The sequence below is a fragment of the Hyperoodon ampullatus genome (assembly GCF_949752795.1).
Source record: "Hyperoodon ampullatus genome assembly, chromosome: 14".
In the NCBI taxonomy this organism is placed as follows: Eukaryota; Metazoa; Chordata; class Mammalia; order Artiodactyla; family Ziphiidae; genus Hyperoodon; species Hyperoodon ampullatus.
In genome coordinates, this window is record NC_136927.1 from 54,104,205 (window position 1) to 54,232,232 (window position 128,028).

The 128,028-nt window shown below is 50.7% G+C and overlaps 7 protein-coding genes across 15 annotated transcripts; 3 read left to right on the top strand and 4 right to left on the bottom strand.

Moving 5' to 3' along the window:
* Window positions 1–11,008: 11,008 nt before the first annotated feature.
* Window positions 11,009–18,880, top strand: ATP5MF (ATP synthase membrane subunit f). 2 transcript variants are annotated; one of them, XM_079720069.1, is made up of 4 exons: window positions 11,009–11,046; window positions 17,236–17,343; window positions 17,967–18,083; window positions 18,751–18,880. In XM_079720069.1, the coding sequence occupies exons 1-4, from the start codon at window positions 11,034–11,036 to the stop codon at window positions 18,777–18,779; spliced, it is 267 nt and encodes an 88-aa protein (XP_079576195.1). In that variant the 5' UTR covers window positions 11,009–11,033; the 3' UTR covers window positions 18,780–18,880. The 2 variants fall into 2 exon arrangements, with proteins under 2 accessions (XP_079576195.1, XP_079576196.1); XM_079720070.1 differs by lacking the exon at window positions 17,967–18,083.
* A 1,924-nt stretch (window positions 18,881–20,804) lies between these two features.
* Window positions 20,805–34,642, bottom strand: CPSF4 (cleavage and polyadenylation specific factor 4; the record flags this gene model as incomplete). Of its 4 annotated transcripts, none has more annotated exons than XM_079719305.1 (8): window positions 20,805–20,873; window positions 23,662–23,754; window positions 25,249–25,321; window positions 26,442–26,535; window positions 26,928–27,023; window positions 29,238–29,390; window positions 31,759–31,809; window positions 34,540–34,642. In XM_079719305.1, 8 exons carry the CDS (start codon window positions 34,640–34,642, stop codon window positions 20,805–20,807), a joined length of 732 nt encoding a protein of 243 aa, XP_079575431.1. The 4 variants fall into 4 exon arrangements, with proteins under 4 accessions (XP_079575431.1, XP_079575430.1, XP_079575429.1 ...); XM_079719304.1 differs by having other exon boundaries at window positions 23,662–23,757; XM_079719303.1 differs by having other exon boundaries at window positions 23,662–23,832.
* Window positions 34,643–37,468: 2,826 nt separating this feature from the next.
* On the top strand, window positions 37,469–49,915 carry PTCD1 (pentatricopeptide repeat domain 1; the record flags this gene model as incomplete). Of its 2 annotated transcripts, XM_079720065.1 has the most annotated exons (9): window positions 37,469–37,961; window positions 39,396–39,536; window positions 41,042–41,260; window positions 42,044–42,145; window positions 43,988–44,692; window positions 45,639–45,755; window positions 46,458–46,640; window positions 48,357–48,531; window positions 49,812–49,915. In XM_079720065.1, the coding sequence occupies exons 1-9, from the start codon at window positions 37,482–37,484 to the stop codon at window positions 49,913–49,915; spliced, it is 2,226 nt and encodes a 741-aa protein (XP_079576191.1). In that variant the 5' UTR covers window positions 37,469–37,481. The 2 variants fall into 2 exon arrangements, with proteins under 2 accessions (XP_079576191.1, XP_079576192.1); XM_079720066.1 differs by lacking the exon at window positions 49,812–49,915 and having other exon boundaries at window positions 48,357–48,539.
* Window positions 48,969–57,007, bottom strand: BUD31 (BUD31 homolog). Its single transcript, XM_079720068.1, has 4 exons — window positions 56,884–57,007; window positions 51,868–51,990; window positions 50,763–50,929; window positions 48,969–49,235 (listed from the first exon to the last, which is right to left on the bottom strand). The coding sequence occupies exons 1-4, from the start codon at window positions 56,975–56,977 to the stop codon at window positions 49,185–49,187; spliced, it is 435 nt and encodes a 144-aa protein (XP_079576194.1). The 5' UTR covers window positions 56,978–57,007; the 3' UTR covers window positions 48,969–49,184.
* Window positions 57,008–59,013: 2,006 nt separating this feature from the next.
* PDAP1 (PDGFA associated protein 1) lies at window positions 59,014–88,542 on the top strand. 4 transcript variants are annotated; one of them, XM_079718455.1, is made up of 7 exons: window positions 59,014–59,077; window positions 62,610–62,701; window positions 64,102–64,212; window positions 66,114–66,235; window positions 67,186–67,337; window positions 67,527–67,595; window positions 68,460–69,183. In XM_079718455.1, the coding sequence occupies exons 1-7, from the start codon at window positions 59,065–59,067 to the stop codon at window positions 68,516–68,518; spliced, it is 618 nt and encodes a 205-aa protein (XP_079574581.1). In that variant the 5' UTR covers window positions 59,014–59,064; the 3' UTR covers window positions 68,519–69,183. The 4 variants fall into 4 exon arrangements, with proteins under 4 accessions (XP_079574581.1, XP_079574583.1, XP_079574584.1 ...); XM_079718457.1 differs by lacking the exons at window positions 67,527–67,595; window positions 68,460–69,183 and adding an exon at window positions 87,484–88,542; XM_079718458.1 differs by lacking the exons at window positions 67,527–67,595; window positions 68,460–69,183 and adding an exon at window positions 81,572–82,268.
* Window positions 70,450–76,821, bottom strand: ARPC1B (actin related protein 2/3 complex subunit 1B). Its single transcript, XM_079718452.1, has 9 exons — window positions 76,745–76,821; window positions 75,894–75,998; window positions 75,235–75,457; window positions 74,378–74,485; window positions 73,110–73,316; window positions 72,950–73,025; window positions 71,818–72,023; window positions 70,933–71,023; window positions 70,450–70,632 (listed from the first exon to the last, which is right to left on the bottom strand). The coding sequence occupies exons 1-9, from the start codon at window positions 76,806–76,808 to the stop codon at window positions 70,594–70,596; spliced, it is 1,119 nt and encodes a 372-aa protein (XP_079574578.1). The 5' UTR covers window positions 76,809–76,821; the 3' UTR covers window positions 70,450–70,593.
* Window positions 88,543–88,675: 133 nt separating the features above from the next.
* Window positions 88,676–115,818, bottom strand: ARPC1A (actin related protein 2/3 complex subunit 1A). Its single transcript, XM_079718454.1, has 10 exons — window positions 115,727–115,818; window positions 110,468–110,560; window positions 108,315–108,419; window positions 101,653–101,875; window positions 99,223–99,330; window positions 96,562–96,774; window positions 94,456–94,531; window positions 94,066–94,259; window positions 90,644–90,734; window positions 88,676–89,066 (listed from the first exon to the last, which is right to left on the bottom strand). Exons 2-10 carry the CDS (start codon window positions 110,529–110,531, stop codon window positions 89,028–89,030), a joined length of 1,113 nt encoding a protein of 370 aa, XP_079574580.1. The 5' UTR covers window positions 110,532–110,560; window positions 115,727–115,818; the 3' UTR covers window positions 88,676–89,027.
* Window positions 115,819–128,028: the final 12,210 nt, after the last annotated feature.

Below are 128,028 nucleotides of genomic sequence, written 5' to 3' on the forward strand. Positions count from 1 at the left end.
GCTCCACAACGAGAAGCCACCACAATGAGAAGACCTTGCACCACAACAATGAGTAGCCCCCACTTGCCGCAACTAGAGAAAGCCTGTGCACAGCAACAGACCCGAGGCAGCCAAAATAACTAAATAAATAACTATATTTTTAAAATAAAATTACTTTAAAAAAAAAGAGAGAAGTAGGAATAAAAGGAGCTCAGCCAGGCATATTCTAAGGAGCCAAGAGGAGCATTTACTTGGACAGCTGCTAGAACGTCCAGTAAGATGGTAACTAGGCTGTCCAGTGGATTTTCACTCTGGACATCAATGGTGACCATGGCAAGACCAATGTTTTGGAGTGATTTCGTGGGAGAAGTAAAAGTGTAGTGGAATAAAAAGTGACTGTTAGGTGAGAATTCTGAGTGTGTGTTGACTAGCGCTTTTTGAAATTTAGCTCCATTTGGAGTTTGGGGTTAACAGATACAGACTACTATACATAAAACAGATAAACAACAAGGAACTGTATAACACAGGGAACCATATTCAATACCTTGTAATACCCTATAACGGAAAAGAATCTGAAAAAGAATAGATGTATGTTTGTATAACTGAATCACTTGCTGCACACCTGAAACATTGTAAATCAACTATACTTCGATTTAAAAACTTAGAAGTTTAACTCCAAAGTAACCCAGAGAAATAGGAGTCTTGAAGAGGGCAATCTGGCAAAATAGAATGTTTAAGATGAAAGAAAAGCCTATGTTAGCATGCTGAAGAGAGGCTTAATTGAAAAGGTAGAATTTGAAGAGGCCGGAAAGATGTAACTAACAGAGCAAATCCCTTTCACAGTGAGACTGGATGCAATCTAAATCTCTTATTTTGGTTTTGGTTTTTCTAGCGACAGAGGGGGACAGATGTCCTCCTATAATGCAGCAAAGAAGGATATAATGCAGCGAAGAAGGAAACCTATGCATATTATTTTATCGGGTGACGGGAGGACGATTCTTCTCTCGCCTAATGAGATCTATTTCTCAATGAATTATTAGGCAAGAGTATCAGGTGAAAGTAGGAATAGAAGCTAGAAGAACATAGAGGAGGTTGGTTATAGATGTCGGGGTTTTAGGGAAAATAATTTTATTAGAGAAACATTCATTTATTGATTTTCAGTACCCAAGTATCCACTCCGGCTCTCATCCCAGCCACCGGCGCCGGAAGTCTGGGGGGATTGTCCCTCCCGCTGCCCTCTTTCCTACCCCCATCCCGTGGCACCTGGCGGGGCGGCGAGGAGACTGTCACCTGTGGGCCCGAGTGGCCGGTGTTGAGAGTAGAGAGTAGGTTTGGTGGCGATGTGTCCTCCGCACCTGGCTGGTCTTGAAACGTTGACAGGTGCACAAAAGCCGCGGAGGGGCCGCCAGGGTGAAGGGCAGCGCGCTGGAGGGCGGAGGTGGGATCCCGGCCTCCCCGCCCCAATCCAGGAGGTCCAGGGCGCGACGCTGCAGCATCGCTCACCACTCCCGGGAGGTGGAGAGGCGCCGGATGTTAGGACCAGAAAGGTGATCAATCAACTCCGTGGAGGTCACGAGCGCCCCTGAAGTGCAAATCGGCGATCATGCCTTGATGCAGGGCCTAGGGAGTGATAGAACAGTCTAGCAGCTGTCTCTCTAGCAGGAAATACGCGGGTGACTCCGATAAAGCGAATGATTAGAGGTCTCGGGGCCCAAAGGATCTCAACTAAGTCTCAAGCTTCAAATGGGTAAAAAGCCCGGAGGATGCGAGTGAGGAGGGGGCCACTTTGACCAAGCCAGAACTGTGCTGGGGAGTGAACTCCAGGCAGGGTGAAGGCGCGAGATGTCGACGACTTCAGTCTCCAGAAACCGTGTTTGTTTACACCCATCACAGTGACCCTAGAAGTCAAATCGCCAAGGGGGTGGGTGAGTAAGGAGTTCTGCAAATGGATGGTGCGAGACCCTCGGTCTAATATGCTGCCCGTGGTTGCCGGAGAGAGACCGGAGTGGGCAGGGGAGGAGTCACCAGGCGGGGCCTCTAGACACCAGCGCTGCCCAGGTGGCTGCCCAGCTGCAGCGCCAGGGAAACCACGGTGTGCGGCCAAACCACAGCCAATGCATAGGGCAGAATCAGCGAGAAGGATGACTGAATTGAGCTTGACTCTGGTCTGGCCAGGTGAAGAGGCGTGAGGTGTCCCCTATGGCTGTCCTTTGTTTACTGACTCATTTAAGAGCAGGCGAGGCTGGAGGGACTTTCCCTTCTTGCCCATCATCCTGGCTGCAGTGGTCCGGCTCCACCCGCTGGGGACAGAGTGCCAGGTGCGGAGTTCGGATGTAGAGAGACACCTGTCAAGGGGCACTGCAGGTTCCCAAGACCTCTCAGGGAGGATGGAAACTTCCCCTGAAGCAGAAAGGGATCAGTTTGCTTGACCTTGATTTTCAGCCTGAATAACGACGGTGAACTCCCAGCCTCATGATCCTTCTGACTTTAGGGTTTTAAGCAGGGCTTGGAAAAGTTACCAGGCGGATGACCGGCTGGTCACCACTTTTGTGATCCTGGACCATAACTCCCCCTGTCATCATGAGGCACAATTCACCAACCCTTCCATCATTCACCCAGTAGGAATAGAAAACTTCAATCCAGAGACGTAAAGTCCAAGTTCATGGGTGATGGCAGAATGGACAACTGGAGTCCAGCTCTCCTGGCCCACAGTACAACCCCATCTATCAATAATCCCAGGACAGCATTCCCAGTTTTTCAAAATGAAGTGAACTTCGCAGTCAGCAAACAACTGTGGAATCAAAGGCTCCGCCTGGTGTTAGCAACTCGGAAAATTTAGGACTGTGGTGATCAGCTTCCAGTGAATCCTTGAACTTTCCTCAGAGACAATCAGCTCAAGTGCAAAGACCTATTAGTAGCGGTGGATGGGAAGGCATAAATCTCATTCCCCAATAACAACTATGACCAATGTGCCTGAAGTGCCAACTGAATTTCAGTCCAGAAAAGTTTTCAGCTTTTGACAGGTCTTTTTTAAAAATGATTTTTAATGGGTCTTTATAAGCACATTCAGGGTGGAGGCCCCTGTGCTTTACCACTTAGTAGGAGTGAATGAGCCCCTCTCATCCCCCTCCCAGCGATGAGATGTAGCTGGAGGCTGGTGTCCACATCTACCCATGCCCACCCAGTAAAAGGAACCCACATGTGGAGGTAGGTGCAGCTGTAGCCATTCAATGGATGTCACGAGATTATCAAGTTGTATGTGATATTCTGTAGGAAGCTTTGAGCCAGGATGGAAGGTTGTCAAGGCAGTTTAGTGTGGGTTCCTAGAATATCCCTGTTCTGATAGTTTTCTGTGGATATTTTTTTCCTGTGGATGTTTTACCGTGGCCTAGGGGCTGTCTCTGACTTAGTGTCCCTTGACCTCATTTAGCATGTGTTCCCAAATCCACTAGTTGACTTTAATCACTTAATTCAAATGCAGAAATTCTGAAAGCTGTAAGCTCTGATATAACCTCAGTCTTCTCTCCATCAAAGGACTTTCTTCAACTACCCCATCCCTCAGCTGTAGGTTTAACACTGCAGAGTTTCTGAGAAAAGTCTGCCAGTCTGGGGCCAATCCAGTCCCTGACTTTTCCTAACACAGAAAACATTTCTAAGTGGAAACAATTTGGGAATCATTGATATGGAGGCAGGCATTTTACTTGGGGGGGCGGGGTGTGCTAAACAGATTATTCTGGTATCTTAGAGTTCATAGTTCAAACACTGGGGTAGAAAGGTAAGGACCAAGGCCTAGTAGGGAATGGTTTTGACCCCATCAGATTCTGAATTAAGGGCCCTGAAGACCACTAGTACACTGCTCTACCATACATGCAGATTTTTATAAGTCTTCATGTTAAATGAGGCACTCACTCTCCCAGCTGTTTCCCATTGGGATGCTCAACATAATATCACACACCTTATGACATCTTATGATCAAATGATTTCATTTGCCTCATCACCACTAAGAAGGGAACAAACATGAAGGAACACTGCAAGTGGCACCTCTGAATTAAGAAATGTGGCACTGCCTTTACATCTGGGAGGGGAAGAAGCTGGGTGTGTCTTAGATGGATTGGTTTTGAGGAGGGGCTTGCAGAAATAAAAAGGTAAATATTTTTGTTAACGAATTGACGATGACATGTTTCTGCCCAGAGCCATTTCTCAGCGTCTCAGTCCTTAAAAACAAAAGCTGCCCTCCTGAGTGGATTAGTCTCGGAACTGCTCCTCTAAGGCTGAGATGCTTCGGCTGTGAATGATGCCCCTGGCACCTTCCTCAGCTCTGCCGTATGGGGCCACAGGTACGTCTAGGCTCCGTCTGCAGTTCTCCTTGGTCACTGATTCCTGCTTCTCCCAGGAGCTGCTGCCCATTCCTGGTGTCTGCAGTCCCTCCCAGCAGAGCCTCAGGTCTCTGTGCCCACAACCCCAGGCCACCCATCCAAGGGCCTCGCCCCCACGTGGGCTTCCTTTCTCGAGGCTCCAGTTTCTCTGTCCATTTGAGCATCTACGTTGTCATTCTGGGTCAGCTCATTTGCGCAGGTGAAGGTAGGAGGTCAGGGCTGCGCTGAGGCTTGTTTACTGTCACCATGGAAACTGCCTGTGGAGTTGGGAAGGGGTGGGGTCAGGGTCCTAGGAAGAGCAGGTCTCCCAGACTCGAAGGGTAATGCCAGGTAGTGCTTCTGCTGGCTTCCCTACTCAGGCTCTACCATGTGCCCTGGCCTCTCTGGAAATCTTCCAGCCCCAGGAGGAAGCGTGGCCCTGGGGAACACCGGATCTTCTCTCTTCCTCTGGACATCGTGATCACTGCTAGTTGCTGTCACTGAGCTGCTGCAATTTCTCTGGGAAATGTGGGACATCTCTCAGTTCTGCACAGGGGAGAGAGCAGGCAGGACCAGGAGACTGAGGCAGAAGCTGCAAGGGGCAGGATGTGGTGGGATAGGGCGCTGAGGGGCAGGGGCAGGGACAAGTACGGGGCAGTTCTCGAGGGCTTTCAACCGATGGAGTCAAGATGGGAGACGGGGAACAGAGGGTCCCATGGTGATATGGTGGAAGGCTTGACCTCCAATTGGTCAGGTTTGGGGAGGGCAACGATAAAAGCACAGGTGCAGGCCAGATACTGGACAGAGAGGGTCTGGGCGCAGAGAGACTGGCCTCTGGCTCTGGGCCTTCTGCTGATCCCTTCCTTCCAGAAGCTCTGTAAAGCTGACGCTGCTAAGGAATCTGTTCTTACCTCAATCCCGTATCCCGTTTTACAGGCCCAGACTCAGGTCTTGCCTTTCCTGCGCCCACTGTCCCCTCCTTCGCCTGTGCCCCATCTCTGTCCAGGGCTGGGGCTGCTGCATCCCGCACTCGCATCTCCGGGGTCCAGCCTGACTCAGTAACAGGCTTTCTGTCGGGGTAACACCTGCAGCTCCCGGCCTCCTGTGCATATCCGTCTGGGGCCATCAGGGGGAGCTGCTGCGTCCTGGAAACCAGGCTGGGAATGGGGCGTTCAGGGAGATGATCCATTGTAGGGTTGAGACACTAGGTGTGTCGGTCCCTTGATGTGAAGCCCCGCAAGTAAGGGACAATCCCCTTTTCAGGAGAGGAAGGTGTCCCAATGGTGACTTCTGAGCCGCTGGAGAATACTTAATGTTTGAGATTAAATGAACAAAAACCAGCTCAAAAGTCATCCAGTCTGTGACAGTCATTCTCTTTGCTTTTATAGACTTTGCAAATGTGTACTGTTTCATGCAATCATTTTATATTAAGTGATATTGTGCCACGTTAAAAAAAATCCAGGATTGTAGATAATTGTGAGTGAAGGAAATGAGGGTCACAGAGAGAGAGTAGAATAGAGAATGAGAAACTAGGTCTTAGAATAGTTTTGACAGGTGCGGAGAGGAAGCCTCTTGGATCCAGTGTTGGCTAAGAATCATCAGAACGTCAGGGCATGGCTTAGAAGCGAGTCCCAGGCATCAGAGGTGTGGAAAGTGCAAATTTTTCTGTTAAGGAAACCTGGTAAGATGGACTCAAGCTAATGGCTATGCTAGGGTGAGGGATGACTCTATCCTGTGCCAGAATTTCTTCAAGTTTTCCAGGAGTCTATTTTATTCTTAGGGACTTTCCTCTCCTTAAAAAGAAGATATCAACTGGCTGAACGTTGGAACCGCAGTTTGTTCAAAATACCTCCATAAAGGCAAGAAGTTTTTACAACGTTGTCAGAATATTAACGGAAGTCAAAGAAGAAAAAATCTTTTGGGGAAAAAAACACGCAAAAGGCTCTCCAAAGGAAGTCATTCCATATAATGAAGAATGGGACAAAAATGAGTAAAGACAAGGAGGTGAAGTTATATAAAGAAACAATTCAAGAACCAGGAAAAAAAAATACAGAGAACAGAGCCTTCCTACAAAACCCAGGCAGGTAACTCAGTAAGAAAACCATGGCTTCTATGTTGCAGCTCAACTTCTAGAGAGATGATACCGGCTACAGCCTGTGGCTGGTACTTGATGCATCTTTTTAAAGCCATTTTTAGAGCAGTTTTAGGTTTACAACAAAATTGAGAGGGAAGTACAGAGATTTGCAGTATACCTCCTCCCCTCACACTCATAGCCTCCCCCGTTATCAACATCACTCACCAGAATGGTACAGTTTTTACAAAGAATGAACCTACACTGACACATCATAAGCACCTAAAGTACATAGTTTATCTTTGAGTTCACTCGGTGTATATTCTATGGGTTGGGACAAATGTATAATGACATATATCCATCATTATAATATTATACAGAGTACTCTCACTGCCCTTAAAATCCTCTGTGTTCTGCCTATTCATCTCTCCCCTCTCCCACCCATGGCAACCACTGATCTTTTTGTCTCCATAGTTTTGCCTTTTCCAGAATGCCATATGGTTGGAGTCACAGTATGTAGCCTTTTCAGATTGGCTTCTTTCCAATCTTCAAAATATGCATTTAAGTTTCAGCCACGCATTTAAGTGTCTGCCATGTCTTCTCATAAGTCATATACATTTAATATGCATTTAACTTTCCTCCATGTCTCTTTTTTTAAAATTTTTTAACATCTTTATTAGAGTATAAGTCCTCCATGTCTCTTCATAGTTTGATAGGTCATTTCTTCTTTTTTAAAAGTTGAAGTATAGTTGATTTACAATGTTGTGTTAGTTTCCGGTATACAGCAAAATGATGCAGTTATACATATATACACATATTCTTTTTCACATTCTTTTCCATTACGGTTAATTACAGGATATTTAATATAGTTCCCTGTGCTATACAGTAGGACCTTGTTGTTTATCTATTTTATATATAGTCATTTGTATCTACTAATCCCAAACTCCTAATTTATCCCTCCCCTACCCCTTTTGCCCTTTGGTAACCATAAGTTTATTTTCTATGTCTGTGTGTCTGTTTCTGCTTTGTAAATAAGTTCGTTTATGGGAATTCCGTCGTGGTCCAGTGGTTAGGACTCTGCGCTTTCACTGCTGAGGGCCTGTGTTCCATCCTTGGTCAGGGAACCAAGATTCCAGAAGCCCCTTGGCATGGCCCCCCAAAAAAAGTTCATTTGTGTCATATTTTAGATTCCACATATAAGTGATATCATATGGTATTTGTCTTTCTCTTTCTGACTTACTTCACTTAGTATGATAATCTCTAGGTCCATCCATGTTGCTGCAAAAGGCATTTAATTCTTTTTTATGCTTGAGTAGTATTGCATTGTGTATACGTATACCACATCTTCTTTATCCATTCACCTGTCAGTGGACATTTACATTGCTTCCATGTTTTGGATATTGTAAATTGTGTTGCAGTGAACATTGGGGTGTATGTATCTTTTTCTTTTTTAAAAAATATTTATTTATTTGGCTTCGTCGGGTCTTAGCTGCGGCACATGGGATCCTCCTTGCGGCATGCGGGATCCTCCATTGCGGCATGCAGGCTTAGTTGCCCCGTTGCATGTGGGATCTTAGCTCTCCAACCAGGGATGGAACCTGTGTCCCCCGCACTGGAAGGCAGATTCTCAACCACTGAACCACCAGGGAAGTCCCTGCATGTATCTTTTCCATGAGCTGTCTTTTCAATGGCAATCATCTCCTGATCATACCTGAATAATAATAAAACCTACATTTAAAAACATGGTCTAGCTTAATAGGTAGTCACTGGCCACATTAATAATTGAAATTAAATAACTTGGACTCAAAAGCCAGATGTTGCTGGTGGCTACTCAATTGTACAGTGCACACAGAGACCATTTCCACCACCACAGAACGCTGTATGGACAACGCTGGTCTAGTTGCTCCCATCTCAGAGATGGTCCTACCCTACCCACCCATCTTCTCCCAGGCCACAAAACTGAGTGTCCTTGACCCCTTCCCACGACCACCTATCAAAACCAGTCCGTGCCCAAGCCCCAAGGATCCGCCTCCTGAATGCGTCTGTCCACTGCTCTCCACCGCTTCCCTTCTGTAAACAAGCCTACCTGCTCCCTCTGCCTGCCACCTCACTCACACCCACGGGGCTCACTCCACACCCCCACCAGCCTTTGCCACCCTATTTACAACCACTGCCTTTCTTCCCTTGGCTCTCGCTATCCTTCCCAGCTTTCTTTTTCTCCATTCATCACCATCAGACCTAACGGAGAGGCCACGGCCATTTCCCAAATAGCTCTCACTTTCTCTTCTTTGGAGCCCTAGGTGGATTTTTTTTTTTTTTTTTTTTTTTTTTTTTTGCGGTACTTGGGCCTCTCACTGTTGTGGCCTCTCCCGTTGCGGAGCACAGGCTCTGGACGCGCAGGCTCAGCGGCCATGGCTCACGGGCCCAGCCGCTCCGCGGCATGTGGGATCTTCCCGGACCGGGGCACGAACCCGCGTCCCCTGCATCGGCAGGCGGACTCTCAACCACTGCGCCACCAGGGAAGCCCCTTGGGTGGATTTTTACTTCCGGGCTCCTTGGGCGGGTGAAGCCACGTGACAATTCCGGCCTATGAGTGTGCGCGGAAGTACCGGTGAGCCCCCAGGCCTGGGTGTTGACCGGTCGGCTGAGTCTCTACCCTGAGCCAGGTGATTGAGATGGGGGCTGCTTGCCAGCCTGAATCCCTGAGTGAGTACAACGAGTAGAGTCCCTTGACTACCTGTGATGGGCAGTTAGGGTCAGTTCATAAAAAATAACCTGTGGGCTTCCCTCGTGGCGCAGTGGTTGAGAGTCCACCTGCCGATGCAGGGGACATGGGTTCATGCCCCGGTCCGGGAGGATCCCACGTGCCGCGGAGCAGCTGGGCCCGTGAGCCATGGCCGCTGAGCCTGCACGTCCGTAGCCTGTGCTCCGCAACGGGAGAGGCCACAACAGTGAGAGGCCCGCATAACGCAAAAAAAAAATAATAATTAAAAAAATAATAACCTGCAAAAAAAGGCAGCCTGGTTATCATTCTAGTAGATGTAAATGTAAATCTGATCATGCCACTGTCTTTCGTAAACCCTCACTGCCTCCTCCTTATTTCCCTCAGTAAAAACTCCACTCTTCACGTAGCATGCACAGCATTTTGTGTTCTGACCCTTGCCTGCCTCTCCATCATTTCTCGTCTCAACCATCACTTTGTATTATTTTTATTTATTTTATTGTGATACAATATACCTACCCCTTATTAAGGAGTCCATGGCCCCCTGCTGTGCACACATGGATCTACTGCTGTGCTCTCACCTGTCTACACACCTGTCTCCTGCACAATACCAGGGATCCTAGAATGCAGAGACCATGTCTGATTGATTTCTGTGTCTCTAGTGCGTAGTACACAGCAATGTGTATTTGGTGAATAAGTAAGTGACTGATAAAAAGTGAGTTTGATAATTAACTCCCCACCAAGTCACTTTCCTGAGGAAGCCATCAGTTCACTGGTCCAATTCCTACTATCCACTCAGTTCTTTTATTTATGTTTGTTTGTTTATTTATTTGTTTATTTATTTATCTTTGGCTACGTTGGGTCTTCGTTGCTGTGCGGGGGCTTTCTCTAGTTGCAGAGATCGGTGGCTACTCTTCGTTGTGGTGCCTGGGCTTCTCATCACGGTGGGTCGGAGCATGGGCTCTAGGCACACGGGCTTCATTAGTTGTGGCTCGCAGGCTTAGTTGCTCCACGACATGTGGGATCTTCCCGAACCAGGGATTTAACCCGTGTCCCCTGCATGGGCAGGCGGATTCTTAACCACTGTGCCACCAGGGAAGTCCCTCCACTCAGTTATTCCTTTATTTTGACATACATTGTTTCATTTAACTCCTACAACAAGGTAAGCAAGCATTACATCCCTATTTTACAGAGGAGAAAACTGAGATTCAGGGTATCAAAGCATCTTGCCCAACTCAGAATTGCTAAACCAAGAATGTTTATTGTGGCCTTTCCAGAAAAAACGCAAAATGGTGGTGAGGCATCATTGTGCCCGGAAAAGAAGTGGCAGAAAGAAGAGCTGGAGCTGTGCACCCTAGGGTCTTGCTTATTTCTGTCCTTAGAGCGTAGCGCCAGAGCCTGGACACATTAGATACTCCCGAATCAAACCTATTTGGAGCCTAAGCCTGGACACCGGCTTTTCCTGGTGATTGGGGATTCCTTGAATCTCCCATCAGGAACAGTTGGGAGGAAGGGTCTTAAGATGCTCCTGTCATCTTTCACAACAAATTTAACACGACAGAATAAGAAAGCTAGGATGCTCTTTCCTCACCTCCCTTTTATTTTTTATTTTTTTGGGGGGTGTCCCTTCCAGTCTCTTTCCTCCCAGAACTGGGAGCCCAAGTTGAGCCCTACCACTCCCACTCCCACTCCCACCCCTTCACCACCCCCCGGGTTCCCAGCTGCGGGGTCGCGGTGCTTTGCCCTCCAGTTTCTTCGCCCTTCACCCCACGGCGCACCTGAAGCCCCAGCCTCGTACCAGTCGCGACCTGCTTCCCGTGAGCCTCTGCTCCCGGCACCCAGGGCGCATGCTCCCTACCCAGCAGTCCTCGCGCGGCCCGGAGGAGCGGACAGCCAGGACTTCAAGATGGCGTCAATCGGTGAGTTTCCGGACCGGTTTAGGGCTACCAGGTTAAAGACAGGAGTCGGGGTTCGGGGTCCAGTGCTCAGAGCCGCACTTGGAGGGGAGGGATCGAGTGCCGGAGCCGCCTGCCCTTCTCTCAGGACCTTCGCCGCGCCGGGCCCTTTGCCCAGGGTCCCACGCCGTCCAACCCTTCTTAGCTCGCCCCGTCGCGCCTCCCGCCTGCCCAGGGTTCGCGCCACTCGGCTGTGGCGGGGAGGGCGACGGCAGCTCGGCGAGGCGCCTCGGGTCTTGAGAATGCGCTGTCTCGGGCCACCCCTCCTCTCCCCGCTGCTCAGCCCTGCCGCAACCCAGGCACTTGTTTTGCACCTGAGCCCTCCGCGCAAATTCGAAGCTCAAATTAAGTTCTAAGAGGAGCTAATGCCTAGGACAGTGCCTGACACCACGTCGGGTTTGACGCATGTATATATATGTTGAATAGCGTTAGAGAGGTGAAGTGACCTATTCAAGGTCACTACTAGTGAGTGGGCTGAGCTGGGATTCAAACCTAGGTTTCTGGGGCCTCGTGGTAAACTGAGCTTTAATCACAAGAGTGACCTTATGACCAGCAGGCTTTACGATGACATGCATGTATAAGTTAGACCGTCCACACTGATTTTTTTTTTTTTTTTTTTTAAATACGGAAGCCACATGTTTTAGCCCTGCATCCTCACCGTAGCCTTGTCAGGATCAGTGCCGGGAACGTTGATCCCATTTTAAAGATGAGGAAAATAACGGTCAGAGATGTGGTGTGGCTTGCCTGCTGTCACACAGCATGATAGTGGCAGAATTTTGACTAATCTATGTGTGTCTTACCCCAGTTTCTATATTCTTATTTTCAGCCCGGAGAAATGAAAAGGGGATCAAAAAATATGAGAGTGATGCTTTTTTCCCATCTGTAAAAACGGGCATGAGAATATTTATCCAGGGTGGTTATGTTGTTTAAACAAACAACATGTGAAAAGGAAGCATTGAGACTTGGTATCTTATTTAAACAGAGGGTTGTAGTGGAGAGTGCTATGAACTAAGGGTTAAACAACTTAGTATATGTAAGGTGCTTGTAACACTGCCTGACCCACAGCTGAATGCTAGTCATCCAGCTTTCCCTGCGTGACCTTTGGGTAAAGTCATGTCACACCTGGCCCATTCAGCATCACCCAGGTGAAGGAACTGGAGTCCAAGTACTGATGATCTTTTAGATGGTGTCTGTTGCCAGAGCATAACGCCACTAGTCCATTAGCAAATAAAGTGATGGAAATACCAATTAACAGTGATAGATGAGATCAGGGTTGACAAAGTATGGCCAATGGGCTGGATTTCATGTGGCCTGTTTTTGTATGCTGTGAGCTAAGAATAGTTTTTGTTTTTTAAAAAATTTGTTAAGGGACTTCCTTGGCGGTCCAGTGGTTAAGACTCCACCGCAGGGGGCACGGGTTTGATCCCTGGTCGGGGAACTAAGATCCCGTATGCTGCACGGCGCAGCCCAAAAACATAAAAATTAAAAATAAATAAATAAAAATTTGTTAAAAAAAGAAAAAAAGACTATGTTACAGAGACCTTGTGTGGCCTGCAAAACCTAAAACTCTTCGCTCTGGCCAACCCCAGAGTTGGATTTAGCACCCAGAAGACACTTGGCATTTCCATGTCTCTCCATATAGGTGGACAGTATGCCGCTTCTTTTTTTTTTTTTTTTTGCGTTATGCGGACCTCTCACTGCTGTGGCCTCTCCCGTTGCGGAGCACAGGCTCCAGACCCGCAGGCTCAGCGGCCATGACTCACGGGCCCAGCCGCTCCGTGGCATGTGGGATCTTCCCGGACCGGGGCACGAAACCATGTCCCCTGCATGGGCAGGCGGACTCCCAACCACTGCGCCACCAGGGAAGCCCAACAGCATGCTTCTTGAAGTCATAAAATCAAGCCAAGTAGTCACCTGCCCTCCCAAGAACCTGTGGTCCTTTCTCAACCTTCACTGAAAATCTGTCATAAACAGGAACTGTGTGTGGGGAACTCCCTCCCACCTTTAGATAGCTCATAGGCAGAAAGATAATAATAATTCCTATTTACATAGTACCTAGAGCTAAGTACCAAGGTGGGTACTATTCTTACTCTTATTTTACAAAGGAGGAAACAGAGAGAGCAGTATCTTGCCCAAGGGCACACAGCTTCAAAGTGGCAGTAAATCCAGAATACTTGATGGTAGAGTCTGCTCTGTTCATCAGCACACTCTACTAGTGTGAACCAGCCGCTACAGAGGAGTGTTGGGGGAGGGGTTTCAGTATGGCTGCCAAGGACTAAGGCCTTTGCCTTCCACTAAAAGAGAAACTTCGGAATAAGTGTTAGATGCATCTCTGATGAGTCTGATGGTCTCTTGGAATTTTGTGATGTGCTCTACTTGGCTCTCCTTAAGGCTAATGTGATTTTTTTTTCTGTGCTTATAAATTTCTTAGTTTTGGTTATGGAAATGCTGTTTTCCTCATAGTACAGAGGTATAAATATGAAGAAAAAAAAATTGTTGGCTTTTTTCTCCTGTGATGTGCCAAGGCACTGTGTCAGTCCCTGAATGTGAGAATGAGAATATGTTTTCATAGTTTGTGTGGATGTGAAAAAATAGCTTCACTGGGCCTAGCAGTGACCTAAATACTTTTTTTTTTGAGTCACCAGCCTTATACCAGTTGAAAATATTTTTAAAATTCTGTGTTTCTCTTGCACATTTCCCCAACATAGTTCTATTTTTTAAAACCTTTATTTATTTATTTATTTATTTATTTATTTATTTATTTATTAATTAATTATGGCTGCATTGGGTCTTCGTTGCTGCGTGCGGGCTTTCTCTAGTTGTGGCGAGTGGGGGCTACTCTTCCCTGTGGTGCGCGGGCTTCTCATTACGGTGGCCTCTCCCATTGTGGAGCACGGGCTCTAGGCACGCGGGCTTCAGCGGTTGTGGTGTGTGCGCTTTAGCAGTTGTGGCTCGCGGGCTCCAGCAGTTGTGGTGTGTGCGCTTTAGCAGTTGTGGCTCGCGGGCTCCAGCAGTTGCGGCACGCAGGCTCAGTAGTTGTGGCACACGGGCTTTGTTGCTCCACGGCATGTGGGATCTTCCCTGACCAGGGCTTGAACCCGTGTCCCCTGCATTGGCAGGCGGATTCTCAACCACTGGGCCACCAGGGAAGTCCCAACATAGTTCTATTTTTAAAAGCATTTTCAACCTTTTTATTATGGAAGACTTCAAATACAAAGAAATTACAAAGAATAATGTAATGAATGCTTTGTATTCGTTACAGAGCATCAACAGTTAGCAGCATTCTGCCATTCTAGTTCCATCTGTCCCTTCATCGTCTCCTTCCTACCACATTGCCATATTTAAAGCCACTTGGTATTAGAATGACATGTTTGTACTCCTCCCTGCATGCAAGAAGACTTTGAGAGTGTAGCAAAGGTAGCCACCATGTTCTTACTCAAGAAGAGACGTGGTGTAGTAATTCTTGGACTAAAAGCCTACTAGTTCAAGTGATGACAAAACTGGGATGTAAGATGTGTACTTGTTAAACTTTTCTTGAAATACCACAGGCAAGGTGACAGAGTAGGGTATAGGCCATTCCCAGATGACATTACTGTCTGGTGTTGACCTCAGTATCATTGACACTTAATATTCCTGATTTGGAACATTCCTGAAATTCATTCATTCTATCTCACATTTCAAAAGTATTACCAAACTAATCACAGTTTCTGTTCATAAAAGAACTAAAGGGTGCAGTTAATCCCTGAAGCCCTATAAATGTCCTAAAGTTTGGTTATATGCCATTTCTTTCTCTGCCACCTCCCTTTTTTTTTCTTGGATATTTCACATGGACCTTAAAGAGATTTCAACAGTAATAATAACAGTTTATAGTTCTGAGCATGTTACAAATGCTTTTACGTAGATTCTCCTTCAATCCTTGGAACAAGCCATTTCACAGAGGAGGAAACTGGAGCTCAGAGGTTACATAGGAAGGAAGTGCTTGTGCTTGAGATAAGGCGGGCAGGGCAGGAGGTCTTCTAGGAGATGACCGTTAAGTTGGGATAGCCCTGTGGTGATCCAGGGGCACTGCAGATACAAAGGCCCTCAGGTGAAAATAATCCTGTTGCATCTGGGAAACAGAAAAGGGTTTGGCTGAAGTGTGGTGAGCCCAGTAGGATGAGTGGGTTTGAGATGGCTGTCTTTCTTGATGGAATGCTGGCTTCTGAGCACAAGGCTGTCATCTGCAGTCAGTGCTGTACCCACAGTGCTTAGCAGGCTGCCTAGCACACAGTGGGTGCTCCATGTGTTTGGATAAGTCTAGATGGAAGGTTGGGGCCAGTTTGTTGGGGACAGGCTACCTCAACCATGACCCTAAAACCATGTGTGCCTCCACCTGTTACTTGTGACCTCTTGACAAGCAGTCATTCTGGTTCATCAAGGCCAAATGTCTCATTCTCCGGACAGCCTGTAGCAGAGTAGAAGCTGCCATTAAGCCTGAAGGCCCTTGTCCTTGATAAGGGTTGGGAGACGTCAAGAGACCTGTGGGATTTCCCTCAGTGGACTCTTGAGGCTGGTCCTTAAGGAGCCTGAGTCCTTCCTTAGGTCCCAAAAATGGAGAAGAAACCTTGGAGTGATTTAGTGTGGCTCCTCCTGTGGTTGGTCATCTTTAAGAAGAGGTAATAGCCCTTGACTCCTTGCTCTGAAGAGGACACCTGCCAAACAGCTTTTTTTTTTTTAATTAATTAATTTTTGGCTGTGTTAGGTCTTCATTGCTGCACGCGGGCCTTCTCTAGTTGCAGCAAGTGGGGGCTACTCTTCATTGCAGTGCGCAGGCTTCTCATTGCAGTGGCTTTTTGTTGTGGAGCATGGGCTCTAGGTGCATGGGCTTCAGTAGTGGTGGCTCACGGGCTCAGTAGTTGTGGATTGCGGGCTCTAGAGCGCAAGTTAGTTGTGGCACACGGGCTTTGTTGCTCCGCGGCATGTGAGATCTTCCCGGACCAGGGCTCGAACCCGTGTCCCCTGCATTGGCAGGCAGATTCTTAACCACCGCGCCACTAGGGAAGTCCCCAGCTTTTTTTTTTTTTTTTAATATTTATTTATTTATTTGGCTGCACCGGGTCTTAGTTGCGGCACGTGGGATCTTTAGTTGCGGCATGCGGGATTTTAGTTGCAGCATACGGGATCTAGTTGCCTGACCAGGGATTGAACCTGGGCCCCCTGCATTTGGAGCACAGAGTCTTAGCCACTGGACCACCAGGGAAGTCCCCAAACAGCTTTTTAAAGTTGATCTTTTGGAAGAGGACAGGGGAAGAGAGATTCTCTCCTTAAGAGCATCTGGATATTCACAGGGCCAACCCCTCCCTGGCCCCCTTCCTATGTTACTCTTAAGCCCAGAGATGAATACAGTATGGCCTCAACCAGGAGCCGTTCCTATCCCCAGATTCTCATTGGAAAATGATCTGTGGCCTGTTGGGTCTTTAGAGTGTTGTTTTTTTTTTTTTTTTGCGGTACACGGGCCTCTCACTGCTGTGGCCTCTCCCGCTGCGGAGCACACGCTCTGGATGCGCAGGCCCAGCGGCCATGGCCCACGGGCCCAGCCGCTCCGCAGCATGTGGGATCTTCCTGGACCGTGGCATGAACCCGCGTCCCCTGCATCGGCAGGCGGACCCTCAACCACTGTGCCACCGGGGAAGCCCTAGAGTGGTTTTTACTAAGTCATTTGACATCTGTGGTCTGAGGTAGGATGCTTGAGGTAGAAATCAGATTGGCTTCAGGAGCATGAGAGCCAGGCCTGAGGTGGAACCCTGCCTCCATGGCCTGCATGCTGTGTGCCTTTGGCCAAGATGTACCCAACTTCTCTGTCTCCCCGACTCCTACTCAAAAAGGCATCTGTCCTCCGCTTTACCTCTTCCTCATGGCCCTTAGTTCTCTTTTTACATAGTTATTCCCAGCAAGCTTTTATTCAAAATCCTGTTCTGTCATTATATAGACTCTGGCTTAAAATAGTGTATCTGGTGTGACATGTTTATTTATAATATTACTTATATGCAGCTTCTATTTAGTAATGTTACTGAATGCACCTTTATTGAATGGTTGAAATAAGTGACACAGAAGGTTGCTGTTTGTGTTATTGGGAGACCTTCCAGTATGTGTTTTTTTGCACTTCCTTTTCAGTACCACTGAAGGAGAAGAAGCTCCTGGAAGTCAAACTAGGGGAGCTGCCAAGCTGGATACTGATGCGGGATTTCACCCCTAAAGGCATTGCTGGAGCGTTTCAAAGAGGTCAGAGCCTTATGGGCATGTGTAAATAAAAGCACATCTCTGGGTCTTCAGGGCAAACAGGTCTTTCTTTGCCCTGAATTAATTTGGCCAGTACAAGCCTTGTCTCAGACCAGTAACTTATGTAGAGGACAGAGCGAGATTGTTAGCCCTCGAATGTCCATGTTTGATCGGTCCTATCAAAGGCTGGCTCTGAGATATTTCAGACAACGAAATGTTTTCTATTGCTTGGAATCGGTACCAGTACCTCTGTCATAAAGAAATGTCATAAGACTTAAGAGGAAAATGAGTTGGAAGCACAGGGGACATGAGTCTATAATGCTCATCTCCCTGCCAGGCAGAACTTTCAAGATGAGTATTTGAAATGGTCTGTCCTTCAGGGCTGTGCATTTTAAAGTGTAGAGCAGTCCTGTGTCATCGTGTCATCATCCTTTGGGAGCCTGCGTGGTTGCCAGCCTCCTCAGGGGCCCCCGTCTTTCTGTTTTCTCTGTATAATTCTGGCTACCCTGTGGCTGTCTTTTGTGTACTGTTTCTTCCTGCCCCCAGGCCTTTCCTCAGCTTTGCCCTCTCCTATTAGAACGTGTAGAATGTGCCCTCAGAGGAGTGGCCTCCTCTCCGCTTTGCAGGTTACTACAGGTATTACAACAAGTACGTCAACGTGAAGAAAGGGAGCATCGCTGGGCTTTCTATGGTGCTTGCAGCTTACGTGCTTTTCAACTACTGCCGTTCTTACAAGGAACTCAGTGAGTCTCTTCTGGGTTGGTTTGCCTTCAATGGGGTTTCCCATGACAGGGTGGTATTGGTTCACTTTCAACCTTAGAAGTCCATCACCCTGCAGACAAGCTGAAGACTTGGAGGGACTTATCAGAATATAGCGTATTTTAAGTGCAAAAATTGTGGCAAAGAGAAAGACAGGAAAAGTAAGATGAAGCTGGGGTAAAGGTAATACTTAGCATTCTATCAGCCACTGCAGGCTCTGCCAAAGGTTGGTGGAAAACTTGGCTTTATCTTCCTAGCAGCCAGTGTGAAGAGGGAAATAGGTTGAGTGCTACAGTCCAGTGTCTGTGTGGTGCTCTGGAAAAGCGTGGCTGTTCCTGGTGCTGAGACATGAGAGGAGTTGGTCTGGTGGGAGATGTCTGGTGGCTGCTGAGTGGGCTTCATGGGCTGTTTCTGCCAGTGTCGAGCCACCTGCCAGTCTGTGGCATCCAGAGCAGTGCTGGCCCTGAAGGGTGGGCGCTTGGGTGCTGTTTTTCTGAGTGGGTGTTCCCTCAGGGAAGGAGGAGGCTGGCCAGGTGGCAGATTAGCTCTGAATTCCACAAGTAGGTTCTGGGTCATCTCCTGAAAGGAATTCTCGGGGTGGCTTCACCCCCACCTGTGAAGAAACTTACCATTTTGCCTTTCTAACTTCAGAACACGAGCGGCTACGCAAGTACCACTGAAGAGGGCGCACTCTGCATTCCTATGACCTTTGCCTGGCACCCCTGAATCCTTTTATATCCTAGTGGAGAATTAACACCCAATAAAAGATGACTGGTACACACGACTGCCTCACTGGTTCAGCCATTTCCCTGCCCTATAGGAGCTCCTGTTGCACAAGGTGGGGTGGGGTCATTCTGCAGCTCCTAGACAGCCCAGGGCTTTGAACTGTGGAGCTTCAAGATCTTGTCCCAGGGCACTGGGGGGTCACCTAGAGCCTCCGCCAACAGTGCCGAGGTGTTTTCCTGCTCTGTGCCTCATTTTTGGCCTTTTGTCAGCTGACACTTTCACAATATAAAGCAGAAATCCTCGTTCCTAAGAATACCCTCCCCTTCCCCATCTTTCTGCACCATCCTGGGGCATTGGGGTATCAGGGAATTGGGACATGTGGGACCCCCTGGTCCTGGTAAGTAAGCTTCACTTGCAGGAAGCTCAATGGGATGATGGAGGCGGGAAGGGAAAGCACAGGCCCTGATAGGAGCTCTCAACTGCTCTGTATCCAGCACCCTCTCTTTTTTTTGCGGTACACGGGCTTCTCACTGTTGTGGCCTCTCCTGTTGCGGAGCACAGGCTCCGGACGCGCAGGCTCAGCGGCCATGGCTCACGGGTCCAGCCACTCTGCAGCATGTGGGATCTTCCCGGACCGGGGCACAAACCTGTGTCCCCTGCATCGGCAGGCGGACTCTCAACCACTGCGCCACCAGGGAAGCCCCCAGCACCCTCTTTATCCTTCACCAAGGCCTTCAGTAACGTGATAATTAAGGTCAGAATCAGTTTCTTATTTGGGGGTGTGTGATAAGCATATATACTTCATGGAGTATAGGGTGAGATGCCGTGGCTAATTATCTCCTGCAAGATCTGAATTTGAAGGAACAAGTATTCAACATCAGAAATAAAGGACACCTGCCAGGTGGCTGGCCCAAAGTCCAGGCTTCCAGACTGTACCGGCTGCCAGTACAAAGGCCCTTTCTTCCTCTGGCAGCATCACTTCCGGTCGTGAGGCTCACATTCACCAAAAGAGGAAAAGCGAGCACCAATGTCAAAGCTTCGTGCCAGGCAGCTAATGCAGCCAGTAGCAAGAATCCTCTCGGCATGGAGTCCCCGAAGTAATGAGACGGAGCTTAAAAAACAAGGTTTAATAAACTTCATAAAAATTGTTCTTGTAATTGAACTTGAATAGGCCCACTTGTCCAGCAGGTTGTAGGTGCCAGTTTCATATTTCCAGGCTCAGAGGCAGGGTCCTCTCCTCTAGGCCAAAGGTGTCTGACGGTACAGATGCTTGATGGGGCAGGAGGTAGGTGCACAGATGGACTGCATCGTCTATTTCAAAGGTGTCTGCAGCCCCAGCTTAAGGTATACCTTAAACACTGTTGAGCAGATGCCCCAAGAAAATAAACCCAGAGAAAAAAGACCATCACACTCAAGAGCCCTACACGGTCCTCTCAACTGCTGCCACCTGGAACAGGACCGGCAGAGGCAAGTCCACGCTTGAGTTTGCTCTGAAGGGCTGTCTCGTTCAAATCACATGGATAGGCACAGCCTGATTCAGCAGGACAGGGCAGAAGCAGGCGTGACTTGGCCACAGCTTTAAATGATCCAGCAGCCCCTGGTGTTTAAGGAGGCCCTGAGGGGAAGGGCCACCTTCCTCATAGAACTGCTGCGCACAAGCCCTTCCCCACAACATCCTCCCTCCCCAGAGGGTGGTGTGCAGAGTCCCAGATGGGAGGCCTTGATGCCTAGACAAACATGATCCCAACTTGAGGGACCGAACTGGAGCACATGTCCCCCTTAGAAAAAAAAGATTACAGCAAAACGATAGGGAAACTGACAGACGTAGCCCCTCCGAATAAAACCCAGTATGCCTGCCTGCCAGCTCCAGCCAGAGTTGTACCAGCATCAAACAGTTAAATGCACACTCCCAAGGATGGCCCAGAGTGGTCCCCGATAACGGGGCCCCTCGGGCTGCTCTGAGCTGGCTCCAGCTGCTGTCACTGTCCACTGAGAAAGGCCAAGTGCCCTTTGGTGCATCTGTTGGCGTAGTGTCCTTTTTCACCACACTGGGAACAGCAGGAAGGGAAGGAGGAAACAAAAAAAACACATTGTTTCAAATGCAATTTTCAACTAAGGCAGCACCCGCTAAATTCCAGGTTGGGAGCAGGGACTCTGAAATTCTCAGCGGCACAGATTTTCATTCAAACACGAGGGAAAGGGAGCTCCAGAAGGTAGAGTGGCACAGAAACCGCGGCCAGCAGCTCGGCAGGTGGAAGGGAGCACGCAGGCCACGGCAGACTCTTGTGGTGGGGGGCGGGGTGAAGAGAAGCCCGTGGCACCACAGCTCTCCCGCCTCTCCAGGGACCAAGCCCCTCTGCACGGCTGGCCAGTCACTTACCTCTAAGGCACAGTTCTGGGACTCCCCTGAGACAGGGGAGGCGGCAACGCAACAGAAGCCACCAGGCTCCTCCCCCAACTCAGGGATTCACTGCGTGGACAGAGGGTGGGCTGCACCCAAAGATCTTCCCCTCCTGGCTCGTGCATACTTGCCTAAGCTACCCCTGGGCCAGGTTTGGGTCACAGGATCAGAGAGACAGGACAATGATTAGACTTGGGGGAAGAGACCTGGTAGAATCACTTCAAAAAACCTAGCAGGACCCTGACTTGTCCCGGCTGATTATCCACTCTTCCTTAGCTTCTCCTCATTCGTTCTTGTTACTCCTCAGAAAGCAGAAGGGAATTATAAGGAAGGAAATGGCAGCCTCGAGCACTGAACAAGGGGTCAGGAGACAGGTCGGGGCACCCACCCCGCACTAACCCACCAAGAGCCCTCCCAGTCCTTGCTTCCTTGCTCTGGAACTCGGGGCTTTGGCCTGTTCTATTCCCCTGACTGCACAGTCCCCATGTTTTCAAGTCTTTCTGATCTGTAGGTGTAACTCGTGTGGACGAGTGGCCTGTGTAGCTGCCAGCTGGACCTTTGGCAGATGTGACAACCAGAGGGAGGGACTCCGTGGCCCCGCTTGCTGCCCTTGGCCTGTCCAGTGGCCTCTGCAGCTGGTCCTGGGGAATCAGGATTCCCCCGAGATGGCTTTAATGTCAACTGTGCCCGTGGTAGGAAGAGGTTGTTAGGTTCGTCCCCTACCCCCAGCCCCATCTTTCTAAGGTTCCAGGACTCAGGAGAGCTTGCTTCAGAGGCTCTGCCGACAAGTCCTGGAGGAGGCAGGACAGCTCAGGTGACTCAGGACACCCGAGTCTCCCCACTGTACCCGAGAACTGCCTGGTTTCCCCTCACCTTCTTCCACAGCCCCCCTTCCATACTCTCCTCACCTGTTAGCACTCAGGCTCAGCAATCTCTGGGAGGCCTTCCCTACATGCGTGGGCACTTTTAACTTTGGTGTCTGGGCACCTGCCTTCCCCTCCCTCAGAACCCAGACCCCTCCGGGAAGGAGCGACAGCAGTGGGTTTCTCCGCAGAGCCGACAGAGCAGGTGCTCAGTGAGTGTCTGATGGCTGTGGGAAGTGACCAGTGGCTCAGCCCTCCCCAAAGGCAAGTTCTAGGAACAATATAGGCATATGCTTTTTGACTTGGCCCTTCTACTTGTAGGCATGGATGCTCCAGACACCAGACAAGAGCTCACAAATGTCTGTCAGATTCAGCACTATTTTTAGCAGCAACCAATTTTACCAGTAAAATTATGAAATACATTAGAGTTACTTATGCCAACACAGATCCAGAATGTTATAAGGAAAAAGGGATTACAGAACACTGTACATACCAGGGCCCTATTTATATTAAAATATATATTGTCCTTGTGCTTATGTGAATAAAAGTTTAGAAGAGCACTTCTCTGAGTGGAGTCCCCTGTAGGAGTTGTGGAGTGCAAAGGGGTATTGAAAACAAAACATGAGAACAGATCAGCTGAGTAAAGTGGCTCTTTTAGGAAAATGGTGGGAATAAAGGGCAACACTCTGTATGCTAAACACTTCTGTATCATAAAAGTTTTCACAGAAAGCATGTACTAATTCTGTATTTCATCTAATAATCTCCGTATCTGAAATCTTTGTGAGTCTAGTTCTGTTGGTGGTTTCTGCTGATGGTGGTGCTTGTTTCCTTCTACGATTTTTATTATGAGCTCATTCTGGGGAACCTTAGTTGTGGGAATTCTGTGTGGCCTGGGTTGAGAATAAATTTCTCAAAGTCAGGTGCCAGGGGCTCACCCATCCGGGGCTGTTTTAGATTAGAAAACTCAAGTCTGTGGCTTTTTGGCCCTCACCAAGGCTGTGAACACAGGCCCAGACTCAAGGAAGGGCCTGCCAGTGACGACAAACTCAGAAGGGCTCTTCTCCCCCCACTTTCCATCCTGAGCCGAGAGTGAGATGGACAAGTTTTCCAGTAAGTTTTTAAAAAGTTTACCCTTTCCCTGAACGTCCCGTTTTGCGAGTGGGTGGGGGTGGAGGTTCTACTCCATTTCCTCCCCATGAGGGCCTAAAGCTTCTGTCCCTTTCCTTTGGGTGTGCCCACCTGGGATATGAGGACACCCAGAGGCTTCAGGGCTCACTCTGTTCCTTTGATTCGTGCTCCCACTTCGTTCCCGGCCTCTGGAAGGTTCCCATCCCTTTCTTGCAAGCAAAATCCTTTCATTCAACAGCGTGTGTTTAATTGTTCACCTGGCCTTAGTGTGTTGTGGACGGAAGTAGCATGGTCTCTAGCTCACCGGAGTGGCCCAGTTTTACTCTTCCAATCAGCAAAAAAAAAGATGTCTTCATTCTTCAAAATCAGCTAACTCTCTGGGGAATGAGGGAATGGCCACTGACTGTGAAGACCCCCTGCCACACCCCCAGCCCCGGGACTCACCTTGTAACAGGTGACCTGCTCCAGCGGCCGGGGTCCCCGGTTGCCTGCGCTGCTGTTTTGACTCTGCATGACCCCGATGACCTGCGGGGCTCTCTGCTGGTTGGGAGAAGAGTTCTGACTCGTTAACTGGATCAAGGAGGACGACCTTTGTAATGGCGGATTGTTACTTTGCTGGAAAGAGTTATACAACACGGTTTTACTGCGGAAAACACGTGCACGCAGACTACCAATGGGGACAGGAGAAAAGAGGGCGGGACTTCTCCCGCATGACCGTGACCGGCAGGAAGAAGGGCTTCCACGGTGGCCCGGCTCAGGAGAGTAGGTGGAAAAGAAACGTCTGGTGACGGTGGCAGGAGCCGCTGCCCGAAAAACACCATGCAGACACACAAAAACGAAAAAGAAAAGAAAACAAAACACCAAAGAGACGAGGCGGTCTCTGGGGCGGCAGGGCAAGGGCATGAGCAGGCCTTACGTTTGTTTGTGAGGTTCTAGCTTCAGGTCAGGATGAACGCTTGGTTCAGCCAGGTGTTTAGAGCCTACACGGCGGGCAACAGTCACAGAAAACAGTCGGAGGCTGACACGCTGACCTGCGGTCTAGGGGCTGAGAGGGCCCTCTGCTAGGGAGCCGCGTGAGCAAGGCGGACGGGGGCGCCTTGGGTGGGGCCTGGACAGCAAGGCCACCACCGACTGACTGAGTGGGTCCCTGGCTGTGGCCCCGTCATTGCAGGAGCCCTAAGCTGGAAACTCCAGGTTGTCACGGCCGCACCCATACGCGGGAATGCCCGGCTCTGACAGGAGTTCTCTTTGGTTCATCCCACATCCTCCTCAAGGTGGCAGGCAATGCTGCGAGGGTGGCCACATCCCCTCCTGGCAGCTCGGCCTCTGGCATGGAGGACCAGGCAGGCTCCGGCAAAGGGCTCAGAGTCCAACCGGGTAAGAGGTGAGGCTTCACAATTGGTGGGCAGTTTGCTCAGCCTGCTGAGACCCTGCCTAGGACACCTGGCCAGCCTCCCTCTGGGCCCCTGCCCGCATCTTGTAACCAAACCCAAGGCATCTTTGGTTGGGAGTCACTGCTGCAGATTCCCATTCGTTATGGCATTTCCCTCTCCTCATGCTGGAGGGGAGCAGCCCACTGCTGGGGTGTGGGATCCCCTCGCTTAGGAGACTGGAGCCAGCTGATGCCTCGACCCTCTGTTCCCAGCATCCCCCCTGCAGTCGGGCACCGGCCAGAGAACCAGTCAGCCACACTTCCGCTCCCACCCCGCTGGGAGTCCCGTTTGTAGAGGGAAGGGTCTGAACCACAAGCAAGAACGGCAGACGTGTGGCGCCCACGCCGCCCTGCACTCGCCAGGCAAGAAGGGAAGAGAAGCCCAGTGGGCGTCTGTCTCCAGCAGACAGCCCTCCAGCCCAGAGAAGGTGCAGACTGCTCCACTCCCTGGAGTTTCAGCAGGAACCAGGGTGACTCCCCTCCTCTCCCGCCTCCTCCCATGATCTCCAGCCAGGTCTCTGGCAGGCCCCGCGCTGAGGCGGGGGCACTGAGCGTTCTGCGGCCAGGCCCGGCAGCACCACGGGCCCGGGGCACGGTACCTTTGCGGGAGGCTGCGTCTGCTGCGGCAGTGGGGGCTGCTCGGTGGTTCCCATCGGCAGTTCAAACCTAGGGCTGGTCACCCAGCGGCAGAAGGGGACAGGAAAAAGAGGAGAAGAGGAGGTGAGAGAGGAGCTAGGCTGGCGGGGTTCTCGAGTTCTGGCCCCAGGAAAATCACAAGCAGCCTCTAGCCAAGCACAGAGCCACACGAGCCACCTGGACGTAGGGCGGGTGCTGGTGCTCAGGGTGGTGCGAAGACAGATCTAATGTGCCTGGACTCAGACCCAGCTTTGTCTACACCTAGCTGTGAGCCTGGGCAAGTGCTGCTCAGAGAAAGGAGGGAAACACAGCTGGTACTGGCAGAGCCTCTCCAGAGGCGCTTTGTACACAGAAGGCCTTCCCAACAAACACCCTTCCCTGCAGGGGCACCTCAAGTGTTAAGACCTCTGACGGCAGAGGTCTGGGGGACTTGCCCTCCACCACCGCCCCACACGGAGGAATCCTGGGCCACCTGTAGGCTCCTAGGCTCTCATCTAGGGAGTGGGACCAAGTCAGGAGCACCAGCCACCTGCCCACCACGTGGCAGTGACCAGGACACTCTGCTTCCATGCAGGTGTCAGCAGCATGGATGGAGACAGCACAGGGGATCGGGGGGGACACTACTCTACGGTCCCAGTGCCACCCCACAACCACCTAAAGTGACAGAGGTGCACCGAGACCCAGGAGAGGAGTGCCGAGCCCTCCCGCGCAAGGACTGGGCTCCAGAGGTCACAGATCTGCCTTTGACCGGGAGCTACCACCTGCCCCCAACCAGCGGCTGAGCTCCGAGCCCCAGTGTCCCCATGTGTGAAATGGGGACATCCTTTCACATGTGAGGGTTCTATGAACCTCCATATAGGAGGCCCCGAAACTGAAGCTCCCTTCCTTCAGGGCACAGGTTCTTAATCTGAGGTCACATGTACGTTGAGTTTTTCTGGAGCACAGGGCCCATAGCTTTCATCTGAGTCCTAGATGGTCTGGGACACAGTAAAGGTTACCCTGCTTTAGGCAGAGCCACTTCCGCTCAGGAAGCAGTGGTGGTCCCTCCCCAACTCCCACCCCTGTCCCAGACCCTGTGCTGACACTACCCAGTGATCAAAGCCCTGATGGGGAGATACAGGGGGCAGCAGGGCCTGGGCAGGGGCTGGCTACTCACTGCATGAATTTACACGAGGGCCCCTCCGGGCAGAATCCCACGAGGTAATTCACACAGATGACTCTCCGCGTATGCCGGTGCCTGCACAGGGGGCCTGTGGAGCCAAGCACCAGGGTCACTCAGATTGTCCCCTCTTCAGGGGATGCCCTCATGCCCTTCTGCCAGTCAGAGCCCTGCCTACACTGCTGCCTGGGGGCAGAAAGCAAGAACAGGGCTTCAAGTGCTGGCTCTGCCTCTTATTCAGCAGGCCAGCGGGCAGGGTACACACCCTCTCAAACACTAGTTTCCTCATCAGAAATATGGGTGAGAATGCGGTCCAGTGGGAACCTGGGGAGGCTCAAGGGACTTGGTGTGAAAAAGACTCACTAGCCCCCCAATGCCTAACGCCACGTTTTGCAGGAAAAGGCAGGACAAGCAGAGGGTCATGTGGGCAGAGGGAGGGAGGACTGGCTTCTGGCCAGGCAGCCCAGCCACCCGGACACCTACCATGCTTGCAGAAGCCACGGTCGTACCAAGGACAGTCCTTGATCTTGGACTCGGGGTCGATGTGCAGGAAGGGGCACTCCTTGTTGCTGCACTCCCCTGCAGGGAAGCCCAGACATGCGTCCACCTGGGAGAGCTGGACCCAGACCCACCCGTGCTTCACCTGTGGCCGGGGCCACGGTACAGCAAAGAGAGCCAGGTGGGCCTGCTGTCCAGTCCCGGCCTGGCGAGCCCTGAGACCCAGGGCAGGGTGTCTCAGAGCCTCAGTAACCTGACTCGTACGTGGGCTGTGACAGTCCTTCCCTCAGAGATGTCCGTGCTGCCTTGAGGGTCAATGACACTGACAGAGGCGGGCATAGGGTACACACTCATCAAACAACTCACGGCTCCACCCCTCACCCAAAGGAGGTGTTGGCAATGTGGGGGGCCCAGTTGATGGTGCAAATGCATCAGTTGAGACCAGTAGCAAATTACCGTTCCACTCTGATGAGCTCTGATGGGACAGGGGAAAGGCCTGAGGACTCTACCTTTTACAACAAAAGTGGGGAAGATTTGGGAACTCACAGCTGGGTTCCTACAGTAGAATGTGATAAAGCCTTTATGACAGCTCCTCTCAGGAGCAACGGGCCCAGCTGGCCACCAGCATCTTTCAGCCAAGTACAGGTACTGCCGACCTGGGCGGCTGCACTACCTTCAGTCCATTTATACACAAAAGGCCAGTCTGATCACTGCTGTTCAGAGCACACTCCTTCCCAGACCCACGAGTCCCTATGGGGTCTAGACCAGTCCTTTACCAGCCACACTGGCCTCCCAGGGGTTCTTCTTAGCCTTTGGCCCCCAGCCCAGGTCTCCCCTCCTCAGAGAGCCTGTCCCTGACCACACTGCCTCAAGATCTCTTCAGGTGACCCCATTGCTGTTTGTCTCTTTCAGAGCACTTATGGTGAATTCTCTTCTTTGTCTTACTGGTGAATCAGCTGCTTCTTCCCCTGGGCCACTGGAATAAAAGCACCACGGGGCAAGGATGGCGTCTGTCCTCTTTACCACTGTCCCTCCAGTGCCTAGAAGGGGGACCCTCGCCAGTGGAATAGTGTCAGGAGCTGCAGACAGTGCGTCTGCACCAGGACAGGCTCTGCAGGGGAAGTGCAGGCAGCCGATCGTCACAGAGGCCTGGAGGGCAGTGGGGCCCAGGGCCATCAGCAGGGAAGGTGGGAACCCAAGCCAACTTGCAGAGGCGCCTGCGGGAGTCCACCCAGGAGGGCTGGCTCCTGCCTTTGGGGCCAGATGGGAGACGGCTCCCATGGAGAAGCTGTTGCCCCTTCCGCTACTGGTTCCCATGCTGCTATGGGTAGGACGGAGAGGGTGGGGAGCTGGGAAGCTGAGTCCTGTTTCCTATCTGCCTGTGCTGTGACTTCTCAGCTTATGTTGCCTCTACAAAAAAAGCCACAACTATCATTAATAAGCCAGCAGGCCAAGCCTGTTGGGCTGCTGAAATAATTAACATCTCCTCTGACAACAGTGCTCTGAAAGCGTGCCGCACGCCCAGCGTTCCTCGGCCCATCACAAAGAGTGCAGCAGGCTTCCAGCCTCCTGCCGGCTCCTGCCCGGGCCCTGAGGCCGGCAGTCCTGGGGCCAGCGCCCACCCTCATCCTGACCAACAGGGCTTCTTCCTGGGCAGCCTCACCCAGGGCAGAGGCAGGGGAGTCTAGTTCCATCATGGAGCATATCAGCTCCACCGGGCCCTGTGCCAGCCCCACCGCCCTGGCTTCTCCACACAGTTCACTCAGCTCAGCTAAGGCCAAGTGTCCTCTAAGCAGAAACAAAGGCAATCTCACTTTCAAGGTTAAGAGGACGGTTCTTTGCCACCAGAAGACAGCCCTGGGGCAGCTATTCTTAAGGGTGTATTTAGGACAGACAAGCTACTACCCAGGATCACACTTCCAGAGAGAAGGAACCGACTCAAGCCTGGGGGGCAACCAGCTGCCACTCCGGAAGCAGCTGATTTCAGGGAGAAGGTCCACTGGAGCAGAAACAAGGCCTCCAGCCAGCTGCCCTGTTCCCGCGCCCACTGTGAGACCGGGGTTAGCCTTGACTTCCCAAAGTACCTGCCAGCGCTCAAAACACAGAAGCACTAGGAAGACACAGGGGTTACGAGGGAATAACCCCAACTGCCCATAACTGAAGGGCCAGCTGAGGTCGGCAGGCATCACAGGAGCCTGAGTAGCTGCTTAACCCCCAGGTCTTGGTGCTCGGTGGAGCCTCCCGGGGCTCCCTACCCAGGGGGTCTGGGTGCCGGGAGCCTGCCACACGCCTCACCGAACTTCGAGTAGAAGTAGCACTCGGGCATCTTGGTCATGTCGTACTCGTGCAGGAACTCGCACTGGTCCCCCTTCTTGCACAGCCCCCGCAGCCAGTGTTTGCACACAACCGTCTTCTCGCCGCTGATGTGGCGGAACGGGCACATGCCCCCTGCGGAGGAAGACGGGTCGGGGGTGGGTGGGTGTGGTGTGAGGACCCAGGCGGCCCCTGAAAGCAGCGTGTCCTGGAAGGTGGCCACTGCCCTGGCAGAAGGCAGTGTGTTTTCGGCAGCATGTGAGCACACGTTTTAAGTTTCAGTAGTTATGGATTTATTTTAATGTGTCTTGGGAAAATATAAAACATCAAATCATGATCCCACAGATATTCCATAAGATGGAAACTTAAGAAGCCTAAGGGAGGTGGGGAGGAAGGGGGGAGTGTTTTTCTTAATTTAGTTAAAGAGTTCCCGGTGATACACAGATGTGGCAAAATTTGTAGGGTCGTAAAAGACTGGGGTTTGAGAAACACAGCCCTAAAAGATAGAAGGCAGGGCTTCCCTGGTGGCACAGTGGTTGAGAGTCCGCCTGCCAGTGCAGGAGACACGGGTTCGTGCCCCGGTCCGGGAAGATCCCACATGCCGCGGAGCGGCTGGGCCCGTGAGCCATGGCCGCTGAGCCTGCGTGTCCGGAGCCTGTGCTCCGCAACGGGAGAGGCCACAGCAGTGAGAGGCCGCGTACCGGGGGAAAAAAAAAAGATAGAAGGCAAAGAGGACCACCAGCAGAAGCCTGGACTCCGGGTGGGCTCTATCTCTAGTTAAAAGTGCCCACTTACTCAGCCCTAAAAAGGACCAAAATTGGGTCACTTGTAGAGACATGGATGGACCTAGAGACTGTCATACAGAGTGAAGCAAGTTAGAAAGAGAAAAACAAATACCATATATTAACGCATATATGTGGAATTTAGAAAAATGGTACAGATGAACCTGTTTGCAAGGCAGAAATAGAGACACAGATGTAGAGAATAAATGTACAGTCACCAAGGGGGGAAAAGGGGATGTGGGATGAATTGGGAGACTGGGATTGACATATATATACTACTATGTATCAGACAGATAACTAATGAGAACCTACTGTATAGCACAGGGAACCCTACTCGGTGCTCTGTGGTGACCTAAGTGGGAAGGAAATCCAAAAAAGAGGAGATATATATATACGTATAGCTGATTCCCTTCACCATACAGCAGAAACTAACACAGCATTGTAGAGCAACTATACCCCCCAAAAACCCCCAAACCCCAAAAAGTGCCCACTCAGCCTCCAACAAGTAAGAAAGAAATCAACTTCAGAACTGAAGAAATGCATCGTATACAAACTGGGGGAGGTCTGCCTTCTGTAGAACCTGAGCAATCAATCACCCAAATAGGACAGAGCCATACCCTGGGAAAGTCACATTTCTCACTGGTGACCTGGAGGGACTACTGGGAAGGCCTGACCAGAATGAGGTTGTGTCTGGGAAAGATCCAGACCAGCCCCACTGAACAGAACTTTCTGCAATGATAGGAATGTTCTCTATCTATGCTGTCCAACATGGCGGCCACCAGCCACACGTGGCTACTAAGTAACTAAAATACAACTAGTGTGATTGAGGAACTGCATTTTTTATTTAATTAAATTTGAACAGCCACACGGAGCTAGTGGCTACTGTATTAGTTAACACAGAAACAGTCGTAGTGCCCTGTGTTAAGGATGGCTGTGCTAACAGAAGGTGGTGGGTCAGAAAGGCAGAAGACAAGGGAATGAGACCAGGAGCCCAGCAGAGGAATGATGTTCCGACCAGAGAGCATGAGGTCAACTTGGCTGATCTACCTGGCAGGGTAAATGACTTAAGTTATAGAACCACAACTTGCCCAAATCATCCATTAAAACCATCCCCTTGCTGTAATTCTGTGTGCCCTATTCAAGCTTCTAATTAAAATTTAGTTTCCAAATAAATTTGGCTACAGGAAGAAAAATGCCCAGACCTATACATGGCACATAGGGTCCCACCCAGCGGTACGTCTTATGAATCAGCAGAGAGTCTGGCTCATGCTGCCTGTGTTGGGACCTAGTTAGTATGAACAAGAACCCCACGAGACACACTATCGCGGAGTTTTTTGATGACAGTACACAGAGGACATGAGCTTGTGTACACCGTAGAATCAGAAAAGGCCTGGGCTCAGCCACTCACTGACTCTACGACCTTGAGGAAGTTCCTGAACACCTCAGGGCTAGGGGCCTCTGTCCATGTCACAGGTCAGCTCGTGGCTACAGAGAAAGTGAGGTGAGAAGGCAGACTCAGAGCCAGATTCAGGCCTGTGTTCCAGGTCTCAGACAGAACACCCCACCACGTTCCTAGCTTATCTGGACCACAGTTTCATCTAGGGACACCGTGAGTCTGCAGAAAGCAGGGTGAGCCAGGGACCTGAGAGCCTGCGAGTCTGCCGGGGACAGGGCGGTGGAGGGCGCCTCAGGGGGAATGTCGGGAGCCAGGGGTCTCTTACCTTTGCCACAGGCAGCTTTCAAAAAGAATTCGCAGACAGCAGCCCCTGACTCTGCAAAGAGGAGAAGAGGTGTCAAACAAAGCGACGTGTAACTGCTATTGGTGACATCTGAAGATGGGGAGGGAACCCTTCTGGCCTTTAACCCACGGAGGGGTCAAGGCACAGGAAACAGTGGCAAAAAAATGCTAAGCCTGATCAGGCAAGGAAAAAGCTCCTTACTTCAGTTATTCCCTACAAAATGAGATATCCACGCTGAGACCAGTCATTATTCAGGGCTTTCTGAGAATCTCCTATAAGCAAGATGCTTTCAAGGAGTTCGGAGTGGATGGGGGAAGGAAGGATGGAATGCAAAATCACAGAAATTCATTACTCCCCGCTCAGACGTCCCAGAGGGCTAATTCAGGGGCACTTTAACCTGAGGCAGAGGGAGGGAATGATCTCACAGGAAGCACAAACAAGCGGATGGGGGCTCTGAGGAGGAACCGGCTCCAGAGAAGAGGCAGGTGCCTCGGAGAAGCTATTCCGGAGGGAAGAGCGTAACTGAAGACACAGGAGCAGGACTGCTCTTAACATGCAATACCAACACACAGTAATTAAAGGAGCACAGTCTTCTGCTTCCACAGATGGAGCTGGTCCTGGTGAGGGGAGCAGGAGAATAAAAGCTGAGCGCAGTGGAAGTCAGTGGGGTCCAGGGCTGTCCCAAGGAGCCCAGGGACTCACCTGCCATGGCCACCAGAATAAACAGCCCGTGCCTTCCCACACAGTTTTCTCTATCAACAGGCATTTTAGCATCATGGGAAACCCACCGACACCATCTCTGAAGCCCACTTACGTGCCTCTCCTTGCTAACCTGCAAGAGATTCGTTGGCTTCTTGGAAGCAGGCAGCTTTTGCTAGGACAGATTTAAGGTTCCAGTGGTGGGAGTCACAGGGGTGTCACTCATTTGCATTTCAAAAAGTCTGAGAAGTCTTACATTAAAAAAAACGTATCATTTAAGAGTATTTCTGGGCCTTCATTCTTTTCAGAGGTTAAGGTTGTTTCATTCCCTAAAGCCAAAAGAAGTCCAGAGTCCTGGGGATCTGGTTTTAGGCAGACAGGATAAAGGAGTATGCCTTCAGGGCATAACTAAGTATCAGTTAGAACTGATACTTCCCCATATTAAGATGGGACTGAAGTGCAGGGAAGGGGGAAGAAGAGCTGTGGCCTCCCTGGCCTCTAACACACTGACCGTGATCTCAGGCAGGCAGTGAATGTTGACGGCGCTTACCAAGTCTGAGGCAGTACCTGTGGCCAGGTATGTCCTGGACCCTCCCTAAGAACAGGTTTGTGGGCTCCCCACCTCTGTGCCTGCCCTCACAGGCTCAAGTATCTGTGCTTCCAGGCTGGAGCGGGGAGGGAGAGAAAGAGCCGCCCTGTGCGGAGGGTTCCATGCCATCAGGCTGGTGCCATCAACACAGGAAAAGCCCATGCGTGAGTGGACATGCACGTAAAAGCACAAAGTGATCAACGAGTAGGTTTAAGAGTGCGTATCTGAATGTAAGCAGCGGCTTATGAGCCGTGTACAGTGGAGACAGTGCTGAGTGTGTATAAGGTAAGGCTGTTTGAATTATGTCTCTTGGGCGTAAGCATTGTCTCACACAGAAGTGTCAGCGTGAGAGGGACACCTCAGAGGTCACGTGTGCATCAGAAGTGTGGCCACTTGAGGGGAATGAGGCTGCAGGGAGACTTGAACAGCCCTGGGACACGTGGGAGAACGTGGGGCTGTGGCCCATGTCCTCTGGCAGTTACAGAAGATGGCATGAGGAACTGCAGATGGAAGGGTCAAGAACCCTGGCGAGCTCATCTGGCTCCACCAGGAGCTGAGCCATCTTTGGCAAGTCCCCTCCCCCACCCAGGCCTGAGCTGCCCCACCTGTGGCTTGAACCCAATGACCTCTAAGAGCCCTCTGAGGTTTAATGTTATAGCGTTAGATTTCAAGTATGTCTGGAAAAGAGAGAAATTAATGAAACTTGGTTTCTTTTAAAGTGCTAGACGTTCCAGGTAATTCCCTGGCGGTCCAGTGATTAGGACTCGGGCGCTTTCACTGCCGTACCCCGGGCTCAATCCCTGGTCGCGGTCAAAAGAAATAAAAATAAGTGTTACCCGTCCCACCTGAGTTGGGGCGGGGGAAGCCAGGAGCCACCACGCGAAGCGGGACAGTGAAGGGAACTCAGGCAGCTGCCTGGGTGTGATGAATGACCCAGAGGTGGGGTCCAGAGAAACAGTGAGGGAGGGGCTCCCAGGAGTGCGAGTCCTAGGAAAACAATGGAGCTTGAGAGTCTCACTGGGGTCTCCTACAGAGAGGGGTAGGTGGGTCCTTCCCTCAGCAAGACTCCTCCAACGGCCCAGTTTTGATGAAAGCAGGAAGAGGGCGCTCAAAGTGGGAGGGCCTGAAGGTAGGGAAAGGGGATATCTTAGTACTTTGCTGTAGCTGGGGAGTGTGTGCGAGTGAGGGCAGGATTTCCAAACCAGGACACCTGCCTTCATTCAAGAGTTATTTGAACTGCCGGACGTGGTCCTGCCCTTCTGAAGACTGCCTTAAAATAGCCCCCGGGGCAGGGAGGCGCTCCCTAGTCCAAATGAGGGGAAAAGGGGGGTTCCCAGGATGGGGGAAAGGAGTCCCGGGACCGAGGGGGGAGGAGATCCCGAACTGAGGGGGAGGGCGTCCCGGAACCAGAGAATGGGGGTCCCGGGGTCGAGTCGGTCGCGCCCCTAGCCCGCCTGCCCCGACCCCGCGCTCACTGTCCATGCCGGGGAAGGGCAGAGGCTGCGCCCCAAGCTGCTGCTCCACCGCGATCTCCAAGTCGAACTTGATGTGGTCCACGCTGGCGATGATTTCCTGCATGGTGGCGGTGGCGGCGGCGGCCACACCGGCCCGGCTCCCGCTCAGATCCCCTGCCGCCCTCACACCTCTACCCGCTGTCGGCCCCGCAGCACACGGTCCTCCACCACCCCGCCTCGCAGCCGCCGCCGCCGCCGCCCGAGGGATGCTGGGAGCTCCCGGAGCCCGCGCCGGCCCTTTCGCCTGCCCAGACTCGGCAATCAAGCGCAGAGTACGGGCCGCTCCGCTAGGCCCGGCTAGCAGCTCGCCGAACGCCCACCTGAAAGCATGCGCGCCGGGAGTTGGCGACGCGGACTGCGCCTGCGCAAGGTCGGCCAAAGCACACCTGGGAGAGGTCGTCCGGAACGGGCAGCCGGGTGTGCGGTACGCCGGCTACGAGACTGAGGGTGACGCGGGGTCAGGACTGGGGGTGACGCGAGGCGGGGCGGGGGTGCCGTGGGCTCGGCGGCCGAGGTGGGGCCGCGTTCACTGGGTCGGACCCTTGGAGTGAGTTCCTGTTTGACCCTCACAGGAGCCCGGGCTCCGGACGAAGACTGGCCAGAGGGGCAGCGAGGGTCGCAGCCAGAGTCGAAGCCGGGGGCGTCCGCTGAGGAGACCGAGGCTCTAAAGGCCGGTGTGGAGAGGGGGCGGGTCGGCCTGAGGGTCCCGGGTAGCGTCCGGGGAGGGGCTGGTCCCCCAAGGGAGGACGGCGGCCCCGTGTGTCTAATTCAGGGGTTAGTAACCCAGACGGGTTGAAGAACTTGGGGAGGAAGGAATTACACCTTTATTGACAGTGTAAAACTTAGCAAGTCTTTCGGTGACTGACCGAGTGGCGTTCGCTCTGCCCAAAACGAAGTCGGGATTGCCAATGGGGATGAGTGTAAATGATGGTTGGAGACAGAGTATCAGCAACTCCGACAAACTCTTCTCCAGTTGTCGCTGCTTGGACATGACGATAGGACTTGTTATTTAACGCTGGAAAAAGAAGCATCTGTACTAATAGAGCATAAGTTTGTTTTAAAGACATTTTGGTACCTATATCAATATCAGTAATTAAAATTCTCTGTATTTTGATTAACGTGTGTAAACCCTTTATTTAATGTGGTCACTTGAACATTTAAAATTACATACGGGCTCACATTACGTTTCTCTTGGAGCTTCACCAGGTGCAGAATGGTAAAGGCCCTCTGCACTGGTGTCACTAGGGTGCTCGTCAAGAGAAGCTGTTTGATACTATTCATGGACTTGGGTTCAAAGCCAGCCAGTTCCAGAGCTAGTGGATCTCGCCCACCACACTGCTGCAGGGCCCCCAGCAAGTCAGTCCCCTCCCTGGGCCACAGATATTAATTTGTCCAACCTGCTGTCCCCTCTGAGGTCTTTCCACCTTCCAATATAACCAGATCTTAAAATGTGTTCATGCTCGTTATTCTGATTTTTTTTTTTTTTTTAATTCAGGGAGCTTTCTTCTCTCTTCTTTGAATGAGTTTAAGTATTCATCTGTTTGGGGGGAAAACTTTTTGTCAACTGACAGAGTCCTTAAATTGGGCCGAAAGCTCTCAGAGTAGATAAAAACTTCCCCAAATTGTTTCTTAAGTAACTAAAACTATTCATATCCTCCCATCAAAATAAGTGCATGGCTCTGTTCATAGGGGGTATTCTGATATTTTTTTATTAAAGTGTTTCAAATATGTAGACCAGGTCCTCTAGCCTAATTGTGCAATAGAAGTATAATGTGAGCACGTATGTAATTTAAAATTTTTAAGTAGCCGCATTAAAGTTTAAAGATTGTGAAATCAGTCTCAAATTTTCTTTAGCCCAGTATATCGAAAATATTATCATTTCAACATGTAAAAAAATGTGTAGTTTACCTTTTTTTTGTACAAAGTCTTTGAAATCTGGTGTATAATTTACCTTTAAAGCACATCTGCATTTAGTCTAGCCACATTTCAAGTGTCAATAGTCACATTGGACAGCACAGCTGAAGCCCATTTGTCCATGAATTTTGCAGAAGAGAAATGTTTAAGTTAACTTCCCTGTGCAGAGGCCCAGAATGCCAGTGGTTTTTTTCCTAATAAATGATAATGCTATAATTTTTTGAACACTTATTAAACCCCAGGCATTATGCTAAAAACATCTCATTTAATCCTTATGGCCTTGTGGTAAGGTGAGTGGGTCTTGCAGCTTAAGGAATTGAGGTCCAAGAAGGTCAAGTAATGGGACCGGTCACTCACCTCTGGCTAGGGCTCAAAGTCAGCTCTGACTTGAGTGCCCAGTCACTTAGGTCGTGGCTCAGTGATACAGATCAATAGTTTAGGTCTGGGCTTCCCTGGTGACGCAGTGGTTGAGAGTCCGCCTGCCGATGCAGGGGACACGGGTTCATGCCCTGGTCCGGGAATATCCCACATGCCGCGGAGCGGCTGGGCCCGTGAGCCATGGCCACTGAGCCTGTGCGTCCGGAGCCTGTGCTCCACAACAGGAGAGGCCACAACAGTGAGAGGCCCGCATACCGCAAAAAAAAAAAAAAAAATAGTTTAGGTCTATCGAGTGCTCACCATGCTGCACCTGAACGCTGATATCTGAGATTGAATCATTGCTACGGTGCTGTGTGGGTGATGTTATAGTTAACCCCAGTTTATAGCCGAGGAGACTGAGGCCAGAGCAGTGAGTGCCCAGGGACTCAAGGATAGTTGTTTGGTGGAGCTGAAATGTGAACCTAACCCTAACCCTAGGCCTACTTTCTAACCTCAGGGCTCGTGCTTGTACCCACCTTCTCGGTCTTCTTTCTGCCTTTTGTGACTGTGAACTCGCTTTGACTTTCACTATTTTGCTGACCTATGCCAGGCCCTGGAGGGGAACACCAGAGATGGACCTGGTGAGACTCTCGCGGCTCTTCTCCGGCCCCCGACCCATGGGATTGGCCATCCTGCACCACCTTGACCGCCTCAGAGCCAGGTGGGCCGGAGGCAGGGAGGGGCCCATGTGGCCAAGGGCCGCAGGGCTGATTCAGCTAGTGCCAGCATCCTTCAACAGCTCCCTCTCTCGGCTGCCCCTCGGCGCGCGGAGCCAGAAGAACACAGGCAGCCTGAGCTCTGACCCAGGCCCGCCCAGCCCCACGGCCACCCAGGAGGAAGGGGAGGAGGAGAGCTTTGGGACTCTTTCCGACAAATACTCCTCCCGGAGAATGTTCCACAAATCGACGGCCCAGTTGTATAACCTGCGGCTCAAGGAACAGAGTGTTGAAGAAGATGAGGAAGGGGAGCTGCAGCCAAAATCATGGCAGGGCCCGAGAAACACCCCTTACTGGTACTTCTTTCAGTGCAAACGCCTGATCAAGGAAGGAAAGGTAGGGAACCTTTGGATTCTGTTGCTCCTGGCTCCTGCTTCCACCGTGCCGTGGTATTTTGTGATGGGCCGCCCAACCTTCCGGTCATCTCTAAAGGGTGGAATGCTGAGGGCTCCTCCCTCCTCTTTGTCTTCACTCCCCCTTCGGTGCTGCACCAGGAGACCCGCCAGCCTCCTGGCTTTCAGTGCCCCCTCCTTCATGCTGGTCCCATCTTCCTGTTACCAGCTCGGCCATCCCATGGACTCCCCATCTGTGTATTCAGCTGCCTCCTCACCATCTCCCTTATACTTACCCTCGGTGGCCTGCAATTTTTGTTCCCAACTTTGATTTCCCTACGCTTTCTTCATCTCACTCAGTGGTAACCCCATTATTCCATCCACCCAGGCCACATGCCTTCACATCATCTCTGAGTCTTCTCTTTCTCTCACCAGCTCTAGCTTCAAAATTTCTCCCGTCCTAACCTCTCACAAGCCAACCCCTGAATGCCCAGCCCAAGCCTTCTCCTCGCCCCCCTCAGCTATTACGACACTTGTCTCTGGGCTCCCCGAGGCTCTCTCCACCTCTTTCCAGGATGTGGGCTCGCAGCATGGAGCCATCCCGTTAAAGCAGAGAGCAGATGGCCTGACTTCTCTCTCCAGCTCTCCCAGTGTATTCAGTGACACTGGGGATGTTCATTTCCTTAGGAATTGATAACGACATTCCATTTATATTTAAAAATCTCTTGGAGGTATATGTCGAAGCTTTGGTGAATGAAGTGACAGGATGTCTGAAATTTGCTTTCAAAAATTCAGTTTGCAGGAGGAGTGCAGGGTATAGATGAAACAAGATTGGCCAGACGTTAATAAGCATTGTAGTTACACTATTCTCTTTACTTTTGTGTATATTTGAGATTTCCCATAATGAAAAGTTGAGAAATAAAGAGAAGTCGGAGTCCTCACAATAGCTTATGAAGCCTGCAAGAACTGCCACCTGCCCTCCACTCCCCTTACCTCTCCGCCCGCATCTCCCCCCCTTCACTTACTCTGCTGCAGCCTCCTCTCTGCTCCCAAGCACACTCCAGCCTCAGGGCCTTTGCACTGGCTGTTCCCTCAGAGAGCCATGTGGCTCCTTCCCTCACCTCCCTCAGATCTTTGTTCACCTGGGCATCGCCCCTGCCTCTCAGGGAGTTCCCCCATGGCAGTGGGGCCAGGAGCTCTCACAGGTGGTGGGAGACTGGTGGGCTTCCTTCCTGGCCACTGCGGAGGCCCATGGCTGCAGACCACGGGCACCAAGAGGCTGGTGGCAGAGGCCCAGGGTGGGTGTTTGTCTCCTGGGCAGGCCTGAGCTTGGGCTCAGCTAGGGTCCCCCAGCCTCAGTCTCCCTCCCTCTGCTGAGGGTCTCTGAGGCCACCCTGAGTCCCCCCCGTTGTGTCCTCCCCCCACCCCTCTTCCCCAGCTGGCCGAGGCCCTGGACCTGTTTGAGAGACAGATGCTGAAGGAGGAGCGACTCCAGCCCCTTGAGTGCAACTACACCGTGCTGATCGGGGGCTGCGGGCGGGCCGGCTACCTGAGGAAGGCCTTCAAGCTCTACAATGACGTGAGCATGGGCCTGGGGGCAGCAGGGGCCAGGGGCCCTAAAAGAGCTGGGTGCAGATCCTGGATGAGTCACCTGCTAGTGCATTACCCCCTCCAGCCTCAGTTTCATCGTTCGTAAAATGGAGGTGATCTCAGATAACTACGTGATGACATGGGACGTCCCCTAGTGCCTGTCCGGGCCACGGCAGGGCCCACCGGTCCCCTGCCTTTTCCACTGCTAACTCCCAGTTAATTTACTTTGTGTTCCTTTTGTCTCGCTCCCATCCTCACGCTACACGTGGGTGCACACGTGCACCTTTCTTCCAAAGCTGATCTTTTGAAAAAGGGCTTTTATTTCTCTTGGAAGGTGGTTTTACTTTACATTCGCCCACCTCTGGGGTGTGTTGTATTTGTCATTCTCAGAGCCAGGAAGCTGCTTCCTTCATGAGTCAGGAAAGAGCTGTGCCTGAGAGGACCATAGACTCTAGCAGAAGTATTCCCATCTTCTCCTGTAGCCAGGAGCTGGGAACATCCTTTATTCCAGCAAGAATTCTTGGGAGCCCTAGTCTCGTCATTTGGGCCTGGCCTGTAGTAAGTCCTTAGTACACTCTGTGGAATATGTGAACACATACAGAGCATCTGCCCATCCTTGAAGTTGGGATCACCGTCTTCCTTTTTCAGATGAGGAAACTGAGGCCTGGAGGGATGAAGTGCCATGTCTAAGGTTACCTCTCTCTCTCTCGAGAGTGCTGGACTTGGGAGTTGAGCCCAAAATGGCCTGAGAACAGGGTTCTGTACACTCTGCAAAAGCTGGTCACCTACCCTCGGTCAGGTTGCTCTCCTCTGGGAAATAGCGAGTGCTTGGTTTTACCAGGAGTTTCTCAAACTCCGTCACCTGGAGGGCTTAATAAGCCCAGTGTGAGCCCAGGGTTTGTGACTCAGCGGGGGTGGGGTGGGGGACTACTGAGATGTGCTGCAGGGACGAGCTCCTGGCTGCTGCTGCTGCTGCTCCCAGGGCCTCTCTCCCATGATGCTCTCCCTTGTAACAGCCTTTCGAGGTGACCGTATCACCCCCATTTTTCCAATGACAAGCTAACTTACGACCCCTCAGGTAGTAAACATTGGAGCTGGGGTTTGATTACCACCCCCCTCCACCCTTTCCCAGACCAGATCCACCCCATGGATCTTAACAGTCAGGGTGGCCTGGTCGGCCACAGAGCGGGAGCTTTGGGGAGACCCTGCTGCAAAAGCACCCCAGTCCCAGGGTGGACTGCTGAGCACCATGGGGAGGACGGTTTCTTGTTTGGAGCATCTGCAGTGCAGGGTCAGTTCCCAGAGCCCCTCAGGCTGAGTCGGGTTCAGAGAGCCCAGCGTTGCGTGTCACTCGGCTCTGTGTTGTCACAGGCCCGGCTCCCAGGCCTGTTCAGTGTGGTAGCACAGTCTTCTCTAGCTTCCTCTCAGGGTGGCCATCGTCTGTGCATTGGGCTGATCCCAGAGCCACCTCCAAGTTTCTCCCCATCTCCACAGATGAAGAAGCGAGACCTGGAGCCCTCAGATGCCACCTACACAGCCTTGTTCAACGTCTGTGCTGAGTCCCCCTGGAAGGACTCTGCTCTGCAGAGGGCCCTGAAGTTACGGCAGCAGCTTCAGGCCAGAAACTTCCAGCTCAACTTGAAAACGTACCACTCCCTGCTCAAGATGGCCGCCATGTGCGCAGACCTCAGGATGTGCCTGGATGTTTTTAAGGTGGGACATCGCTTCCTTCCTGCTCCCCATTCAGGGCCAGTCCCACGTGGCAGGGTGTGAGGCTGTGTTGTCTGTGTTCCTCATGCAGGAAGGTTCAGGGGCCGATGAGACAAGCCCCGTACTGGGCTCTGGGGTTCACAGGTGAATCCCATGAGACCCTGTTGTCAGAGGCCTGGGTCTGGCAGGCAGAGAGGCCCCCAGCCCTGTGAAGGCAGTGGGTCGTGTGCTCTGTCGTGTGCAGTCCCGCTGGATGGGACTCCGTGGTGCCGTACCAGAGGGTGGGCTTCATGGCGCTGAAGATGAGCCATTGCTCACTGAGGGGTCGTTCCAAAGGTCCTATAAGGCAAGTCCTGTGCCCCCATTTCATAGATGAGGAAACTGAGACCAGGGAGCATAATGCCTTGCCCACACTCCCACAGCGAGCCAGTGGTGAAGCTGGGACTTGAAGCCAGCTCTGTGCAATTCCAAAGCCTCATGTACAGGGGTTAAAAGTGGCTGCTGGGGTGGCCTTTGCGGAGAGGCTGCAGAGAAGTGACCAGAGCAGAGCCAGGAAGAGAGGCCTGGGAAGGAGAGGAGGAGGGGGTGCAGGCAGCAGTTAGCTCTGCTCAGCAGCTGGTACTGAGCTGGCCCGGAGCCGGAGTCAGGCCCCACCTCTTCCAGAGGCACAGCCCTGAGCCTGACCGGGGGTGTCTGCCCTTAGCCAGCCCCATCGGGCCTGGGCCTGGGCCTGGTCCTGGGCTCTTCTGCAGATTCTTATCCGGCCCTCTTTGTTCCCTCCCCCAGGAAATCATCCAGAAAGGACATGCGGTCACAGAGGAGACCTTCAGTTACCTGCTCATGGGCTGCATCCAGGACAAGAAGACGGGTTTCCGATACACCCTGCAGGTCTGTCCCGCCTGGCCCTGCGTCCTGTCTCTCCTGTTGCCCTGCTTGCTCCCCCTCCGTGTGCCTGTGTTGGGTGCAAGTGATGATCCTGTGTGCGTTACTTGAGCCCTTGCTCCTGCCCTGTGCTGGGTGTTTTTATATTTGTGATCTTTTGGCCTTCCCAGAGCACGCTGCTCCCTGCGTTGTACAGATGGCAGGGAGGGAGGGCACACGGAGGAGGCGTGGCTGCTGCTCCAGTCGGGGCACAGCCAGCCCACACTCTCCCACTCCGCTCCGTGGCTCTCTGTGCAGCCGGCCCAGACCCGCTGAGCTTATGGTCCCTGAAGGATGTCCGACCCATCCCCCACTCAGCGTCTCTGCGTGTGGGACCCAGGAGTCAGCATTCAGTCCTGAGAGAGCCTCACGGACATTAAAGTTGAGACACGCTGCTCTAATCCCATCTCAGCTCCCCCCTTATCAAGTGCGGAGGCGGGATTAGCACTGGTACCACAGCTGCCTCCCCAGCTCCTCAGGGGTGGGAAGGACCTGGAGCTCACCAAAAGCTCTAACTTCAGGTGCGGCCCACAGATCAGCAGCCTCAGGCTCACCTGGGGCTTCTCAGAAATGCAGGGTCTCAGCCCCACACAGGCCTCGTGCAGCCAGATCGGCATTTCAGCAAGATCCCCAGAGGGTTGGTCTGCACAGAGTTTGAGCCCCAGTGATCTGGGACAGCCCTGGACCACGTGCCTCCCCTCTGCAGACCCCCTGGAAACAGTGGCTGCCGGCCATCCCCTGGCTGCTTTATAGACAGGATCTGGTTCCTCCCTCTCTTTGGCCTCGATCTGTTCTAGTGAGAAGTAGTCTATCACGCTAGCAGCCAGTTTGTGTCATGCACTTGTTAAACTGCTCAAGCTGGGCACCATAGCCCCGTTTTAGAGACGAGGAGGCTGAGGCTCCCGGAGGTTGAGTAACTTGCCCAAGGTCTCACAGCCACTAAGAAGCAGAGCTGGGATTTGAACCAAGAATCCCTCCTGCCACAGGATAGCGTCTGTGTCCCTGATAAACCTCAGTTCTGTCAGCATTCCCCATGGAGGTGGCTTCCCAGACCCTTGCCATCCTCAGGACCCTGTCTGGTGGGCAGCGGCCCTCTTGCATGTGGCACCCACCTGGGCCTGGCCGGCCCTGACTCGTAGGCACACTTGACGTGAGCTCCTGGCCGCTGCACGTGGCCTCCCAGTGAGCCCGCGGACAGGAGCCAGTGAGACCAGTGAGCCTCGTGGGGCATCTCGTGGCATCTTGGTTGGTGTCAGAGTGACCGCACGTGGTCAGACTGCCCCCTTGAGAACACACAAGTGTGCTAGACTCCTCGCTGAGGGGCGAAAACGACCTCAGCTCGAGGGGAGACAGGCCTGCCCAGGCCCACAGCTTGTGAGGCGCTCTTCCTGGCCGAGGCCCCCCTCTGCCCGCGCCCACTCCGTGCTCTCGAGGAAGCTGAGGACGCTGAGTGGGGCAGGGCACACAGCAGGCACTCAGGAAGGGCAGCTGAGTCCAATCCTTAAGTCAGCTGGACTCCTCCAGCACCTAGCCTCTCTGGCCATCCCTCCCCAGGGGAGTAGGGAGAAGGGCCTGGGAGAGCCAGAGAGATGCAAGAGCGACACGGTTTTGGGGTGAGCCAGAGGAGGGGAGGAGCGGCGCTCTGTGGAGGCTCCCAGGTTCTGGGTTTCTTAGTGGCCCAGAGCCTGGCGTCTTTCCCGTGTCCCCCCCGCCCCCACGTTTGCTGACTGGTTGCTGCCTCGTGCTGCCTGCTCTGCTGAGGGCTCTTCGGAGCGGGAGCTGGGGGTGAGGCCTGTCTCTCCTCGGCAGGTGTGGAGGCAGATGCTGAGCCTGGGGCTCCGGCCGAGCCGGCACGGCTACAACCTGCTGTTGGGGGCAGCTCGGGACTGCGGCCTGGGGGACCCGGAGGTGGCCTCGGCGGTGCTCCTGAGGCCCAGGGAGGAGATGGTCCTGCTCCAGCCCCCGGCAGGTGGGCAGGAGGCAAGGAGGAGAGACGGGGTCGGGGCAGACGATAGCCTGTCTGCCAGGCTGCACGTGGAGGCCCTGGAGAGGCAGCTGTTTCTAGAACCTTCTCAGGCACTTGAGGGGCCTCTGGAGCCTCAGGAGGCCGGAGCCCGCGGCAAGGCCCAGCCTGGGGTGGAAACCAAGGCGGAGCCTGACCTCGCCGTGGCCCTCCCCTCTGTAGCCCCAGCGCCTCCCTGGGGGCTGGAGGCCAACCTCCTGACCCCGGGGGCGGTCCCCTCGGCTGTAGTCTCCTTTGGGACCGTGACGACTCCAGCCGACAGGCTGGCCTTGATGGGGGGCCTGGAGGGCTTCCTGGGAAAGATGGCGGAGCATGGGCTTCGGCCGGACATCAAAACCCTCACGCTGCTGGCGGAGGTGGTGGAGCCCGGCACTTCCGCAGAGTCCTCGCTGCTGACTGTCTTGGACGTGCACCAAGTGGAGGCCGACCTGACCTTCTTCAACACGCTGATGAGGAGGAAGAGCAAGCTGGGCGACCTGGAGGGGGCGAAGGTGAGGGGCGCAGGGGGAGGCACAGGGCTCCCGGCTGGGCCCTTCCTCTCCTTCCCCCTCAGGCCCTCCCCTGCCAGGTGTGTCAGCCGTTCCTGTGAGAGGGGCGCAGACTGTCTGGAGCCCCTGGTGAAAACCTGGGAATCAGGTGGTGAACCAGCCATACTCCCTGCCCTCCCAGAGGGGCCACCCTTCAGCCCCTCCCCCGCCTCATGGACTTCCTCGCGCTCACTGTGCTTGATTCTGTTCTGAGAGCTTCACATCCACTCGTTTCTTTACTGACCATAGCAGGAAGCTCCGCTGGCCTGTGGCTTTCCTCGTCTCACAGATGGCGACGTTGGGGCCCTCACAGGATTTTTGTGCATTCGTACAATGTATTTCTGTGTGATGCCCATTTTGCCAGAAGCTTTGACCTGGGCTCTCCTGAGAGCTGACAGAGGCAGCCTCTGCCTTCAGGCCCTCAGAGCAGAGCACAGCTTTCTCTAGAGCCCCACCCTGGGCCCCGCCCTGACCCAGCCAGGTTGAGCAGGCATCCTCTTCCTCAGCTCCTGCCCGGGGGCTCCCTCAGCCAGCACTTCCCATGCTGTTGTCAGCTTTGTCTCCTGCCCTGGACCACAGGACCGCCATCCCCTGAGGCCCTGGTGCTCAGTGGACATGGACGGCCCGAGCGCAGGGGTGGATGGTGGTCGGGAGAGGAGCAGAGGGGGCAGGAACATGAAGGGCATTCGAAGAAGGGATGACCTGCTACAGACAGGCGGGCTGGAAGGCAGGGAGGACTCGCAGAGCAGCTGAATCCTGGGGAGCTGGGCCAAGGCCAGTGCCCAGGGTGGTCAGCAGAGGGAGCCACGAGGCCTCGGAGCAGAGCAATGCCCTGGCGCCTCCAGCAGAGAAGGCTCTTGCCAGGGCTGCTGGACTACAGCTTACCGTGATGCCACGTCTGTCCCCACAGGCACTGCTGCCAGTCCTGGCAAAGAGGGGAATCGTCCCCAACCTGCAGACATTCTGCAGCCTGGCCATCGGGTGCCGCAGGCCAGGGGATGGCCTGCAGCTGCTTGCAGACATGAGGGTGAGCAGGCCCGGGCCCAGGCAGGCCCCGTGGTACTGAAGAAGAAAGCTGGGGCGGGGGTGGTGCGAGGGGGCCCTCCTGAACCGCCCAGGCCTCTGCCCTCAGGGTAAGCTGTTGGGGGCGGGGCAGGGAGAGTGGGGTCGCTCTAGCTGCGAGTGTGGAATGGTCAGTGGCCCAATTTGGGAGAAAGGAAGCCCTGGTGAGGCGCTGCAGGAATGGGCGTTGAGGGCCAGGGGTGTTACGATCGCCAAGGTGGTGGCCGCGGGGTGAGATTGAGGGGTGGGGGCAGGTCTTGGCCCCAACCCTCTAGAGGGATGGAGGCCATGATGGGAGCAGGGAGGGTACCAGAATTCTCAGGGGACGGGGGTGCAGTGAACCACAGGAGGCAGTCTCCTGCCCTGATCTGGTTTACTGCCTGAGTCTGTTTATCTCTGAGAACAACCCTCTAATTGCTGTCCAGGTTCTTCGGGGCTGAGAGGGCGGGGTCCTCAGCCACCTGGGATAGACCCACAGAGCGGGGGACATGGAGCGGGGCGTACAGCCTGTTGTTGCTACAAGGTCCTGCCCTTCTTGTCCCTGGGGGCTGGTCTGCAGAGCAGGCCTGACTGGCAGTGTAGCTCCCCAAGCCCGACGTGCCACCGGTGGCCGCTCTGTCCCAGCCACCGCCATCATCTCGCTGATGGCATTTCTGTGATGTTCCAGAAATCCCAGATGACCCCCAACGCCCACATCTACAGCACCCTCATCAACGCGGCCGTCAAGAAGCTGGACTACGCCTATCTCATCGACGTCCTGAAGGACATGAGGCGGAACAGGGTTCCGGTGAATGGAGTGGTCATCCGCCAGCTGGAGTTCGCAGCCCAGTACCCACCCACCTTCGACCGGGTAAGTGCGCCAAGCTCTAACGTGCCCGTCATCTCCCTAACCAACGCCATCCCCCACCCCGCGTCCACTTCTGACCTGCTGGGATTGGCATCCTTTTGCTTTAAACTGTCGGTGGCTTCCCTTGGGGAAAACCCCAAAGTCCTCAGACTGCGGCCTGCGAGCCCCTGTTCACGTGGCTCATTTCATCTTAGGCCACTCCTCCCTCGATTCACTGTCAGTCCCACGGCGTCTTCCCTGCCTCGGGGTTTTTGTATTCCCTCCACCTTGAGTAGGCTGCCCTGCTTTTCACATGGCTGTGGTTCCTTCTCATCTGGTAGGTGTCGGCTCAGATGGCTCTTTCTCAGAGGTGCCCTGCTGGCGGCCCCCATACGAGCACTATTCCTTTTCACCATGTTTCACAGTCGGTAATTACACGCACACGTGTGTGACTCTTCCCTTGAAGAGATTGTAAAAGCCCCTAGAGGTGGAGACTGTCTGCCTTGCTCACCTGGGTCCCTGGTGCCTGCCTGTCGTCTGGCGCCCAGCATAGATTGTTGTTTGTCGGGTGAATGGGGACGGCAGGAGGGCAGCGATAGAATCTGATTTGTAACTGCCACTTCTCTCCTTGCTGTTCTGAGGATATCAGGCTCCAGGGCTTTGGTTTTTAGGTCCGCTGAGTCAGACCCTGTGCTGAGCACCTCCAGAGCAGCTGTGGCCTGACTGGGAAGGAGACAAGTCGGCCAGGACACACCAAGCCAGGGGACGTGGGGTCAGGGACGGCTGTGCATGGGGGATGCTTGAAGGCTTAGTAAGAGCTAGTGAGACAGCGGTGGAGAGTATGCCGGAGGGCATAGCTGGGCATCTTTGAACAGCTGATTGTTAGTCTTACCTTACTGATGCCTTGGAGTTCTTTAAATATTCTGGACACTAGTCTTTTGTTGGTTTCATGTTGCAAGAATCTTCCGGTTGGGGGGTTGTCTCTTCACTGTGTAGGGCCCACTAGGGGTCTTCTCAATCAACAGTCACCAAACTACCAGAAGCCTAAAGCTTATTGTATTCAGTCATACATTCATACTTCCTTATTGGTCGACTTACTTCTGTTTGTGATCATCAGGTTTTTGCTTCACGTACTTTCAGGCTCTATTAGGTACAAGTTTAGAATTGTTAAACCTTTTGAATCAACCCTTTTATCATCATGTAGTAACGGTCTTTATCTCATACATTTTGTCTGTTTTTCCTCTGGTCTTCTCTGTGTTCCTCTACCAGCTTTCTCTTGGTGTCTGCCTGGCACGTCTTGTCTCCTTTCCTTCTTCCCTCCTGTCCTGAGACCTCTGCAGCAGTGCTGAGGTGACAGTCAGAGGGAGGCGATGCCTGTGCCGAGCGGGAGGCGCTCAGCAGGCTGTGGAGGCACAGCTGGTGGCGCCCAGCGATTCTAGCTGTGCGGGGCTGGGGTGCCATGCCTGGGTATATAGGAACACAGCAGCACAGACTCGGGAAGGATTGTTAGCAGATGAGAGAGAATCTGGGTCTGCCCCATGGTACAACTTAGTTTCTCTACTGTACACCACTCAGTGTTGAGCAGCTTTTCTGCCCTCTCCCTTTGACCAACTGGAAGCAAGAACAGCTTCCCTGAGCCCTGAGCCAGCTGCCATGGTTTGGGGTCAGCGGTAGGTAGCATGCAGTGAGTCTAATCGTGGCCCCTCTGAGCCTTGGAACCCCACGCTTTTCCAATTACAGTACAAAGGGAGAAACACCTACTTGGAGAAGATTGATGGCTTCCGAGCTTATTATAAGCAGTGGCTGAAAGTGATGCCAGCAGAGGAAACCCCCCACCCGTGGCAGAAGTTCCGGACCAAACCAAAGGGAGACCAGGACACCGTCACTGTGGCCGATGTGGACAGAGGCCCTGGGGGCAGGTGATGGGGAGACCCTGGGGGACTTCCAGCAGAGCTGGAACAAAGTGAATGGCCTTCACATGGCTCTGCGGGAGCCCCAAGAGTCCCTTTCATATTCAAGACACGTGAATGTGCCAGTGTAGCTGCAAGCTTGAGGGAAAGGCCTGGGCCACAGTAAGAGCTGCAGCTTTTTGCAGGCATTGGTCTGAGATGCCCAGGAAGTTCATGGCAAGTCCAAGAGCAGCTTGGGCCACCTTGGTATGTCATCTTAGGCCCTCCTCGCCTGAGAGATTGCCACCCCCATCACTGATGAGGAAAGTAAGTGCTCAAGGTCACACAGCACCTGTGAGGTGGAGTTAGGATCACGCCTTAAGGGCAACTGGTCTCCAGGGCTTGGCGCTGTCCCACTGGGTTCCACAGACTGCTGGCTCTGAAAGAAGGCAGGCAGCACCCAAAAGGTTTAAGAGTTTTATTTCTACAAATCACAGCTGATGAACACCAAAGCCTTCACACGTAGAGACCATGCTCCTACTCGGGCCTGGGGAACTGCTCTGAGGAAGAGCTGCTCCCAGGAAAGGGTGGCGTGACAGGCAGAAACCTGCGCAGTCCAGAGTCCAGGGCGGAGAGGGGTTGGGGCCCGACGGCCTCAGCCAGAGTGGGCCCGACGGCCTCAGCCAGAGCAGCCCCGGCAGCCGCAGTGCGTGCACTCGATGATCCGGCCCTGCAAACAGAGGACAGCTGAGACCCCGTGCCCCTGCCACAGGCCATACGCCCACACGCAGGAATCCTCCTGCAGGAAGGGTGGCCACGGGACATCCACTCCCCGTAGGACACTCCTCAGAAACCCTCCATGACAGTGCTGGATGGGGAAAATTCGGTTCCCTCATGAAGATGGAAACAGCTGCTGTTGACACTGCAGTTACTTCTCTATGTGGATTTAATTTATGCAAATTCAGTGTACACACTTGCTCCCAAAAAAGGAAAAAAAAAAAATCTGTGTAAATGATTCTTGTTATTCCGCAAAGCCGCAGGACACACCCTATAGTGAGCTGGGGGTGGGTCTGCTACCGCTCAGGGGGCTCAGCGCCAGAGGCCTCAGTGCCTCCTCTGGGCTGGGAACTTTCCACTGTGGGCTCGGGAAGAAGAACAGTGTGTACTTGAATCTGTGTGGCAGCGGAACAGTCTTGTACCCCAGGCCAGGTGTGGCCTAGTGTCTGGCCGGGGCGGGGGAGCCCACCCAGCAGACAAAAGGCCCCAGGGCAATGGTGTTTATTTTCCTTTTTCTTCTTTTTTGGAGGAGCAAGACTCTGGTCTAAGGAAACAAAATCTGATGGTGAAACCCAACTAAATCTGAAGCAGGCTCTGTTCCGGCCACAGGTCTGGGGCAGGAGCCCCAGCTAGACATCAACGTGGAACCCCGGGGCTCTCGGAGGACCAGGGCTTCTGCTGCTCCGCCACCCCTCCTGCCCCCACCAGAGACCAGCACCAGAGCTGCCCCTCAGGAGGCAGCCCGTGCTCGCTCTCCACTGCTCCACATGCCCGTCCTTGAGCTTCCAGATGGTTCAGGGGACAGAGCTGCCTGCTGAGTTAAAGCCCTTGGCCCAGAGCCGAAGCCCTACAAGCTGTAACTAGTGCTGCAGCGTGAAGGGACCTTGTGACGAGGGACCGTGTGAAATAAGACATCTGGCCTGACCTCCCAGCGGGGCCCACGGCAGTCAGCCGAGGGGCCGCGCTCAAAGGCTGCTAATGGCCAACAGCCCAGCAACCCTTCTCTGCCTCCTGCGGCTCCACTTCAGAGGCGTATGTGCGTGGAGCCGAGCTACTGCACACCCAGTCGTGTTCCCCAGCCGCCCAGGAAGTTCTGGCAGGAGATGCGGTGATGCTAACATTGAAGTGTCCCTGGGAGGAAAAGGAGGCTTGGAAAAAAGGGCGGCTGAAGGGCAAGCACTGGAGGGAAAGGGACAAGCTCCTGCCGACTGGCCCACCCTGGGGGTGGATATCATCACCCCCATTTGGTTAAGTGAGAAAAGGAACCCAATAACTTGCCCAAAGCAGGAGGTGAGACTGGCCCCCAGATGTAAGATAATTACTGCCGAACTCCCTGGCATGGATTCCTGACCAGAGGGTCTCACTGCTGGGGGGATGGCCAACCACAAAACAGAACAACATAAAACCCCTTGTGGTCAACTAGGGCAGAATCAGTAACATCCCACCCAGTCGTCAGACGTGACAGGGGTGGAGACATTACCACTTCCAGCTTGCTTTTGGGGACCCGGCAAATGCAGTTCGTCCCAAAATTGGTGTCCCGTGTCTGAATGCACCGCAGGCAGCATAGGTTCTCATATCCCTGCTTTTTCCATTTTGCGATCAGGTTTTTATCTGCATAGCCTTCTTTAATACAGTATTCATACAGTTCTGTCAAAAAGATGGGGAAAGGGCATCAGAGCATAGTATAACAAAGCTCCCAGGCTTCCCTGGTGGTGCAGTGGTTGAGAATCTGCCTGCTAATGCAGGGGACACGGGTTTGAGCCCTGGTCTGGAAGGATCCCACATGCTGCGGAGCAACTAGGCCCGTGAGCCACAACTACTGAGCCTGCGCTCTAGAGCCCGTGAGCCATAGCTACTGAGCCTGCGCGTCTGGAGCCTGTGCTCCGCAACAAGGGAGGCCGCGGTAGTGAGAGGGCCACGCACCGCGATGAAGAGTGGCCCCGGCTTGCCACAACTAGGGAAAGCCCTCGCACAGAAACGAAGACCCAACACAGCAAAACTAAATAATTAATAAACTCCTACCCCAACATCTTCTTAAAAAAAAAGAAAAAAAGCCTTCTCAGATTTAAAAAAAAACAAAAAACAAAGCTCCCCCCACCCCTGGCCCATCACTACCCACCCTTAAAAAGAGTATTAGCCAGGGGCTTTCCTGGTGGCGCAGTAGTTAAGAATCCGCCTGCCAATGCGTGGGACACGGGTTCGAGCCCTGGTCCGGGAAGATCCCACATGCCGTGGAGCAACTAAGCCCATGCGCCACAACTACTGAGCCTGCGCTCTAGAGCCTGAAGGCCACAACTGCTGAAGCCCGCGCACCTAGAGCCCATTCTCCGTAACGAGACGCCACCGCAATGAGAAGCCCGCGCACAGCAACAAAGAGTAGCCCCCGCTCGCCACCACTAGAGAAAGCCTGCGCACAGCAACAAACACCCAATGCAGCCAAAAATTAAAAGTATTTAGCCAATATTGGCCTGGCCCCTCTTTTTTTGGTGGTAAGAAACATCATGACACTTGCTGAGGTTTCAAGAATTAAATAAATCTGAAAGCTACTCAAGTTGGGAAGGTCAAGAGAGAATTTGGCCAATTACCTCTGCTTATGGCTTTCCGCTTGTAGAAGAGGTCAAAAATATAGCGGGTCTTCTGGTGATGGATCCTAAAGATGGGCCACAGAGATTCCACTTTCCTCTTTCCCTCGTGAGGTTCTGTTTCAGCTGGAGAGAAAACACATGTGTTTGTTTTTTGGGGGATAGGGTAGTCTGCATAGGATATAGTGTTATTTTTTTAATAAGTAGGGATAAAGAATAAATCCTTTGTACCCACTAGGATGGCTATAATCAAAATGACAAGACAGTAATAAATGTTGGCGAGGATGTGGAGAAATCAGAATCCTCATACACTGCTGGTGGGAATGTAACATGATGCAGCTGCTATGGAAAACAGTCTGGCAATTCCTCAGGAAGTTAAACAGAGTAACCATATGACCCAGCAATTCCACTCCTAGGTATATACCCAAGAGAACTGAAAATGCGCTTGCACACAAAAACCTGTACATGAATGTTTGTGGTAGCCAAAAAGTAGATATCACCCCAGGGTCCATCAACTGATGAATGGTTAAAATGTAATCTATCCACATGATGGAATATTTTTCAGTTATAAAAAGTAATGAAGTACTCACACATGCCACAACATGGATGACTCTTGAACACGTTATGCTCAGTGAAAGAAACCAGTCCTCACAGACCTATTGTATGACTTTGTCTATACAGACAGAAAGTAGATTAGTGGTTGCCTAGATCAGGGAGACCCCTGCTAAAGGGGATGGGGTTTCTCTGCGAGGTGATAAATACTGTAAAACTGACTGTGGTGATGGATGCCTAACTCTGTGAACACACTAAACGCTGCTTAACTGAATACTTTAAAAGGCTGAATTTTACAGCATATGATTTATGGCTCATTAGGGCTGTTTATTTTTTAAAAGATGAAGCAAAAGGTAAGCCACATGACTTAAACATTAATTGCTTTAAATTAAAAATGCCTTTTAAATTAGAAAAATTAGAAAGCAAAGGTTTTAAAAAATCAAAGACAACCTCTGTTAATACCCGGGTCTCTATCCTTCCAGACCTATTTCTCCAGCATAATAATTTCTCAAGATAATTTGGACCTACAGATGGGCATTCTAATAATAAGGCACCTCTAATTTCATTTCCCAATCAAAATCGTTTAGGGAAAAAAGAGAAGAAAAAAAAAGACAAGTCTGAAAGTTCTTAGCATGGCGAGCCTGCAGGAAATAATGGCTCCATCAAGACATGTAGGATCAGGTAGCACCTTGCACCTGCCAAAAGGCAAGTCTTTCTCTTAGCATTATAAGCTGATCTTTGTCACCTCTTCTCGGTTTTTAGGGCAGAGGAGAAAGGTGAGAAGGGTTAAGAAACCTATACCTCCATTTCTCCAACACCGAGGCTGTTCTATTACCTAGAATTTGTAATTCAGCTCAATAAACAGGATTCTGTGATCCAAGTCAAAGGCAGGTGTTGAGGACTCAGCAACACTGCGTGTGTGCTATGGGCGAGGCCATGCTCCAGGTGCCCAAGATATGGCAGTGGGCAAGACACAGAAACCACAGAGGCATGATCTGAGAGGGAAGCAGATCAGCCCCTGGTGGTTAAGTGGTAACGGCCACAGAAAAGAAGGAAACAAGGAAGGGGATGGCGAGCAGGGAAAGAGGGGGACTGCCACTTCATACTAGTCATCAAAGGAGACATCCGCTCAGAGACCTTAAGAAACAAGATGTGCAAGGTGGGCTGGGGCGGGGTGGGCAAAATGGGTGAAGGTGGTCAAAGGGTACAAACTTCCAGTTATAAATAAGTCCTGGGGAATCTATAGCATGGTGACTATAACGTTAATGATACTGTATTGTATATTTGAAAGTTGCTACGAAAGTAGATCTTAAAAGTTCTTATAAGAAAACAACTATGTGAGGTGATGGGTGTTCACGAAACTTGTAATAATTTCACAACATAGTCATATATAAAATCATGTTGTACACCTAAAACAATACATTGTATGTCAATTATATCTCAATTTAAAAAGAAGAAAAGAGAAGAGGGGCAAACGTGTACAAGGCAGAGCCAACAGCAATGTAAAGGCCCTGAGGTGGGACTGTAACTGGGGGTCAAGGGACAGCAGTGTGGCTGGGGGCTTGGTGGGTTGGGGGAGGTGGGGGGTAGGGGACGGAGTTCAAGGGGTGTGGGGAGAGTGTGCTTGACCTGGAAGGCCACAGAAGGACTTGGTTTTGCTCTGATGGGGGGATGAACCACTGCAGGGTCCTGAGCAGATGGTGATGTGATCTGACGTACAACCTAAAGCCCTCACCCTGGCGGCCCCGTGGAGAAGACTGCAGGGCGAGCAGAAGCAGGAGGCTGCTGCAGGCACCCAGGTGACAGGTGAGGGTAGCCTGGACCAGGTGGTGGGGTGGAGGGGCTAAAAGGAGTCGGATTTTAGATTCGTGAATTCTCTAAGGTTTCAATAAGGATAACTTCAAACATACACAAAAGAAAACAGTATGTTGAACTCCCAAGTACCTTCCACCTAGCTTCAACAATTAACATTCAGCTATTTGTATTTTATCTGGTTCTCCCTACTTTTAGGATTTGGGGGAACTGGAGTATTTTAAAATGAAACTTCTAGTGTTGAGTCAAGGCTGGAGAAGACATTTGTTCACCGGAGTCGAGAGTGTTTCGGAAAGCCACGTGACTAGATGGGATGACTGAGGGAAGGGGGGTGGGGGCCATGGAGCTCCTCAGGCTGCCATCCTGGACGTGGAACCTTCCTGTGCTTTTGAGTCATCTCTCAACATTTTAATGGTAGCATCACCCACATTTAAAAAATTTCTTTTTGGACCCATTTTCACAAGGTCACGTGAACATTCTTGGATATCATTTTGTACAGGTTCGCACACACAGTAGAAGGCAGCTTTCAGTGGGCGATGTGGAGTCCTGCCACTAGGAGGGTATGAAAAGAGGCCAGAGGTAGGGGACACTGTGGCACAGACAAGACTTAGGTTTCTGCCTCTTTGCTAATGCCCCAAACCGCCTATTAACTTCAAATTTCAATTAGTTTAAAGTACTTGTAAAAGCAAAGTTATTTACAAGTCCTGGTTACAGTCCACGGAGATAGTGCCTTTATTTCTCAGTCACCCATAAGAACCCCTGCCACACATAACTTCCCCCATCTCTGCCCCGTAGTCCCTATAACCAGGCTCTTATTGTTTGGGGACTTATAGGGCAACAGTGGCTATACAAAAACTTGAGTAGCAAGCTAAGAAACATACAAAGAGCTGGGCAGTTGTGCTGAGCTAGGAAATAACAGGGACAAACTAGGAGAAAACAGGAATTTTCCTTCCTAAGATAAGAGGACCAACTGCTTCAATAAGTGTGAGTTGTCCTGTAAATGGTCCTCAGATCAGAAGGACAGGCCTGGCAATGCCACTGGCTTTGGGCCTTTGTGGGCCCAAGGCTCCTCCATGGCCTAGGAGTGCGGCCGCAGATCCCACAGGCAAAACTTGCGCGGAAGGCTACAAACTGGAGGCTGGCAGCCTTTATCAGCCTGAAGGCTGGCTTTGTTTGCCTCCTCCCACAGACACTTTTTTTTTAAGTTTGAATTTTAAATTAGAAGAGTTCACACAGAAAAGCTGAATTTCTGCTTATCTTGGAAAAAGAAAAACACTCAGCAAATCTGGCAAAGCTGAGGCTGCATCCCACATGGTAAGTGGCCCTGGGTGAGTAGCAGCTTCTCCCCATCCCAGCGCCCCCTATTGTTCCCAGCACTAAAGCCAGCTCTGGTGCCACCTGCCATCCACTCTGTTTTCTTTATAGTGGAAGCGAGAGCAACATGAAACTAGGTCTTAAAACCTGTGTATCAAAAATGGGAAAGCAGGGCTTCCCTGGTGGCGCAGTGGTTGAGAGTCCGCCTGCCGAAGCAGGGGACACGGGTTCGTGCCCCGGTCTGAGAAGATCCCACATGCCGCGGAGCGGCTGGGCCCATGAGCCATAGCCACTGAGCCTGCGCGTCTGGAGCCTGTGCTCCGCAACGGGAGAGACCACAACAGTGAGAGGCCTGCATACCGCAAAAAAAAAAAAAAAAAAAAAAAAAAAAGGGGAAAGCAGAGAACTATATGTTTAAATAAAAACAAGAGAAAGAATACTTCTTTTGATGGTAAAGAATATCACATACATCTAAATGCTCTCCCTCCAAAAAGTCACCCCTTAAAAAGAGGAAGTAGGTTTATTTGCAAGGAGTCACAAAAATGTCTTCTATTACAGCAATCTCTAAGTTCCTTTATGTTGAATAAAGATCTGTTTGGGGAAGAAATCTCTCAGCCCAAAGTGACCTGATTACTGCAAGTTCTGGGTATTTAATAGAAGTTACCTGATACAGTCAGCTTCAAAGGAAGCAAAGTAACTTAACACCCACTTACTACTTATTGCTAGAGGTATGACTTCATAATAACAAAGGTTAGATTAACTACCAAAAACCTTAAAAAAAAAATCACTTTAAAAAGCAATTCAGTAAGTGGTTATACCGTGATAAAATTTCCCAAAACTGCACACTACACTGACTCACAAAGTGCAGGACCACACAACATTTAGAGGGAAGTGAAGATGGTGCATTCTGGAAAACTGGTAGATGATGCGAAAACAAAGTGATGATGAAAACAGAGACTCACAAGAAAAATCCGAATAAAAATGTTTCAGAAAATTTGGAAGTGAAAAAGAACAGGATTTCCCAAGTAAATATATTTTGTATGATTTTAAATATACCTCTAACCAACACAGCAAATAATTATAGGTAGACTACTTGATCTATACTCCCTAAAGCTCTTATATTCAAAAACATTTTTGAGGACCTTTTCATTTGTATTATCTTACTTTCTGGCATTTATAGTATTCCTATCAGTTAATAAGCAAAACATGTCAGTGTCAGGAGGCCACAGTGGTACAGCCTGTCTCTTCCCATTTATGCTTGCATTTATGCCTGGCCCCTTGAAGCATGTAAGCCTGTGACCCTTGGACACAGTCCACTCAGATAGGAACTCTCCGACTCACCTTCTCTCATCTTTTGATCTAATTCATCCAATGTTGGCTCGATCAACTCCCAGCCATCTGGGGGAGCTTTCCGGCTTCTTTTGACTTTAGGCATTTTTTCCCCAGAAGATAATCTGCAAAGATCTGTGGGGAAAAAAATTAAACGAATTGGTTTCTGAGCCTCAGATCCCCAAAAGACTTCACAAGCCACAACTCTGGTGCACACTCATGTCCCTAAGTCTGTTTCCTCATCTGTAAAGGGGGGATAATAGAATCTACTTATGGCGCCATTATGAAGATTAATTATAATTATATGTAACATGCCTGGCATTTAATGTGTGCTTACTAGATTTTTGCTGTTACCATTAACTGACATCAACTATGAGCCTGTCCCTGTACTGAGAACATAGAACAAAGAATAAGACACACACTGTTCCTGAGAAGGGGATATTCTAGCAAGGAAATACAAAGTGAAAAGGGAATTACAACACAGTGTGAGGAAGACTATGGTTGGGAAAGCGAAGAAGATGAGTGTTTAAAAAGGATAAAGACAGTGTGAAACCAAAGTACCTTAGGGTCTGTTTCCCAAGAATGTATGTAGCAGAAAGAAAGATCTCTGGTCTCTTCAGTTACAGGCTTAGGTTCTTGGCCAGCTGTGACTTTGGAGAGGTCACCTTCCCTCTCTGGTCCTCAATCTTGTCTATAAGACGAGGACAGTGTATTAGCCGGATGGCCAAAGTCTCTTAAACCCAACAAACATACTACATAAAGGAAAGTCATGTAAAGCCCAACAACAGACCAGTGCAAATCTACATAGCAAGTCATTTTTCAAACCGCATAGCATTTCCTAGGTGGCAAAGAGAACTCAGGTTAATGATCTCACCTTTAAGTATAGCAGACTCCTCTCTTCCAAGTTCATTGGGTTCCTCCCCCCTGTAGCGGGCCTGACAAGTTTATGAAGCCCCGCCCCTCCCTTTCATGAATTCTCCGTAACAACCTTACAGATGAAGATCAAACTACAAGAGGTAAACTCAGGGTCGCACACAGCTGGGAACTGGAAGAGTCCGACTCTAATCGGGGGCTCCTGACTCCCAAATCAGTGGTCTTTGCACTTGTCTACCCTGCTATGAAGCTAGAGACGGATGGAATCTGGTCCCTGTCCCAACGCGCAAGGGCTGGGAGGACAAAGACACGGGAATGACCACTCTACTAAGACCCAGGGAGATTCGAGGGCCTGGCCCAGCCGGGGAGTCACAGGAGGCCTCCCAGGAGAGGTAACAGCTAAGAAGTAACCAGATCAAGGAGAAAGAGGTGCGGGGCCGTATAAGAGAGGTGGTAGCGCTCGGAAGAGGCGGCGAGCGGAAAGGCGTTCGGAGGGAGGGAGGGAGGGAAGACGTTACAGCCTGGGTTGTAGGAAAGGCTCAGAGAGACGACTGCATCTGAACGGGGCTTACGAGAACAAGCAATATTTAGACAAAAAAAGTTCCAGGCGGAGAAAAAAAAGCATGGAAAGTAAAGGGGGGAAAAAAGCCTAGAAGCAAGGGAACCCCCCAAATCTCTCATCCCTTCGGCCGAACGAGCAAAACGCCGCCTCCTCTGTGGAACTCACTTCGACCTCCCGGTCCAGAGGCCCGAACTCCTCCCAGTTCAGCTGTTCAGATCGCCCTTCTGAGCCAATGCAGACCTCCAATCCCTGGCCCCAGCAGTCACCAAGGTACTCGAAAACAGGAGAAACACTCACCACGTCCTCCGTCGCCGTCGGACGCCCCTTCTCTATTGCCTGCCTCCGCTTCCCAAGTTATCCCTTCAGGATGAGGTCCTCGCGGAGCCCCGCCCCACCTAGCGCGGAAATTGCGTTATCTTAGGTGTCCGCAGCTCTGCCTGTACAGAATTCCAGAGCCGCTGTCGTCTTTTGCCCTCACGTCCCTGGGGGTGACTGGCAGGCTTACGCGCTTCCCCCGGAGCGGGGGCTGGGGGCTCTGTTGCCCAGCAGCGCGCGTGAGAGCCTGGGCTCAGGCGGTGCGTGGGACAGTCCGGCCTCCCTGAGGTCCCCGGTCCTAGCGGCGGCGGCGGCGGCGGCGGCGTCGGCGCCGTCGGCGGGCTGAGTGGGGACGGGGCCGGGCGGAAGAAGTCGAGCCCGAGGTATTTCCGGTTCCGGTGTCAGCTCGAGGCGCCGCCGCCGCCGCAGCCGCCGGAGCCGCGATGCCTAAAGGAGGTGAGGGGCGGGCGCGCGTGGCACGCGGGCCTCGAGGAGCAGCCCGAGTCCGGCTCCCGTTGTCCACTCAGCCCGCGAGCGCTTCGGAGAGCGGCACAGAGGGAGGACGTCCGCTCGGGCTGAGGGCCAGGCCTGGGCCTCGAAGCCCAATTGTCCCGCTGGGGAAACTGAAGAGCGTAGTGGCCTCGAGCCACTCCCTCGGGGGTCTGAGGAGACTCGGAGGCTCTGGGTCCTCGGCGACCCGGAAGGCCGATCTAGGGCGCCCTTCTCCCGGCCTGGGGGGTCTGAAGTTTCCTCACAGTTTCAGGCTCGCCGGGGACTGAGTCACCGACCGCATCGCGCGCCGGTGCCGGACCCGCCTGCCTCGCGCGTAAAACGTGGGTCTTCCTGGGTTCTGGGCGAGCCAGGCCTGCCTCTTGCGACCTAACTTGATGCTCTTAAGCCTGGCCGGCCTAGCTTTGACTGCCCTATTCGAGCGGCTCGATGTGTGCCTTTGAGCCAGTCGCTTAACCTCCCCGAGTCTTCGTTTTCTCACTTGCAGGTGGGGTTGTGATTGTACCTGCCTCACAATACTGACGCGAGGTTTTAACTAGGTAACCCACGTGGAGAGCGCATCGCGGTCCTGGATAGTCGCTAAGTGCCCCGTAATAATTAACTACTGTTAGTCGTTAGACTTTGCCAGTTCCTTGGCCAGGAGCGTAAAGGATCCATGGCTTCCCAGTACGTTGTAGACCATCCTCCATCCGCTTCCCCCTTAAGGTCAATAGTGCTCGACCCGAAGCCCAGCTGTGTCACTGTCTAACCTTATGGCCTTGAACAAGTTCTTTAACTTCTTCCAGCCTGTTTTCCCCATCTGGAAATAACCCTTAGCTTGGAGAGTTGGGTCGGGGTCGTAAAACTAGAGCACTCGCCGTGCCTGGCTGGCTCCTGGCGCAGAACAGATGTTCAGTTGATATTGGTTGCTCGTGTGTTATGTTGGTTAAGATGCGTCAGCCCACAGGAAGATCTGCTTGGAGCTTTTACAAACCTAAATGATTTCCTGACTCTCTACTACCAGAGATATTGGGGTTTACAGAGCTGAATCTCTTTAAACTTAGCTCTCTACTGGTTTATTCTGTGGTAGGAAAAGCCTTGTCTTCTTTGTGTTCCCCAGTCTCCTGTTCTGCAAAAGGAGGGGTACTAAGGGTACTTTCTGGCTCCAGAATTCTGGTTCTAAGAGTCCTACTTAATAGTTGCTTTGAGCCAAGGTTGGAGTTTACAATTAGAAAATCCTAAATATGGATTCTTGTTTAAACGACTTGGCTTTTTGGCTTGTGAAAGCTTTATGGGCAGATAAGGTTTACATTTCTTGCTTGTGTTAATTTGCTTGAAAAGTAAAAGAGAACATGAAGGGACTTCCCTGGTGGTCCAGTGGCTGAGACTCTGCGCTCCCAGTGTAGGGGGTCGGTTCGATCCCTGGTCAGGGAACTAGATCCCACATGCCGAAACTAAAGACCCGGCGCGGTCAAATAAATAAATAAATATTTTAAAAAGAGGGAGAGAGAGAGAGAACATGAAGATGTAAGTAATAGTATAAAATTCTCCAAGAGCCAAGGACCAACTCTTGTTTCTGTTATGAAACCTGTGAAGCTTTTTTTTTTTTTTTTTTTTAATTTATTTTTGGCTCTGTTGGGTCTTCGTTGCTGCGCGCGGGCTTTCTCTAGTCGCAGCGAGCGGGGGCTACTCTTCGTTGCGGTGCGCGGGCTTCTCATTGCAGCGGCTTCTCTTCGTTGCGGAACACGGGCTCTAGGCACGTGGGTGGGCTTCAGTAGTTGTAGCGCGCAGGCTCAGTAGTTGTGGTGCATGGGCTTAGTTGCTCTGCAGAATGTGGCATCTTCCCGGACCAGGGTTCGAACCCGTGTGCCCTGCATTGGCAGGCGGATTCTTAACCACTGCGCCACCAGGGAAGCCCCCTGTGAAGTATTTTTAAAGGCATGGAAAGCTTCTGATAAGAGTTACTGTACACCAAGCTGAGATCATTATCGCATAGCCAAGCGTGGGGGATGAGAACCGATAGTAGTCAATTTTGAGTTGTTTCTGTTACTTAGAGTATTAAGAGGGCAAGAAAAGATGTTGGCTTTTTGGATGGCAAACTTGATCTCTCACAGTAGAACTTTGATGAACATAGACTGAGACACCCCTGGGAACCCTGGGTAGTCATTAAAAATGGGTGGTGTGGTCTGCAGCAGCCCGTTATGGCTCTGCAGCTGCTGTTTAGGAAATCAGGGGAGGCCAGTATCTCTGCTACTGTCTCTGGAGTCCAGAGCAGCTCTGGCTGCCTAATTACAGATTCTCTGCTCTCAGTGAGAGAGTCACGAGAAACCTGGTGGGCTGCAGCTTCCAGGAGAGGTGGAAATGGATCCAGACCACAGCCACCCCAGCGTTCTCCAGGACTAGCGGAGGGGGTGCTGCCCTTCTGTAAAACTGGCTGATGGCTTTAGCAGGGGTCAGTCTAGTGTCTTGGCTCAAGAGGGTCAGACTGTAAAGCTGATTCTCTGTGATGAACTTTAAGTGCTAGTCACATTTTTTGCTCTTAGAAGGTAGTCAGTTTTATTTTCAACTTTAAATAACTTAGTTTGCCAGTTGTGTTTCTTAGTCCAAGCACAAGAAAGTTTTCCCTTCTAGGTTTTAAGTTTTCTCTTTCTACCATACATACCACTTAGGTGAACGTGAAGTATCTTATTATATTCCCTGACACCTGTAGTAAATCGCCGATGTGACCAGTGGCTTTGTGTTTTTTTCCGCACCAGGTACTATATTAGAAGAGTACCAGTCATAGCAACCATTTTTGTAGTGCTTGTCCAGTGCTGGGCACTGTGCCAACATCTTTACATATGTTAACAAATCCATCTTCACAACAACTCTATGTGGTAGGGGCACAGACGAAGAAGCTGAGACTCTGAGAGGTTAAGTACCTGCCCAAAGTCACAGAGCTATTAAGTGGTAGAGCTGAGATTTGAACTCAAGGATTGGACCCCAACATTTGTGCTCTTCCCCACTCTGCTTTAGTCTCAAGTCTCCTTTGTCTATAAAGTGGGACCAGCCGTGATCGTGTGCCATAGGTTTAATCTGGGGATGAAATGAGCCCATAGCTATGACAGAACATTGCAAGTAAAGAGCACTGTTGTGACAGCAGGGGCGAGTGTTAACATGTTCTTCATGACTGCATCTGAGTCCGCTGTGTTTGGATAAAGGGACCAGGGGATTTAGCCAGTCACTCCATGTGGTGCACCCTCCCCCATATCCTCCCCTCAGGTCTTATTTGTGGGATTCTGCATCCAGTACATGGTTTGGTACTGCATCAGGTGATTGTGTGTTTCCTTTTTTGTCCCTTTGAACACATGAGGGTATGGGTTTGGGTGGTGCTTGGTGAGGGGTACCTGAGGTCTGCAGCCTCTGCTGAGAGCACCTCAAGCAGGACACAGCCTGGGGCCCAGGGCAATCAAGGAAGCTGCTTCCCTCCCGCCTTCCTAAACTGCCAATCCTTGTGCAGGGAGAAAGGGAGGCCACAAAGGCCGGGCAAGGCAGTACACGAGCCCCGAGGAGATCGACGCACAGCTCCAGGCTGAAAAGCAGAAGGCCAGGGTGAGTACGTGCCTGTCCGGGCCACTCCAGTAGCCCAGGGTGGCACCCTGCGCTTTTGGCACCTGGAGAGGCGAGGCAAGGACCACCCATTCTCAAGAAGAAGCTAGCACCTGAGGTTCGATTGGAGGGGACAGGCAGCAGGTAGGAGATGGGAGTCCCAGAGCAACCTTGGAGAGTCAAGAGGAGAGCCATCTTCTGATTGGATCAGTTAGAACTTTGTCCACTCAGTAGCAGGTGCCTTGGTGGGTCTCTCTTCGTGGTCCTGTGTTCCTGCTCCTGTTCCTCTCTCCCTTGCCCAGCTCTGCCTGTCTGCAGCTCGGGCTCTCAGCACCCCTACTTGTGTGCTCCAGCCATGCAGGACTGCTGCCAGCCCTGCTGTGACATGATGCCCTGCCTTCCCACACCCCCCAGCAGGCAGAGTGCCATTCGTTCCTTCAGACCTTGCTCAGCATCCCCTCCTCCGTGACTCTCACTGATGCTCCCCACCCTTCCCCCTCCGGTCTAAGCTTAGGCGGTCCCTCTATTCTGTTCCCCCAGTCCTTTTTCCAGCCCACTGTCAGGAAACAGAATGTGTTTCCATCGTTGGTGTCCATGTCCCTACCACACCATTGGATCCTCACCTGGCTAAGGGCCAAAGAGAGCACAGTCAGGCTGGATGAGGGGCACGGCTGTGAAGTGTCAGGGAGACTGACACTTCATGCCCATCAGAGGGTCATGGGGTGGCGTGGGGTGGTGGGGAGGGCCTGGTGGAGGAACCGGAGGCTGACCAGGACCTTGGAGAGTGTGCGGGCAGGTGCTAAGGGGCAAAGGTCATATGGTTTTTGTAAGGGATGTTTTTGGCTGGGAGGCAAGAAAGGTAGAGGCAAGCGGCCTGCCGGGGTGTTGTCATGGGAAGCTGGCACAGCCGGGCCTCTGTGTGGGCAGGTTGGAGTGGCTGGCCCGCCACTGACTGAGAGTGGAAAGCAGGGGGGCTTGCCCAGGACAGCGAGGACAGTTTGGCAGCTCCACGTGGCAGCAGGGAGAGCGGGAGGGAAGCTGAGCAGGCCTGTGCTTTCCAGCCCCACAGCCACATCCTTTGGACCCTAGGAGACGAGCTGCTCACCCTGGTTGTCTGAGGTACCTGGGCTGAGAAGAGGAGCAGGGCCTTTTATGGCTGTACGAGGTGGTGGTTGGACTGGAATTGGCTTCCAGGCTGTGGAGCCTAGTGGAGAGGCTGCCTCTGACGCAGGTCCCCCACTGGGGGCTAGCATGGCAGAGTAGGACTCTAATCATACTTGGTCCCAGCCTTCTGGGGGCCTAATTTCTCAAGGTCCACAGTCTGGGGGTGGTGGCGGCTGGATCACAGTCTTGGGGGTTTGTTTTGCATTTTTGATACCTCACGTTGTCCATTTCTGAAACAGGAAGAAGAGGAACAAGGAGAAGAAGGTGGAGATGGGGCTGCAGGTGACCCCAAAAAGGAGAAAAAATCCCTAGACTCAGATGAGAGCGAGGATGAAGAAGATGATTACCAGGTACTGAGTCTGAGGGGGGCCTGGGACCTAGACTCATCCATTTAGCAAACATTATGCGTCCCAGTAGTACATGCAGAGTCCTTGCTCTTAAGGGTTTACATTATAATCGGGAGGTACAGATGATAAGGAATGAATGAACAGTATGATTTCAAGCAGCCAGAAGTATTATGAATAAGACAGACCGTGATCGAGGGTACTTGGAGTAGTGTGTGCTGAGGAGGTGACTTAAACTGAGACCTGAAAAACAAGGTGGAGCCAGCTGTGTGAAAACTGTTGTTCAGAGTAGTCGGGGCAGCCGGGTTAGCAAGGGCAAAGGCCCTGGGGTGGGAACAACCTGGGCAAGTTTAAGGGACAGAGAGGCTAGTAGGGCTGTGACTTGGTGGGTACAAAGTGGGGTGGTGAGGAATGAAGGAGGAAAGGTTGGCAAGGGCAGCTCCTGTGCGGCTGTTGAAGGGTTTTGGTTTCATTGTGGTAGGTAGTGGGCAGCTGGCAGAGGCCTTGAAGTAGGAGACAGAGATGACCAGATTTGCTTTTTTCTTTTTTTAATAGATTTTATTTATTTATTTATTTTTGGCCGTGTTGGGTCTTCATTGCTACATGTGGGCTTTTCTAGTTGCAGCGAGCGGGGGCTACTCTTCGTTGTGGTGCGCGGGCTTTTCATTGCGGTGACTTCTCTTGTTGCGGAACACGGGTTCTAGGTGCACGGGCTCCAGTAGTTGCAGCACGCAGGCTCAGTAGTTGTGGCTCGCAGGCTCTAGAGCACAGGCTCAATAGTTGTGGCGCACGGGCTTAGTTGCTCCGCGGCATGTGGGATCTTCCCGGACCAGGGCTCGAACCCCTGTCCCCTGCATTGGCAGGTGGATGCTTAGCCACTGCGCCACCAGGGAAGCCCCCAGATTTGCTTTTAAAAGATTGTTTTGGCTCCTCTGCTGAGAGTGAGTTGTAGGGTGTTGAGGGTGGAAGCCGGGAGACGGCAGCAGGTATCCAGATGAGAAATTGTGGCTGCGTTAGGCTGGTGGCAATGGCAGTGGAGAGGAGTGGGCAGATTCAAGCCATGTCTTAGAGGTAGACTCATCGGGGTTTGCTGAGGGAAAGAAAAACAAGGTTGTCCTTAGGATTGGGAGGAACGGGGTGGGTGAGGGCTGAGTCTCCAGTTGTGTTTCAGACAAGTTAAATTTGTGATGTCAGGTATCCGGGTGGAGGTGTATACGTGTAGCTGATTGGGTAGAGGTGCCTGGAGCTCTGTGCAGTGCTCAGATTAACTGGCGTTTGGAAGCTGTCTCCCTGGTCTCTTAAAGAGAAAAGCTGGGTTGACAGGGCCTGAAACTTTGATCGAACCTGTTACGTCTAGCACCTGTGCTCTCACTCCTTTCTGAACTTCCCCAGGGCAGGTGGGAGGCGCGAGCTCCAGGTTCTTGTGCCGCCTCCCCAAACCTGTAGACTGTGTGACTCGTTCCCAAGTCCCATTTCCCCGCCGTCACCCGGATGGCTAGGGATTGGCCCGCCCTGCTGTGGGGACCCAGCATGGCTTGTTGCAGTCAGGCGGGGCGTTCCATGGAAAACTGCTTTCCGAGGCTGAGCTCGAAGTGAGGCAGTAACTCTCTGTGCTGAGAGCTTGTGAGTTGGCCTCTGCCACCTGTGGAACTAGTATAACGATCCCTGGTGGCCGGGACTGGGCACAGGATGGGCTCTGGTCACCCGCACTCACTTCCCCAGCACCTCCCCAGCTGGTGAAGACACCCCTGAGCACTGTTCCCACCATGAGGCTGGGCCAGGAGTCATGTGGCCTGGGGGTGGAGCAGGAGCTTGTCCTAGTCCAGGAGGGTGTGGAGATGGGGAGTGGCCTTCAGGGGCTCTGCAGGCCAAACTTCTCCGACAGCTGGCTTCTTGTCCTATCTTAGCAAAAGCGCAAAGGTGTAGAAGGGCTCATTGACATTGAGAACCCCAACCGGGTGGCACAGACAACCAAAAAGGTCACACAGCTGGACCTGGACGGGCCCAAGGAACTTTCAAGGAGAGAAAGGTAACCTCTGCTTCTGAGCCTTGTGACTTGGGCCAGGGGCTGAGGCCCCCGGCTCCTCTGCCCTTGCTTCCTGGGCTCTTGAGGTCCCCAGTGGCTGGGTGGGCGCTCCGGCTCCGGTATTTATTTCTCTGTCATCTCATTCTCCCAAAGGCCCTATAGAAGCTTCTCCCCCAAAAAACAAAGCAAAAAAACAGAATTTTTTCCCCCAGTGGAAGCATAGCAGGAAAAACAGAAATTATGCTATAGCCCCTTCCTCCAGGGCACCCCACTCCAGGGATACCTCCCTCATCCAGCCCGATCTGACCCTTCGTGGCCTGCATCCATCCCGATGTTGTGGCCATAGGGATTGGGAGGGAATTGGGGGCCTGTGCCGTCCAGCACTGTGCAGGGAGGTCCACCAGTTGCCCCAGTCCTCTCTGAGTCCCAGGTGAAAATGGAGCTGCAGAGAGCTCCCTCACAGGCTGCGCAAGGATCACACCGAGTGCTACAGTGCCCTGCACACAGCTGGGCTTTAACAAGTTGTTCCCTGACTTTTCATGGCCACCAGGTGACATCAAGGGCCTTATAGGAGGTTGAAAGCTACTAGGAAAAGCCACCCTGATTTCTCTCCTGACTGGGTTGCTCGATTTAAATCCACCTTGCTGTGCTGACTCCGTGACAGCTGAGGGGGATCTCTGAAAACCCCGTGGGGAAGGCCGACAAGCTTGGGGTGTGATTGGAGGCTGCTGAAGAGTCTCCCCCTCCAGCAGCTTCTTTCTCATCAGTGAAACCCCCTCTGAGGTTGCAGAGTGACAGCCACTGCTGGCTTGTTTGCTGAGTGTCCATCAAGGAGGAGGCACACGGAGCTAGGGCCCAGGCCTGAGTGCTTGGGCTTTATTCTGGCTCCCACATCCAGCTCAGCTGATAATGGTGGGGAAGATGGCCCCTGTGACACCATTTTACCCAAACAGAGAAGAAATCGAGAAGCAGAAAGCAAAAGAGCGTTACATGAAAATGCATTTAGCGGGGAAGACGGAGCAAGCCAAGGCCGACCTTGCCCGGCTGGCGATCATCCGGAAACAGCGGGAGGAGGCTGCCAGGAAGAAAGAAGAAGAGAGGAAAGGTAAGTCTTGAGCCACTGGTGTGGCAGCCTGACTGGTTCTGGACAGGCCACCAAGCCCTGCACTTCATGTCCTTGTTGTGAAGTGGTATGGGGTCAGACTGTTCGGTAGAGGCCTACCGTGTGTGTGGGGAGGGCGGTATGGGGGTGTGTGCACGTGCGTGCCTGTCTGCCTGCCTTTCTCACTGTCAGATGGAGGTGGGTGTTCCTGCCCGCCACCTCCCAGGATGCTAGGAAGGTCCAGCAGCAGCGGAGTCAGATGTGAGTTTGAATCTCAGCAGAGCACTGTCCACAGCATCTGAGGGAGGCCTCAGGATGCACCTACCTTAGAGGCTAGAAGGTTCCCCTAAGGTCTCTGGTGTCTTGTGTAGCCTGGGGAGCTGCTTGGGGCAGCTCTTCATATTTCAGCATTTCATATTTCAGCTGGATGTCACAGATGAAACCTGGCCCAGGTGTCCCTCTTACCCCCTTCCTTCCTTCCATTGGGGCCAAAGGTGGTAGGAATTCTTCCAGGCCAGGTTGGCTGTGGGGAACCGGTCTGCTTTAAAGGAGCATTTGACTCGACCTTCTGGCCTCATGCACTCCTCTCTCCGTATGTGGGGGGCCATGAGTATGTTGGGATCTTGCTGTCCTGCCTTCTAGGCCTAGAGATGGGAAATCAGTTGCCCCAGGGCATTGTCACCACATTGGAGATACCCAGTAATCTCAACTTCCCACTAGTAGCTTTTTTCACAAACCTGAAGCAGGAAAGGACCTCATGTGTAACTATTTGAATGTTGCTGATTGCAGGCTTCAGAATCCACAGGGAGAGGTTGGAATTACAGGGCTCTGCCTGGGGGGTGGGCTAAGAAGAGTTTCCATTTGCTCAGTAGATTGTGTGTTGGTGGGCTTTTGTGGAGGGGGCAGCCACCCAGACTCCACGAGAATGTCTGGTGGTTTCCAGGGGAGGGCGTCAGGCCGGGCCCTTCTCCTTGGGTCTCTTCCTCATCTGCCAGCTGAACCAGTTGCACAAATGTTGTCTGAGGCCTTTCAGACCTACAGTTGTATTATGGTTTGGGGGTGTGCGGGGCTGTGTATATGGAGGGGTGGTTTTGTCTTGTAACTCCTTCCCTTCCTGCTCCTCAGCAAAAGATGATGCAGCTTTGTCAGGAAAACGAATGCAGTCGCTCTCCCTGAATAAGTAGCACGGCCTGTGGGAGGAGATAGCAGGGAACTGGGCCGCGCTGCCAGGACCTCTGCCGTGTCTCGCCCACCCTGTGCGCCGGCACCACTGCAGCAGCCCCTCGCGGCGAGGAGCCCCCCATGGCTCCTCTTCATCTTGGCACAGAAATCGTTTGGGGGGATGGTGGGTGGGGGGAGGGGCAGCTGCTATCTTTGAGACAGAAAGATGCAGGACAGCATTTCATATGTAACCATTTGAATGTTTTGGCTGTTTTTAGAATTCAGAACCCTTGTTGGGGGGTGCCTGGGAGGTGGGGTAAGAAGAGCTTCCGTTTGTCTGGTCGATTGCCGGGCAGGGGGCAGTTGAGCCACAGTAGCTGCTGACAAGTTTGTGATGGACGGCCCCCTGTGTTGCCCGGGCGCCCGACTGGGGGGCTGTCGCCTGGGAGCCCGGGCCCTGGGTCTCTGAGGGTCATGGCTCATACCCCGCCAGTCCCCTCTGACTGAGGCTTCGCCCCTGACCGTCCCACCCTACTCCCTGCCCCCGACTCTGGCCAGGCCCTGGGCCCATTCTTAACCCTGCCCATGGATCATTTCAAGAAACCTGTTTACTGTGTAGCACCCAGGCAGAACATGCTCCAGAAGTCCAACTTGTATATTTGGCAAATTAAACTTGACGTTATCGTAATTCTGGTTCTGTGATCTGTCTCTGGGCCCCCATGCCTGGGCTGTTTTCACCCAGCAGGACAAGGTGTCACTCTCAGGCAGGCCCACCCCAGGGTTCGGGTGGCACCAATCCGGGTACAGGGACTGGACCCCGGGCATCCGAGCTGGGAGAGACTTCAGGATACAGGAGCCAGCCCCCTCCCGACTCCTTTAACCAAGGAGGGACCTCAGGCCAGAGGGGCCAGGGACCTGTTCACAGTACATAGCATCCTGTCCTCCTGGTGCCCCCTGGTGGTGACAGCCTCAGGATTTCAGGGCTGGGAGCAAGCGTCCCAACACCCAGCATGACTGCTAGGCATTACCTCGTTCGTGGTGGGATGGCAGTGGGGAAGCCGAGGTTTAGCACAGTCACGTGGGCGCCTGTTCTGCTTATGCACCCCTCCAGGAGGGGCGCCGCCTCCTAAACAGCAGTGCCCTCCGCGCGGTCCTGAGAGGCGAATGGGCGCCAGGCAGGGAGGGACTCGGTGAAGACTAAGGGGAGCTGTGTAGCCTGAGCTGTCTCTGGGGACTGAGAATTTTTATCTCCTGATTTAAAAAAGAATCAGTGGGTCTCCTCTCACAGAGGAGACTATCCTGAGGGACAGGCCCTAGAACAGTGGGGAAGGAGGCTTCCTTAAGGATCGTTTGTCCTGCAGATGTGAGGACAGTTCACAATTAGAGCTACTGATGTAATTCATTACCTAGTTAGACTAAAAGAAAAACCATGATTATGTAAATAGGTAACTAAAAAGCATGTGATTAAACAAGAACACCCGAGTAAAATAGGAATGGGAAAAAAACCGTCCTAAAAAATGATGAGCAGTTAGAAACCAACCGCAAACATCAAATAGAGAGAGAAATAATAAGTTGCCACTAAAGCCCAGAACCAGCCCACAATGTGCAACCACTTGTCTAGGAATCTGACTGCTGAATGAGTGACAGAAAAGACACCTGGTCCTGGCAGCTCCCAGGCTGGACTGCAGCAGGGAAGGAACCATTTGGGGGCAGCCTCTTGGGTTTAAGGATCGATCAGCTGTGCTGGCAGACAAAAACAAGCTACCAGTGCTCTGCCCAAACTAACCTCTCCTTCCAGACACACAGGCGGCCGGTGTGTCTGCAGTTGCATTTTTATTACCTCCACATTTTGAAGCAGTTCATGACCAGCAGAGTGCTTTGGGGACATTTTTTGCAATAAATGGAAGCATTTCTTTAAGAAAAAGGCAATTGTTCCTTCAGTAGGTAAGCCTCCCACCCCTCCCCTCCCCTCCCCACCTGAGGGAGCAGCCCGTGGGGACCCGGACTGGTACCCTAGAAGCAATCAGCAAAGCGATCCTTTGCCTCCCCGACCCCCTTCCCTCAGCAGCTGGGATGAGGGCAACAGACTCCTCACAGGTCATTTGATCTTGAGATCCTTCAAGGCTGACTCCAAGCTCTGGAAGGAGACAAGTAAAAGACAGGCTGGTTCTCAGCTGTCCTGCAGACACCCCACCCACAGGGATCTGGCCTGGGACAGAGAACCAGGTCTTTGGGGTCAGGCAGACCTGGGTTTGAATCCCAGCCCTAAAGGAAGGTGCTGCAGAGGGTACCAAGGCCCAGATGCCAAGGAGCCCTCACCCCACTGAAGTGCCCTTCTCCTGCAGGAAAGAAGAAGAAGGACAGCCATCCAGGTGGCTGCCAGGGAGAATTGGGCGGCCTGGGGGGAGCGAGGCGGTGGGGGGAGGGCAGGCCTCACCTTCACGTCCCAGATGCTCATGCCGCCGTCCATGCCTGTAGTGCAGAACTGCGAGCACTTGGCCTTTCCCCCGCTGAGCACCGAGATCTGGCTGCAAAGAGGATGAGGGCTTTACAGATCCCAGCCTGTGCCTGTGCTGGGCTCCGGCCCACCTTGCCCTCCAGGAGCTCCCCAACTTCTGGGGGAGCCCACTCCAGTGAGTGTGAGTGTGTGTGCCCAGCAGGGACAGCCCAAGAGGCCGGGCTGTGAAGGATCAGAGGACGACAGGACGGGGCTCCTGAGTCTCCTTTAGGGACGAGTAGTAGTCCCTGTGCAAGGAGCACAGGGCAGCAGGGCAGGTGGAACAGGACGCACAAAGGCCTGGGCAGGGGGTGAAGGCACACGTGCTGGGGGAATCAGTGACAGAGCATGGCAGGGTGGGGAGAAGAAGCAAAAGATGGCACTGAGTGGACGCAGGGCTAGTTCTGAAGAGCCCTGAAGGCCGGGCAGAGGAGTTTAGTCTGAAGACATTGGGCCAGGCAGCCACAGGAGAGTTTAACTAGCCAAGGGGCAAGGTCAAAGTCTCGCCACACTTTCTCTGATTTGTCCTGGGGTGGACGCCTGTGTCTGGCAGGATCCGGGAGTCTCTGGCTCTGGTTCCACTTTAGTCCCTCAGGGAGGCTGCTGCGACACCCTTCGTTCTGCCCCTCCCCCCTCCAGTCACTGCCTGGCCACCCCCCAGAACGGTCCCACAGCGTGTCCTGAAAACTGAAAACGCAGAGCGAGGCTGACTGCTCTGCCCCCACCTGATGCAAAACCTCAAGAGACTGACCAGCTTCCTAAGTGGGCCCGCACCTCGATGCTGCCTGGGCGGGCGTGGAGCTCGCCCTTCGGCCCCGCCCTCACCTGACGCTGTTCTTGTGCAGCGAGTCCAGGCCCCCGCTCGCCGCAGCGCTGCCCTCCGAGCTCGCCTTCTTGTCGAGGTTCTGGAAGCGCTCGCGGGCCGTCAAGCCACGCTGCGAGCTTTGCTTGGGCACGTCCAGCCGCCCACCGAAGCTCAGCATCCCCGCGGCGCCGTCGTAAGTGAACAGCACCGGGAAGCAGTCATGGCCCTGCAGCGGGGAGGGGCGGGGTGCCATTGGAGCGCCCCCATTTTCCTCCCAGGGAAACCCGGGCCGAAGGGGAGGTGCAACGCTGAGGGGCGCCCAGCCGCGAATCGGGGGGTCCTAGAGGCTGGATGCAGGGCTTGGGTGTAGCACAGGGAAGCCGATGCCAGCTCGGGCACACAGCCGGCGACCCCAGGTGTAGTAACAGGGACTGGATGTTAGGGCTGAGCACCTAGGAGCAGCCCCCCTCAGCCAGCAGGGCCAGCGTTCAGTTGAGAAACTGAACGGTCTGGGACTTCCCTGGGAGCTCAGGGGGCCTTGTCCTGCCTAGACGGTTACACCTGCTCTGGGAGAGACCTCACAGCTGGACGTTTGTCTAGGCAAAGCAGGCCTGATCCCCCTCTGGGACCCCATTAGGCTTCCTGAGGCCTGAAAAGAGCCTTGACAGATAGGTGGGCAGGAGGAGGGAGGGAGAGTAGTGTCCTTCTGGACACACACAGGACTGCGCTCCCCACAAGCATTCTCTGAGTGAGGAGGTGTGGTCCTGTCATTTTCATTGGCCAATAAAATGTAAGCAGAAAGGTTAGGATCCAGGGCCCAGTTCTCCAGTTCGCCTCATCACTCCACGGGAGACAAAGCTCCCATCTGCACTGAGCAGAGCCCCCCTCACAGTGCCCACGCTGGACAGTCAAAGTGATCAAGAAACAAACCTTTACTGTGTTAGGCCACTGCAGTTGGGGATTTTGTTGTTGTTGTTACCACAGCATAACCCAACTTATTCTGACCAATAGAGATATGGATGGGTGGGTGGGTGGATGGGAGGAAGGAAAGGAGGGAGGGGGGACAAGTAGAGGGCTGCCTGGGCATCTCGGGGCTCGCTGGGAGACCTGCTGTCACCGGCCCCTGCTCCCCATCCCCCCCCACCCCCTTACCGCTGCCACCAGACTGTTTTCTGTGATGAAGGTCAGGGCCAGCAACGGCAGCGTTTCAGAGGCCAGAGTCGCGACGCTGAGTGAGAGAGAGACGTCAGCCACACTGGCCCCTCGTGCTCGGTGCCTGGGTTGCCCCCCGATTCGGGTGACCTGTACTCACGCCATCTTCTTGTCGGCATCAGCCAGGCACACGGTGCTGTCATGGCTGACCCAGGCCACACGGCTGCCGCTGGCTGAAAAGCAGACACCGTGCACCCAGCCACAGCTACTGCTGGACTCAAACATCAGCTCCCCGAAGGGCATCTTGGAGCCCCACGGGGTGGGTGCTGGCCGCTCCTCCACCTCCTTGATGTAGGCTGAGAAGATCCTGCCGGGAGAGGCAAAAGAGGGGGTGACCAGGGGTCTGGGAGGGGCCTGACAAGGGACTCCCTCTCCCAAACTGGCCTGCCGAGGCCAGAGCACCTGGCTGAGTTCAAGGGTACCGGAGCTGGCTTTTCGTGACCTGCATCTTCACGCTCAGACAAGTCTGGGCCTTGGTGCCCACTTTGGGCAATGGTGTGGGGTCAGGAGGTCTCCCAGCTCAGGGTCCCGGGAACTCCCAGGGCCCTCGGGGCCCTCACCTGAGGACTGACCATCCACGGCTGACGTGGCCCCCAGGGCATCTCCTGTCCCCCTCACGCTGACCACTACACTCCAGGGCTATAGCCCCTAGGATGTGCACCCCCCCCCCGGCTCTGCACCGTGAACCAATCCTGTCCCCCTTCCTGCCAGCTCCACCAGCTCCACTCGCCATCCCAGGGCCAGCCCGGAGTCATCTGACAGGTCAGGGTGCCGACAAGAGTCTCATCAGGACCTCATCCTCTCTGTGCCTGGGGCCTCTGGTGCCTGCTGTAGCCTCATTTCCCAGGGCAGATGCAGAAACCCAGGCCATCTGCCTGGAGCTGGGAGCCGGAGGCCTCGGGAGACTCGGGGCGGGGGGGTGAGTAATGGGCCCAGAAGTGACAGCCAGCCAATGGCAGGTGGAGACTCTTTGTTCCAGGCCTTAAGATAACAAGGCAGGGTTTGTCCCAGCCTATCAGTCATTATACCTTATTGTGAAAAAGTACACCCGCTCATTTTCCCTCAGATAGAAGCCAAGAAGCTGAAGGAGTGGGAGGTTCTAATGAGTACAGGAGGGCCTAGAAAAGAAATCTTGCTGACATTAAGCGGTGGCAAGGGGCACATCCTTCTAAGACTCTCCAGAGGCTGGAGAGAGGACCCAGGGATGACCCTTCAAAGAGCAAAACCTCACAGAAGCTCGACTGAGGCCCCCAGGTCACCTGCTGGCAGCAGAGCTGGTCTGGAAGGTGGGTCGTGGGGCTCCCAGCACAGGGCTCCCCTCCACCCTCCAATCCCTATCCCTGTGTTGATGGCAGAGCCCCCCCTCACCGGCACTTGAAGTCGCAGGAGCCGGCAGCCAGGAGCACATTGTTGGGGTGCCAGTCCAGGCTGAGGATGGTGGAGCGAATGGGCTTCTTGATGTGCTTGCAAACCCACCTGGACAGGGAAGGCAGACAGGTAGGGAGGAGACAGGGACACACAGGTGGGCACCCACCAACCCAGAGACTCCAGGCTCCCACTGGGCCCTGCAGACCACAGAGGTCCCAGGAGGAAGGGGCCTGGGCCCAGGCCAGCAATGCGCCAGGTCCCACCCAGGGTGGGGACTCCACCCCTGGTCTTGCGACAACCCTGGGGCAGCTCAGTGAGAAGTCACAAGGCCGCTATCTGGTCAGGGTGGGATTTGAGCTCGACTCTCTCGGACTCCAGCCTGACCTCCCGCCTGGCCTCTGCCCTCAGGGACCCAGGGGAGAAGATCATGATGTGCCTGGGAGCTTGTGAGTGGGCCCTGGAGTGTGGTGGGCCGGGAGCCTTGGGCGAGTGATCTGCCTCAGGGCCTTTGCTCATCTGTAACGTGGGGACTGCAGCAGACACCCAGTCCAGGGGGCTGATGGGAGGGGGTGGGTCAGTGCCAATACGTGTGCAGGGCTTAGTGTGATGCCTGCAGAGGCGGCCCGGATGCCGCCTGGGCCCTTATTACTGAGATGGGGCTGTGGGAGGGCGGGGGGCTGTGCAGAGAGCCCTTCGCCTCACCTCCAAGGGCCAGAGAGGACACACTTCCCCAGGGTCATGTGAACAGGGGTCCTGACTCCCCATCCCGTGCTTTCTGGGACCCTCTTGTCCCACCACCTGTTGGTCTGCAGCCCCAGGCCCCTCCCAGCCCACTCAGGCCCCGCCCAGACACCCACCAGTCATTTTCCTGCTCAAAATAGCAGATGGAGATGACACGGGAGCCACTGCCCACAGCGAACTTGTTCTCCTGGGGAGCCCAGCGCACACAGCGAGCGGCGCGGTTGATGCGCAGGATGACGAGCGTGGGCTTCCACGTGCGGCCTTTCAGCGTCCACACGTAGGCATTGCGGTCTGTGCCGCAGGTCACGATGCGGTTACTCTCGGGGGCCCAGTCGATGCCTGTGGGGTGGGAGGAGGCACTAGGCTGAAGCCATCCAAGCAGAGGTGGCTCTACAGTGTACGCAGAGGAGGGGCTTAGAGGCCACAGTCGGATGAAAGCTGCTCCGGGGGTGCTACTAGAGTTCACTGGGGGTGTTACAGCTCCCCCAGCTATCAGCAAACATGCTGGAAGGCCAAGCCAAGAGACAGAAAAGAAATAGGTCCTTGGTAATGCTGAGCTGCTGGATCACACCTTTCCTGAAGCCCTTAAACTTCTGAGTTTTTCAGTAACAGAAAACAATCAGTGTAATCCCTTTATAACTTAAGCCAGTTTGAATCAGGTTCTGTTACTTGCAACCCAAACTATCCTACCTAACATGGTGAGTAGGTGGATGGCCCGGCCCTGCCCTGCCCCCTGCCTTCTTTCAGGAAGATCACCCCAGCAAGCCCAACCCACCTGTCACCTGCCCGTTGTGCTCCTTGAGCTCGTGCACCTGGACCCACTTGTTCCCGCTCTTCTCATAGATGTGCACCTCGTGGTTGTTGGGGCAGATGGCGATCTCTGCAGGAGAGACGGGTGGGCGTGGGGAGGAGGCATGCGTGCCCAGGCTCCCGCATTCCCCCATGACTCCCCACCTTCTCAGGCCACCTGAGCAACACTTTGTCCTCTGCTAATGCACTCTCCTCCTCTGCCTCAGGTCCTGCTGGGTCCCCCTTGGGACTCCTCCCCAGGGGCTAGCCACCCCTCATCTGCACCCCCCAGCCCCAGTGTCCCCAAGGCAGTCTTGCAAACCTCCGGGAGCTCTCCCTGCCCCCTGCTCTGCCCCCGCTCCAGCCGCGGTCTCCTTGCTGCTCCTGATGACACCAGGCTCTGCCGCCTCGGGGCCCTTGCACCCACCCTGGCCTTTGCACGCTGGCTCTGTCAGCTCCTTTGGGTCTCCATGCAAACGTCACCTCCCCTGAAAGCCCTTCCCTGGTCCCCTTTTCTAAACTAGTGCCTTGGCTCCATCGCTTTCCCCTCACCCTTCATGTTTCCTCAGAGCTCATTTCACTGCAGGTTACATTTCCCATCCCCAAACCCTCCCGTAGCCGTGAGCAGAGGGCAGACCCGCTGTCGTGCCCACCCAGTCCTGGCACCCAGAGCAGTGCCTGGTGCAGGCAGGGCCATGCTCTTGCCTCCAACCCTCAATGCCCGCTCGCCTGGCTGCCCTGCTTGGGTCCCTTCCCTCCTAACACTCAGGATCTCAGGATCGGGGGTGAAGCAGGGGGACAGCTTCCCACGTCATCCGATGGGGGGGCGGCACTCACGGGTGCGGTCCTTATTCCAGGCATGGCAGCTGATGGGCTCCACCAGGAAGCTGTGGTAGGCCATGGCTGCTCGGCTCCTGTGCCCAAGACAGAGAGGGAAGCCAGGTCAGCCCAGCCCTGCCCCAGCCAGCCTCGCGGGAGGGCAGCAGGGGCCACCCTGGCCTCCCGACTCTGGCCTAGTGCTTTGCTTCCCTCCTGGGGCCTCAGTTTCCCTCATGAAACAGCAGCTCTCGTGGGATGTGTCCGAGGCTCCAGGGGACAAAGACAAAGGATGGAGTGGGGAGTGGAGGCAGCGAATGGGTGTGTGGGTGAAGCCACTACCATGAGTGGGGTGTGCTGGAACCCTGCCCCAGACAAGCCATCACTCATCATCTGTGCCTCAGTTTCCCCATAGGTGGAAACTCTTGCTCCCCAGAAGGAGTGAGCCAGGCCTCCTGGCCTTCGCACATGCTGTTCCTTCCCTCTGCAGGGAAGGCCAAGCCTGATGTGCCTTGGAGGCCAGTTCTGTCCACGTTTCACACCAGTGTGCTAGTCTCTACACCACCAAATGTCCACCCCTGTTCTATGCGGCAAAGTCCTGCTCAACTGGAGAGACCCAAAGAGAGCATCACTTCCTCAAACCCATTCTCTCCCCACCTCAGCTTCCCAGTCATGGGTAGAGCCCAGCAGCACTGCCTACCAGCTGCGTGACCCCAGCATATCACTCGCCCTCTCTGAACCTCAATTTCCACATCTGCCAAATGGGAACAGGAATCCTGTCCCCCGCCCGCCGAGGTGTTAAGAGGGTGAAATAAGATGATACACCACGCCTGGCACATAGTAGGTGATCATGAAATGGCAGCGCTTTGTCTAGAATGGATGTGCCAGCACCCGGCGTGCTTCACCTGTTTAGGGGTGGGCCTCCCGGCCAGACCAGGAGCAAATCCAGGGGCACACGAGCCTCAAGTCTTCTCACTGGCTGTTCCCTTGGCCTTCGAAGCTCTTCCCCCAGATGCCTGCACAGCTCCCACCCTCGCTGCTGCCATTCAAGTCTGTGTCCAAGGCCATCTTCTGAGCAAGGCTGCCGCCCACCCCACCTCCACACTCCCTAGTCCCTAGTTTTCTCCAGGGGATAATCTTACTGGACACTTGTTACCTTGTGCTCATTCATCCTGCCCGTTTGTCTTTCTCCCCCTGCTGGAAAGTAACGAGCTTGATGCCCACACACATTTCTGACCATCTTGTTTACATTTCTATCCCCGGCGCCTAAATGCGTGGCACATAGTAAGCACTCGATAAATATTTGATGAACACAATTGTTTACTGCCATTAGTGTCCAGCAGAGTAAGTTATTTTTTAAATGTAAAAAAAAAAAAAAGCCACACCACATTCCCTGAACGGTGCACTCACCAGCTCTAAGCCCTCCTATAGTCTCGACTTGAGCCCCAGATGACGGATGTGAGGGCTGTGGTTGGAGGGGAAGCCACCTGCCGGAGTCACGTGGCCCTGACGTGGGTGTTCCCAGGCCCTCGGTTGCCTCCCCCACCTGACTGGCAGGTTTGTGGCCTGAGGCTGGGCCCCAGGAAGGCTGCTCCTCAGCCTGGATCTGAGCCCTGACCTCCCCGGAACCCTGGGGTCTCTCTCTGCCCCCAGGGGGGTCTTGACCAAGACCCCTCTGGGAGGAACAGCACTGAGTTGGGGCCCAGGCACGAGGGTCAGGCTGCAGTGCCGTCCATCATACTGCTGGGGACTCCGGGGCTCAGCGACCACAAATCCCGCTTTAATTTATAGCAGGAAGTCCTGGAAAGTTCCTAAAGCGGCACAGACCACCGTGCACACGTGCATGGAGAGGGCAGGGACCACCACGCCTGTTCCTGCAGGCCTAGAGCAGGGCCCCGAGTGGGTCCCTGGGCAACATTTGCTGAGAAAGAAGGTGGACACACACAGCCAGGCTAAGGCCACACACACGCGCGGTCAGCCTTGCACGCACGCGCACGCACGCACGGACACACTGCTCCCATACACACACGCATGTCAGCCTTTCATGCACACACGAGCACACCACTCCCACAGCGGCCGCCTCCCCAGCCTCTGTCTCCTTATAAGGCCTCTTTGTGTAAAGCAAAGGCCCCGGAAGTGGCCTCAGAGCCCAGGTCAGCAGGCCTGACAGAGTTTCCCCAGGCACTTCCGCTGCATCCAGGCTGGGTGGGTGGGGGTCATCCATGTCTCCACCGCAGATGCCAAGACTCAGGGTGGGAGGGAGCACCTAGGCCTGTCCACTAAGCTGTGATCTGCCTGCCCCCATTCCCCAAGGTCACAAATGGGGCAGGGGGCGGGGCAGGGGTGGTGGTGGTTAAAGTCAGAAACCCACTTCCAAATGCCAGCTAGGTTCTTCTTGGCCCCTGACTCCACAGGAGGCCAACCACCCCCTCCCCTTCACCCCAGGCAGCCTAGCAGAAGCCCAGGGGGTCCCTGGACCCTAGACTCATCCAGAGCAGAACCCAACTTCCCAGCTCCAACTGTCCCAGGCTCACTGTCTGGCCGGGCATCTCTGCCCCTTGTAGGCTCCTGGGGAGAGTGTCCAGACGTGTGGGCCGGGCTCTAACAGCCTGTCTAGGGACTTTTCAGAGTTCCAGGCTCTGAAGATGGAGACACTGGCTCTACAGAGGACCGCGGCCCCCACACTTGCCAATATCGCAGCTGAGAGGGCTTGGGGACCCTGCCCATTGTTTCCTGGGACCCAAAGGTTCTCAAGGGGGAGAGGGAGGGTCTGATAAAGACGGCCACAGCACAGTGAGCACACCTATCAGCCGATCACACTTTAGCATAAATTCAGACAGAAATACTCCCTAGTCTACTGACCCACACTGTAAAGGGGGAAGGGGGTACGGGTGGAAGGGGTGGGAGAGAGGAAGACGTGTTTTCCCCTTTTCATAACTTTTTCATAACTTCTGCGAAGCGGTTGAAAGCAGCAGGGCCTCCCGAGGACTCCCTACCCCCACAGGTTACAAATGCGGAAGTGGCAGCCCAGGGAGGGGCGTGGCTTCTCCAGCCACTGCAGGCTTGGGGATCATGGGATCATTCCGTGTGGTCAGATCCAGGAAAACAGCCTTCACACCAGGCCACCCCACCACAGGAACTATGACTTAATCATTCCCAGGGAAACCTCTACCCTACCAAGGGGCGGGCACTGCCCGAGTGTGGACAACGCAACAGCTCAGTGGTGTCTCCTGGTGGAGACAAAGGCAGGCTGAGGCCATGGCCCCGGGAAACCCACCCACTCATCGCTGTGACCCTGTGAGCCAGCACTGTGGACCCATTTGACTGTCAAGGACAAAGAGAGAGGAGGGGGCCCTGAGGATGGCGTTGGGACTGGGAGTCCACGTCTAGTGCTCTGTGCCCCCATCACCCTGGAAAGAGAGTGAGGCTGGGGGAGCACGGGCCAAACCCCGACAGACTCCCCCAGCTGGCTCTAACTGCCCCCCACCAGCCTGGAGCCGGAATCTCTCTGTGCTCCAGGTAGCTCTTCCCCCGTGTCTGGCACACAGTAGGTGCTCAGGATGAATGGACGGAGGATCACGCAGGGCTGGGAGAGCAGCACAATGGCTGGGAGGAGCTTTGGGTCTCCAGGGTGGGGCGTGGGTCTCCAGGCAGGGGGTGCCAAGGACCATGTACGGGGTGTGGATCTAAGCTGCACGGGGACAGGTATATTTGTTTTGTTCACAGATGAATTCCCAGTACCAGTTAGAGTGCCTGGCACATAGTAGGTGCTCAATAAATATTTCTTGAATGTGGTTGCATGAATGAATCACATCCGTCTTATGGTATACTCCTTATAGACCAGCCCTATTATTTCACTGGTACATGTATGCAATCTGTAAATATTTACTGGGGAGTATGTGCTCAAGATTTTTTCCTGATAGCGTCAGTGATCCAAAAAGCTTGGAAATCGTCAATCTAAAGGGTCCTCTCTGAGGATTCGGGGAGAAAACAGCTCCCTTCCAAAGCAAGGCAAGCCAAGCGAAGCCCCCAGCTGCCCAGCCAAGGGTCTCAGGCCTCCCATCTCTTTCTTACATGCTGGGTGCAAATTCTGACTCTCTCCATACTGACTGGGTGCCCTCCGCCAATGTTTCCCCCACATCTCTATCCAGAAAAGTCTGGGGTTGGACGAGGCACCAGCTGTAGGTTCTTTCTTGCTTTCAGAGAAGCTTCGCCAGCCCAACCTTCTCTGAATCCAGAGGTTTGACTGCATTGGAGGCTAAACCAGGCAGGAGCTGCCTGGAGCAAGGATCTCTGCTCTTCAGGCACTCAGGGAAGTCCCCACCCAGCTCAGCCACTCCAGGGAGCTGCCAGCAAGCCATTTTGCACACGTGCTGAGCTGTTACTCAACTTCCTGCTGAATGTGGAACAGCCCTCCTCACCCCAAAAGACCAGCCAGTCCCTCCTCCCCAGCTCCGCCCTTGAGGTCTTACAAACCAGGCAAAATCAAGTCAAGAAACACAAATGAAAATAATCATAAGACACCATAAAGCATCAGCTAAAATAATCCAAACCAAACAAAACCCCAAAACACATAAAACTCAATGCTGGCAAGACTGTGGAGAAATTCTCATTTGTTGCTAATTTGTTCAGCCTTCCTGAAGGGCAATGTGATAACACTCAATCCAACCAACTGGGTGGGAACAAACAGAAGAGAAGGGAACAAACAGAAGAGAAGAAGAACACAAACAGGAACTTAAAAATTGTTAACATTTTTGGTGGCATAAATTCATTTTGGTGCTAAAAAAAATAGCCGACTTTTTTTTAAAGCAAACATGTTCATAATAACCCTCTTTATAATGTTGACAGGATAGAAAAATCCAGATGACTACAAATATGGAAAGAGAAATAGCGATATGAACATGTTGTTATAAGACCTATGTGGATAATATACAAACACTTATGTAATTAACTATGTAATTAATTAACTTACTTGGCTTTTTTTTTTTTTTTTTTTTTTTTGCCACTTGGCTTGGGGGATCTTAGTTCCCCCACAGGGGATGCAACCCTTGTCCCCTGCAGTGGAAGCACGGAGTCCTAACCACTGGACCGACTTGGCATCTTTAAATGCCCACAATTTACCCAGGACTTTGACATACATTCTCTCTTTTACACCCTAAAACAAGCCCAAGAAGTTTTCCAGTGTTTGTTTTAACCTTCATCTTGTACAGGAGGAAACAGACTCAGACAAAAGCCAAACTTTGCTCAAAGTCACCCCACTCTTAAATGGCACAGTTTGGGATTCTGACCCCAATCTCAGAGTTTAGGTTCACCTGGACACTTTGATAAATGTAGGCAGGCCTTATAAATAACAGCAAGGACAATAACAGTGCACATTTAGCCCCTGTGTGTGCCTTACACTCATGATCATATTTAAGCCTCACAACTTGAAAGTTCCCCATTTTCCAGATAAGCAAAGTTGAGGCCCAGAGAGGTTAGGTGGCTTGCAAGGTCGGTGGCCAGTGATGGAAGAAGCTGGCGCTCTTACCAGTTTCTGGTCCCGGAGACCTCGCCGGCGGGATGCTCTTTAACCACCGGGCAACACTGCCCGCCAGGCGGGAGGAGCCGGGGGACAGCCCGGAATAACCTGAGAGCCTCGGCGTCCGCACCAGGCTAGCTCCTGCGGCTTCACGCCAGTCACTACTGTGTCACTGTCACCGCCCAAGGTCCCGGCCCTGGCCGCCGTCCCCAAGCCGCCGGCGACGGGGGGCGCCGCTCGGAACGCTCCGGTCTAGCGCCCGGGAGCTCAGGAGGGAGCGTTCCGGACCCGGCCCGCCCCTCCCTGGACCGGACCCCTAGGACCTGGCCCAGCTGGCGGGAGGCGGGCTGAGGGAGGGGGCGGTGGCCGGCAGGGAGGGAGGGAGGGAGGGGCGAGGCGAGGCGAGGCGAGGCGGGCGGGGGCGCCAGCTCATTTCCCGGCTGGAGCAACCCGGAAGGCTGGAGGACGGAGGGGAAGTGACTGGGCGTGGGGCCCTCCGGCCCGAAATAACGGGGCACACCGACGGCGGGGCAGAATCGGGGGGGAGGGGGAGGCTGGGGGGGAGGGGAGGCGGACGCGCGGGCCGGGGCGCCCCGAGGGCGCAGACTGCGTGGGGGCGTGGGGGGGTGGGGGGGTGCGGGGTGGGGAGCGCTGCGGTTCCCTCGCCCGGGGGAGGCCGCCCGCCCGCAGCCCGTGCCCCGCGTGTCCCCTCACCTCCAGGCAGGCCCCCCTTGGCCCTTCTCATCCCCGATCTTCCGGCGGCCCCTCGTTGCGTCCTCGCCACCTGCATGAGGTCCCTCCCCGCGCTCCCCACGCCCACCCTCCCTCCGGGCTGCTCCCACGCCCCCTCACCTCGGGGCGCCGCGGCCGCGGACTCTGGGCAGTCGACGCGCCGAACCGGCTCTGGGCCCCGCGCAGCTCTGCCACTTCCTCGTGGGCGGGGGGCGGGGCCTCCCGGCTCAGCCCCGCGGGGACCGGGCGGGACCCGGGCGGGACCCGGGCGGGCGGCTAGCGGTTGAAGAGCCCTGGTCCCGCCCACCCCCCGGGGCTGGGGCCGAGCTGACCCGGGGCGCCCAGAAGGCGTGCGCCCCTCGTCCCTTGGCGGGCGGGGAGACTGAAGCTCGGCGAGGGGGACATCGCCCGGGCGGGAACCCGAGCCCTGCAGCGCGCACGGCCCCCACCCCCGCGAGCGGCCGTGGGGAGCTCCGGTGACCCAGCAGCTTAGCTGCCTGTCTCGGCCTCGGGCCCCGGCCGCGCGGGGACCAGCCCTCCATTCGCGAGCGGATGCCCGCTGGGCGCCGAATGTGCGGGGTGTGGGCAGTCAGGGGAGCCGAGGCAGCTCGCCCGCTGCCGGGGTCCTCGCTTCAAAACGGGGCCGCCAACCCCCGGCTGGTCCAGTTCCTTCTCAGTGCCGACTTCCTGCCCCTCTTTCCACCGCAGACCGCTTCCGACCCTTAAGTTACCCAGCGGCCTGGCAGCCGCCTGTATGTGGGTCTTGGGCCAGGTAGGTCCGGCGGTCTCTCCATCCCTGCCCTCTGCCTCATCAGTGGAGATGTGGCCAGGTGGTCAGCCAGGCACTAAGCAGCATCACGGATGGGCGTGGGGTCTTCGTGGGTCTCAGGAGGTCCGGGGTGAGGCACCCACCCTGTCAGGTCTCCCCGCTTTGACCCATGCTGTTCTTTCTGTCTGGAACACTTGTCCCACCCTGTCGCCACCTGGCCCCCTTCCCTTCATCCTGCAGGACATGAGTGAGTGTCTCTTAGGTCACTCTGTCCCTGACCCCCTCCTCAACAGGATCCTGTGCTCACCAGTCCTGGCTCCCATTACACAATTCCACACCTGCGGGCAGCCGGGAGAATGAAAGGGGTCCAAAGGTGACGAGCACTTTGAGGTGAGCACGCAGGGTGCTTGGGAAACTTCAGCTTCGATTAGTAGGACCCTGGCCTTCCTGGCTCTGAGGAGACACTGAGGGGCTGTCAGCAGGGCCCCCCATCCAGCCTTGGCAAATCCAAGTGATGACTTTAGTCAGAAAAAAGTTTCACATGGTCTGTACTGGCCACCCCCATCCCGTGAGGACAAGTGCAGTTTAATGCTGAGGTGACACTTGTGTCCCTGCCTTCCATTTACCCCTCCGCAGCTTTGCAGATGCCCAGGGAACCATCCCAGGTGGGACTGAGCCCCATCTCTGATGGTGGCCCCTGAGTGCTCTCACCCAATCAGCGTGTGGTCTCCCCGCCCCACCTCCTGGACTTGTGACCTGAGACGGTGGGTCAAAGCAAAGCCCAGGATTTCGGATGAAGATAGAGGGGAAAGCAGCGCCTTCTGGAATTTGAACACAAAACTGGAAGAGCCTCAGGGAAGCCCGACAACCCAGGGGGTGGGGGTGGGGGGGCGTGATGGAGAGAATCCCAGGAAATGACCAGAGCCCTGGTCAACCTCTGACTGGCAGCCTGAGCCCAACCTGCCTCCGGGGGTTCCTTCAGGTACGTGAGCCAAGGCATCTACTTTTTAAGCCGGTTTGAGTCGCTTTTCTGTTACTCATCCCTAAAAGCATCCTAACAAATATGCACACCTGAGGACTCCCTCTTCCTCACAAAACTGAGCTAATTTGATAAGAAGTCTCAAGCTTAGTGCGAGCGGAAACCATACTTGTATTATTCACTCTGCTCTTCCCAGGGCCGAGATTGGTGCCTGGCAGCCAGGAGCACTCAGTATGTATCTGCTGAATGAATCAATGAATGAACAAACCAGTGGGGTTAGAAACTTGAACCCACTTCTGGCTCTGCCACTTAACCTGTAGTGTAACTTCAGTCTTCTTGCAGTGCCTGGGTTTCCGCATCTGTAAAGTGAGGCTAATTCCTAACAAGCACTGCCCGGCCACCTCACAGGCCTGCAGTCACTGTGGGAAGACCCAGTAGATTGGAAACACACCTCAAGCTGGGAAGCGACAGGGGTGTTATTTGAAGTGGATCCCTTGGGGAAACAGTCTTCTAAGCCTTAAGTGGAGCAAGTCCTTGGGTGAGGAGAACCTGGTGGTGGAAGAATTTCATCAAAGAACAGCTCAGAGAGCTTTCTGTTTCTGCCCGGAATCTGCCTCCCCTGGTGCCCTGGGATGAAGGTCCTACACTCTACCTTCTTCCCCGCCTTCCCAGGATTCCCAGGAAGGCAGCCACACACCCAGGCTGACTCCTCAGGGCTGGCTGACTTGAGGAGGGCCGTCAGTTGGGGTCTGGTGCAGCGTTTCAGGGCCATCAAGGTCCTCCCTGGCTCTCTGCTCCTTCCTCCTTGCTGCACTGGCCTTACTGCCTCCTGGTCACAAGATGGCAGCCTAGCTTCAGGCTTCTGGACTTAGGAGGTGGTGGGCTGGCCAAGGCAGCGGGAGACCAGGGAGGGAAACCTTCCAGAAGCGCGCAGCGTGATCTCCTTCTGTCTCAGCCCCTGCCCACCCCCGAATGGGGAACGTAGGTCTCCCCCTGAGCTGGAAGAATTGACACCGGGTACCAGGAGGGAAGAGGGGAGACCCCGGGCCTCCTTCCAAGGCCACGCCCACATGGAGGTCTGGAACACACACAGCGCTCCTCAGCCAGGGCCTGCTCACACCCCTCCCAAGCCACATGGCTCAACTGAGAAACCGAGGTCTACCAGGAGACCCCACAGGTATCGCCGGTGGGGGGGTCCCCTCCTGCTTCCAATGACATCACCCTGCTTCTGAGTGCGGTGACAGAACTGGGCTGGGTCGCTAGGCGCCTCCCCTGCCTGTCACCACCCAGCAGGGAGCGTGCTTGGCAGTTACCCCTGGGGCTCTGGAGGGGCTGCCTTGATATAGGCTGCCCTCCCTCTCTGAACTTGAGTTTTGTCATCTCTAAGATGTGGCAGTCACAGTTCTAACCCTGCAGGGTTGCTGTGAGGAGTTCCTGCCTATCAGCTGCTTCCCTTGGTGCCTGGCACAGTGACCTTGTGTGCGTGGCACACAATCTTGCTGTGTTGGATCCGTGCATCCTTCCTCATCGAGCCCCACTCAGGTGACTGGCTCCTCTACCTTAGTAGCTTTCAAACTTTGACCATGACCCCCACGGACATATGTTGCGGCCTAGTCCACAGCCCCCTGTGTATCTGAAACAGAAGTACCATGAAGCAGAACTTACTGCACGCAATGCAGAATGTTGTTTTCTCCTCTAAGTACCAGCCATGATTTTACAACCTACAAATGGGCTCTGACCCTCAGTTTGAACTCAGCTCCAGACCATATTTCCTCTTTTTTTTTTTTCCTGCCGTGCCGAGTGGCTTGTGGGAGCCTAGTTCCCTGATCAGGGATCGAACCTGTGCCCCCTGCAATGGAAGCACAGAGTCCTAACAACTGGACTGCCAGGGAAGTCCCTCCTCCCCTTTTCTGAATGGACCTAGTGGATTCGTTTCCTGTACTGCTGGAGCAACTCACCACAGAGCGAGTGGCTTGAGACAACACAAGTGTCTTCTCTTACAGCCCTAGAGGTCAGAGCTTCACAGCCCACATCAGTGGCTGGAGGGTGCTGGAGGGGTGCTGTTTCTTCTGGAGGCTCCAGGGGAGAACCAGGTTCCTTCTTGCAGCTTTTAGAGGCCTTGGCCTTCTCCCACCCCAACCTGTGATTCTACCCCCTCATTTGCTCAGACTCTCCCCAGCCTGCCTCCCTCCTATAAGGATTCTTGTGATTACACTGGGCTCACCTGATAATCTAGGCTCAGCTTCCCCAGCTCAAGATCTTTAACTTAATCCCATCTGCAAAGCTCACAGTTTCTGGGGATTAGGACAGGGACATCTTTGGGGGGCCAGTAGTCTACCTCCCACACCTAATATTTGAATTAGAGACACACATAACTCACATAACTTTATAATGTATAGACCATTTGTACTATTCCACGTGGGGTAGCTTAATGGCCTCACCGACATCGCAGGCACCTGAGGCCTTTGCATCACTGGGCACACATGAGAACTAAACCACTCGCCTGATTGTTGGGTCAAACTCAAGGGGCCACGCCTAAGCAATTAATCTGGGTTCTGAGGCCAACCTGTTTTCTCAGCATATTCTAGAAAAAACTTTTTTTTTTGGTTAGCAGAATCCTTCATACAACACTTCCCACCCTACCCCACTCTGCTATTAAGGGTCTCCGGGGCCTAGTATGGGGCCAATGCCAAGCCTGAAGGCAAACCTCGGCTTTACTGAATAACAGGAACTGCTAACCCTTTACTACTCCCATTTTACAGGTGAAGACAGTGATACTCAGAGATGTTAACTATGTCGCTCAAGGCTACACAGCTTGGCAGAACTATGACCTGACACCAAAGCCTCCAATCAAAGGGCTCTGGCCACTGTCCCTCCAAATCGGTAGCGACTGTGGACCGAGGACTGGTCGGAGTCTCACAAGCAGGGCGAGATGAGAAGGGACCTTCCACCATCTCAGAACCCAGCACTGTGGGTTTCTGGCTGCCACGACAGGGATGGGCCTTCTTCCATGGACATGAGATGGCCCAAGTTAAAAAAAGAAAAAAGATGACTCTAGGCTTAAGTTCTTGGAAGCCAAGTTAGTAAATTTATTGTTTCTTTCACAGAGTACATTGTTCCTCTAAAAACCTCTCGAATTGCTCCCAAACCATGTGATTTAATGAAACTAAAAAGAAACTGGTAGCTAATTCCTGTTTCTTGGCCTGCTTTTGTCTATCCTTGTTCTGTCACGACAGCCTCGCTGATGTACTGGTACGAACACGTCTACACAAAGGAGCTCCTGCCATTGGGGGTGGGCAGGGAGGATGCCACAGCAAACGGGAAGAGGCAGGTGCCCAGGTGCTGGGATTCTCTCCTGGAGGGAAGTAATGCTTCCCATGGGTTAGCAAAAGGGCAAATTTATTCTTTTAAGAATATCACGATGTCCTTTGAGAAGCGCTGTTACCAGCGTTGTCCTAACTACTAGAGTTGTGTTGGAATCACTGCTCTGCTTCTGGGCACACAGCCATGCTCTAGGCTACGCTGTATTCATTTATTTGCGCCTCTCAAGAGTCTCAGCCTTGAAATGTCAAACTTTGTGTCTAATTATGATGAAGATGACTTAGTTTGGGTACAATAATCTCTAAACCAAAATGACAACTTGTGCTTTTTCTCTCCCACTGCACACTCCCCTGCACACGCCTGCCACGGGCACCAGCCAGGGGCTCCCTGGCTGCTCATTGGAGGCGGGTTTCTCTGCTGCCTGTATGCAAGCAGGCCTCCTCTGCCGAAGTCCTGCACGGCTAAAACATAGCATTCGAGAACCGGTTCTTTTGGGTAAAGGTTGTACAAGATGGCTCAATATAAGAAACTAAGAATCTAAGGCTCTACCCTAAAAACTAACTAGTATGACAAAGAATTTACCCATCTTTTCCTACTAAAAATGCAAACAGTATAAGGAGACAAAACCAAAAACACATTCAGTATTTTTATTTAATTTTGTAGCGGACAATTTACATACCTCCCCCACCCCTTCCTTTAAGTTAGTGTGACAATTGTCCATAATAAACTACTTAAAGAGAAGCTTTGGTCAAGAATGGAATGAAATAGCAAAACAAAAAACCAAAAAACAAAACCCAAATCACTGCTGCTTTTAAAAAACCAACACTTTCACCAATTATCCTCAAACAAAACACACAACAAGGTTTGCGCCATATGTGTCTTCAGTGTTTCCTGGCGGCCGGCTCTCCTGCCCATCATGCGAATGGCGGAGCTGCCCGGCGCAGCCTGTCCGTCCTCATGCTGGATCTGGGCGGCTCACTCAGCTTCACATTATCCGAAGGCCCTGGATAGAAGACTCTAAGGTCTGGAGAGCGGCAGGAAGAACACCGATGGTCAGTGGGGACTGGCCATCCTGGCGTTTTCCCCAAGGCACTACCCCACACCCCCTCCTTCCTGGCTGAGACCCACTCCCTCTGAGATGGGCTCCGGGACTATGGCCTGCAGACACTCTCCCAGACAGGGCTCCCCCTGCTGGCCCTTCCAGGCCCTGCGCCGCCTTGTCCCCACGGCCCCAGCCCACAGGCTCCGGGCACACGCCTGCTCCCAGGGCACGTATATGCTTATCATCTGTGTCACTGGCCCTCAATCCAGATGCCCTGATGGCAAGCACTCCCATGTTTCTGTGGCCCTCACGCAGCCAGCCTGGTGCACAACGCCTAGCGGTGCTCAAAGGCGGACGGACCAGAGAGGAAAATGCGCTGGAACTTCCCAGCTCACTCGCACAGGAGAAAGGACTTGGCCACAGGGATCAAAGGATGAAGGGCGGAGCTAACCGCCCAGGTGGAGCTAATTGCACAGGTGCGCGATGCCCCAAAGCAGGTGAAGGTAACAAGGGCAAGACGTGTAGAGGCAGCAACATCAATCATGAAACCGCACAGGCAGTGGCAGAATTCTGTAAGCGTTTAACTTCTGGGGGTTAAGTCCGCAGAGCTGCACACCGGAGCTGCTCTTAGCCCTGCCCCTCCTCCCCGCCTCCTCAACCCAACCCCGAAGCTGGAGGGTGCAGAGGCCTCCGGCGTTTGTCCTTCATGGTCACAACACCCCTCCACGCGGCCTCCTAAATCCCTCTAGTCCAGAACCTCCTGGCCACCCCCTGCCCCCCAGCACGGCTGGAGGCACATCCCCGCCACACGTTCACTCTGGCAGCCACTGTCCAGGGTCCAGGCCACCTGCATGTCACAGCAGGTGCCTTTCCACGTCGGTTCCGGGGCAGCCCCCAGCTGCCCGCAGGCAGGGCCCGCTCTGCTCTGCTTCCGCAGGCCCCACAGCGGGGCCTGAGTGCAGCACGTGCCCCCTGAGCTGCTTGGCTGCTCTGCACGTGCTGCCCCTGCAGCTCAGACCGCTCGCCCGGAGAGGCAGCTCAGGCAGTCCGTGCAGCCCCCCAATTCCTCAAGGTGAAAACAGAGGCACTGGCTCCTCTCCCGGAGCCCCACCCGACCCCCACCCTCCCCTCTCTCCCACGACGAGCTCCCCGAGGGCTCCTTCACGTCCACGTCCTCAGTGCCAGCACCTGGCCCGGCACCCGGCAGGCAGACAGTGAGTGCTGACCCGACTAGTTGGTGTCAACCATAAAAACACGTCTACAGAGTTCAGCTAGTCCGGGCCCAACCTGGGGCCCGCCACAAAAGCAGCCCCCAGCCCCCCTCAGCTACTCCGAGGACCTCCAGAAGTGTGGACTCCACCTCGGTGAGAAAGTGCGGCTCTCTCCTGTAACAACTCCCAGGGTTTCAAGAGAACCACAGCCAGTGCACCGCGCTCCTGATGTGCACCGCGCTCCTGACGTGCACCGCAGCTGACGGCTGGGTCCAAGAAATGAGGACCAGTCTTCTCATGGGAAGACTTCCAACACAAACGAGATCTGTTCTGAAAGATAGACGATACCTTGAAATCCCAAATGGTCATGGCTCCATCGATGCCAGTAGTGCAAAATTTGCGACAATCTTGCTTGTCTGCCTCATAAATAGACACTTGACTGAAAAAAGGCAAAGACAGGAGAGAGACTGTAAGGCACATGGTGGAAGTGAGCTCCAACCTTCCTAGAAGGGTAACAGCATTTTCAGGAAACGAATTTTCTATCAATTCCTTTAAAGTGTCCATAGATATTAGTCTGTAGGGATCTGACTCAGAAAATATTAAAATGTATTTTATTACCAGATTCCAGAAAAGAAAAAGACTGGAAAGAGAGAAAAGTTAAGAATGTGCATTAATTAGAGGGACGTGGAGAAGCAGGACAATTCAGGCCACACAGCGTGCACCCTGCGGAGCCAGGAGAGGCCACAACCACAGCTGTGACTGAAATAGACACAGTGCTTAAAAAAAAAATACTAGGGCTTCCCTGGTGGCGCAGTGGTTGAGAGTCCGCCTGCCGATGCAGGGGACACGGGTTCGTGCCCCAGTTGGGGAGGATCCCACATGCCGCGGAGCGGCTGGGCCCGTGAGCCATGGCCGCTGAGCCTGAGCGTCCGGAGCCTGTGCTCCGCAACGGGAGAGGCCACAACAGTGAGAGGCCCGCGTACTACAAAAAAAAAAAAAAAAATACTAGAGGGCTTCCCTGGTGGCGCAGTGGTTGAGAGTCCACCTGCCGATGCAGGGGACACGGGTTCGTGCCCCGGTCCGGGAAGATCCCACATGCCGCGGAGTGGCTGGGCCCGTGAACCATGGCCGCTGAGCCTGCGCGTCCGGAGCCTGTGCTCCGCAACGGGAGAGGCCACAGCGGTGAGAGGCCCGCGTACCGCAAAAAAATAAAATAAAATACTAGAGGCATCATGAAGCATGACTGAAATCCAACTGGCTCCAAGCCAAAACTCCCAAATTACCCTCTAGGACAATGAGGGCATATGAGTCAAAAGCTCTCCTTACATTTGAAATTAATCATTATTAATATTAGCAACATTCAGACACACCACAAAATTCCAACCAAGCTCAGCAGAGGAGACTGATGAAACAACTTGGCTTAGCCTGATTATCTGAAAAACTTTCAAGAAAACCAATTCCACAGCTCAGACAATATTTGTCTTTCTCCCCGAAATGCCTAGAACATTCCCTGTGGGGAAGGGGATGGCACACACCACCTGTTTCTGCACAGCCTATGGGCTAGAGAATAGCCTTTACAATTTTAAGTGCTTAGAAAAAAATTAAAAGGCTATTATTTCATGACATGAAAATTATGTGAAATTCACATTTCAGTGTCTATAAAGTTTTATTTTATTTTTAAATAAAATTTTAAATTAATTAATTTACTTTTGGCTGCGTTGGTTCTTTGTTGCTGCTCGCGTGGTCTTTCTCTAGTTGCGCTGAGTGGGGGCTACTCTGTGTTGCAGTGCGTGGGTTTCTCACTGCGGTGGCTTCTCTTGTTGTGGAGCACGGGCTCTAGGCACGCAGGCTTCAGTAGTTGTGGCTGGTGAGCTCTAGAGCGCAGGCTCAGTAGTTGTGGCGCACAGGCTTAACTGCACTGCAGTATGTGGGATCTTCCTGGATCAGGGCTTGAACCCATGTGTCCCTTGCATTGATTGGCAGGTGGATTCTTAACCACTGTGCTACCAAGGAAGTCCCTATAAAGTTTTACTGAAATACATCCATGCATATTTATCTCTGTACTGTCCATGGCAGCCTGCAGGCCACATGGCAGGGCTGTAGTAATTGTCATGGAGACCGTGTAGTCCTCAGAGCCTAAAATTTACTCTCTGGTTCCTTATACAAAAAGTGTGCTGACCCTGCTCTAGGGTAAAGAGGACTTAATATCTGCAAATAAAAGCAGTCACGCCAATCTGCAAGGGTCTTTTTATTCCTAACCTCAAAGTCTCAAAACGGCAATGAGAGCTGTCTCTTTACAGATACACAGTCTGCAGAGAAGCTTAAGAGAACCTCACAGAAAATAATTTTGAAAATCATTCAAGACAGAGAAACTTGAAAAGTGTGGAGAAAAGTTCTGCTATGCCTTCAAATGACTACTTTTCAATAGAGCACAGATTATTTCCAGCCTATTTTAAGTCCAGTGGCCCTTTCTGCTGAACATAACAACCTGCAGTTAGAAATTCTCTTGAAGAGGGACTTCCCTGGTGGTCCAGTGGCTAAGACTCTGAGCTCCCAATGCAGGGGGCCCAGGTTTGACCCCTAGTCAGGGAACTAGATCCCACATACTGCAACTAAGAGTTCGCATGCTACAACTAAGACCCAGCGCAGCCAAGTAAATAATTAAAAAAAGAAAGTAATACAAATCTTATAAAAAAAGAAGAAATTCTCTCAAAGAGAAAGTCTAGAGGTTTCCATTATTCTTCCCATGATAATCACCCACATTAAAGTCTCTCAACACAAAATGTCTAGTCAAAGAATACTGTGCAGGGCTTCCCTGGTGGTGCAGTGGTTAAGAATCTGCCTGCCAATGCAGGGGGCACAGGTTCGAGCCCTGGTCCGGGAAGATCCCACATGCCGCGGAGCAACTAAGCCTGTGTGCCACAACTACGAGCCTGCGCTCTAGAGCCCATGAGCCACAACTACTGAGCCGGTGCGCCTAGAGCCCATGCCCCACAAGAGAAGCCACCGCAATGAGAAGCCAGCACACCCCGATGAAGAGTAGCCCCTGCTCACCACATCTAGAGAGCACCTGCGCACAGCAACGAAGACCCAACACAGCCAAAAATAAATTTAAAAAAAAAGAACACAGTGCATTTCTCCTCTAGATTGAAAAAAAAAAAAACCCACCAAGCTTTCTGGACACGACACAATTCTACTGTCTTATTTAATCACAGATGCCTGATGAAAAATAAGTAAAGGAGTTTTTTGTTTTGTCATAATGATGCTGAAAAATCTGTCTCTCTAGTTAAACGATCTTCTTACTTGTACACCTTACTTGAAATCCATGGCTGAAGTGACAGCTACCTTTCAAACAGGATATGACTGTCAGGTGCTCACTATTAGAGGAACACGACATTCAGGAAGGTCTCCTTTTGTCCTCAGTCAAGTTTCTGAGAAAGCAAGACCCAGAAGAGGCTGCCTGACAGGCCGCGCCAGCTTACAGGCCCGCAGCAGGGCCTGCGTTCCGCACGCGGGACGCCCAGACCGTCTATGCCCTGAAGGACGTAATGACTACGTGGGGGCGGCTCGCTCTCTGTGACGAGTTGGAAGTAAGAGCCTGCAGCCGGGAAGATACAGACCCCTCGCCGCCCCCGTTCCTGAACGGATGTCTGGGCCTGCAGGACACAGAACATCACAAGGACCCGTCAGGAAACAAAGAGGGGAGAAGGGCAGCCTGGTCACCTAACACTTCTGCACAGCCGTCGGGCCGGGGGCTGGGCGGCACCTACGTGATGCTGTTCTGGTGCAGCGTCTCCAGGGCCGTGTTGCGGTCCTCGGTCGTGGCCCGCTTGTCCATGTTGCGGAAGCGCTCCATGGCCGACATGTTTCGCTGGATGCTCTGTTTTGGGATGTCTAGTTTGGAGACGAAGGTCAAGCAGCCGCGGTCGTCACAGCTAAAGAGCATGGGGCAGCAGTCATGGCCCTGAAACGAGGGATCGGTCAGGCTCTGCAGGGTGTGCGCCCAGCGAGCGCCCCAGCAGAGCGGCCCCACCATGGGAGCCTCTCGAGCGGCTTCCCCTACAAGGCTGCTGCTCCGTGCTCATGCGCACAGCCACAGGGCACGCCCTGCTCCCGTTCTGGAGAGTAAGCACAGGCCCCGGTGCAAGAGAGATGCTTACAGCGGCCACGACGCTGTTCTCCGAGACGAAGCGCACACTCAGGAGGGGCAGGAACTCTGTCTTCAGAGTTGAGACCCTGAACACAAGAACAGTGTTAACCCGAGATGGAGCAGACCACGCAGCCTCTTCAGACACGGACGACAAAGGACCCGTTCTCGTGGGGGCTTTGGCAGGATGAAAGAACACTTACGTTAAGAAGAGCCCCATAACCCAGGCCTCCAGGAATCTCCAGCATGAGCCAGCCCTGAGGTGACCCGCAGATGTGCAGGCCTCTGCCCCCTCTGGCTGTGCCCACCCCTCCCGCACCCACCCCTCCTACACCCCTGCTCACCACAAACTGCCCTACACTGCGGTCCCAGGAGCACTGGTTCTCTGCCGCCTCGGCCTTGGCTCCCCCTGCCCCGTTACCCACACACCCTTTCTGCTCCTCCTGCTTTTCCAAAGTCCACCCCAGTCTCTGAAACGAGGCTTGAGTTTCATCACCCCCATGAACAGCCTTCCTGGACCACTTCAGCCTGCAGTGGCTGCTCCTTTCTCTGGCCTCCTAGAGTTGACTGTCACCGTCACGCGGGACTGAAGGCCTTTCTCTGCTCCCCTCTCCTCGCCTGTGCTCACGTGGGCTCCTAGAGGGCTGGGACCACAGACACTTATGGGAGTCTATTCTGTGCCCGGCCAGGCACTGGGGCAGGAGCTATGGCCACCGATGAACACGACACAGTGTTGGCCAGCCAGGAGCTCACATGCGAATGGGCCGTGTGTGTGTGTGTGTGTGTGTGTACACGTATGCTTCATGGTCATCTGGCCGAGAGATTACAGATACGGCAGCAAACATGCTGGTTGTTGAAGTAGGATCATATGGCTCCATGTAAAAGATGATGCATTTTGAAACTGTGTCTCAGGAGACACCCCTGCCCTATCCCCTTCAGTACAAATGGTATTGGATTAAAGTCCTAACACCTCATCTTAGGCTCTTCTGTGGCATACCTGGCTCTTACTACATGAAATACTCTGATATGGAGAAGGGTAGAGGATGTAATCTGACTTGCAGGACCGGAGAAGCCAAATAATAAATCAATTCAAAGGTAGACAAGAGCTTATAATATAAGCATGTGCTAAGAGCTTATTATGCATTACAATAAACTGTACAGAAATCAAATAGCCATGACAAAACACTATTGAATGACAAAGAGCAAATTACTATACAAAATGTATACCATAATCCCACTGGAGTTAAAAATGAAAAGATATATGTGTCTACATATGTACAGAAATCTTCTGGAAGGCTTCATAATTTAGATTGGGGGGGTGTTTAAAAAATTAAAAAAAAAATTCACCCCAATCAGTAAAATATATATATTCTTTCTGAAATGTCACTTTGTTGTCAGTGTGGGGCAGGGGGAGTCAGATGTGACTGGTTCCCTGCACGGGGGACAAGTCAGGAAACCATTACAGGTGGGTTACCTTTAGCTGCCAACGGAAAGGATTCACCGGGACAGAACCAAGATTCACAAGCGGAAAGGACTGCAGTCACCCTCTCCCTCTAGACACGATAAGCAGACACAAACTGAAGTCTGATGAGACACACACTGCTCTCCTCAGGGCCGAGCAGGCACCTCCTCACAGCGAGTCTCTGCGATTCGGGCTCCCCCAGCGCACACACCAGGGGGACTGGCTCCCAGGGTGTCAAGTGTCACTGCATGAAGGCCCACATGAATGGAGCACTGTCCACTGACTACAGAGTAAGAATACATCTCCCACTTCATCTAAGGCTGCCTGATGCCATTTACATGTTGTGAGGAATTCACAGGAACAGACTAAACTGCCGTCTGAAGGAACTCTTACCAGAAGCAAACCAGGAGACTCCTTTGGAGGAATCACAATCAGCACTTCCATTAAGAAGTGTTTCTGGAAGTGAGACCTAAGTCTTCAAAATTTCCCCAAATGGACAATCTAAATGTGTGAAGGTAACTTTAAAGGCTGCCTTGCAACCTGGTTCGGATTTTTATGCTGGTGCCCTGCACTTATACCCAGGGAAAGGCAGCCTCAGGCCAGCTGCTAAGATCCCACCCCACTCCTCTCTAAGCCCAGATGAAGGCAGACACTCACTGCACACTTTTTGAGGCGTCGGCAACGGACACGGTGCTGTCGTGGCTGACCCAGGCCAGGCGGCTCCCGCTGGCGGAGAAGCTGACCCCGTGCACCCAGCCGCCAGTGCCACTGCCACCAAACTCTGACATCAGCTGACCAAAAGGCATCTTGCTGCCCCAGGGTGTACTGGCTGGCTTCTCATCCACTTCTTTAATGTAGGCAGAAAACACTCTGTGGTTTAAGGGCAGGAAGAGAAGGAAGGAGTAAATGAAAATATCCGTATATAGAAACAGGCCACAGGCAGCTGCTGTAAGGTGTCCCAAAATGAAAAGATACTGACTCATCAAAAGCAAAACCTGATGGGCTTCCCTGGTGGTGCAGTGGTTGAGAGTCCACCTGCCGAGGCAGGGGACATGGGTTCGTGCCCCAGTCCGGGAAGATCCCACATGCCGCAGAGCGGCTGGGCCCGTGAGCCATGGCCGCTGAGCCTGCGCATCCGGAGCCTGTGCTCCGCAACGGGAGAGGCCACAACAGTGAGAGGCCCGCGAACCACAAAAAAAAAAAAAAAAAGCAAAACCTGATGACAGACAAGTTCAGATACACAAACCTCTTAAGACACAGAAGGGTTCTAAGGGCTGCCTACAGTTGATTCAAGTTTGGCCTAGGTCGTGTCAGGCACCACTCTCAGGGCGCAGCTCTAGAAGTGATGGACACAAAGCCCTTCCCTCCTGGAGTGTATCCAGCGGAGGACCTTGCTGTCCTGCCCCTCCCCGCTCCCTGGCCCATGGCAGACTCTGCTAAATGAGCACAGCATACTTTCGTGTCTGCTTCACCATCATTCTTAACACAGCAGTCCAGAGCCCACACAGTCAAATGGTAGGAGAGAGGAAACTATTTGCTACTCTGCAATAAACCACTAGTATTAACTCATTTAAAGAAAGAAAGGGAGGGACTTCCCTGGTGGTCTAGTGGTTAAGACTCCATGCTCCCAATGCAGGGGGCCCAGGTTTGATCCCTGGCCAGGGAACTAGATCCCACATGCTGCAACTAAGGAGCCCGCCTGCTCCAACTAAGACCTGGTAAAACGAAAGGAAGGAAAGAAGGAAGGGAGGAAGGAAAGGAAAGAAAGGAAGGAAAGAAAGGAAGAAAGAGACATCCAAAGAGAAAGTCAAGGGAGGCCAGTGAGAGTGGGCAGGCTCTCCCTAGTGTCACCCTCAGATCCAGTGTCCAGCCTTTGTGGCAGGTCTCGTCTGGGATGATGGCGGGTCCTTTACAGCCTAGGGTCATCAGTCTCTTTCTCTAATTCCATGAAGCTGTGTGTAAGGATGTTCTGACCCAGAGCTGGGAAGCAGAAGGGCTAGAGAACAGCTGGGGATCTGCCCTCCAATGCTATTTCTTTATACAGCTTCTCTTCAAAAACTTCTGAAACTTAAAGACTCCTGAAGCGATCTGGGATATTTTCCCCCTAAAACAATAATGGCGGCAGCAGCTCTGGAAGAGGCAGGACAGTGGAGAGGCAAAGGAAGCCTCGAATTATCTGTAAGTTAGATGATGTGACCTCAGAATCTCTGTGCTTTAAATCTGCATCACGATGGCTACTGCTTTAGTCATCAGAAGCCAGGAAGAACTGTGCTGCCAAATTGAGAGTTCGACCAGAAAAGACCCTTACCCACAGGACCACAGGTCAAAGCCAAGTTTATTTCTGGAAAGTAATATTAACAACAGAATTGTAAGCTATTTGTACAAGCAGATTTTTAGACACAGCCTGACAACCCAGGTGGTATGGTTAAATTCCATCTTCTAAGGGAGCTGGAATGACTCTGGGTAACACATCACAACAACAAAACTCCTGAATATGAAAAAATCTTTACTGTTAACACTGGTTCTCAAGTAGAAGAGCCAATATTTTTCCAAAAAGTACCTTGACACTATTGTACTCCCATCCCACAGCCAAATTCCCATACATATCCTTTAAAAAAAAAAACCCAAACCAAAAACCCCGTGAGGATTCTTGGATATAAATCCCTGGCCAGGTTTTCTGGAATTTCTCCACATAGCTTACCAAAGAATGCTGCACCCCACCTCCCAGCCCACCATAGAGTCAACATGAAGCAACATTTGCTTTTCTTCTGGCTAAGGCCGGGGTGGGGAGGGGGGAGCCTTCTTGATAAAGAACAGCTTTAAAAAGCAATTACACTGTATGACCCTTAAAGCTCTCAGCAAAGTGGCTGTGTTTCTTCTAGTCTCATGCTAATGACAAATAAAGAGATTTAACTGAAAAGGAACCGCACAATAACAGCTCAGCAGTGCCCTGTTCATCTCTGTTTTGTTGATCTTGGTTTCACTCTGGAATTTGCCCAGTCTGCTGCCTGGGTATGAAATGAGAAATAACACCGTGGGAGCGGGGGACCCTGTACCTGGATGTTCTGCCTGAGGAAACTTCCTGGCTCCGCCCCTGCATCCCTCCGCCTGCCCCTCCTGGTCCACTGCTTTCTATTGATACCTCCTGATTTCCACACTTGTTGTAGCTCCTTTTCTAGATCACAAGCTCCTTTCATCTCTGGGACCCTCATGGGGCCTAGCACAGTACCTTACAAAGAAAAGGAACCTCAAAAATACTTGCTGAAAGATGAAAAACGAAGAGCTCAAGGCCGTCTATCAATCCTCACTCGTTCCCACCTGCATTTGAAATCACAGGATCCTGCTGCCAGCAAGACGTTGTTGGGATGCCAATCCAAGCTGAGGACCGTGGAGCGAATGGGTTTTTTAATGTGCTTGCTTACCCACCTACAAGAGAAAACCCGTTTTAGTTTATCCACACATCAAGCAACCATCCCCAAATGACCTACAAATGTGTGTCAGGTGAAAACACCTACACGTGGTGCTCACATGGCTGCCGAGTGTTCTACCAGAGAGAAGGTGCGTTTCTAGAGGAAGAGAGGAAGGGGAACCATATGTGGCCCCTTTGCTCTCCTGTCTTTCAGGCTTTGACGCTTTGATCAGAGCAGCCAGTTCGGAACTTTCCCAGCTACCAGAGGATCCTCATCATTAAGTATATTTATGGATTAACTCTCATACCGTCCCCCATGGACTTTCACATTATGTGTAACTCTAACCTTTGAAATAAAAATTGAGGTTTGAAATCACTTGAATTTTTTTTAAAAATAAATTTATTTATTTATTTTTGGCTGCGTTGGGTCTTCGTTGCTGCACGTGGGCTTTCTCTAGTTCTGGCGAGCGGGGGCTACTCTTTGTTGCGGTGCGCAGGCTTCTCATTACGGTGGCTTCTCTTGTTGCAGAGCACGAGCTCTAGGTGCGCGGGCTTCAGTAGTTGCAGGGTGCGGGCTCAGTAGTTGTGGTGCACAGGCTTAGTTGCTCTGCGGCATGTGGGATCTTCCCAGACCAGGGCTCCAACCTGTGTCTCCTGCGCTGGCAGGTGGATTCTTAACCACTGCGCCACAAGGGAAGTCTGCTGAATTTTTATTACAAATATTCAGTGATTTGTTCCTTTGTTTTGGGTTAAGTTTGGGTTGTAAAATAGTTTAATTTCCTTTCTAAGTCTCCGTGAAGCTGCAAATTCTTTATTTTTTCACAGAGAAATCAAGAAATTAGCAGAACCTCTTGCTGGTGATGGGCCTCTGACTAACTCTCTAGCTCCACTAAAATGTTTATGTCTAAGATCAGTCATTATTCTGGCCTAATTCAATTTCTGTCCCTAAACTGCTGCTTAAAAACCAATGCTGTTCTGCTGCTTAGGAGCTGAGAGACTTACTCTCGAGCAGAGCGCCCTTCCTTGAATGTTAAATCACTTTTCTATAGAATCTTTTTCGTAGCGGCTTTTCTGAAAAACAGACAACATTCTGACTTGTTTTATAACAGTTATTCTACCTTAAAGGCGTTTAGAGGTTGTTTTAAAGTACTTGCATCCTACAAATGAATTACAGTGCCATAGCTGAGACATTCCCCTGAACATAATGGCTTGTTCAAGGGACAATACCTTGTACTACAGTAAAGCCCAATTTGCCTGAATCTGAGACTATTTTTCAATGAATAAAAATGCAAAATCACTGAGGTTGAAAGCTACCCAGGAAAAAAGCTGTTTCTAATCTATTTGTTACAGTGAGCCTTCTAAACAATTTCTTGCAGGCAACATTTTGTTAGCCTTATTTTTACACATGCTTGCAAGCAAGAAAAACCGCAGGTCTTCAATTCAAAATTCAATCTTGTTGCAAATTCAGACTTGTTTCAAAGAATCAAAATTCCTGAGGTTTTACTAAATTACAAACTGTAATGTGATAATCCCTTCCTTTCCTTGTCTCAGACAGTGACACATGAAGAGTAATGTGTACCCATCTATTTTTAGTACAAACACTGCCAGTTTCGCACTAAATGACAATTCCATGTTGAAGCGTATCTACCACCCTTTCTGAACATGTGCCAGGTACAGCAGAGTGGTTTCCTTATCAAAGTAAGCAGGAAGGAGTAGTTAAAATAACTTACTTAGCCATTAAATAAATCCCTGTATTTTGGCTGGCTCAGCTCCAAGTGGTTTACAGTATAAAGTAAGTACAACAGGCTGATTATATTTCTGAGATTCTGGTCAAATTTTAAAGTTTAACAGTTTAAACAAGTAAAATATTATACCAGGACACAGATTTGGTATAAAACTTTAAAGAAAGGAGAATATTGTTATCTGTAAGACTCCTAGATATTTTAAGTCAATAGAGACAGGGAAAAAAACTTCCTTAGGGCACTGAGCATCTTTCAAGTTTATAATAATTTATATATCAGAGTAAGAAAACAGCAATTTAGACAGTACAGAGTGAGAAGAGTTGTAGCATCTTAAAGAACAAACAAGTCAGGACATCAGAACATGGAAACCACAGTTCGATATTAATATGAGAAAGATGTGAGATTGGACTCATTGCACACAGAAGAAGGAAAAATGCTCAGAGAGAATGGAGAATTTCAAAGGAAAAAAAAAATCTCCAGATGAGGAAAAGATGAAGTTACAGTTAAGCCTCCACCCAGTGCCTCAAGAAGTCACCAAGGACACAGCAGTCCAAATGTATGATTCTACAGAGAGATAAAAATACTCATGTTGCTCACCAGTCATTTTCGGACTCGAAGTAACAAACAGAAATGAGTCGTGCTCCGCTGCCCACAGCAAATTTGTTCTCTAGCGGGGACCACTTGACAAAAGTGGCTGCACGGTTAATTCTCAGGATCACCAGGGTCGGCTTCCAGACACCATCTTTCTGACTCCACACGTAGGCATTGCGGTCAGCCCCACAAGTGACGATGCGGTCACTCTTGGGAGCCCAGTCGATACCTGCAAGTTGAGATGTGGTGGCATCTGCTCTGCCTGGCCATCGACAACTGACACGGCACCAGCAGGAGGGCACCAGCATGGCAGGGCTGGATGTGGGCTTGGGACCTTCCTCCCCAGCCCATCCTTCCCCACCTATGGTCCTGGTCACCACCTCACACACAAAGGCAAGGATGTTTCTCTGCAAAGTTCCGTAACTCAGGATCCTCTGGAGGCCAGGCAGAACAGAGCTGTTATAATTGCGGAGGTGACAAACCAAGCAGGGGCATTCTTAACACCCAGCCACATATCTTTAGAATATCTGATCTGAAGACCCTTTTCTTCCTTCTTTATTGGATTTTTTTTGCTCTGAAAGTACCTTTATTCATTCAGTAACAGACCTTGGTCCATGATATTAACTGAAAGTGTGCTATATGGCCTACAAATAAAACAACATATAGGGTAAACAATCATCAGTATAGAGAGGGGAAAATATAAATTATGATTCTTCTGAAGCTCACTGTTTTTTAAACTAACCGAAATACCTTTTTTACATGATACAGGTTCTATGAAAGAGTCTTTGAGTATCTTTGCATCTAAATGAGGAAAAGACCTAAATATGTATCTGAATGTAAGATTTATTTTTCTTATTTGATCAGACTTTTACTTACTTGGTGCCTCTATGAAGGATCCCAAAGTCAAGGTCAGTTTGTTATATACCAAGAGTAAAATCTGCTATGACTCAGTCATTTTATAGTTACTGATGAGGTATTTTCTATAAGTATAACTTAACACTGAACGTATAGAAATACTACTAATAATTTTTTATTATAGATATGTCTCTAAAAATAATTAACATTCTTAACATTTACATGAAAAAAGTAAGAATCAAAGTCTCCATTAGCCATAAATCACAGTGACTTTAGTAGTGTGAACAGTTTATGTTCATTCACCTACAGGAATAGTCAGCTCAATTATTCATACCAGTGAAGGGAAAAAGATGGGGAAGTGTATTCTCAGGGATACGTACTTTTATTTTAAATCTATTCATTATAGGACAGCTTTGCAGCTCTCTTTATTAGATTTTAAATTTATTTATTTATCTATCTATCTATCTATCGCGGTACGTGGGCCTCTCATTGTTGTGGCCTCTCCCGTTGCGGAGCACAGGCTCCGGACGCGCAGGCTCAGCAGCCATGGCTCACGGGCCCAGCCGCTCCGCGGCACGTGGGATCTTCCCAGACCGGGGCACGAACCCCTGTCCCCTGCGTCGGCAGGCAGACTCTCAACCACTGCGCCACCAGGGAAGCCCTAACTTTTATTTTTAACTACAAAAGCAAACCCATATATTATCACGAGACAAACATCACAATGGGACATATGCAAAGTCAAAAAAGCCCTGCTTCCATTCTTCACACACATTCTTCCCGCAAAGGATACTAATATCATGGCAAACATTTTCTCCTGTTTTTTATAAATCAGCAGTGGTAATACATTATTTTAGAACACTGATCTTATCATAATAATTTCCCAAAACATCCCATTGTTGTACGTTTTATTCCCAATCACTTATTAGAATAGATAAAACTGGAATAAACATTCAGGCACATAACCTTCTTGCTCTGGTTAAAATGATCTCCTTATGATAAATTCCCAGAAGTGTGATGCAAAATAGTTATTTTTATGACTGTCTTGTTTTCCTAACTTGATTACCAGCTTCCTGACAATACGAAGCGAGTCTCTGAAACTACTGTGGTGGGCAGACCCTGGAGTGGTCTCCGAGATTCCACCTCCTGGTGTTCACGACTCTGTAGGAACCCCCTCCCTGTGGGTGTGGGCAGGACCCCTGACTCACTTCTAACCAGTGGAATGCTGGGAAGTTGAGATGGATGTGACCAGTGCACAAGATTACCTAAGAGCATGGCGCCCCTCTTGCTAGAGACTCTCAAGGTCTTTCTCTGTTACCCTCTGTTGAAGAAGCAAGCTGCCATGAATCTCTCAGCTGCACGGAAATGAATTCTACCACCATCAACCTGAAGGCGCTTGGAAGTAGATCCCTCCCTGGTGGAGCCTCTGATGAGAACAGCCCTTCCGTGGCTGACACCTTGATTACAGCTTATGAGACCCTGAGCAGAGGTCCCAGAGAAGCCAAGCCCAGACTCTTGATGCACAAAAAACTGTGAGATAATAAATGTGTTTTGGTTTACGTTGCTAAGTGTGTAGTATTTGTGACATGGCGATAGAAGACTAATACATCCTCTAATATCCAGAATATTGCCTTGTAATGAGAAAACTCAGTGATTCTGTAATGATTTTGACAATCTCAAATTTCACCCCATTCCAATATCACCACCACTTTAATTACACACACATGTATTTTATAAGAATTCCTGAGGTGCTTAAAAAAAATCAATAGATCCTTATTCTCTAAGAAAAATACAAGGAACTGCCTTCTGCTTCGTTTTATAGTTCTAAGTCTACTTCTGTGGCTACATCTTTCATTTGAATATAGAAGCTGTAAAACCAGAGTCTTAGCCTCAACCTGTTTTTATTTTTTTTGGTTTTTTTGCAGTACGTGGGCCTCTCACTGTTGTGGCCTCTCCCGTTGCAGAGCACAGGCTCCGAACGCGCAGGCTCAGCAGCCATGGCTCACGGGCCCAGTCACTCTGTGGCATGTGGGATCTTCCCAGACCGGGGCACGAACCTGTGTCCCCTGCATCGGCAGGTGGACTCTCAACCACTGCGCCACCAGGGAAGCCCCCTTCAACCTGTTTTTAGATAACATTAGCTTTTAACTCTTTTAAAACACACACTTGTTAAAAACAGAGTGGGAAGGGCAAATATTCAGTAAAGGCAAGTTCTCATCTCTTGCTAATTTAGCGTTGCACCTTTTTTTGTTTTCCTGCCATCCGAAGACTTCGAAGGAAAAGAAAACGAATCTAATATCTATCCTGTCTTTCCTATACTAACTATATTTCAGGATAACCAAATAGTAGATGAAGGTAAGCATCTCTTTTATGAATGTATTCCAGCTAACAGAGAAGAAATGATAGATTTAGAATATTATCATATTGCAGCCACTATTAAATTAATGGCTATGGGCACTGATCATGAACAACTGCTAACATCACAGAAAGAAAGACAACCGGACATTATGTGCCTCCTTCATGGAAGAACCTACTACCACCTAACTTCAACTAGCAATTCACAGGAAACACAGAGGACGGAGAAATATGTGAAACACCATGGGCTTGCAATCCATAAAACCCAGGCTCTGGAAAACACTACAGGACAAACAACCCGATTTCTCAATTTTCTTAACAAATAAATTGCGAAGGAAAAGAAAGAAGGGAACCTATAAACTTAATAGATCAACTGATCATAACCATGTGTGTACCTTATTAGGATGCCAATTAAAACAGACTATTGTATTGGTTATTGCTGAAGAGTCCTTACCTTTTAGAGACGCAAACTGAAATATGAAGTGATGCAATGTCTGGGATGTACTTGAAAATAGTACAGGAAGAAGAATTGAGAGTGAGCTGAGAACAAAATTAGCTGTGAATTGATAACTGCTGAATCTGAGTCATGGGTATATAGGGTCTCGTTACATTACTCTGCTTTTATATGCTGTCTATTTAAAAGTGTCCACAGTAAAATGTTTTTTTTTTTTAAAGGAGATGGTGATCAAGCATTTAACACAAAACAACAAAGTCAGAGAAAAACACCAGAACTCTGATATCCCTTTGATGCATGCCATACTCTTTTTCTCTGTAGTACTGAGCAGACTTTTCTTCTAAAAAGCTTCAGAGGGTAATTTTCCTTTTCCGTAGTTACTATCTCTCTGAGAAATTAAGTTTGATCCTTGGTCTCCTGCCACAGAGTTATATTTAGACTTTGCCAACAACAGTTTTTTCAGATCTAAAAAAAAATGTCATTTGAGCATTTGGACAGAAAACAGGCCCAAGTTCAAAGGATTCCAGAAGAGAAGCAGGGGGAGAAAAAGGACATAACTAACTATTTCACTTTTTTGGCTATTTCTTTGGTCTTTCATCTTGGCCCTTGCTCATTTATAAGTATTTCCTAATGTTAAAATTCCAATTTAAAATATGAGTGTTCTTATTTTTAGGCTGTAAGGCCACTGGCAAAGGGACTTAAAGACAATAGGCCAAACCTCATAAAAATAAGGTCATGGGAAAGCAACAGCAACAAAAATAGAAATTATGTCTTTCGTGCTGGTTTGGTAATATAGTTAGTCGGTTCCTGACTGGCATCACATACAAAGCACTGGTAAAAGCAAGAAGGGATGGTCATAAGTTTTTGCTGGGGATACAATGTAAGGGGTGCAGAGGGTCAAAACATACTACGTTTTTCTCTGATTGGGGGGAAGGATATATTTAAGCTAATCAGTATATTAGGGGATGAGAGCCAAAACTCAAGGGTCCCAATTAAAAAAAAAAAAGAAAATTACCATCAGTCCCTGTGCTGCCCACTTAAGTGCAAAAAATCATGTAAGAAGGGAAACACAAGACTGTGGTGAGAAATTTATAATTGAAAAGTTATGAAGAATAAGTTTTGATGTGCTTGGCAATTGTTTAAAGCAGTTGAATCACTTAGAAAATAGGATAAAAAAGAAACTATGGTAGTAAGGGTCAAAGACCAAGAGTTCTCCCTGAACGCAGCAGTAAGTTAGTATGTTTTTTTAAAAAGTAGCCAGACAGGGCTTCCCTGGTGGCGCAGTGGTTGAGAGTCCGCCTGCCGATGCAGGGGACACGAGTTTGTGCCCCAGTCCAGGAAGATCCCACATGCCGTGGAGCGGCTAGGCCCGTGAGCCATGGCCTCTGAGCCTGTGCGTCCGGAGCCTGTGCTCCGCAACGGGAGAGGCCACAACAGTGAGAGGCCCGTGTACCAAAAAAAAAAAAAAAAAAAACAGTAGCCAGACATGATTTAACAACAAAGCAATACACTGTCTTGAAATCTGGTATCAAGATATGGTTTACTAAATTCTGAAAACATTGTAAAAATTCTCCATTTTTTCTTCCTTCTCCTTTATTTCACACTTGCTTAATAAAACTCAACACTGCTCTGCTTGCTACCTTTACCCAACTATTCATTGATAGTTTTTGTCAAAGATGAAACTTACTGTACACTTAGGAATCTGCCTCAGAGCTAATGCTTTACAATCCAGTCTTCTACAAACTGACAAGAACAAGTTAAAAACTCAATGGAAAAATGGTTAGGAGTTTTGAACAGTAAAGTCATGAAAATGAAAACCCAGGTGGCTAATAAACATCTGCTCAACCTTTCTATTAATCAGGGAAATGAAGCTTATAGAGTGACCAAAGATCACTCATCAGCCAGTCTGCTTCTATCAAGCATGTGTGGGGTGTGGGAAGATAAGCACGCCTATCAGGGCTGCTGGAATGCAGGCGATCTGACACTGCCTGGCAAGGCTGAAGATGTTTGCACCCCTGTGGTACAGCAAGTCTCCCAGAGACATTCACACCTGAATGGAGATCTGCCCGGGGACGCTCAATTTAGCACTTAAATGTCACAGGGAAAAAGTGGAAGCAACTTAAATATCCTTCAATGGAGGAAAGAGTAAATAGATGAGGTATGAAATGCTACCCAGCGGGTAAAAGGAATCAATTTGATCTAGATACACCTACATACAGAGAACTGAGAAACAATGTGGAATGCAAAAGTAAGCCACAGGAGATGCATGCTATGATGCCATTTATGCAGTATTTAAAAATTCTAGCCAATAGTACTAAAGACTGCTTACACACACTGACACACAGACACACATACACGTATGTGAAAGTATAAAAAACGGACTGGGACAATGTCATACCAATTACAGTGTCTTCTGGGGGAGAGGAATAGGACTGGTGGTGAGAGGAGACTTTACCATTATCTGGAATAATACTTCTTATAATAATATACTTCTTATAATCAAATCTTTGTTTCCCAAGTTTTCTGGCACAGGAAAAAAGATAAATAGCTGCTAATTCTGGGTGGCAGGAATATGGGTGTTTGTTATATTACTCTATGTCCTTTTCGATATTTTGGAATGTCTTCCTTGCCCTAAAAACAACATACAGGAAATTTCTGGAAGACACAGCGTTCCCTTAGGACTTGGGAACACAGCTTGGCTTGCAGTTGCACACAGCTGACGTGCTGTCTGGTTTTGCTTTCATGTCTCATCTAATCTAAGCTCTCTAGTCCCCAGAGTAGGTTGTGTTTTCTGTAACACTAGCAGAGCACTGCATACCAGCTGGGCTCAGAGACGCACTTAAAAACTGAGGTCACTATTATATATTTTCTCAAATTTTCTCAAGAAAAATCAGTAAATGCTGCACTAAGTACCGTGGCAGACTTCCTTTACTAGGCTATCTGTTTACACAGAAGCGTGCTAGACTTGGAAATGCCGTACTAAGCTCATGTGATCTCCCTTTTTTACCTGTGATGTGTCCGTTGTGCTCCTTGAGTTCATGAGCTTTCACCCACTGGCTCCCGTTCTTCTTGTAGATGTGGACTTCGTGGTTATTGGGGCTAAGGGCAATCTCTGGAGAAAAAAGTCAATAGTTAACACCTGAACTCGAAACTGTCATTAAAAAAAGGGATGTTACAGTTGGCATTTTAAAAACAGATTGAAGGAAGGAACAGGAAAGCGGTTTCAGAAAATGGTTCCCAATATTCGTCCTGAAGAATTCCTTTATTATTTTTACCTCTACTTGGACCCTGTATTTTAAAATGTTTTCTAGAAAAACTGAATTAAAAAATTCATTTTATTAGAAACATATACAACTGTCAATTAAAGTTCTAACCAGTAACAAATAAATAATATTATTATACTTAACTGATATAATTTTATTTATTTTATTTTGTTTTGGCCCAGCCGCTAGGCTTGAGGGATTTTAGTTCCCCGACCAGGGATCGAACCCAGAGCCCCGGCAGTGAAAGTGCTGAGTCCTAACCACTGAACCGCCAGGGAATTCCCTTAACTGACATAATTTTAGTCCACAGTAAATATATTTGACATTTTAGTTTGCCTGTACAACACTATTAACGACAAATATTTAATTTGTTAGACTTTCTGAGATACTAAAAATAGCTCATAGGCTTTCATTACTGCTGTCATAGACCCAGGATGGAACCACTAGTTTATAAAAACAAACAAACAAAAAAACCCCCCAACAACCCTTGATACTACTGATAAAATATATTGAAGTTTTTCTTTACAATAAAGCCAATATAAATCACAAAATAAAATTCTCAAGAGAACTCTCTTAGACCAATCTAAAATGTTAGGAATATACATATATGATGGATTTTTTTGGAACTTATACTGGTATTTTTTCCTTTCTAGTTCATCCATTTTTTAAAAATAAATATCGATTTCTTAAAATTAAAGTCTATGACCCAAACTTTAGGTCAATCATTTAATAGTTCCCCCATCTATCATATCCCCCATTTATACATAATATCCAGAACAGGCAAATCCATGGAGACAGAAAGTAGATTAGTAGTTGCCTAGGGCTGGAAGTTTTGAGGAAAATTGGAAGTGAATGCTAATGGGCATAGTTTCTTTTTGGAGTGATGAAAATATTCTGAAACTAGACAGTGGTGATTGTTGCATAATTCTGTTTAATATACTAAACACCACTGAATTGTATACTTCAAAAGCGTGAATTTTATGACATGTGAATTATATTTCAATAAAGCTATTATTTTAGACAGTGAATAAATACCTAACTTTTAAAAATAACTCATGGACATAATACTACACTTCTGTTTTTAGACTTTTTTTTTTTTTTTTTTTTTTTTTGCGGTACGCGGGCCTCTCACTGTTGTGGCCTCTCCCGTTGCGGAGCACAGGCTCCGGACGCGCAGGCTCAGCGGCCATGGCTCACGGGCCCAGCCGCTCCACGGCACGTGGGATCTTCCCAGACCGGGGCACAAACCCGTGTCCCCTGCATCGGCAGACGGACTCTCAACCACTGCGCCACCAGGGAAGTCCCCAATTTTTTTTTTTTTTGCCTTCTCCTTGTCATATTACCTGCACTTTGCTTGCTGTACTACACCTACTTCTAAAAGTCTTCTCCATCCCTTTCTAGTTTGCTAGAGCTATAAAACTGGAAACTCAAGCTTATTATAAATAACATAGTAAACACTAGATAATACTGCTCTCATTACGCCACTTTGTAAACCATATATGTCTTATTTCTAGGTCCTAGTATTCTGACTAAATGCTGGGTGATGAGTGTTACTGTACAATGTCCCAGACATTGGGTTATTAGGGCAATGAAAGATGTCTCTGATATAAACTGTCCTCCAGGTGGTACTGTAGAAAAAGAAGTGGACAAGGAGCCAGAAGGCCTGAGTGCTAATTACGGCTCTGACGTTAACTTGGGTGTAACCACTAGAAAGTCCTTCCAACCCTCTCAGCCTCGATTTCTCTACCTGTAAACCAAAGGACTGACCTAGTTCTCTCTGAAGCTATATCTATGTCCTGTTCACATATGATATTGAAATATGTGATCCCTAAAAGTACCTACATCTAAGAGAATCAAAGGTACCAAAATAAAGGAGCAAAGTTAATAGCATACTTACGGGTACGATCCCTGTTCCAGGCATGACAGGTGATTGGCTCTAGTAAAAACTGATGCAGGGACATTATTCTTAGTGTGTTCAAGGGACAGAAAGCTGCAACAAGCAACAGAAAAAGCATTTAAAATGGCAGGCAACCCATATTTAAGTTGTCTGGGGATCCTGAAATGTTTGGGGATAAATAAAACAATTCTGCCTTTGAAAAAGACCAATCTCAATGTCAAAACTTAATCATTTAAATACAATTAGCACTGTAACCACGTCAAGGGACTCTAAAACCATGAGTTAAGGACTGCTGGGGTACAAGATATTCACACAGTCTCAAATGATCATCCCACAGATTATTTCTTAATTACAAACAGAAAAACATGCGTTTACAATAAAAAAATCTGGCAGTCGCCACCTTAACCAAGCAATCAATCTTAGTATCATAAGTAGTGGAACAATATAATCTGATGGGCCTCCTGACAGGAGACAAACTGAAGGGCACACCATCACTTATAAATAGTGACCACTTAATTTATTATCCAGACCGGAATACTTTCAAGAGAGCATAAAGGGGCACTATTAATAATTATGCTGCAAAAACAGGCCACAGGACTATACTGGAGAAACCTGGTAATATGGCCAACCTACCTATGAAGTATTTATGCCAAACATATTGTATTTATGCTAAATCCAATCAACATCTGGACCTAATTTCCAGTTTACAGGAAATAAAGGGAAGTGGAATTAGTTAAGTAACACCAAGGGGAAACAAACAGTTAAAACCAGAATGTGTGCCATCCTATAAAACAATTGGCCTGGACAATTCAAAAGAGGTCGGGGTGGGGGAGGGTGGCGGTTCTAGATTAAAAGAGCTATGAAAACCAAGTTTGATAAATGAAACTTGACTGTAAATCTACATTTTTTAAACAGCTGTAAAAGATGTATTTTGTAAAATAGGAAAAATTTGTATTTGGACTACCTATCACACAACAATACGGAATTATTTTCAACTTCTTAACTATGATAATGGTTGGCTGTTAGGTAGGAGAATGTCCTAACTCTTAGGAGATAAAGATGATGAAGTATTTAGGGATGAAATGTCATGATGTCTTCTGTAACTTATTTCCAATCATTCAGGACAACAAGTAGATGTATAAAGAGCAAATGTGGCAATACGTCAACAACTGGCGAATCAAGGCAAAGAGTAGGCAGGTGTTTGTTATGTTAGTTACTCTTTAAACTTTTTATTGTAACTAAATGAAAAGCAGGAATCTGTGAAACATCATTAAATTAAAAATCAAATCACACTCTCCCTTCTATAGGCACCCAAATCTAGATACACTGATGAAGCAGCTTCTACCTGAAATAGGAGAAATTTTTTCAAAAAAGCAGTCAGCGGCCCCACCCCCATCCCTTTTTTATCGTTTCTAATAGGCACTCTCACAGCACTCAATACTTAAGTACAAGTCAACCTAGGGTGGAGACTGAAATGTGAGATAGGAATTCTGATGCAAGAAGGAAATGAATGGAAAGGCCATCAGAAGGTTGTAAAGTGAACAATGAAAGTTCAGACAAAGCAGAAATCAGTCTTAGTGGAAAGCAAAGGAAATGTCTCTGCTAATTGTTGTAAGGGAACCTAAAGGTCAAAAAGAGATAAGTGTGCCCTTAAATAAAATATCTGATATCTTGAACTGGCAGAGAAATATCAGTGTTTCACATTCTATTCTAAAAGTGAGGATATTTAGGTCATTAATTTTTTTTTACGGGTACATGTTCTAGAAAGCAAATTGCAACTCACAAATAAAATCTCTAACTCGAAATAAAAAAAAACTTTTAAATGAATTTAAATAAGACTGCTTAATTTGTCTATTTTTTAAAAAAATAAACCTCCAGAAGCTCAGTGCATGATTCTTTTTCTCTGATATCATACGCTTACCCATTACAAAAGGTTTTACTCAGTTACTCAAAATAGCATGTTATGCCATAAACACCTGCTTAATTAAAAGCAATTTAGTTTATATGCCACATTTTAAAGGCTTGTTAACTGAAACAAAATTGGTCTGCAAATTAATAATTTAATGTAAATATCTACATGCAATAAAAGCACACATTTCATGTACAGTTAAAAAAGAAAAGGTGGGGGCTTCCCTGGTGGCGCAGTGGTTGAGAGTCCGCCTGCCGATGCAGGGGACACGGGTTCGTGCCCCGGTCCGGGAAGATCCCACATGCCGCGGAGTGGCTGGGCCTGTGAGCCATGGCCGCTGAGCCTGCGCGTCCGGAGCCTGTGCTCCGCAACGGAAGAGGCCACAACGGTGAGAGGCCCGCGTACCGCAAAGAAAAAAAAAAGAAAAGGTGGACTACCCTGGTGGCGCAGTGGTTAAGAATCCCCCTGCCAATGCAGGGGACACAGGTTCCAGGCCTGGTCTGGGAAGATCCCACTTGCCTCGGAGCAACTAAGCCCGTGCGCCACAACTATTGAGCCTGTGCTCTAGAGCCCGTGAGCCACAACTACTGAGCCTGCACACCACAACTACTGAAGCCTGTATGCCTAGAGCCTGTGCTCCACAGCAAAGAGAAGCCACCGCAATGAGAAGAACCCCGTGCACTGCAACGAAGAGTAGCCCCCGCTCACCGCAACTAGAGAAAGCCCGCGCACAGCAACAAAGACCCAACGCAGCCAAAAATAAATTAATTAATTTTTAAAAAGTCCTCAATTTATATAAAGAAAAAAAAGGTGCAGACAAAGGCTTTCTCATTCTAAACCTCACGGTTATAAGCAATGCATCAAAGCCTTCAAAAGAGGTAAACATTTACTCAACGGCATAATTATTTCTAAAATTGCATTTCTAATTTCGTTATAGCATTCAAGTTCCATATTTGGACATACACTTAGACCTGTACTTCCTTCTATAATCTATTTTAAGTCTGTAGGCCAAGACAACACTCATGTTTGTCAGATTCATAAGACACCAGTAAACACAGCCTGTGTTCATTAAACTCAGTGAAAGGAGAATGATGACAACTTGAATTTTGTACAAAGAAAAAGAAACCTCTGTCGTAGGGTGATAATTATAATTTCTAAACTGTGATTCATATTTAAGTGAAATCTGAAAAACTTTGTCTTAACGAGGGTAGAGAGAAGAAAAAGGGAGAGACAAAAAGGTGCTGCATTAAATTTAACAAACTTCTACTGATGAACTTTTAATGTCCAGCACAGAGAAAGAACAATTTATAGGACATTATGATTCCAGGGACCCCCTCTACCCCCCAACTCCTTTCTTTACCTATCACTTGAGTCATCCTGGTATTTGGTTAGCCATGGGCTGTGGAGCCAAGAGGACCCGGGTTTGAATCCTGGCTTTGACACACAGTAGCTAGGAAACCCTGGGAAGGTCACTCAATATCTCAAACTCATTTTTCTTCATCTGTAAAATGGACATAGAACTGACATCCCAAGGCCAGTGGTAGCAGGGTTGAATAATACGTGAAAGCATGTAGTTCAAAGCCTAGCCTAAAACAGATGCTCGGTAAGTTAAGTTAGTTCCCTTTCTTCCTCTAACCCAAGGCTTTTGAACCATCCCTAGAAATACACACCAGTAAGTACCCTCTGAACTTGGAAACACCTACCTAGGCTTTAAATTCTCAGTCCTGGAGCTTTAAAGTATTTGTACAGTGGGGATTTCAGTTCCCTGCTTGGGGTCAGTTTTCGAGACGTGATTCATCCAGTTTCTAATTGCTCTCAATACCCAACCCAGCAATAGCAGGTGCTCCGACAAGGTCACCACACCCTCCCCAGCGTTCAGAGACAGGTTCCAACTCCAGGCACCAGCCTCACCAGCAGACCAAACTTCCTTAGGCAGAACCTGTTTCAGCACAGGATTAGTTACCTAGATCTGATACTCTCCCCCAGCAGGAGATTTAATTTTCCAAGAATGATCCCCTCCTTTAATTGTGGTAAGTAGATGAATTAACCTCGGAAGGCCTCCGAATAGGTTGTGTAGGAAGCAGCCACTTACACCTACTCCCTCACAGGGCAAAAATAGCCTCCTGAATGATAGCTTCTCCTTTTCTTTCTTTCTTTCTTTCTTTTTCTTTTCTTTTTTTTTTTTAAGATACCTGAAAAACCCAGGGCCTCCGGGAAACCAAAAGGTTAGATTTAAAAACTGATAAAAGAGGGCAGAACTAGGATAATTTAGGTAATTTCAGCAATGAGTTGAAATAGATAAAAGTAGGTCAGCATTTCCTTCCGGTTCCAAAGCCCCAGTATGAGAACTGATGGCTTTATAATTAAAGATTCTAAACTACAATTTATTAAGTGCCTGCCATGTGCCCAGCAGTGTAGTAAGTACCAGGTTGGGGCCAAAAACACAAATAAATCTGACACTTTCCTGGTCCTCAAATCTGCGGGGAGAAGGGTAGAAGAGGAAGGGGAGCTAGATACACAGACAGAGAATGCCGAGAAGCAGGAATAACTGCTAACATTTATTGAGCACCTACTCTGGGCCAGGAACTATCCTAAGCAATTTATGCAGATAAACTCACTGGAGCCTCAGAAACCCCCTGAGGATCTTATTACTACAGATGAGAAAACGGGGACTCAGAGAAGCAATCTTCCCAGGGTCATCCAAGCAATGGTGGCGCCGGGATGGCAATCTGGGCAGCCCGACCGGAGGGGTGTGGTGGGAAAGGCGCTACAAAAGGCTTCCACGGAGCGACCAGGAGCGAAGAGGTACAACTGTGACTTAGGAGAAGGCGGCACCCAAGCGGGGGGATTCTTAAAGAACTCGGGGCAAGGTTCTTCTCGAGCTCGGGAAGGTCCCCCAACAGCTGAAGGATGGAAGGCGGCCCTAGACAGGAGCCAAACATTCCAGGGGCGCCTACGGCGCGCAGGGACCCTATTCTAGACGCTGAAGAAAGGAATGAACGGTGCCTCGTGACGCTCGACTGGGGGGAGATGATCCCATTCACCACAATATTAGAGACTGGGATAAATGCCCACAATGGAAGCGCAGGAGAAGCAGCCTTTAATTCTGGCATCGGAGGAGGCTTGGAGCTCGAAAATCGTGAGAATGGGATCTGGACGTGTGGGGACCCCAGGGCTCGGCGGGCCCCTCTGAGAACGCGGCTTCCCCGCCCCCTCCCCCGGCCAGCCCCTCAGCGTCAGGGCCCCACGGCCTAAGCCCCCGCCTCGCCGCCCCCGCGGGTTCAGATCCGGGACGAGGCCGGCCCAGGGGAGGCCGGCAAGGCCAGAAACTCGCCCCTGCTGCGCCTTACCTGGGGGTCGGGGCCGTCCGAACGGGCTCGGAGCGTTGAATTCGCGGACTCTGGTCAGTCGACGCGAACAGGCTCCGGCGGGCGCGGGCGGAGGACCGAGGCCCTGAGGGAGCGGCTGACAGATCCCGGAAGTGGCCACGGCGCCTGCGCAGCGCGGCTGGGGCGGTCGGCGCACGCGCACAGCCGGGCGCGCGGCCGGGGTCCAGAGCGCGGCCGGCGGGGGAGGGTTGGGCGCCTGAAGGGAAGGTGCTGCATCTGCAAAGTCGACGTCAGAAAACCGCTGGAAGGTGGTGGCGGGGCAGCGTGGACGTCTTACTGCTTCCCTCGAAAAATGTCCTCAGACTCACGGACCGAAGTGTGTGGAGCTTGGCGCTTTCACAAGTGCTTTGGTCACGAAATGAGGTACTGAGAATTGGGGCCTTTTGAGCCACACGGACCGACAAATCCCTACGTTTTTCTCCCTTCATAGAGGCCCCATCAGAGCCCGTCTCCCTCTGTGGAAGTCTCTCCAAGGAACCTTCTCGACCCTTCCTCGGTCAGAATCACTTGTTCCCCGTTCCCGAGATGGCGCCACAGCACCGGGGAGTTGGGAGAGTTCAACTGCCCCCCAAACACAGGAAGACAATGCCCTGAACCCCTCTTCCCGCTAGACTGGTTGCCCTTGAACCCACAGAAATTCTGAACCAGCTCTCCTGGCCCTGGGGTGGTTTACAAGTTTGACCCCCAATGCTTGGCTGTCAGGTGATGTTCACCAAAGTGAACTTGTCAAATTCCCGACTTCAGAGTCACACTGTGTTCTCTGGGGCTGTTCATGGAGCAGTAACGCCCTGGAAGTAATTGTTGTATTTGGTCCCATGGCTACAAAGCCTTTGGTCTTAGGGGCGATCGAGAACAGATTGAGAGCTGAAAGATCATTTTCGGTTAATCACTCCCTCCTGAAGACAACATCCTGGCAAAGGAAGGGCAGCACGTGTGGAAGCAAGGATTCCTCGCGCGTCTGCAAGTTAGGTGAACTAATCCAGAAGTATGTAGAGTTGGTACCCAGAGTCAAAATACCTACCGTGTTTTATTCAGATCCCACCTCTTTACAAAGGACAGTTCCTTCTTTGAAGGAGTTTATAATCCGGGCAGATGAGAGTGACACATGCAAATCAGTAAAACCAGGCTCTTTATAATAAATGACAAGGTAAGAAATAATTTAGCCTCAGAAAAGTAACAGTGAGACATTTAATGGTAGTCACTGGTTCTATCGTTTGAGTTAATATTTTGCATTTCAGCCTAAGCAAAGCTTACCGTTTGATGCATTTCCTTTCATGTTTTATGAGCCATTCCAGATGATAGACTCTTAGTTCCACAGGGGCTGTAAGTGAAACCACCTTGTTCTGTACTGAAGAAACAGGACCAGAGGACTTTGAGAGTTGAGGAAGATTTTGATGTAAGTCAGTGGCAGGGCTGACCTGATGCCTAGTCCAGAACATAGCCCCTAATCCCACCATGTTCTGGTGTAAGAGCCAGTCTGAGTTACAAGGAGGGCAAGTTATTTTTATTGTTTGTTGTTTAGACTAGTGTAATGACCTTGATCTAGTATCCAATATGAGGACTCTGCCTTTTAAAAAATTAATTCCAGGGAAGGTGGTACTTAGAAATGGGAAACAGGAGGACACTGCCATGGGATGATTTTATTTGCTTAATAGATTCACTTGGAATTAATGATATTGTGAGTGCGCCCCTCCTACCATCTCGTTGTGGTTTCTTGTTTATGTCTTTGGGTGTAGAAGATCTTTTTTGGTAGGTTCTGGTCTTTATTATGGATGGTTGTTCAGCAGTTAGTTGTGATTTTGGTGAGCTCGTGAGAGGAGGTGAGCTCAAGGTCCTTCTGCTCCGCCATCTTGTCCCAGCCCCTCTCCATTGGAATTGGAATAGGATTGAGTTGAAGCTTTGATCAAGCTTCAAGTCATCAAATAATGAGTATTCACCAAGTGCCAAGTATTGTGTCAAGCATTTTATGCAGTGTACAGAAGACTTGGGTAAAATTCCACTCTCCTCAAGGAACTTAGAGACTAGGATGAACCCAGTTCACACATATTTTAAATACAAGGAAATGCATGGTGCTTCGAACCTGGAAGTTCCTAGTTAATGTTTGTTGAATGAAACTATAACTAATGAAACAGTCTGGGGTTTCGACTGGTTACCCCCAGTTGTGAATGGGAAGGGGGTTTGTATAGACACATCAGGAACATAACCAATCATAGGTTGGAAAGGTTGTGTGTTTGCAAACATCTAAGGATTTCCTTCTGTTCAGGAGACCTTTGATTTAGTATCTGGAATGTGGATTTGGAGAGTAAGAAGATTTGTTCTTGCTTGTGCCACCAGCTGAATGACAGTGAACACTTACTGCCAATTTGCTTCCATTTCTGTCTCTTACATGGGTTAAGGCCTGCAGCCTATTCACCACAAGACTCTTGGAAATGTTACTGAATCAATGCATATAAAAGCTATAAGTTAACAGAAGGACAAAAACCTAAATGCATACTCTGTGTTAATACTCAATAATCCTTATGATTTAGGTATTGTCCCAATTGCTGGGTGTGGCCCCAAGGGGGGAAGGTTTCCTATAGAAAGGATTTTATACAATTAGTGCAGAGGGATTGAAAAATGCATGCAGATTTTTCCACTCTAGGCTGCTCACCCAGTTCATTTCCATAGTGCAGGGATGGGACCAGTTTATGGGGTGTCTAGGGACGTAAGATAGTCTCAGATGGTATATAAATAGCATACAATCACTAATAACCATACTTAGAAGAACAAGCAGATAAGCATACTTATGAATACTAAGTATCATTTTCCAAATTTGATAAGTGAAATCTGTAGTCTACAAGCTTGTAAAGCTCCTGGAGGCCAGGGCCACTTACACATTTTGTTTCTAACACATTTTTTCATGTTTTTATGGAATCTTCTATTATTTTAATAAAAAGGTAGTATGATGGACAGCTTAAGAGAGTTCATTGACTGGAAATAAATAGAACTGGGTTCAGATTCTTACTCTGCAGCTTACCAGCTACAGTACATATATGACTTTGGGCAAGTCAATCAACTTCTATAAGTTTCTGTCAAATGATAATAGTTCCCACCTCTTAAGGGTGGTTCTAAGGATTAAAATAGATGACATATATACAGTACTTGAGTTCATGACACATTAAAAGCAGCCAATAAATTGTGGCAATTACTGTTTGAGAATACCAAATTGATTGTCATAATTTATTATTTCCCAATTGTTTTTCCCCAGTCTGTGGCTTCTCTTGGTTCATTCTCTTAATGTCTTTCAAAGAGCAGAAGATCTTAATTTTGAGGAAGTCCATTTATCAAGTGTCATGTTTAAGAAATTTTTGCTTAATTCAAGGTTATATAGATTTTTTTCCCTGTATTTTTCTATAAGTTTTATAGTTTTTACACTGATTGATTTCAGGGTGTTAAACTAAACTTGCATTGTTGGGAAAAGTCCTACTTGGTCTTGATGTATTATTCTTTTTACACAATATTGTATTCGGTTGTTAAAATTTTGTTAAGAATTTGACAATTTAAAATATAATTTAAAATCTTTGCTTATGGAGGGTATTGTTTTCTAATTTACTTTTCTTGTAATTTCTAGTTTTGGTATCCGAGTAACTCTGGCCTCGTAAAATGCATTCAGAAGTATTCCTTTCTCTTCAGTTTTCTGGAGGAGTTTGTGTAGAATTAGCATTTTAAAGTTTCTAAACATGGGAGTTTTTTTTTTAAATTTATTTATTTATTTATTTATGGCTACGCTGGGTCTTCGTTGCTGCGCAGGGGCTTTCTCTAGTTGCGGCGAGCAGAGGTGGTGTGGTGCGTGGGCTTCTCTTTGTGGTAGCTTCTCGTTGCGGAGCACAGCCTCTAGGCACGCGGGCTTCAGTAGTTGCAGCACACAGGCTCAGTAGTTGTGGCCCATGGGCTTAGTTGCTCTGCTGCATGTGGGATCTTCCAGGACCATGGTTTGAACCTGTGTCCCCTGCATTGGCAGGTGGATTCTTAACCACTGCGCCACCAGGGAAGCCCAACATGGAAGTTTTAAGTTATATTTTTGTTAAAGATTTCTGCCTTAACTGCATAATTTCTAGCTTAACTACTGATTTGGTTTTGCTTCTTTATTCTTTCAGTTGCTAAGAAAGGTGTGTTAATACATCCCAAATGATTGTAGATTTGTCTGTCTCTAATTCTGTCATTTTTTTCTTTATGTATTTTGAGGCTATATTATAGGTGCCTCTATTTTATATAATACGTTAGGTTTTTTGATAAAGTGAATGTTTTACCATTGTGAAATGTTCCTTTCTGATAGTGCTTTTTGTCTTAACGTTTGCTTCTCTGATATTAATATAGCAACCCCAGCTTTCTTTTGTGGTTTTTTTTTTTTTTTTTTTTTTTTTTGCGGTACGCGGGCCTCTCACCGTTGCGGCCTCTTCTGTTGCGGAGCACAGGCTCCGGACGCGCCGGCCCAGCGGCCACGGTTCACGGCCTCAGCCGCTCCGCGGCATGTGGGATCTTCCCGGACCGGGGCACGAACCCGTGTCCCCTGCATCGGCAGGCAGACTCTCAACCACTGTGCCACCAGGGAAGCCCAACCCCAGCTCTCTTTTGGTTAGTGTTTGCCCGGTATATCTTTTTCTCTCTTTTTACTTTAAACTTTTCTATTACCTTATGTTATTAGATGAGCTGCTCATAAACAACATATAGTTGCATTTTATTTTTATAGCATGTTTATCTTTTAACTTGAAACATCCAGTCCATTTACATTTAAAGTAATTACTGATATATTGGAGTTGAACCCTACCATCTTATCATTTACTTTATTTTTGTCCTATTCTGTTTCTTTTTCTCTTCTTTCTTGCCTTCTTTTGGATTGATTTTTATTTTTTAATTTTATTTTTTGGCCGCGCCGTGCATCATGTGGGATCTTAGTTCCCTGACCAGGGATTGAACCTGCGTCCCCTGCATTAGAAGCTCGGAGTCTTAACCACTGGACCGCCAGGGAAGTCCCGCGGATTGATTATTTTTTATATTCCATTTTCAAGGACTAATTCAGAGCTGTGCTGGAGCCAGCTCAGACTGGCTCAAGAGAGCCAAGAATGCCCATCTCCTCCCAACTCCATGTTCAGTAACCTCTTGGTGGCTTGACATCGGCCGTGGTAGAGCATTTATACCATAGAAAGTAACAAAGGCTTCAGATCAGGGCTTTTGTCCTACAGAGAGCTGGTTGCTAAATGTTTACCAGCAACCAATGATTAGTACTTTCTCTTCCTGGATAATGCAGGGATCTTAGAATACCTTAGCTCCTTTGTTATCCTTCTCCATAGTTATATGCTATTCTTGTCATGCATTTTAATTCTATAGTAAATATCATGTGTTTGCCATTTTCTGAAGTTCCTGTGGGATTGTTTCTATTACTAACATGTTGTTTTGACTGGTTCTAGTTTATGTTCTTGTCCTCTCATACGCTTGGTTACCAATGTTGTGTCTAACATTTTATTTTTAAAATTGTGTAGGAATAATTTGAGACCTAAAATGATTTTATCTTTGCCCAGATAAGGTTTTCATTTTCATCTTGCCATGTACCCAAAGATGTCAACAGTCTGGAATCACCTTTATCTAATTTTAGGATTTGAGATTTTCTTGACCCTCCAGATGACTCAAAGCTGGGCTCCAGTCCTTGGGAAGAATGTTCATCTTCTAATTCACCCTTACTCCTCGAATCCCAACCCAAAACACAGGTGTGGTGGTTAATTTTATTTGTCAACTTGACTGAGCCCTAAGATGCCCAGATATTTGGTCAAACATTATTCTGGATGTTTCTGTGAGGGAGTTTTTTAGATGAGATTGACATTTAAATTGGTAGACTGAAAAAAGCAGATTGCCCTCCATAATGTGGATGTTGCTCACCCAATCAGTTGAAGACCTGAATAGAACAAAAGGATGACCTCCTCCAAGTAAAAGATAATTCCTCCTGCGTGACAGGAGGGATTGAACTGGAACATTGGATCTTTCTGGTTCTACAGCAGCTTCTGGCCTTCCGACTTGAACCAGGACATTGGCTCTGCAGATTTTTTACTTGCCGGCCTTCATAATCATGTGAGTCAGTTCCTCATGATAAATCTCTTTACATCTATCTACCTATATATCTTTATGACTCTGTATCTATCTTTATCTCTCTGTCTGACTCTCTGTCTGTCTCTCTCTCTCCTGTTGGTTCCATTTCTCTGGAGAACTCTAAGTAATACAACAGACATTTACCAGGACCCTCATCCTTGGAGGGCCCTGGACTCTGACTTTTGTCTTTGTGGTCATGATAGGCTGTCAGAAGTACTGCTCAGACTCTCAACCACTTGTACTGGAATTAGCAAATAGCCCTCTGAGTAAAGCAGTCCTAAAATGCTGAACCCCCTCTCTGGTGTTTCTCTTGGATATTGACCTGGTAATTACTACCTTATTCTCTCTTAATTTTGAGTAGATGTTTTGTGTATTTTGTCCACTTGTCTAGTTATCGTTAGTGAGAGAGTTGTCTGTCACCCTAGTCCTCCATTACCAGAATCATTTGGTAAGTAACCATTTTTTAAAATTATCCTGTTTGTTATTTTTATTTTGCTAAACCCTGTTGCATTAATAATATGTCTTTTACACATTATTACATTGTTTGCTTTGTGGTACATGTCTGTTGTAGGTTAAAGGGAATATTTAATTCTCATCAAATATAGTATAGTGCATGTCATCATGTACTGCTCACAAGTGTAATCACTATGGAGTTCATTAAGTGTTAAATAGGTAATTAGTGTATACAATGTTTATATTATGCAGAAATGTTTGGAGAATTGTTTTATAGGTGTTCAGGAGGGTTTTAGTGATATTTAGAGAAATCGGTTGGAATTTTTGGACAGATGGTGAATGCATTCTTGTTTTCTCACTTAAAATAGTGTGATATAGACTCCTTTGGTCTTAGAATTGTTTTGGGGAATGGATTAACCTGGGATGGCTATATCTCTATTGTAGCATATAGTGTGCCTCTGATTTTGTGTGCTTATCACATATATATCTGTGGCTGCTTCTCATATCATACTCCCAAATGAAGATGTTGGCAAAAGTTGAGCAATTTCATAGTTGGAGGGAAGTTAACCAGTTGTGGCAACTGTCTTGACAGACAGAAGGGTAGAGCAGTGTGGAAAGGTAGAGACCGGGGTCCTTCACATTGCACTAATTCTGGAACCTGTGACTGCAGGGCTTGGTGTGAAAGATCATTAGATGTCACTATTGCTTGCACCACTGTTGGCTCATGTGCCACTACCTGCCACCAAGCACACTCTCAGCGGGTTCTCCCCACTCCTACCTTCCACTCCCACAGGCTCTCCCTCCCCTTTATGCCTCCTACGCATCCTTAGGCACCAGCAAAGACACGATTTCCTCTACCTTCTAGGACTCTCCTGTCGCATCCTGTACCTACCCCCACAGTAGCCTTTCTAATTGCCAAACCTAATTTTCATAATACAGGTTCCCCCTTGGTCGAAATATCTGGTAACTGTTTTGCTGTCTGTATTTAAAAGTTGGTTTTTTAAATGTCTGTAGAGAAAAGTGTTACGGAATCACTGCTCCAAAGTCTCAGGATACAGTTTTCATTAGCCTAAGCCAGGGTTCAGGGTTCAGAGGAGAGAACAGTCCCTTATAATAGCCAGCAAGTTCCCTTCCAGTCTTGAGGTTTTACCATAACTCAAGGTTGGCCTTTTCACAGCAGATCTCCAGCCTCAGTTCCTGGTAGCTTGTGGGTGGAAGGGCCCGGGGTCTTTGTGATTTCTGGAAACACCCAAAGTTGTGCTCCATGGGGATGACCCAGAACCTGCTGGGTTCCCTACAAGGACCCAGGAGTGGTTCACATGTGAAAGGAGGAGGAAGATAATTGGTGTATGTACCTTAAAATGTACCTGGGATTTGCTTTAATCAGGTGTGGGAAGATACACAGACATAGAAATGATTGTCATAAAGGAAGAAGTTTATACACTCATAGACCTAGAAGTAGGAGGCATGGCATGACATGCCACTCAGGGCCATGTGGGGAAGCGCCAGGGTTGGTCAGGAGCAGAAGGAGCAAGGGGGAAGCATGGGCACGAGCTTTCATTGTGGTTTCCATGGGAAGGAGTGGGCGATGCAGGGTGAGCAGGTTTAGGATTGGCTAATTTCAGCAGGCTCTGGGACAGAGGGGCAGTCCCTCGTCTGCTACCTGGTCCTGGGATAATTAGGGCAGGGGAATATTGCCTCCCAGAGTATAAGAACTGGATAGAGGAGGTGGTTCAGAGTTTGGGCTCCAGATTGGTTAGTCTGTGTTATGAGAGCTGTTTGCTATCCCTAAGAATTGGCAGCCCTGGGAGAGGCAGGCCAGGGAGGCCCCAGATGCCAGACCTTCAAGAATATTGAAAATAAGAAAATATACTTAATACAATCAGTGATACAAAATTTAGCAGCCTTAAAAGCTATCCCAAAACATTTAGCAAAACCATCTAAATAGTCTTTGCTCCATTTACTCTACAGAACATGGTGCCAGAGCCCTGATTTCAATCATCGTGGATACAAATTATATATTATTATTTTGTGGGGCCATATAGATTATGCCCTTTTAGGCCTTTAAGCCATTCTGAAATTTCATGTCCTTAGGCAAAAACAGCATATGTGGCGAGGTGAAGTCCGTTTTCATATAAACACTGGGTCAGAGACCTCACCTCATCTCCTGCTACAAAGAATTATTTCTATCTCTGCATTAACTGAATGGTCTTGGGCAAGTCACTGAGCCTGTCTACTTCTGGACCCCCACCCTCCCTGGCAAAGTCAGGAGCTGCTCTGAAATTCTCTGAGTGTGGGGGGACCACAAGTGGACTGTCCTCCAGGAAACAATGATGAGGTCTTTCAACCTCATGGAATGCTCCTGGCATCTCTCCAGGAAGAGGCTTGCTGCCATCAGCTACTAGACTGACAGCCCAGCAGAGCCTCCCCCAGGAGGTCAAGTGTCAGAGTCCTAGGGAATGCTAGAAGAAACTTGGCGAGTGTCTCAGCGCCATGCATAATGGGCTCCGTGCCAAGTTATCTTGTTTAAACTTCACATTCCTATGAGGCAGATGCTCTTATTATTCCTCATTTAATAGTTGAGGAAACAGGAGATAAGATAGGTTAAGTTGCCCAAGGTCACACTGCTGGGAAAGTGGAACCCATATCTGACTTCAAAGCATAAGTATTAGACTTATTTTATGTAATTACAGAGGTGAAGACTAGATTGAAGTAAGGGCAAAATAGAGGAGACATATTTCGACTCAATACTGGGTGGGACTTTTGAACCATGATTGCCAGCCAAAAGTGCAGTGGGCTGCCTTTTTTTCACTGGAAGAGTTCAAGTTGGATTACCATTTTTTTCATGGATGCTATGGAAGGGAATCCCAAACTGGCTGAAAGTTGGACTAGACACCCTCCAAATGTCCCTTTGAACCCTAAAATTCTAATATAATTCTAAGATTGTGTGATTTGGTGTCGCCCAGGAAATTCACATACAGCAGTTGGAGACCCCACCACCGGAGGGCAGCGTCTTCACATTTGGTGCACTTGCACTGACGGACGTAAACCCCGTTCCCTCCGAGGTGCCTAGAGAGTGCGAAGATTAGAACCATCATGGGGGTGATGTGGGCCCGTGTGAAGACGGAGAGGGATCCACCACCAGCATATTAATATCCCTTCTTCTACCAGCCTGAACAATGATTTCTGTCTGCCAGTGCATTGGAGAGGTCAGGGTGCTGAAATTCAAAGGGAAGACCCCATTTCCATGAAGCTGGGGAGGAGGGGCGTTCTGAGGGCTGCTCCCTCTGCCCCTGCACCTCAAAGACTAGGACAGTGAGGAGAGAAACAGGGTCGAGGAGTGTCAGAAGGTGACAAAGAAATCCCATCACACTTGGGAAGATGGAAGGACCCAGGAAGGGAAGAGCAACTTGGAGGGACCGTGAGACCTACCTTCCATTCAGGTGGTTCTGTAGGGTCCTAGGTGTCAAAACCAGGGTTGACAGGTGGATTCCACCAGGGGGCAGGGCTCAGCCTGATTTAAGGAAGCGCTCTGTGCAATGTCAGGAAGCACTGCCTTGGGAGGCATTCACTCCAAACGTATTTACCGTATTTACTGTGTTCTCCCTTCAGGCTGGGCGCTATCTTATTGCTGAGAAACAGCAGTGAATAAAACACACAAGATACACTTTGCCTGCCCTCACAGAGCTGACCTGCCTGTGTCTGAGCATCCGGGGAGATGCTGAGGTGTGGCGTGGGGTGGCTTTGGCCTGGATAGATCTTAACATCCTTTTAGGGGGTCCTGTAACTATCTCAGCTTTATGAAACCTAGTTTGTCTTCATATCTCTGATACACCCTTTCACAATTTGCAAAGAACCTCACCATGACTACATAGGTTTCATGGTTTCCAGTAGACACAAGCCTGTGAATGAGGTCATGGACACAACAGAACTCTGATATACTATAAAAATTGTCTTTGGATTAGGAAGTCTCAGAAAAAATTCTTCACTTAAAAACAATCTCCTTTCGGTCTGTTTTTCAAGTTTCTTTTATTTAAGATGCATGGGAACAAGGTATTAAAATTGTCCACACGAGGAATTACTTCTAGAGAACAGCCAAGTCCCACAGACATTACATATTCCGTCCTTGACATGAACATGTAGAATCTCAACTAAATCAGACCCACTCTTACTGTACTCCAACTGCTTGACAGGTTGATGCCATCTCGGAGAAGCCACGCTAATTTAAATTCCTCTAATGCCTGGGTATTTACATCCCCAAGCCCATCTCCCCCCACTGCTATCTTTATTCTTTTGCACCTATCTCTTTCTGGCTTGCACTTTCCTTTGCATAGTAAACATTCTCAGGATAGACCCAGTTTTCCATTTTCATATATTTTTCCTCTCAGTGGTCTGCTGTTGTGATCTGTGTCACCCTGGAAGAAAAAAGAGAGAGAGGGTGAGAAGACCCTTGTGGGCCAGAGCTGGGAATTCTGACATCTTTGACCCCTTCTTGCTAAAAAGACAGCACCCTCAGGTTCCTGGGCTGCTTCTGCACAGGTTTCCTTCCTTGTAATGGACACCACTGGGTCATACCTGGCTCATTCTCTGCTAGGTTGTGAGGATTTAGGGACACCTTCTTTGGGCCTGGCATGCCCAGGTAGGCCTGAACTCTAGTCGGGCCATTGAGAGGGCCAGAGTGCGATGCCCTGGGATGCAATGCTCACCATGCACTTGTCTGCAGTGTCTCATGAGGGGCCAAGAGGCTTCTTTTGCCAACTTGATGTGTCTTCCCAAGAAAGAAAAGCTACTACTTATCACATCCCACAAATGGATTTTAAAAATTAGCAAGATTTCCTCATGGAGATTATGGAATACTTGCTCCCAACAGGACCCTTCACACCCACCCCCCACACCTCTCCCACCAGCTTTGTCTCCCACCCTGTCCAGCACTCTGACCTCATCCTGAGACCCTCTTCTCCAGTCATGCTGTACCCTTGTGCGCATCCCACCTCTGCACTTTTGCATGTGTTGGGCCTTCTATCTGGAATTCCCTTCTTTCCCTCTCTACCTGGTGAGGGATCCATTTTATTTATTCTTTTAAATTTCGATTCTATTATTTTTACTTTTAACTTTTGTTTATTTTAATTACTATCTGAGATGAATACTTTTATGAAATACACTAACCATGCACTTGGATGTCATGGCAGCATCCAATTGCTCCCAAAATTTCTAAACGCTTCCTCTCAGTTTCCGCAGTGGGGACCACCCACTGAGTGGCACTGCTCTAGACTCTCATACGGGTCATGTCCTCCATGGAGCTGCTCCCTAGCCACCTCAGGTCAAACCAGTCATTCCTCCCCTGGAATCTCCTCCTGTGAGAAGCAAATACTGCAGAACAGTCGCTCACAGCTTTGTGGTGATTGCTGTGTGCGTCTGCCTCTCCACTGGACTCTGAGCTCCACAAGGGAGGATGTTGTTTCTTATTCATCTCTGTATCCCAGAGTACAGGCCTAGTCCATATTCAGAGCTTGGTCAGTATTTGTGATTGAAGATAATGCCACTTTGGAAAACTAAATTCCTGTGGGATTTTGGCTTAGTGCTAACCCATGTACTAGTTTGCTTGCAATATCTCATGGCCACAGTGGCATATCTGTGACTGATAAGGGGAAAATGGGGTAAAAGAGTGAGGATGGACCAGGACACAGAGA

What these genes read in the sequence shown, in the direction of transcription:
- ATP5MF (XM_079720069.1), top strand. An exon ending in TGCTGGAGCGTTTCAAAGAG is followed by an intron (nt 17,344 to 17,966) that starts GTCAGAGCCTTA and finishes TCCGCTTTGCAG; the next exon opens with GTTACTACAGGTATTACAAC. An exon ending in CCGTTCTTACAAGGAACTCA is followed by an intron (nt 18,084 to 18,750) that starts GTGAGTCTCTTC and finishes TTCTAACTTCAG; the next exon opens with AACACGAGCGGCTACGCAAG.
- BUD31 (XM_079720068.1), bottom strand. Translation starts at nt 56,977, where the DNA reads ATGCCTAAAGTCAAAAGAAGCCGGAAAGCTCCCCCAGATGGCTGGGAG. An exon ending in GCGGAAAGCCATAAGCAGAG is followed by an intron (nt 50,930 to 51,867) that starts GTAATTGGCCAA and finishes TCTTTTTGACAG; the next exon opens with AACTGTATGAATACTGTATT. An exon ending in CCAAAAGCAAGCTGGAAGTG is followed by an intron (nt 49,236 to 50,762) that starts GTAATGTCTCCA and finishes CTCTGTTTGCAG; the next exon opens with GGCCGGATCATCGAGTGCAC.
- PDAP1 (XM_079718455.1), top strand. An exon ending in CTGAAAAGCAGAAGGCCAGG is followed by an intron (nt 62,702 to 64,101) that starts GTGAGTACGTGC and finishes TTTCTGAAACAG; the next exon opens with GAAGAAGAGGAACAAGGAGA. An exon ending in ATGAAGAAGATGATTACCAG is followed by an intron (nt 64,213 to 66,113) that starts GTACTGAGTCTG and finishes GTCCTATCTTAG; the next exon opens with CAAAAGCGCAAAGGTGTAGA.
- ARPC1B (XM_079718452.1), bottom strand. Translation starts at nt 76,808, where the DNA reads ATGGCCTACCACAGCTTCCTGGTGGAGCCCATCAGCTGCCATGCCTGG. An exon ending in AAAACAGTCTGGTGGCAGCG is followed by an intron (nt 72,024 to 72,949) that starts GTAAGGGGGTGG and finishes TCCCCGCTGCAG; the next exon opens with GGCCATGACTGCTTCCCGGT. An exon ending in CTGCACAAGAACAGCGTCAG is followed by an intron (nt 71,024 to 71,817) that starts GTGAGGGCGGGG and finishes TCCTCTTTGCAG; the next exon opens with CCAGATCTCGGTGCTCAGCG.
- ARPC1A (XM_079718454.1), bottom strand. Translation starts at nt 110,531, where the DNA reads ATGTCCCTGCATCAGTTTTTACTAGAGCCAATCACCTGTCATGCCTGG. An exon ending in GACGCCTCAAAAAGTGTGCA is followed by an intron (nt 94,532 to 96,561) that starts GTGAGTGTCTGC and finishes TCTTGTGTTCAG; the next exon opens with GGTCTCAACTCTGAAGACAG. An exon ending in TGACCATTTGGGATTTCAAG is followed by an intron (nt 89,067 to 90,643) that starts GTATCGTCTATC and finishes GCCGCTCTCCAG; the next exon opens with ACCTTAGAGTCTTCTATCCA.